Genomic DNA, 144,179 nt, shown 5'->3' with positions numbered 1-144,179 from the left:
AAATAACAGCTCTCAAAAGAAACTAGCATGGCTGCATAAAGAACTCTCTGATAAATTGAAAAACAAAAAGGGCAAGTATAAAAAGTGGAAAGAGGGGCACATAACTAAGGCAGAATATCAGCAAATAGCCAAGCCTGAAAAGATGAAGTGAAGAAAGCTAAGGTTCAAAATGAACTAAGGCTTGTGACAAAAGTAAAAAACAGCAAAAAAACCTTCCTTCAACATGTAAAAAACAAGAAAAAGTTAAGGAAATGATTGCTCCATTAGTGGAGAAAAGTGGCAAGAAGGTGACAAGCAACAGGAAGAAAGCAGAACTATTTAACTCATTTTTTTCATCTGTCTTTACACAAAAGGAAAAAAACAGACCAACCTATCAAAAACAGTACCATAAAAAACAGATTAGAAACACAAGTTAAGATAGGCAAGAAAATGGTAAGTGAGCACCTGTCCTATCCACCTAGAGTTCAAATCACCAGGACCAGATGGATTACACCCCAAGGTTCTCAAGGAACTGGCAGGTGTGATCTCAGAACCACTGAACTATCTTTTTCAAAGATCCTGGAGCACTGGGGAACTACCAGAGGACTGGAAAAGAGATGATGTAGTTCCCATCTTCAAAAAAGGGAAAAAATGGATCCAGGAAACTACACACCTATCAGCTTGACTTCAATACCTGGGAAGATGCTGAAAAAGATAATCAAGCAATGAATCAGCGAACACCTAGAGGCAAACAAATTCATTACCAAAAGCCAATATGGGTTTGTCAAAAACAGATCATACCAGACAAATCTTATTGCATTTTTTGACCAGGTGACAAAATTAGTGGACCAGAGGAATGTTGTGGATATAATTTACTTGGACTTCAGTAAGGCATTTGATAAAGTAGACCACAACCTACTACTTGATAAGATACAAAAATGTGGGTTAGACAGCATCACCACCAGATGGATTCATAGCTGGCTGATCAGCCATACTCAGCGTGTGGACCTCAATGGAACTGTATCTACATTGAGGGAAGTGTGTAATGGAGTGCCCCAGGGCTCTGTTCTGGGCCCAGTGCTCTTCAACATCTTCATCAATGATTTGGATGAGGGGATAGATGGGGAACTCATCAAACTTGCAGATGACACCAAGCTGCCTGAGCAAGGGGTTGGACTAGATGACCTCCAAGATCCCTTCCAACTTTATTATTATTATTATAACGTTTGTGACTTTCTGACAAGCAAAGTCAATGGGGAAGCCAGATTCATTTTACAACCATGTTGCTAACTTAACAGCCGCACTTAACAACTATGGCAAGAAACGTTGTATAATGGGGCAAAACTCATTTAACAACTATCTCACTTAGTAACAGAAATGTTGGGCTCAATTGTGGTCGTAAGTCAAGGACTACCTGTATTTCTGCATAAATATGGTGAGAGATTCATAGTAAACCGCTTGTTTAATGCACAGAAGAACATAAAGGAATTGTTAAGCTGAAGGAAAAAAAATATCTTTTCAGAGTTTTGTAATAATTGTCAGGCAACTTGTTCCAAACTTGAAAAGCTAGCTTTTCTGGTTAAAACTAATCCATTAGAGAACTCTCACCAAGTTCTTGAAAATTTAAGAATTTCCTTGGTGATGCTAAACAGCTGGATTAAAGAGCATTTGCTAGCTCCTTAAAATAGCTATTGCAAAACTAGAATGAAAAAAGGATCATTTCTTTTATCTATATAGCGTTCTTTGTAATCCAGTAAAATTGCATACAGGTATGTATGAATCGCACTATTTATTTTTTAAAAAATAAACATGGATCAATTTTTGGACCATAGACAGAGCATAAAAATAGGGGGCGGTGTTATGGTGTTTACATTTTTATTTAAATATAACCTGTTTTGCCTACTTTTATTGTTCTTTTCCTGTTAAATTTATTTCATCTTCTGGATCTATTTACTTGGTTATTGCTCTATTGTGCACACCTATGAAGTTGAATGTATGAAAAGCCTTACTGAAAAATAACTAAATAAAAAAATTCTCCCTTTCTATAGATCCCTTGTAGGGATTGCAAGGTAGGGTGTAGTTGTGGTTTGCCCAGACAACATGCATTACACAAACTTGTGTGCTTCTCTTGGGTTGTTTGTTATTGACAAACGCTGTATTACCCATCCATCAGTCTTAAAGCAGAGAGCCAGTTTAGTGTGGTGGTGAAGGCATCAGACTGCGAAAACAGGAGGCAGGTAATTCTAAAGGTAAAGGTAAAGGTTCCCCCGCACATGCGTGCTAGTCGTTTCCAACTCTAGGGGCCGGTGCTCATCTCCGTTTCAAAGCCGAAGAGCCAGCGCTTGTCCGAGGACGTCTCCGTGGTCATGTGGCCGGCATGACTAGACGCCAAAGGCGCACCGAACGCTGTTACCTTCCCACCGGAGTGGTCCCTATTTTTCTACTTGCATTTTTACGTGCTTTCGAACTGCTAGGTTGGCAGAAGCTGGGACGAGTAACAGGCGCTCCACTCTGTTACGCGGCACTTGGGATTTGACCCGCCAAACTGCCGACCTTCTGATCGACAAGCTCAGCGTCCTAACCCACTGAGCCACTGCGTCCCTTTTAGGTAATTCTAGTCTTGCCTTATTAGGCACGAAGCCACTTGAGTGACCTTGGGCCAGTCAGTCTCTCTCAGCCCTAGGAAAAAGGCAATGGCAAACTGCTTCTGAAAATCCTTGTCAAGACTAAACTGCAGAGACTAGGCCAGGCAGTTGCCAGAAGTTAAAAGCACATAGCCTATAGGGAAAAAATAAATAAGGAAGATAGGAGATGATAGATTCAGACTGTTATCTTACATCCACTTTCCTGGGGTAAAGCCCATACCAACTCAGAGGAATTTTTGAGCAGACTTTTGTAAAATTATACTCTTCATAATTTAACTGTTAGCCAACACGATTATCAGATGAAGCCACAAGAAGGAATATGGCGAATTCACTCTATGTAACAGGAGGGAAAAAAAATTATCAATGCAACTTCAAAGTTGTGTTTTTATGCATTTTGGGTTGATTTCTACATTATGTTGCAGCTGTTACTTCCCTTTTATAAAGTCAGCCTCAGATATATAATCTACTATAGTCTCAAATAAACTGCTATATAGATAGTCCTCGATTTACGGGCACAAGTGAGCCCAAAATCTCTGTTGTTAGCGAGACACTTGTTAAGTGAGTTTTGCACCTATTTTACGACTTTTCTTGCCACAGTTGTTAACTGAATGACTCCAGTTGTTAGTAATACATTGTCTTTGCTTGCCAGAAGATCAAAAAAGGTGATCACATGACCCCAGGACACTGCAACCGTCATAAATATGAGCTAGTTGCCAAGCATCTGAATTGTGAAGATGTGACCCTGGGGATGTTGCAACAATCATTAGTGTGAAAAATGGTCATAAGTCACTTTTTTCAGTGCCGTTGTAACTTAGAACGGTCACTAAACGACCTGTTGTGAGTTGGGGAACTGTCTGTATTATACTAATGTAGTCTTCCACGGCTAGTATTTGTTGGGCAGTGTTTGGCTTCAGGGTTTAGTGACTGGGGTCTCAAACAACAGATTTCCTAATGTTTCACCAGAAAACTGTGGCTACCATTCTCAGAGGCAAAGTGGTCCAGGCTGGGCTTAATATTGCCCAAACTGCTCTTTTTTGTTATTTTTTTTTTTTTATTTTAATTCCATTTATATCCCGCCCTTCTCCGAAGACTCAGGGCGGCTTACAAGCTTAGCAGTAGCCTTCATTCTATGTATATGCCTGCTTATTAGGGCTTTCACACACCCCCCAAGCGGCATTATTACAAAGTCAGCTTAATTGCCCCCAACAATCTGGGTCCTCATTTTACCTACCTCAGAAGGATGGAAGGCTGAGTCAACCTTGAGCCTGGTGGGATGCGAACCTGCACTAATTGCAGGCAGCTGGTGTTACTTAAGGAGGCATTAGCCCACTGCTCCACCAAGGCTCTTAATGCTCCACCAAGGCTCTTAAACATACAATTCTGAAACACAGTGATCTTCTGTCTGCTTTGATGGTGATTTTCTTCTTAAAAAAATTCTTATCTTGGAAGAGATTATTTTGACAAAGTAGAATTTTGCACGCGGTGAAACCTAGAGCTATTTATATATTAGAAATTCAGTGTACTCAGTTGCTCATAAAACAGGCCAGCTGGGTACAAATGCCATTAAAACCATTTTCCTCTGAAACGCAGACTAAAAAAGTAAAATAAGGGTTGTTTCAGATGTGCCCTTTAAACCTGAAGAGGTACTCTATTTATACTTATTTCTGTTCATCCCAATGTAATTGCAGACGGAATTACAGGTAGTCCTCGACTTGTGACAGTTCGTGTAGTGACCGTTCAAAGTTACAACGGCATTGAGAAAAGAGACTTATGACCGTTTTTCACACTTACAACCGTTGTAGCATTCCCCTGGTCATAGTCAAAATTCTGATGCTTGGCAACTGGTTCACATTTATGATGGTTGCAGTGTCCTGGGTCAGGTGAATAACAACAACAACAACAACAACAACAACAACACAGTTGGAAGGGATCTTAGAGATCTTTTAGTCCAACCCCCTGCTCAGGCAGGAAACCCTATACTATTTCAGACAAATGGCTGTCCAGTTTCTTCTTAAAAACTTACAGTGTTGGAGCATTCACAACCTCTGGAGGCAGGTTGTTCCACTGGTTAATTGTTCTAACTGTCAGGAAGTTTCTCCTTAGTTCTAGCTTGCTTCTCTCCTTGGTTAGTTTCCATCGTTTCTTATCCAGCCTTCAGGTGCTTTGGAGAATAGCTTGACTCCCTCTTCTCTGTAGCAGCCCCTGAGATATTGGAACACTTCTATCATGTCACCCTTCATCCTTCTCTTCATTAAACTAGACATACTCAATTCCAGCAACCTTTCCTTATATGTTTTTAGCCTCCAGTCCCCTAATCATCTTTGTTGCTCTTCTCTGTACTCTTTCTAGAGTCCCAACATCTTTTTTACATCGTGGTGACCAAAACTGGATGCAGTATTCCAGGTGTGGCCTTACCAAAGCATTGTAAAGTGGTATTAGTACTTCAGTTGATCTTGGTTCTATCCCTCTATTAATGCAGCCTAGCACTGTGTTGGCTTTTTTGTCAGCTGCAGCACACTGCTGGTTCATATTTTAAGTGATTGTCCACTAGGATTTCGAGATCCATCTCACAGTTACTACTGTTGAGCAAGGTACCACCTATACTATACTTGTGCATTTGGTTTTTCTTGCCTAAATGTAGAACCATACTTTTTTCACCATAGAATTTCATTTTGGTGTCATCTGCAAATTTGATGAGTTCCCCATCTATCCCCTCATCCAAATCATTGATGAAGGTATTGAAGAGCACTGGGGTTAGAACAGTGCCCTGGGGCACCCCACTACACACTTCCCTCCATGTAGATGCGGTTCCATTGAGGACCACATGCTGAGTATGGCCAGTCAGCCAGCTACGAATCCATCTGGTGGTGATGTTGTCTAACCCACTGTCTCATAACATCATCATTTGCAACCTACCCTGCCAGTTTTCCCAGAACTTTTTTGTTGTAACTTCCTGCTGGCTTCCCCATTGAGTTGATTGTGGAAAGCTGGCAGAAGTTGCCTCACCTAATGATTTGGTTAATGATAGTAATTGGGATTGCAGGGATTGCAGTTGCTAAGTGATGGTATCATGTTTTACAACTGCATTGCTTAGGGATGGAAAATCCAGTTCCAATTGCCATCATAAGTCAAGGACTTCCTGTAATACAATATACTAAGCTGCAAACTAGCCATTTGGGCCATGTTTGCATAATATATGAAGATAAAATATGGCTGTGGTCACAAGACATACTTAACGATGGCTAACTTGGAAATAGTCTGTTCAGCTAAGTGCTTTGGGCACACATGGCAAAACCAAAATTAACCATGCAGGCTGAGTTTGCACTACACACTAATGTAAACCTATATGGTTGGGTATTTTGTGGTGAACATAACAGCTGACAGAGTTCACACAGGACTGAAGCACTGTGATTCATTCAGTTTTGTGTGATCATGACTGCAAGAGTGATGGGAGAATCGGAATCTGAAGACTGATCTTAACCACCATTCATTCATCTCATTATAACTTTGGTCACTGAACGAATGGTCATAGGTCAAGAACTACCCCGCGTTTCCCCAACAGTAAGGCCTACACCAACAATAAGCCCAGCTTCATTTTGGGGGTGGGCCTAATATAAGCCCTACCTCCATAATAAGCCCTAGTTTTGGGGCAAGGCACACACCTAAAAATCAAGCTGGGGTGGGGGTGTGGAGCTGCCTCACCCACCCTGCACCCACCCTGCACCCACTTAACTTGCAGCCAGGCCTCGCCTGGTCAGCCCACTTCTTCTGAGGCCTCTTCTGCAGCCAGGCCTGCATTTCTCAGTCACAGGGCTTTCCAGAAGGCCTGGGCAGCCAAGAACCAAGCTATGGTTTCAATCCATACTTTACGTGCCATTCTCTTCCTGATTTCTCCTTGCATCAGCTTACTTGGAGAAAGGAAGAGGCAAGAGAGATTTCAGTCACCGCCATTTTCCTTGGTTCTACTGTGGCATTTGCTACGTCTGGTTTTCCAGTCTTTCCTTAGCACAAGTGCAGGTGGTCCTTGGCTTATGACCACAAGTGAGCCCAAATTTTCTGTTCTTAAGTGAAACATATGTCAAGCAAGTTTGGTTCTGTTTTATGGTCTTTCTTGCCCAGTTATTAAATGAATCGTGGCAGTTGTTAAGTTAGTAATATAGTTGTTAAGTGAATCTGGTTTTCTGATGGACTTTGCTTGTCAGAAGGTTGCAAAAGGCGATCGCATGACCCTGGGACATGTGATATGAGTCAGTTGCCAAGCGTCTGAATTTTGATCACGTGACCATGAGGATGCGGTAACTGTCGTAAGTGTGAAAAACAGTCATGTCACTTTTTCCCAGTGCTGTTGTAACTTTGAACGGTCACTAAATGAACTGTTGTAAGTTGAGGACTACCTGTATATTTGGGGGGAGACTAATGTAGGCGGCAACTTCTTCAAAGCACTTAGCAATAGCACTTAGACTTATATACCGCTTCACAGTGCTTTACAGCCCTAAGCGGTTTACAGAGTCAGCCTATTGCCCACAACAATCTGGGTCCTCATTTTACCGACCTCGGAAAGATGGAAGGCTGAGTCCACTCTGAACCTCTCAGAATCGAACACTTGGAGTGAGCAGTGAGTTAACCCACAGTACTGCACTCTAACCACTGTGCCACCAAGCAAGATATCACATGACCCAGATTGTTGGGGGCAATAAGCTGACTTTGTAATAATGCCGCTTGGGGGGGGCGAAAGCCCTAATAAGCAGGCATATACATAGAATGAAGGCTATTGCTAAGCACATTGGTTTGTGCTTAAATTGTAAGCCGCCCTGAGTCTTCGGAGAAGGGCGGGATATAAATGGGGTTAAAATAAATAAAATAAAAAAATAAAGACTACAACTTGTAATCTTCCCTGCCGGCTTTCCCATTGACTTTGCTTGTTGGAAGCTGCAAGGAACCTTGCACATGGTGATCACATGACCTCATAACTTATAATACTTGGCAATAGCACTTAGACTTATATACCGCTTCACAGTGCTTTGCAGCCCTCTGTAAGTGGTTTACAGAGTCAGCATATGCCCCCCCCCAACAATCTGGGTCCTCATTTTACCGACCTTGGAAGGATGAAACGCTGAGTCAACCTTGAGCCGGTGAAAACTGAATTGCCAAACTGCCGGCAGGCGGCAGAAGTAGCCTGCAGTACTGCATTCTAACCACTGCACCACCAAGCCCTAAGGCAGGGGTCGGCAACCTCGGCTCTTTTATGACTCGTGGACTTCAACTCCCAGAATTCCTGAGCCAGCTATGCTGGCTCAGGAATTCTGGGAGTTGAAGTCCACGAGTCATAAAAGAGCCGAGGTTGCCGACCCCTGCCCTAAGGGAACCATTTAGGCAGCAGTAGTGTCTGCAGTACAAACTCTGATAACCACTGTGGCTGCTGGGTTGGTTTTTTTGGCCACACCCTGTGGATAACTTTGGACAGCTGCAATGATATAAATGTCATCATCTTTGGGGTTTTCATTTCTTTCTTTATTTCATTTATGTTATGTTGCCTAACAGAAAAGACCCACGTGACAGCTGGCACTTTCCCAAGAATTGAAAATGCCCTGCAATCAACCCTGTTGGGATGAGAACTGAGTTGGGAAACGGCAGTGCGAAAGATGGCTAAGTTCCTGTCCTTCAGTACACATCTTGTAAGTTTGGGGTGGGGGGATGGTTGGGTGGATGTATTGGTGTCAACAGAAACACTGGAACTCTGAGTGAGTTGGGTAATTCAGAGTTGACTCAGCTATATCTTCCTGACTTGGTTTCTCAATGAATAACAGAATAACAGAGTTGGAAGGGACCTTGTAGGTCATCTAGTCCAACCCCCTGCTCAAGCAGGAGACCCTACACCATTTCTGACAACCAGCTGTTCAGTCTCTTCTTGAAAGCTTCCAGTATTGAAACACCCCCAACTTCTGAAGGCAAGCTGTTCCATTGGTTTGATTGTTCTCACTGTCAGAAAATTTCTCCTGATTTCTAGGTTGAAACTCTCCTTGGTCAGTTTCCATCCATCATTCCTTGTCTGGCCTTCAGGTGCTTTGGAAAATAGGTTGTCCCCCTCCTCTCTGTGACAGCCCTTCAAATATTGGAATACTGTTATCATGTCACCCTGATCCTTCTTTTACCTAGACTAGTATTGCAACCGTTCTTCATATGTTTTAGTCTCCAGTCCCCTGCACTCTTTCTAGAGTCTCAACTTTTTTATATAGTGTGGTGACCAAAACTGGATGCAGTATTCCAGGTGTGGCCTTACATCAACTGAAGCATCAATCCAGGCTGCAGAAGGCAGTGTGGTCTGTAGGAATACCATATTACTCTCCACATAATCATTCAAATTGAACAAATCTCTTTAATCAGGATGGGCGTCCCAAAGGTGCTTTTTCAGGAAGCAACTGGACTTTCTTGTTTTATTTTGAAGACCTTTTGCTTCTCATTCAAGCTATGACTGGATGATGGGAAATGGAAGGATTGATATTCCTTGTAGACAGCCGGTCATATGCATTCTTAAAATATTATATGACTTTAATTTATTTATTTATTTATTTATTTATTTATTTATTTATTTATTTATTTATTTATTTATTTATTTATTTATTGATGGGATTTATATCCTGCCCTATCTCCCGAAGGACTTAGGGCGGCTAACAACAAAACATATAATAAGTACATAAATCATGATAAAATGAAATTGAGAACATCAGTGCAATAAAAAATTAGAGAATTTAAAAAATGAATTAAAAATACTAAATATAAATTAATTAAAATGCCTGTCAGTCTAGGTCAGCCTGGTGGAACAGGTGTGTTTTGAGGCCGCGGCGAAAGGATTGGAGGTTTTGGGCCATCCGAAGCTCAGGGGGGAGCTGATTCCATAGGGTTGGCACTCCCACAGACAAGGCCCTTCCCCTGGGGGTCGCCAGCCGACATTGCCTAGCTGACGGTACCCTGAGGAGGCCTTCTCTGTGTGAGCGTACTGGACGATGGGAATTTGTTCCCGGCAGCAGATGGTCCTGCAAGTATCCCGGACCTAAGCCATGTAGGGCTTTAAAGGTAAGTACCAGCACCTTAAATCTCACCCGGAGGGCAACTGGTAGCCAATGCAGCTCACGCAGGAGGGGTGTAATATGGGAGTATCGGGGAGCTCCCATCACAACCCGTGCAGCTGCATTCTGCACCAGCTGAAGCCTCCGGGTGGTCTTCAAGGGCAGCCCCATGTAGAGAGCATTACAGTAATCAATACGGGAGGTAACGATTGCGTGGGTGACTGTACGTAGGGCATCTCGGTCCAAAAAGGGGCGCAATTGGTATATAAGACGAATCTGTGCAAATGCCCCCCTAGCCACGGCTCCAATGTGATCTTCAAAACTGAGTCGTGAATCTAGGAGGACGCCCAGATTGCGTGCTCTATCAATGGGAGGTAACATCTCTCCTCCTATAGTCAGAGATGGAACCTCTTGGACTAAACGAGATGATGGTATGTACAGCCACTCAGTCTTGGCCGGGTTGAGTCGAAGCCTGTTTTCTCCCATCCAAATCTGTACTGCTTCCAGACAACGGGACATCACATCAAGGGCATCACTGGGTTGGTTCGGGGTGGAGATGAATAGCTGGGTATCATCAGCATATTGATGATATTTCACCCCGAAGCTACGGATGATCTCTCCCAGCGGCTTCATATAGATGTTGAACAGGAGGGGCGAGAGCACTGAACCCTGAGGCACTCCACAATTAAGAGGCCTAGGGCTTGACCTCTGCCCTCCTGCCAACACCGTCTGCGAACGGTCCGAGAGGTAGGAGGAGAACCACCGCAGAACGGTGCCTCCCACTCCCAGCCCCTCAAGACGACGCAGTAAGATACCATGGTCGATGGTATCAAAAGCCGCTGATAGATCTAATAGGACCAGGACAGAGGAATAACCTCTATCTCGGGCCCGCCAGAGATCATTCACCAGCGCGACCAATGCCGTCTCCGTGCTGTGCCCTGGTCTGAAACCCGATTGGTACGGATCTAGATATTCAGCTTCCTCCAGGTTCAAAGGGAGCTGTCGTGCCACCACGCTCTCAACGACCTTCGCAAGGAAGCGAAGGTTGGAGACAGGACGGAAGTTGTTTAAAACAGCTGGGTCCAGTGCCGGTTTCTTGAGGAGGGGCCTTACCACCGCCTCTTTCAAGGCAGCAGGGAAGTACCCTTCACTCAGTGAGGCATTGATAACTGCTAGGAGCCAGCCTCGTGTAACCTCCCGAGATGCATAGCCAGGAGGGACACGGGTCCAACAAACATGTGGCGGCACTTAGTTTAATTGCCATACATTCCTCTCAAAACTTAAAATTTCCTTATATGTAGTCACATCATGTTTAAATCCAACATTTATATTTTCTATTGCATTGTCCTACCTCATTTTTATGACATGCAGCATTTTTATGTATTCTTTGTATCTTTCTTTATGGCCTGCCTCAGGAGAGCCAGACAGAAAGATGGCTCTGGAAAAACTGACCACATGTAGTAGTGAGCGGGTTTTTATACCTTCTTGGGCTTTTGTTTGGAGTTGTTCCTGTGGCATGAACTTTGACCTGAGTGTGATTGTGCCTTTCTGGTATTCTGATGTTGGTGAGTTAATCCTATTATGTTCCAAAGGTCATATTCTGCTTCCCTGGGGCTGTGGGTGATGAGTGTTGGGTTTTTTGGTGTGAGGGACTATAAGATTCTAGAGATCTTTCTTTCTAATCCCAGCTTCCTGTCTCCAATCTTTCGGAAAAGATTATCACATCTGCATTTCTGCAGACCTGGTTTCTGTTTGGGGCAGAGACTTGGGGGGTGGGATTGGTTTCTGCCTTTAAAATCCTTTAAAGAAATATATTCTGCCTTCTTAATATTTCCCAAAATATTTCTTTCTCGGGATTCTTCTCACAACACCATATGGTTATTTGAACAGGCCGGCCTGGACTAAGGGTTTGGGGTTTATTTTTAACTATTTATTTGTTAGGGCTGAATTAATGTTGTTTTATTTTTAACTTTTGTATGTTGTATTTTAATTGCCCCGTACACCGCCCTGAGTCCTTCGGGAGAATTCAATAAATTCAATAAATAATAAACAATAATAATAATAATGGGTAAATAGCACCAGATATTTATTTATTTTTATTTATTTTATTGATGGGATTTATATCCCGCCCTATCTCCTGAAGGACTCAGGGCGGCTCACAATAAAACATATAATAAGTGCATAAATCAAGATAAATGAAATTGAGAACATCAGTGCAATAAAAAATTAGAGAATTTAAAAATGAATTAAAAATACTAAATATAAATTAATTAAGATGCCTGTCAGTCTAGGTCAGCTTGGTGGAACAGGTGTGTTTTGAGGCCGCGGCGAAAGGATTGGAGGTTTTGGGCTATCCGAAGCTCAGGGGGGAGCTGATTCCATAGGGTTGGTGCTCCCACAGAGAAGGCCCTCCCCCTGGGGGTCGCCAGCCGACATTGCCTAGCTGACGGTACCCTGAGGAGGCCTTCTCTGTGTGAGCGTACTGGACGATGGGAATTTGTTCCCGGCAGCAGATGGTCCTGCAAGTATCCCGGACCTAAGCCATGTAGGGCTTTAAAGGTAAGTACCAGCACCTTAAATCTCACCCGGAGGGCAACTGGTAGCCAATGCAGCTCCCGCAGGAGGGGTGTAATATGGGAGTATCGGGAAGCTCCCATCACAACCCGCGCAGCTGCATTCTGCACCAGCTGAAGCCTCCGGGTGGTCTTTAAGGGCAGCCCCATGTAGAGAGCATTACAGTAATCAGATATAGCTGAAGAAGCTTCTTGGAAGAGAAGCCAAACGTCTTCCAACGGGAAAAAAACACACACAACAACGTCCAGTTGCATTTTGAAAAAAAGCATCTTTGGGAATCTGCTTAGATCAGGGGTCTTCAAACTTGGCCCTTTTATGACTTGTGGACTTCAACTCCCAGAATTCCTCAGCCAGCAAAGCTGGCTGAGGAATTCTGGGAGTTGAAGTCCACAAGTCATAAAAGGGCCAAGTTTGAAGACCCCTGGCGTAGATGGTTAGAAAGCAGAGACGGTATCTCTTTACTCTCCTACCATCTGGTAGGAGATATAGGAATATAGCCAGCCGTACAGGCTGAACAATAGCTTTTATCCGTGGGCTGTTAGGCTTTTAAATGGGACATAATCTTATGCAGAATTGACTTGGGAGGCCGGTGTGTGGTGTAGTTGGCTCACACGGTGTGGTGGGATGGAGGGTTTGTTGTCACTGTGTGTTGGGGGGAGAGAGCACGGGGGAGGGGGGGAGGCTCAGCTAATCTCAATGTACACATGTTGTACTTTGACAATAAAGGTTTATTATTATTATTTTTTTAAATAATATAGCCCTAAACTCAAGCCCGGCTCCTTCCCCCGTAAAGCGAACTAACGAGGGCTGATGGCACGGGCAGAAAGGAAAGGGCCTGCCCGCTTTTCAACATTACGGCTGAACGGAGACTTCGCTCGCTCCCAATTCCCCCCCTCCACACACACACACACACACACACACACTCGCCGAGCCACTCCTACCTGGCGAACCTCGCCCAACGGCTGGCCTGGGGAGCGGCCGGTCGCGCTCGCGAGGCAGGCAAGCGGCGCGTCCTGCTCCGGCTGCAAGCGGGAAAGTGAGAGAGAGAGAGAGAGAGAGAGAGGAGAGACGGCGGGGATTTCCTGGGAAGCCCTTGCAGAGCGCCTCTGGCTCTTTTTTTTTATTTTTTTTGAGCGGCTGCCGTTTCCCTCGCTCGCCTGCCTGGTCTCTATGTAAGCTTTCCAACCCCCCCCCACCCCCGCTTTATTCAGCTCCGAGTTAGCAGCAGGGGCGCAACAGATTGCATTAGGGAGATGTAAGCGCCTCGCCTCGCCTCTAGACCGAACTCGGCGTAAGACAGGTGAGTTCCCACTTCGTGCGGTTTAATTAGCTGCCGGGCAGGTAGAAATCGATTCTTCTTTCTTTCTTTCTTTCTTTCTTTCTTTCTTTCTTTCTTTCTTTCTTTCTTTCTTTCTTTCTTTCTTTCTTTCTTTCTTTCTTTCTTTCTTTCTTTCTTTCTTTCTTTCTTTCTTTCTTTCTTTCTTTCTTTCTTTCTTTCTTTCTTTCTTTCTTTCTTTCTTTCTTTCTTTCTTTCTTTCTTTCTTTCTTTCTTTCTTTCTTTCTTTCTTTCTTTCTTTCTTTCTTTCTTTCTTTCTTTCTTTCTTTCTTTCTTTCTTTCTTTCTTTCTTTCTTTCTTTCTTTCTTTCTTTCTTTCTTTCTTTCTTTCTTTCTTTCTTTCTTTCTTTCTTTCTTTCTTTCTTTCTTTCTTTCTTTCTTTCTTTCTTTCTTTCTTTCTTTCTTTCTTTCTTTCTTTCTTTCTTTCTTTCTTTCTTTCTTTCTTTCGCCGCCCGACTTTAACCAAGGGACTCTGGGCGGCTGGATTCAGCTCGCGGGTTGAGGAAAGAAGTTTTGATTGCCGCCGCCCCCCCCCCCCAACTTTCGGCTTGATTATATTATACTTGGCCTTTGGGAGGAGAGAGTCCGGTGGACGCTTACAGGGCAGAAACGGCGAGATCCCGAGAAATGCGACGGGCATCTTGAAGAGATTCCAAAACGCAGAAGTAACCGCAATCCGGGAAGCGGGGGAGGGGGGGAGGATTCGGTAGCAGCTTTTCCAGTTATGCTAACGTGGCTCTCTCCTACCAAACATAGGTGCAAATAATAATAATAATAATAACGACGACAACAATAACAATAATTTGGAAGGGATCTTGGAGGTCATCTAATCCAACCCCCTGCTCAGGCAGGAAACACTATATCATTTCGGACAAATGGCTGTCCAGTCTCTTCTTAAAAACTTCCAGTCTTGGAGCATTCACCGCTTAGGGAGGCAGGTTGTTCCACTGGTTGTTCTAACTCAGGATTTCTGTACTTATTATATGTTTTGTTGTTAGCCGCCCTGAGTCCTTCGGGAGATAGGGCGGGATATAAATCCCATCAATAAATAAATAAATAAATAAATAAATAAATAAATAAATAAGTTTCTCCTTAGTTCTAGGTTGCTTCTCTCCTTGACTAGTTTCCATCGGTTGCTTCTTGTCCTGCCTTCGGGTGCTTCGGAGAATAGCTTGACTCCCTCTTCTTTGTGGCAACCCCGGAGATATTGGAACACTGGTATCATGTCACCCCTAATCTTTATCTTCATTAAACTAGACATACCCAATTCCAGCAACCATTCCTTATATGTTTTAGCCTCCAGTCCCCTAATCATCTTTGTTGCTCTTCTCTGTACTCTTTCTAGAGTCTCAACATCTTTTTTACATCGTGGTGACCAAAACTGGATGCAGTATTCCAAGCGTGGCCTTGCCAAGGCATTGTAAAGTGTTAGTACTTCACGTGATCTTGATTCTATCCCTCTGTTAATGCAGCCCAGCACTGTGTTGGCTTTTTTGGCAGCTGCAGCACACTGCTGGCTCATATTTTAAGTGATTATCCACTAGGACTCCAAGATCCCTTGGAGTTGGTTGAAATAATATGACAATCTCATGCCATGGTTGTCCTTGCTTTTTTTAAAAAAGAATTTCCCAGGCCACCTTGTCTTAATCTTATCTGAGAACCCACTTGGTCCGATCGTATTTCACTTTTCAAAATTAGCCAGGATCAGCTCAGTACTGCCCCTTTGCTCTGCAGCCATGATTTAGGAAAGACGGCCGCACGGTTTATTGCTTGACTTTCTGTGAAACGCTTCTAAATACCATCTGGAAAAGAGCTATGCTGTTTGGTTTGCATGGCTTCAGATAATTTTTTTTAAAAAAAAAATACCGTTTCTGTAGAAAATCATGCTGTTGAAAGCAATGCCGGTATCTTTTCCTTTGACATCTAACATCTTAGGTGTCAAAAATTATTTTGCACAGATCATCATTATTGTAAATCATACTAGTTGTCATCTATAAATGGGTTGCACTGCTTTCAGATACAAGCTGACCACCTATTGACCATAATTCCATTGCAACTAGTGTGTTGAGTGTACAGTGTGAATAATTTTGGTTAATAATGGTGTTTATGCAACACTAGATACTTGATTATAAACCAGTCAAACGTATTATCTGTCCAAATCCAGCTTAATTCATGAGTTTAGAATTCAGTGTTGTTTAAACCCTTAAAAATGTGGCTGATTGAATAAACCATGTTTTAGATTAACACTGCTACTGCTAACTATCGCCTGGTGCACCACTTGCGGCCCTACCTGGACCGAGATGCCCTGCGCACAGTCACTCATGCGCTCGTGACCTCCCGATTGGACTACTGCAACGCTCTCTACATGGGGCTGCCCTTGAGGACCACTCGGAGGCTTCAGCTGGTGCAGAATGCAGCCGCGCGGGTTGTGATGGGGGTTTCCCGATACTCCCATGTAACACCTCAGCTCCGCGAGCTGCATTGGCTTCCGGTTGCCCTCCGGGTAAGATTCAAAGTGCTGGTGATGACCTATAAAGCCCTAAATGGCTTGGGTCCGGGATATCTGAGGGAACACCTGCTGCCAGCATCAAGCTCCCTTCGTCCTGTGCACTCCCACAGGGAGGGTCTTCTCAGGGTACTGCCGGTAAAAGATTGCCGGCGGATAATACCCAGGGGGAGGGCCTTCTCTGTGGGTGCCCTTTGGAACCAGCTGCCCGTAGAGCTTAGGACTGCCCCTGACCTTCGCTCATTCCGCCGGGACCTGAATACTTGGCTCTTTGAGCTTTCTGGCCTGGACTGAGAGTATTAATTGGGGTTTTAATTGGATTTTAATTGGGGTTTTATATTTATTCAAGGTCTAAATGTAATCATTTTAACTGTTCTTAATTTTTGTAATTGTTGTATTGTTATTTTAAAAACCTTGTGAACCACCCTGAGTCCTACGGGAGAAGGACGGTATATAAGTCTAATAAAGATAAAGATAAAGAACTGGTTGCAACCCATAATGGGTTTTAGCAAAATACATATAAAAATTACAGTGATCACATCAGTTCAATACATCCCCTCTAATATTAACAGTACTTTATTATTATATTATTATATTAATACCATTATCAGGGTGTGCTTTCATATCTTTCTTGCAGCCGTTGCAAACAATGCAACTTGTTAGCTGTTTGTCTTTAGAGAACAAAAAATATTTTTTTTCTTCTGAACTAGATTGATTCATTTGATTAGCAAGAGGGTAATAAATGTAGTGCTGAGTTCCTGATAATGTTTGCAGTGTAATAAGTAGTGATATAAATAGTAATAATAGTAATGTAACTCTAATGCCCCTAGAACAGAGCCACTGAGAATAGATACATCTCTCTTATCAAGAAGAGATTAGCATTTCATTCTTCTTTTATCCAAACTGAATTAACCTTTGTAACATATCTGCAGAATTTGTTTTTTCTCTCTCTCTTATGTGTTCTGGCCCAAAATAAAAGGATTTGTTTCACACAAATACAATTAAAATATGGGGGAAATCCTAGAAAAATTATACAAGCGTTTCCTAATAGATTTTTTTGTGGCAAGTATTTTAAAAATATTTTAATTTATAGCCAATCTGCATCCTTTTGGAAAGCACATTCATATGCTTTTAGCTGTGTATTTAGAGTTTGCTTTCAATGCAGGAATTGTAAATATAATTGTAATTTTGGCAAATGTCATCTATAAGTGTATGTCATCTTCTATATATGTAACATTAGCATCTAAACCATGATACTAATCTCTGTTTAGGGATAATGAACCCATGCTGAGCCATATGTGAATGGCACAACTTTGTTCAATTAATTTTCTCTATTTTAGTACTTCAAGAGAGCTGCTTCTCCTTAATATATTTGAACTCTCCTATTGTAAGAATTTAAATGAATAAAGTTGGAAAGGCGTTTTCTGCACTCATGTTTTTTTAGTACTATAACTTGTAGCTTTGAAGGAATTGTATTAATGTTCCACTGCATAGTATATAGAATTCTATATCTGTTTTTATAGAATTTTGATTAATGTTATTTCTCTGTTTCTGCTGTGCTTAAGTAGAAGTGCATGCCAAATAAATAAAACTCACTCCCTTTACTAAAAATGGAGGAAGAAATCACAAAATTAACCTTGCTACAAATGGCCCAGTTCATATTCTGGTGTAAGCTTGCATAATTTTCATGGTGGAGATAAGAACTCTTTCTTTACCATGCTACAATAATATTTTCCTGGCAAAAAATATAACCTGACTTTGTGCTGCTAAAGTAATACTCTTCATGGAGATAATAAAGATAAATATTAAGAAAACTGGAAAGTTGGAGTTTATTTTCAATAAATGAGATTTCTGGTCTCAAGTGAAATAAGAATAAAACCAATCTTTGCCAAAAGAGAGATCTGGATATTGGAGAACTATTTATCCTGAATTATTGTATTGTTTATATCTTACTCCATTAATTTCCTTCAGCCAAAGTTGCATTGCTTAACATGTCATGATTTAATGAACTCATCCTGTTTCTTTCTTTTCCAACCCTATTACAGGTAGTCCTTGACTTACGACCACAATTTAGCCCAAAATTTCTGTTGTTGAGATATTTGTTAAGTAACTTATCACAGTTGTTAAGTGAATCATACTGCAGGTGTTAAATTAGTAACACAGTTGTTAAGTGAATCTGGCTTCCCCATTGACTTTGCTTGTCAGACAGTTGCAAAAGGTGATCACATGTCCCTGGGCTCTGAAACTGTCATAAATACAAGCCAGTTGCCAAGTGTCTGAATTTTGATTGCATGACGGAGATTCTGCAACAGTCGTAAATGTGAAAAATGATCATAAATCACTTTTTTCAGTGCCGTTGTAACTTCAAACTTGATTATGTGACCATGTACAACAGTCATAAATGTAAAAAATGGTCATGTCATTTTTTTCAGTGCTGTTAATTGGTCATCAAAAGATCACTGTTGTAAGTTGAGGACTACCTGTACACGGAAATCTTGAAGCTGCAATCTGCACAGCCCAATTTATAGCAACACTTTTTTAAATAGTAGGTGATGATGCATTTGTTCCTTTATTAGAAAGCAGATATCCTCTGTCTTGGAAAAATAACTTGTTACCAAGATAACAAATACAAACTGCCAAAAACAGTGTTAGCAATTATGATAATTATAATTGTTTGCCACTGCAATTTACACCTTTTCTTTGTGGGAGCTGGCATTGGATACATGTGGGAATTTCTTTGCCTTACAAAATGAGGTGCTGAAAATAATACACACCACTTGTTAGCTTTCACAGTTATCTGCACATTACCTGTGCCCACATTTCCTCTATGACCCCTTTCTAAGCTGCATTTGTTAGGAATTTAAATAAAAGTTTTAAAATATTAGGAGCTTAATAAAAGTTCATTTGAGGAAACACACCTGGCTGCTGCTAATTCCCTAGTGGTAGTCTTGTTTTGTTGCTTTAAATAAAGCGTTTGCATTTGCACAGGTGCCCTGAACCTGCCTATTTACAGTAATATGTTACTCAAGATGTAGGATGTGTTCATATGAGATCAAAAATTACACATTTTCCCTGTGCTTGGCTCTCTTTACTCAGCATGTCTAAGGATGGTTATTGGATTAACCATTTCTGGGTTAGGATAATAGCTATACAGCAATATAGCAATAGCACTTAGATTTATATACCGCTTCATAGTGCTTTAGAGCACTCTGTGTGGTATACAATGTCAGTATATTGCCCCCGACAATCTGGGTGCTCATTTTACTGACCTTGCAATGCTGGAAGGCTGAGTGATTTTTGAGCCTGTCAGGATTGCATTCTAATCACTGCACTGCCAGGGCTCTGGGACAATATATTCAATCAAATGAGCTAGATTCAGACAGCAAACTTAGCCCTGAAAACCTAACCAAGATTAATACCAAATACAGTTTGTTGTATGAATGGACTTGCTGTATTCTTATGTGATCTGGTTAAGTACTTTTGTAACAGTTGTTGGTGCCATCAAGTCATCATTGAAACCTGCCGACTGCTAGTCAAGTCCATGCAGCTTTCTTGATAAGAGTTTTTGAAAGAAGTTTGCCCTTGCCTCCTCCTTAGGGCTGAGAGAGAGAGTGACTGGTCCAAAGTCATCCAGATGGCTTCATGCCTAAGGTCAGGCTAGAACTCTTCGTCCCCCGGTTTCAAGCCTGGTGCCTTAACCATGGTCACTGAATAATTTAGTTTATTCTTCCCTATTAAAATGTAAAATCAAATTGCCTTCCTGTAGTAGTAGTACTTCCTGTGATGATGATGATGATGATAATAATAATAATAAAATAATAATAATAATAATAATAATAATAATAATAATAATAATAATAATAATAATAATAATAATAATAATAATAATAATAATAATAATAATAGGTTGGAAGGGACCTTAGAGGTCTTTTAGTCCAACCCCCCTGCTCAGGTAGGAAACCCTATACCATTTCAGACAAATGGTTGTCCAGTGTCTTCTTAAAAACCTCCAGTGATGAAACACCCACAACTTCCAGTGTTGGAGCATTCACAACTTCGGGAGACAAGTTGTTCCGCTGATTAATTGTTCTAACTGTCAGGAAATTTCTACTTAGTTCTAGGTTTCTTCTTGATTAGTTTCCACCCATTACTTCTTGTCCTGCCTTCAGGTGCTTTGGAGAATAGCTTGACTCCCTCTTCTTTATGGCAACCCCTGAGATACTGGAAGACTGCTATCATGTCACCCCTAGTCCTTCTCTTCATTGAACTACTAGACACACCCAATTCCAGCAACCGTTCTTTATATGTTTTAGCCCCCAATCCCCTAATTATCTTTGTTGCTCTTCTCTGTACTCTTTCTAGAATCTCAACGTCTTTTTTACATTGTGGTTAGATGCAGTATTTCAAGTATGGCCTTACCAAGGCGTTATAAAGTGGTATTAACACTTCACGTGATCTTGATTCTAGGTAAAGGTAAAGGTTCCCCCACACATGTGTGCTAGTCGTTTTCGACTCTAGGGGCCGGTGCTCATCTTGTTTCAAAGCCGAAGAGCCAGCGCTTGTCCGAGGACATCTCCGTGGTCATGTGGCCGGCATGACTAGATGCCAAAGGTGCACGGAACACTGTTACCTTCCCACCGTAGTGGTCCCTATTTTTCTACTTGCATTTTTATGTGCTTTCGAACTGCTAGGTTGGCAGAAGCTGGGACGAGTAACGCGCTCACTCTGTTACACAGCACTCGGGATTCGACCCGCCAAACTGCTGACCTTCAGATCGACAAGCTCAGCATCCTAGCACTGTGTTGGCAGCACTCATGTATGGAAGATGCATCCGAACAGAATTAGTAGAATTGATATTGAAATAATCTAAAGTTGAGGGGGCCTTTAGGTGGGAAGTATACACACAATGCAGTGTGGTACTCAGCTTTCAGTGAGTACTGCACAGTGTGGTACTAGCTGTCCCCATGTTCCTCAAAATTGCCATTGTATCTTATGAAAACTGGGTTCTCTGCCTTCTAGAAGCTTCCAGGAAGAAAAATAGATGGGACATTGAATGCCCAAATTATCGCTCAAAGAACCACAGATGGGGATAACCTCTTCTTTCTAGTCCCTGTACGTTGCACAGACAAGTTCAGATCAAAGAAAAATACAGTCAATAGAATCATATACAGTGCTTGCCCCGGACTTTGTGTAGCATTAGGAAAAGAAAAGTGTAAGAAAGAGAGTCCATAGTATAGAAAGTTAGGATATTTCATCTTGTGGAGCTTGTTTTTAAGCGATAACGATAAGTATATAAGGAGAATAGTAGGTGGATCAGTCCAGAAATAACACCTTAGGATCAAAGGTTATATGAAGTCTCAAGTTTTATTTGTCCTTAGTTCTACATATAAAACCTATTACTCATTTATATGAGAAGCTATAGACCTGATAAGCTACAGAAAGCTTTCAGATATGGTGTTTTGGTATCTGCTCATATTTCTCTACCTTGGCCATCTGTATACTGAAGAATTGGAAAGAAAAATGATCACCAGAGTATGTAGTTGCAGGAAGCTGATTGCCTAATTATCTAAGGCTCCACCACTTTGCAAAAATATATGCATTAAGACATATACAACTTTTGGAAATATGGAAATTCTGTTTTTTCCTGTATTAAATCTACTTTGCATTTTAAATGAATCTGCCAGTTTATTGTAATCATTTAATCTGTTTTGAAGTAACGGAATACGTACAAATTTATTTTTCTAAAAAAAACCCTTGCCTTTCCAACCAAATTATTTATCTAGATTTCTGAGTGGTATAATAAATTTCCGAATACCACCTTAGCTTAGGATTTCTACGTCATCACACATTGTAGACTTAATCTTCTCTTATATATATAAAACCAACTTCCTGAAGTTTTTGCAGCTCATTTGCATAGGCCAGAGGTGAATTGATAACAGAGAATGTATACTATAAGTAAGAGTTGAAAGGCTTGCCATAATTGAAAATCTAATTTTATTTTTAAAATGTACTATGGTTAATTTTGTTTATATTTTTTCTTATGTAACCTCCTAAATATTTGAAACCTAAGAATTCAAGGGTTAATTCCAATAATACATTTAAAACTACAGCAGTTTCTACTATCAGAAAAGAAAAGAAACCAGCAATAAAATAAACCATTAGTTTATTTCCTCTTCACCAGAATGGTCAGTTCCTATAAAAAGGTCTTCCTCAATATTGTGAAGTCTTGTGTATCCACCTGGTTTTTTTATTTGGCTTTTGATAAAATGAAATTTTTAAAATGTTAATTGTGTCTCAAGCAAAGAGGTATGTACTGGCAGGGCTTTTTTTCTCATAGAACGCTCAGAACGGAGTTCCGGCACCTTTTTTGAATGGAACCTTGTAATGTAGGCAAGGCAGGTTGTATGACATGTGTGAGTTCTGGCACCTTTTTCTTTTACAAAAAAAGCACTGTGTACTGGAATATAAGAATTGAGAGCTTCAAACTGCTAAGGAATTCTTGATGAACAAACTTGCTGCTGCTAATTTTGGGCTTATTTTAATTTCTGTTTAACTCTGTGCGTGTCTCTACAATGAAGATGAAATTAATTTAGATTTTATTGGCTCATTATGACATCAGCAGGCCCAGAATGTTCTCCAGGGGATTTTAATTCACTCTGTCAGGCAAGATTTCTAAACTTCAAAATTTGAAAGAGAAGAGAGAAAGAGAATAAGCTCTTGTATTCTTTGTCTGATTTGATAGAACCGCATGCATTGTTTAAATTTCTCCTTGGTAGGAGGATCAAATTAAATAATTTTACTGTGGTCTGACCAGCCTTTAGTAGAAAAACAGCTATACAGGGAGTCCTTGACTTACAACTATTTGTTTAGTGACTGTTTGAAGTTACGACGACACTGAAAAAAGTGTCTTATGAGTGTTTTTCACCCTTATGACTGTTTCAGCATCCCCATGGTCATGTGATCAAAATTTGGACTGGCTCATATTTATGACAGTTGTGGTGTCCTGGGGCATGTGATCATGTATGTGATCTGACAAGCAAAGTCAATGGAGAAATTCACGTAACAATCATGTTGCTAACTTAAAAGTGGTAGTGATTCACTTAACAAGTGTGGCAAGAAAGGTTGTAAAATGAGGCAAAATGCACTTAAGCTTAGCAACATAAATTTGGGCTCAGCTGTGATTGTAAGTCAAGGACTTACCTGTAGTTCATTTATTCTTAAGATAGAGCTATTACCCTAGAACACTGTATAAATCTAAAAGGGAAATTTTCAAAAATTGTGTGTAGTTGTTAAGGCACCAGACTAGAAACTGGGGGATTGTGAGTTCTTGGCTTGCCTTAGGCACAAAGCTAGCTGGATTGTTGACCCGGAATTAGGGGCAGTATAGGGAATATCAATTGTGAATGTGCAGATGGCCCTACTGTCTTTGGGCTTTTGCAAAACTGAACAGTTTTGTGTGAGAAAAACAAATTAACTTTGTGGTCTGTACCATTTTAAGAAAAATCCTAATCATCAGATTGGCTCATATTTGTGCTTTACGTGTTACCTGCTTTTTGTAGTCTGTATTAAAGAGATCTTTAAACTAACACAACCTAGAACTAAGGAGAAACTTCCTGACAGTTAGAACAACTAACCAGTGGAACAACCTGCCTCCAGAAGTGGTGAATGCTCCAACACTGGAAGTTTTTAAGAAGAGACTGGACAGCCATTTGTCTGAAATGGTATAGGGTTTCCTGCCTGAGCAGGGGGTTGGACTAGATGACCTCCAAGGTCCCTTCCAACTTATTATTATTATTATATTATTATTATATGTAGTGTTTTTTTGGTCCTGGAGAATTAAAAACTTGCTTTACAAAATTGAAAGTCGCTTTGAGTAATGATATAGCTGAGTGCACAGGATTAAGCACTGATCACAAATATCTGATGTTAATTCTGTTTGATGCAGTGGCACTATTTTTGTGGCAACAAGTTAAACAAAATGGTTTTTGTGTTTGGATGTTGTAGGTAGAATTTGACTGCAGCCCAGGTTTTTTAAGCTGAGTCATAACATTTTGAAGGGTAAGAGTGTGGATCAGAATAGGAACAAAAAAAAGGGTAATAATAGATACACTGATTCCAGAATAGTAAAATGCAACTGTCTGAGCCATATATGATGGGGACTAGCTCTTTCTACAGATAAATGCTGCATTATTCCAGAATTAATGCTCATTTCTGCTGACTGCAGATTCTGTCTGACTGAATAAATAAAGCTGCATCTATCCTAATGAATGCTTTCTTTCAGTATTGGCTTGCTGGTCTATAGGAACTACATCACAATATATTTTAGTTGTACACTGTAGTTAATAGGTCCAACTGATCTTTCTTCTTATGGGAAGATTATGATTCAGTTCCAAATAATAGATTTGCAACAACACAAATCACAAAAATGCAACAATCCAACCTTGACAATGAAAGAAATTACTTCTTGGGTCAGGCTATTTAATCCAACACCCCTTCATTTGTTCCTAACTGGATGTTTGCAAATCATACTGGTTAAGAATATGGACAATCTGTGCTGGTTGATAACCCTTGACCAATCTATTCTTCAAGAATATAAATATAACATATAGACTAGAAATTGCAATAGAAATGGGATTACAGGTGGTCCTTGAGTTAGGATCACAATTGGGACCTTAATTTCCTTCTTAAGTTGTTGCCGTTATGAACTGAGTCAGACCTGATTTTACAGCAATTCGTTATGTGAATCATTCAGATTCCCCAATGGGTGTTTTTTTTTGCCAGAAATCGGCAGTGATACCTTTGAAGATTGACCAAGGCTTGGGTGGGACTCTACCCTCTTTCCCTGTCTAGAGGCCTCAGGCAGTGGTGGGATTCAAATATGTGAACAACCAGTTCTCTGTGTGGATGCCACTTCCAGAAGTCCATTCTGGGCCTGGGCAACAAAAAATTAGCTACCGGTTCTGCCGATCTGGTGCAAACTGACTGGATCCCACCACCTGCCTCAAGTCATCTTCACCCATTTTTGTTCTCCCTTTGTTTTGTCCCCTCTTGCCTTTTCCCCCTCTTCGTTAAATCCCTCTTGCCTTTTCTCCATCTTCATTTCCATGTTTTTCTGGACCTGAACAGATCCCCCAAAATAAAGGAATATATGGCAATGAGAGGTTTTGTGTATATAACCAGTACCTTGTACTACTGTAGTTTCATGTTCTGAACCCAGGTCTCAATCCCAGTTACTGGTCAGCAAGAATTCAGAGTCCCTGGCTGTTGCTACTAAATTAACAGGTCAGCCATAATAAAGCCTCCCTCACCTGTGATTTAATCCCTGATGAAAGTGCTGAGCTGGTGTGTATTACTGAATACTGAGCTGAGGGGTTCCACTCTCGGAATTGTGTCCAGCTTAGTTTCAGGTATGGCATCAACTGGGACTGCAGGAATGTGGTGTGGCAGTTGTTGTCTGAGTCAGGGCCACTAATCAACAGTTTGCCAGATATGAGACGCTGTGTATCAATGTGTCTGCCTGAGCTCCTCAACTCTGTCGCGGGGTTGACGGTGGAGTTCCTCAGACACAATCCTAGAGAATTTCAATCTGCTTTCTCTGGGAGTGTGGTCTGAGGTGGCTTAAAGGTTCAGAGCCAATATGAGAACCATGGGCCTATCCCTTGCCATCCATCCCCAAGAGGGAGAAGTGGTCACACGTCTCATTTGGTTCTGCTGTCAAACACTGGCAGTGTGATCTGGAATTGAGGGAGCTCTCTATGGTTTTTCTGTCATGGTCAGATCATGCTCTGCATTCATGAGGTTCTCTGGCACCGTTCCTGTTGCAGGGAGGCAGGATCTATTAGATTGGTCTGCCCCCAGCAACTGATGAATCCAGAAGAGTTCCAAAAATTGATAGGGTTTGTTCCTGATGGTAACTTCTCCATTTTTACTGCGTGCATTTCGGCGGCCTTGTTTAGGATGATCCGCTGGGTAAGGGGGACTCAGAGATTTGTCTGCAAGGCCATGCTGAAGAATTCTCACAGCATCTGTTGGACAAAATAGCTCCAATTTGTACCCAGTTAAATAAATGCCAACATTGCTGCAGATCCCGTGGAGATGCCTTGGCCACAGTCTTGCCCTGTTATCTGGGAATGGTTTGAACCTGTTGGCTAGAAACTGGGAGATTAGTCCTACCTTAGGTACAAAGCCAGCTGGGTGAACTTGGGCCAGTCAATTTTTCTCTGCTCTAGGAAGAAGGCAAGGGCAAACCACTTCTGAAAAATCTTGATAAAAGAACTGCAGCACTTGTCAAAAAGTCAACACTGACTCAAAGGCAACAAGCAAAAAAAAAAAAAAAGAAGCCACCCCAAAGCCTGATAGTCTATTGTGATCTTGTTTTTAATGGATTGTGAAAAATATTTAATTCTTGGTTTTATTCTATCACATTTGTAGATGGGTGGCCATATAAATTAGATAGATGATAGATATATACATAAACGAGATAGATAGAGAGACAGACACACAGACAGATATGTAGATAGATATATAGATAGATTGGTAGGGCAAAAAGGAGGATAGGTAGGTAAACTCTTTGGAAAGGTTCATTTTTTCAGAACCTAAGATTAATAATATCTTGTCTTGATGTTTTAGGTATGACCTGTTGCTGAGAACGGCTGTCAACATTGCCAACTATGGCTGCAATCATCAGTTCATCATTTTTGAATTTTAAAGATGGTCATATTGTCCTGCCTTCTGAAGCTAATGGAGCGTTGCTTCTTATCATGCTGGGGAAAGTATTTCTCAATCTCTTTCTATTGCAAATCAGAAAACCCAGTCACCATCAGAGTTTTATGAGCTACTTCTGCATTTCACTAGCTATCTTTGACTTGATACTTCTGGGGGTGATGTTCCTCATTTTCTGTAATCGGAATGCTTTGATTGGGGAGATTAGGTTTACTGAGTATCACATCTGTCTTTTGCCTCAGATCACCGCCTTTGTCTATGGAATTTTACATTACCCAGTTTCTTTGATAGCTGGTTTGGATTATTGCCTTACAATAACCCACACTTCCAAATATCAGAATAAATGTTGGAAATTGCTGTACACAGTTGCTGTGTTACTCACATGGGTTTCTGTGCTTGGTTATGTTCTGAATCTTGAGAGCAGTTCTTTATGGCCGAACCTAAATAATGACAGTTATGGACATCGATGTCCTTTCTACATTAGCAGCCAAACTTATTGGCTCTCGCTTGGTATGTTGTCCATAATATGCTTGGTTCTTGTTTTTTGTTGGTCAGAAATTATAAATATGATGCAATCCACTAAGCTTATTTACTTTGATAGAGACATTGTTCTGTTGTTTCCTTATGAACTTGAAGGCAGCACCAGAGATCGTTCAAAACATCTTTTGTCAAGACTTCTGATCAGCTTTATGGGCACTTGGACACCATTTATTATGCTCCAAATGCTCATTGTATTACTTAATGCTGAGATTCCTGCCCACATTGAGATGAATGTCCCCTGGCTTTGTTTTGTCAACAGCTTTCTTATTGGGATTGCATGCTGGGTGAGACGCCAAGACATTGAGTTCACTGAAGACTCTTGGGATGTGGATCCATTTGTCAGCTGGAAATTTTGCTTTACACCTTCCAGCTTTCAAAATACTGATAAAGCTGCAAAGCTGGACAATGAAATCATAATCTGTTAATGAGCTATCATACAATATAGACTGGATTGCAATCAATGGCGAAGGCTGCAAGTTAAGTTTATGAACTACAGGAGAGGAAGAACATCAAAAGAAAGATTGGTTGAACATTTTCTCAAGTTCTGCTGCGTGTACAAGGAACATGGCAGGATAAAAGAACACTACACTGTTTTCCAAGTTGAATTTCCAGTATGGGTTATTATTTCAAAATAAAGTAATGAAGTATTTACTATGTTGCTATTGATTGATGGATTATGTGCCATCAAATAGTTTTTGACTCCTAGCAATCACAGATAGATTTTCTTCATGGTTATAATCAACATTAACCAAGGATATAACCCAACAAGTATCGAGTTCTTATTTGAGAATGATTACCTCACAAGGTTGCTATTATACAAATAAAAATGGGGATCCCTATATAAGCTAAGAAGGAAGGAAGAAAAAAAAAGGTAGGTAGGTTTGGGGTATCCTGTATTTTCAATATAGGATGACTTAAATGAGTTGGTCATTTTGTCAGTCAGAATTGGTTCATTTATTTTGAATTTATTAGCCACCCAACTCCAATGAAATCCTTCAAAGAATAAAACTAAATGGTAACAAACTTAAAAGACAGCAGCTTTCATTAATTAAAAAAGGACAGGAATCTTCTCCTTTGCGAATGCTTATCAGACATTAATTCAAATTTGCTGCTGCTTGCGTTGCAAAAAGGCACATAGTGGCCCAGGAATTCTGGGAGTTGAAGTTCACAGATCATAAAGTTGCCACAGTTGCCCACTTCTGCACTAGACCCATGTTCTGAAATAGCCCAACTACCAGTTCACAGACATCCCATAGCCATGAATTGTTGGACAGCTGGTGGCTAAAAATGTTGTTCCAAGTACCCATATTGCAGTTACTTACTATATTTGTTCCTCCCACTGGCAGGTGACACTGGGTGGCAGAAGAAACTGAGCTAGAGGAGTATCCCAAATATTTTTAAAAACTTGTCTAGTATAAACACAAAAAAAACAGCGCCAGTCACCTGTCTGACACCTCAGAGTCACTTGAAAAGCCCATACGTCAGAAACTTGACATCACCTATCTTTGGTCTCATTATTATATGGCCCATTACTATACATTTTGGTAGTCATTTCCTATGCTTTATGGGCTGATGGATAACATTTAACACCTTTATCTGTCTAGGCCAGGGGTAGGCAACCTTGCCTCTTTCATGACTTGTGGATGCTGGCTCAGGAATTCTGGGAGTTAAAGTCCATAAGTCATAAAAGAGCCAAGGTTGCCTACCACTGGTCTAGGCCATAGCTACAAATGGATAAATATAGTCCTTGACTTACAACCATTCGTTTAGGAACCCTTTGAAGTTACACCACCACTGAAAAAGTGACTTATGACCGTTTTTCACACGACCATTGCAGTATCCTATGACGACGTGATCAAAATTCAGATGCTTGGCAACTGGCATGTATTTATGACGGTTGCAGCATCCTGGGGTGATGTGATCAGTTTTTGTGACCTGACAAGCAGTCAATGGGGAAGCCAGATTCACTTAACAGCCCTGTTACTAATTTAACAGCTGCAGTGATACACGTAACAACCGTGGCATGAACGGTCATACAATGGGGTAGGACTCAGTTCACTTAGCAACCGCAATTCTTCCCACTCAGCCATTGACTTCATGTCTTATTTCATGCTGTACATTTCCACTGCATTGATTACCTTACTTAGAGAGATGAAGGACGGACAAAAAAAAACACCCTCCAGAGGACCAGTGGGGGTGTTGGAAAATTGGTGTTGCAGGCTGTTTTGCGGCCTGAGAAGAAAATCTCTCTCTCAAGGATTGAACAAAATGAATTCTCACAAATGGAAAAATAGTCCCCCCCACACACACCCACCAAAAATGTCTTCAGCTTCTCAAGCTCCTTGTTGGGACAGGTGTGGAAATTTCCTCTGTCAGAGAACACTGTCCTGCTTTGTTTCTGATTCCCCAAAAGTATTCGGAAGCACAGAGGGCAGTGAATGGAGTACTTCTGGGCAAAGTTTTAAGGCCATTGTCCTTTGCTATGACCACATGGCAGATGTGCGAGGCGGTCCAATCCCAGGTAAAATATCCAGGTGCTTTAAAGTATTGCAGATATACTCTATCGCTATGCTTTACATTGTTCTTTGAGAAGCAAATGTGAAGTGCGTCATTACTCTGTAGGAGATGCCATTTCACTTGCTGGGCCTGCCAGAATATACTGCTTGCTTTTATTTCAGTAGCTTCGCCTTTTGTTGCTTCAACAAAGAGCCCAACAAAAAGTCAAAGCGATCTTTTATTCTTCTCTTGTTCTGTGACCACCTGGAAGACAGTACATGCACACTATCATATTATCCAAGCTAACATAATTCTAGATGATAGAGAGAGAAAATTCTTGCAAGACTTCCGTTTGGAAGTAAAGGGAAGCTTCTGAGAAACAAAAGGTTTCCTCAACAGATACTCTGCCACAGCAGATGTTTCTAAGAACCCTTCTGATTTTCCTGGACAAAGTCGGGGATCAGCTGGCTCAATTTCTACAGTGAAATGACTTGAAAGAAGTTGTACCTTTTCCTAGCAATACAATATATCCTCATCCACCACCACCCCTCCACCCCAGTGTCTTCTGACATTACAAAATGACAGAGGTGAGTTTCTCCCAGCCAAAGAATTGAAAAGGGAGTGTGGCCATTTTGTTTTTTTTACAAAAGACCATTGTCATGGCTGGCTGGGGTATTCTGGGAATTGAAGTCCACAAGTCTTTAAAGTTGCCAAGATTGGACATCCCTGCCCTAGAGTAAGCTCATTTCAGATCCAAGCTGCAATACTATTCATTAATGGGTCTTTCTGGAAGCATTTCTGCCACAAAGCAACTATCTTTTTATAAAATTGTTATTGAAAATATTTAGATGGAGGAAAGACAAACATGAAAATACATAAAGTAAAAAGATAAAAAGAAAGCAATATACAGTAAAGAAAAAAGGAATAATTAGATTTAATATTCTTTGCAGCTAATACAAATAAAGATATCCTTTATCCCTTGTGTTCTATATTCAGCTCCTTTTTCAATCAGCAAATTCACAAATCACCATTTCATTTTTTTCTATTTTGACCAAAAAATCCACAAGGGTTTCCAGTTTTTTTTATAAAAGTAATTGTTTTACCCCTAACTAAACAAGTCAATTTTGCTATTTCCTATAAAGCAACTATCTCGTTATGCTAACCAGTTTCTTTAACCTTGTTTTTAAGAAACAGTTTAGTTAAGATCCAGGTGCACTTCCAGACCAAATACATGCAAAAGCAGAAAAAGAAACACAATAGTGGAACTACCAGCTATTGTAATGGCAATAGCTCAAATGCCTGAGGCAACAGGAAGGGTATTTGATCAATAGCTTGGCTTTACCAATAATTTGCTTTGCAAATATGATTGTGATGTCCCTTGATTGTGTTATGGATGAACAGAAATCTAATTTTCATACTTGTATATTATCAAGGAAAAGTTCAATATTCAAGCAGATTGGTTAAGTGGAGGAACAGGGACCAAGACTAATTGTCTCTAAATCCTGTTATCTTCTAGGAAATAATTGGGAATTGGGGTATAGTCTCTCAAATTTGTTTGCAGTAAAAGACAGATCAAAACAGGCTTCGGCTTAATCCCAACAAGACTGAGTGGTTGTATGTACCGGCATCTTGGGAAATTCAGTTCATTCCATCTTTAATTATGGGGGGTTAGGGTTAGGCTCGCAACTTGGGTATCCTCAACTCACAGCTCAGTCTGGAAGACCACGTAGGAGCTGTGGCCAGGGGGGCTTTTGCCCAGGTTCACCTGGCGCGCCAGTTGCAGCCCTATCTGGACCGGGATGCCCTGCGTACAGTCACCCATGCGCTCGTGACCTCTCGGATAGACTACTGCAATGCTCTCTACATGGGGCTGCCCTTGAGGACCACTCGGAGGCTTCAACTGGTGCAAAATGCGGCCGCGCGAGTTGTGATGGGGGTTTCCCGATACTTCCATGTAACACCTCTTCTCCGCAAGCTGCATTAGCTTCCAGTTGCCCTCCGGGTGAGATTCAAGGTGCTGGTAATGACCTATAAAGCCCTAAATGGCATGGGTCCGGATTACTTACGGGAGCACCTGCTGCCGGCGTCAACTTCCCTTTGTCCTGTGCGCTTCCACAGAGAAGGCCTCCTCAGGGTGCCGTTGGTCAGGGACTGCCGGCTGGCGGCCCCCAGGGGGAGAGCATTCTCTGTGGGCGCGCCAGCCCTTTGGAATCAATTGCCTGTTGAGCTCCGGATGGCTCCCGACCTTCGCTCTTTCCGCCGTGATCTGAAGACCTGGTTGTTTGAACAGGCCGGCCTGGACTAAGGGTTTGGGTTTATTTTTAACTATTTATTGTTAGGGCTAAATTAATTTTACTTTTAACTTTTGTACGGTGTATTTTATTGCCCTGTACACCGCCCTGAGTCCTTTGGGAGAGGGGCAGTATAGAAATTCAATAAATAATAATAATAATAATAATAATAATAATTTAAGAAATAATAATTTAGATGCAAATACTGTTACTGTATTGATGACCTTTAACTCATTCCTGTGCTTTTCTATGCTGTCTCCTCTTTTCAGGGAACAAGAGCTGTGGTGGCGCAGTGGTTACAATGCAGCATTGCAGGCTAATTCTGCTGACTGCCAGCAGTTCGATTCTAACTAGCTCAAGGTTGACTCAGCCTTCCATCCTTCAGAGATCGGTAAAATGAGGACCCAAATTGTTGGGGGTAGTATGCTGACTTGGTAAACCTCTTAGAGAGGTCTATAAAGCATTGTGAAGCAGTAACTAAGCCTAAGTGCTATTGCTATCCAAGATCTACAGACACTGCACTGGCGGAGACAGCCCATTTTCCCAAGGTTTGATTACTAAATTGACAGATCTCTCACTTGACACACCCATACCAGACCTAGTGACCACACAAAGCCCTTATAAACAGAACACTGACACTTATCTCCCTAAACTTCATGAAAGATGTTACCTAGCCTGGTAACGAAACGTTTGGAAACCAACCTACAAGCTCGGAGAACGAACCTTCACTCTCGACTATTAAATGTATTTACATCTATCAAATCTTTGAAAAGTCTGCATTACTGTAAATTATTTGAGCTCACTGTTGAAGTTCCTAAAACTAAATGTATACTGAAGTAACATACATGGTTGCTATTTTATTTCTGAAATGTGAAAAAAGAGTCCAATAAACAAAGGAGACAAATGAAAGTCAGTTTTATTTCTGATGCTGTGTATTCACAATTTTAATGTAAAATTGAAATATAAACCAACTTGATGATACTGTCCGTAATCTCACAGAAAGCAATTTTACCACATAAAAATGTCCAATAAAAAAGAAGTGTGCTGATAACAAAGGTGCAATTACAAGCAAATTGAAGCAGCAATAGTATAAGGTGCTTTGATTTTTCATTTATATAATCAGTTTATCAACAGACAGATTAATAACAAATAAATTTTACATCACTTTTACAGACCATAACAAATATGAGACTCTAAAATCCATCTACATGCTATACATGTATGTATGTATATCTGTATTCATACATACAAGATACTTATAGCTTAAACTTTACCTCATTCATTGTGTGGCATTTTTCTTTTAAGTTAAAAATGATTCAGCTTCATTTGGAACAAGTGGTCATTAGACAACCCAACACTGGAAAAAAGCCAAGTCCCAAATTTGTGTCACGCTTATTCAGAAATCCAAATATTCCATGATACAGAGATAGGTACCTTTATAATCTCATATTAGTTTATTTGCAAATATTCTCAGTTCTCCCTCATCCTCACATAGATGAGCTCATTCCTAACAGATTCCTCTCTATTGGTTTTTACATATACTGCATTTACCTGATAGGAAAGTGGTTTTTCCCTGTAAATTGTGACTGTGAGTATAGTTGGAAGGGGGAGGGACTACTCCATAAATTATCTATGAATAGAAGACACTGTTATAAAAAGGCTACTGGATAACCCTGAGTTTACAGAGGCCTGCAGGGCTGCTTTGAAATTAAAAGTCAACTACGCTAATCAACTTGCACATTGCTTATTGCTTGCCAGGTTGAATTTAATTGGACTTTTCCACCCTAGGCAGATATAATATTGCTTCCTATCCATCCAACCTGGTTCCTGCCTTTCTCTTCCTATAATTCTCAGCATAGCTCTCTCTTTTTGCTCACCAAATAGCCTTTGTAGCAAACTGGTGTCCCGACTGAAAGTGGTCATTATATAGTTGTGTCCTGATATCTGATGCAAATATGTTAAAAGTTGCAGCATTTGGGTGATGAGATCATGCATGTTTCATCCCCGGCTCCCCTCACCCCATTTACTGCCTCAGTGGTATCACAGGACCTTACTGTTTTTCCTGGAATGACAAAAGGGTTGCCACATTGCATGTTGTGCTCACAACAATGAATGAATGGGTCGGCAGCAATGTTGCTTTCTTCATTCTGAACATCCCCCTGCGCATGCCTCTTTCCAAAGCTCCTATATTGCTGTTTTGCTGTTTCTTTTGGAAAGAGGGAAAACTCTCTGCGTCTTGATCTCTGTGTACTTACATGGATATGTGAAAATAATTGCTTTATTTAGATTGGGGATCAGTTGAATTGATCAATGTACTTTCATAGAATTTTAATCTTAATCTACAGCTATTAAATCAATATGAATTTATTTTTCCGTCCTTTGTTGGAGTATGACTTCTGACTACCATACGTACATACATATGGACGCACATGTACAAATGGTCAAACTCACAATTTGGAGGAAGGAAATATCCTGAACTGGTTTCATGTGAAGTTGCCAAGGCTGAAATTGATATGCATTACCTACTCTGTTTTTAGGAGGACAGTTAAAATCAGGCAAATCTTCCTTTCAGGTAAACACAGTACTGAAGAGGGAAGAGTGACTCCCAAAACAAACAAAAAAGATAGTGAAGAACATATTGGCAAGAATAACATGGAAGCAAATAAACTCAAATATGACATACTTAAATAGCTTTTCAAAAACCAATGGATTACGAGGGGGAATATAATACCTTTTGTTGCAACAAACTGTAACTTTGTCCATTTTGCTGGTCCCTATATTCTTGTTTTATGAACAGAGAAAAGGGAATATAAAATACTAATTTTACAAAATCAGAATCAATAAACTTTTAAAAACATTTAAGATTACAGGTCAGTTAAACGTGTCCTCTTTTGCAGGACACAGTTCTTAAACTTCATAAATTTGACAACCTTCAAAGTGGTTTAAACATTTATCAAATGAACCCTTATGAAAAAAATTATATTACAAAGGTGCTCTAAAAGCATGAAATATATCAAATGTTATGTAGATCAAATATCTCTTAATATAAATAATAGCTGATTTTTTTTCTTTGTTTAACCATCCAGATTCCAGATACTGATGCCCAGTTAAAAGGTTCACTTGAGTCTTTTATTAAGCTGGAAAATAGCTTAGACCTCAATAACGAAATAAGGATATAATGAACCTGACTCAATAAATCATTGCTTGTAAAGGATGAGAAGAAGTTCACATGCTCCTCTCTGCCACCTCAAGTTAAGTGCTTTTACTATCATTTCTGAAATAGCTATGTCTTAAATCACTAGCTGAAACCATGGAAGTAGATTGTATTAAAAGGTATGGGACAGTTTATGGAACTCTTACATCTATGTTTTTCAATGCTGGCAACTTGAAGATGTGTGGACTTCAATTCCCAAAATTCCCCACACAGCATGCTGGCTGCAGAATTCTGGGAGTTGAGGTCCACACATCTTCAAGTTGACAAGGCTGAGAAACACTGTCTTACATGAAACCTTTTTAAGGCTTGTCATTATTGCAAGTAATTAGTCGTGTATCATTTTACTTGTTATACCCTCCCGTGGTCATAACAAGAAAGTGCCTCCTCCTATTCTCTTATCTAGTTTTTTTTCCCCATGATTGCAACCATTAACGAGCTTGTCATGACTGACACAGAACAGCAACACATTCAGTAAGAAAAACAAACAATACTTAGAATTATTTTAGAATAAGATACTGTGAAATGCTGCAAAATTTTACAAAAAGAAAACTATCATACAAATATTCTAGGAAGAACATACAGTCAAGTTTCTGCTTATTGGGCTTCTATTTAATGGGCTTCATATGTAGCAGGCAAGAGCCTGAATGGATATGTGCCTCCCCAAAAATAAAGGTAGTCCTTGACTTACAACCACAACTGAGCCTAAAAATTGTCTTGTTAAGCGAGACATTTCTTAAGTGAGTTTTGCCCCATTTTATGACCTTTCTTGCCACAGTTGTTAAGTGAATCACTGCAGTTAAGTTAGTAACAAGTTTGTTACTAAACCTGGATTCCCCATTGACGCAAAAGGTGATCATATGACCCCGGGACACTGCAGTCGTCATAAATATGAGTCAGCTGTCAAGTATCTGAATTTGATCACATCACCAAGGGGACCCTTCAACGGTCTGTAACTGTGAAAAACGGTCATAAGTCACTTTTTTCAATGGTGCTGTTGTAACTTTGAACAGTCACTAAATGAAATGTTGTATGTCCGAGGACTACCTGTAATAGGCCCAGTTCCTTAAACTGAGGTCTTATAAGGTTTGCTATTTTTGTGCAGGCTTATTTGCAAAGAAGATACTAAAGGATCTGGTTTATTTTTATGTACAGAGTTTTTCATTCTACAAGGAAAGTACACTTAAAAATTTGGTTTCACAATCCTGTTCAAAAAAAAAAAAAGCGAAGCAATTGGAATCAGAACTTAATTTTATCGCAGGAGCCCCCAACCCCCTGGCCGCAGCCCACTAAAGGACCGTGACCTATTTGGAATTGGGCCGCATGAGTGGCAGGCTGGCACGCACATGCGCAACACAACTTGCACAAGCAGCACTCTGGTGGGCACTCGTGCTCCTGCGCGCTGGGCCGCTGCTTGTGCAAGCCAAGCAAGCCGTCCTACCACTCACGCAGCCCAGTTCCCTTCTTTCTCCACAGCTGGGTTGCCAAGCCACAACAGTTAGGGACCGCTGCTTTATCGGCCCCCTTTGGAAAAGCTGTATCCCATTCAAAGTGCATGATGCACAGGTAGTCCTCAAGTGTCAGCCATAATGGTGACTGCCTGTCAAAATCATAACACAGGATGGTTGTTAAATCGGGTCAACCACACGACCGACCCAATTTTTAGCAGCTTTTTTTTGGCAACAGTTATTAAGCAGCTGCTGCACAATCATTAAGCAAACCACTGGTTTGCTATAGCCTGGTTTTGCCATAAGCCGGAAACGCCGGTTTTCAGCAAAACGACTGTAAAATGCAGTGATGTGACAGAGATGCTGCAGATAGCCGTAAAATTGGCCCATCTGCCAAGCCCCCCAAATGCAGTCATGGTCATGTGATGCAGGGGGGGGGGGAGAGGAATGGCCTGAACTTCGAATCCAGGTTGCAAGTATCCCCAGGGAGATCCGTTGTAATTTTGACCACTGCTAAGTGACTGGTTGTAAGCCGAGGACTACCTGCAACGTATTCCTTTCAATGAAAAATAGCAGCCTGAAAAACAGTTGTAGATGACTCTTTTCTCCAAAGCCAGGAGGTTTTCTAGCTGTGCTCTGTTGCAAGTTTTATGAGATGCAGCTATGGCCAGCCTTACTGGGCAGGTGCTATGCCAGTCAGGGAACTCGTCAGCTCAATCTCCTCCCATCACTTGCCATACTACTACAAGTAGTAAATAATAATACTATTATTATTTTATAAATGGTCCCCCAAACTATTACAAACAACTTTTCAGGGGATCCTAGGAACTAAAGTAGATTAGAAAAACTAGCAACAAATGCAGGGTCTAGCATACATTCAAATGTTTTGTTGTAGGGTGCAACAGTTCTCATAAAATAATCCTTGTATGTCGAGAGTTATTCTGCAGACACCCACAGAAGCAGCCTCAGTTTGCCAACATAAAGAAATAACTGATTATCACTTGATGCATTTTTATGGGGGGGGGAAACTCTGCTGATGCATGATCAAATGAACTTAAGAAATAGAACACTGTTAGAAAGAGAAGGGGAGGAGGAAATCCCTCAGGCAGACAAAATCTTCTAAAATGTTCCTTCATGCAATTGTCCCCTTTTTGTTTGACAAATCACCTAAAGAAAATTAATAACCCTCCAAATAAGTGTTCTCCCTGTTCGACTGGGTTCAGACAAGTCACCGGGAGTCCAACTTGCACAATTATTTCTATGCAACGTCCAACCAACGCCCAAGGAAACTGCAGTGAAAAATGCTGAAAGCAAACACAAAAGCATCTTAATTGCATGTAGTCCCCAAAAGCTTTCTTCAAGACAGCTCCGTCCCAAGCAGAAGGCTGCCTAGTCAGAGGACCACAAATTCTGCCCTTTTGCTAAGCCAGGACTAAACTCTGCATCCAGGGGAAAGTTAGGCTGGGATTTGGTGGGGTTTTTTTTGTGTGTGTGGGGTTTTTTTTTGAGCTTTAAGACTATCCCCTCGCTCCCATGGATGGCAAGAGGGGGAGGGGAGAATGTATGCAAAAACACAAGGAGTCCTCGACTAATGACTACAACTGAGCCCCAAATTTGTGTTGCTCAGCAAGACAATAGTTAAGTGAGTTTTGTCATATTTTACGACCTTTTTTTGCCAGAGTTGTTAAGTGAATCACTGCAGCTGTTAAGTTAGCAACAAAGCTGTTCAAATCTGGCTTCCCCATTGGTTTTGCTTTTTCAGAAGGTTACAAAAAGTGATTCCACGCCCTGGGACATTGCAACGAATTGTAAATGTGTGCCAATTGTCTGAATTTTGATCACGTGACCAGGGGGATGTTGCAACAGTTATGTGTTGTGTGAAAACTGGTTAGAAGTCACTTTTTTCAGGGCCGTTTTAACTTCAGTCGCTAAATGAATGGTTTTAAATTGATGACTACCTATATAGTGTCCTCAGTATCTTACAAAAATATTACCCCAATGCAAGAGGATGTCTCAAATTATCCAGATGCCACTCATCTGAATAGTTATGCTTTTGTTCTTTCAGCAGTTGCTTGCAATCACAGACACTGCCCATTTCAAATTGGTTTCTTGGGGATTAAGCAAGAACAAAATCCGTTTTGTGCTTCTCTTCATATCCTGTCTTTTTCAGAAGAACAATACTACTGCTGACTACATAAAAGTAATACCATAATCCTCTTTAGAAAAGTACTGTAAGGCTATACACTGTGCAGCTAATGAAAGTCAAGTATGTATTTGAGAGAAAATATAGAATACTTATCATACTACTATGAATATGAAACCGTGCCCTGCTGATAACTACAGAATATGGAAAAAAAATGCTGCAGCATTTAAATACTTAAAAGATAAACATTCAAAGAAAAGTCACTTGCAAAACTAAGTCAACCTGATATTCAACTCAGTAAAATCGAAATCGTTTGCTAAAAGTGATTTACAAATTAGCCTGTGAGTACTCTTAAATAACTCCTTTAAACCCACCCTTAAATTCTTTAAAGTGAATGGGACTATAGTGGCTTGACCTATTTTTGTTTGAAAGTTCAACATATAGAGCCAGGTTTGTAATTCTGCTTTGGCATAAGTTCCCTTCACAAACCTATCTTTATTTCCAATGTGTTGCTCACAATCTTTGCTTGGCTAAAAACAATTTGTCATTTTGCTATATAGCCCCAAAGCCTTGCTATATGAATAATGCAATCACCCTTTATCTACCGTATTTTGATAGATTCCTTCAGTGGAATAACCGTAACCAGGTATCTTTGCTAGTACCAAGGAATTAACTACAGTAGCTTTCTGTAAGTTCTTCCCAAGAAACAAATCTACATTAATTATATTATACTGAAATCGACCTATGTCGGAAATGAATACAGACCTTATGGAAGATTTACATTCAATTACGTGAAGGCTTCTCCTAGCCTGGTCATCCTAGCTAGGGCTGAGGGCAAGTTCTGAATTGGAAGAAATCTGCTACAAGGAATTTCTTTTCTACCATAAAAGCTCACCTTTCTCAGTGTTATCTTACACAAGAAAAATTACTGATGTGCCTGGCCGATCAAGCCCTATCATGGCAACAAGATCTTTTGGTTTACAGTGCAAAATATGAAGCAGATGCAGAGGGCAAACATCTGACCACTTGCTAATAATACTTTGGTGCCAATTAATTTAGGATCCTCATCACTCTGATGAGCAGTTTAAGCAGATAACACTGGGCTGTGGGAAAGTTAGAGCTGAAACCAATGTCATTTCAACCTGTGCTTCTTCCAATAACATCCCTAACAGCATTCAAGGAAGGAAGGAAGGAAGGAAGGAAGGAAGGAAGGAAGGAAGGAAGGAAGGAAGGAAGGAAGGAAGGAAGACACAGAAAACAGATGTAAATAAAGAATAGTAGCCATTTTACTTCTTTAAAAACTACTCTATCAGAGTTGCACACTAGCATATGGATGAAGGTGTGCCTCTACTCTAGGGATTGGACAGATGAGCATCAACTCCTTTGGTCTACTTTAACCAGCAACAAAGGGAAAAAGACAGCAACATAATGCCCTCTTCAGTACATAGCGCCATACAAAGATAATGTATGTGCTTTTGTTAACTAGAAACTGCCCTGCAGCTATACTACTGCATGCATCATACTCACTATGAAGCTCCACCCATTCATGCCTCCCCACTGACTAATTTAAGGGGGGGACTAAACATTGATGGGGGTTCTGCTTAAACTGGCAAGGAGGGCACATGTGATCTGTAAGATCAAAATTTCTAATGGAGGAAGGTTTGCAGAATTCCCAAAATATTTCACATGTTTACAGAAAAGCTTCCACACTTAAAGGAAATGGTACAATGGTGGGTGAGCTGTAGGATTAAGAAAGAAGAGAAGGTGAACTACAGGTTCTCTTCAAACCATAGGCTCAAGATTAACTGAAATCCAATGAGCACAATTAAATGCATAGCATTTTACCATAGTCAATGCTTCCACAGACTCTGTGGACTCTTCTGTTAATCCGTATTTGTAAAAGCTTTCTATAAAGGAAAAAAGTGTATAGAAACACAATGTAAAACTGTAATCAAGGTTATATATTCAAAAGAAGCTTAATTCTTGTAATTGCCTTTTTTGGAATAAGCATCACCCATAACATATTACATACACTTCTTAGAGCTTCCCACTGACTCTACCTCACTCAGGTTTTGACTAAATCATTTTAAACCAACCCAGCTTTATGCTTGCTGAACAGCTGGAAAGTTTGGAAGTTCATATTAAAAATGATCCTCCAACAGTTTTTAATGTGGAAAAAAATGCTTAGCAAAGCAAAGCAGAGCAGTAATAGTTGCATCGAACACTGAGATGTTGGCTTATTACTTTACAAGTCAATTTAAAACTGTGGTTTAAGCCTTGGTTTTCCACTACAATTCCTTCAGAGAGTTGATCCGTGCACAGATTTTTAGTGCAGGTCCTAGCTTAATATTCATTGCACTCATGAGATGATCCTCTTTTAATAAGAGAAGAGCCTGCCCATCAATCTCTTGGGCTCGAAATTCATCAGCAATATCTTGACAACCTGCAACAAATAACAAACATTACCAGGAAAGGAAGTCATGGCTGCCTTGAAATTAGGGATTTTCCAGCTTGATTCAGTAACTTTTCGGTACATAAAAAGGATCGTATTTATCAGAATCTAATCTGAATTTAGTAATTGTGCTGAACTTAGTCTGAGTTTATGTTTGCATTTTATAGAATAAATTGCATTTAATTCTTAGGGATTTCCATCCTTTTATGAACTATATAAGAACTGTGGGTGGTGCAGTGGTTAGAATGTGGTATTGCAGGCTAATTCTGCTGATTGCAGACTGCAAGCAATTTGGCAGTTCGAGACTCACCGGCTCAAAGTTGATTCAGCCTTCAATCCTTCTGAGGTCGGTAAAATGAGGACCCAGATTTCTGGGGGTAACATGCTGACTCTGTAAACCACTTAGAAAGGGCTGTAAAACACTGTGAAGTGGTATATAAGTCTAAAGGCTATTCCTATTGCTCTACTTCTATTTCTATCAGTGTACAACTAACTTCTATTTTGATGCTCTCCAGATTTATTAGGACTGCAATTCCTGGAACGTCCAGTGAATTGCAATGTCAATACATCTGTGGAAGGCCAGAGCTGGGGAAGGCTGTCCTAGAATCATCCAAGTGTGGCTTTAGATATAGTGATGATGTATACAATATTATTAAATTTATAACTCAAAGAAAGGCTGAAATAGGCAATTACTGTAGGTGCAACAATGTACTGTTCATCACATATTTCCTGCTAATTAAACTCTGCAGATCTACCTGGTATTCACTTTAAAAAAAATGAAAAACCAGAACCTTGTGTGCTGCAAAGAAAAGCACTAACCTCAAGAACATTTTTATATATATATATATATATATATATATATATATATATATATATATATATATATATATATATATATATATATATATATATATATATATATATATATATATATATATATATATATATACCGTATATACTTGAGTATAAGCCGACTCGAGTATAAGCCGAGACCCCCAATTTCACCCCCAAAAACTGGAAAAAGTTATTGACTCGAGTATAAGCCGATCCGCCGTTCTGCAAGCCTCTGCCGCCAGCAGAGGCTCGATCCGCCATTTTGCAAGCCTGAATACACAGGAATACCCTGTGTGGCCGCGGCTCGTCGGCAGGTCTCCGTTCCTCCTGCCGACCTTTGGGGAGGTTTGGGCGCCTCCCCAAACCTCCCCAAACCTCGGCAGGTCTCCGTTCCTCCTGCCGACCTTTGGGGAGGTTTGGGCGCCTCCCCAAACCTCCCCAAACCTCGGCAGGTCTCCGTTCCTCCTGCCGACCTTTGGGGAGGTTTGGGCGCCTCCCCAAACCTCCCCAAACCTCGGCAGGTCTCCGTTCCTCCTGCCGACCTTTGGGGAGGTTTGGGTGCCTCCCCAAACCTCGGCAGGTCTCCGTTCCTCCTGCCGACCTTTGGGGAGGTTTGGGCGCCTCCCCAAACCTCCCCAAACCTCGGCAGGTCTCCGTTCCTCCTGCCGACCTTTGGGGAGGTTTGGGCGCCTCCCCAAACCTCGGCAGGTCTCCGTTCCTCCTGCCGACCTTTGGGGAGGTTTGGGCGCCTCCCCAAACCTCGGCAGGTCTCCGTTCCTCCTGCCGACCTTTGGGGAGGTTTGGGCGCCTCCCCAAACCTCGGCAGGTCTCCGTTCCTCCTGCCGACCTTTGGGGAGGTTTGGGCGCCTCCCCAAACCTCCCCAAACCTCGGCAGGTCTCCGTTCCTCCGCGCAGACCTGCCGACCTTTGGGGAGGTTTGGGCGCCTCCCCAAACCTCGGCAGGTCTCCGTTCCTCCTGCCGACCTTTGGGGAGGTTTGGGCGCCTCCCCAAACCTCCCCAAACCTCGGCAGGTCTCCGTTCCTCCTGCCGACCTTTGGGGAGGTTTGGGCGCCTCCCCAAACCTCCCCAAACCTCTGCAGGTCTCCGTTCCTCCGCGCAGACCTGCCGACCTTTGGGGAGGTTTGGGCGCCTCCCCAAACCTCCCCAAACCTCGGCAGGTCTCCGTTCCTCCTGCCGACCTTTGGGGAGGTTTGGGCGCCTCCCCAAACCTCGGCAGGTCTCCGTTCCTCCTGCCGACCTTTGGGGAGGTTTGGGCGCCTCCCCAAACCTCCCCAAACCTCGGCAGGTCTCCGTTCCTCCTGCCGACCTTTGGGGAGATTTGGGCGCCTCCCCAAACCTCGGCAGGTCTCCGTTCCTCCTGCCGACCTTTGGGGAGGTTTGGGCGCCTCCCCAAACCTCGGCAGGTCTCCGTTCCTCCGCGCAGACCTGCCGACCTTTGGGGAGGTTTGGGCGCCTCCCCAAACCTCCCCAAACCTCGGCAGGTCTCCGTTCTTCCTGCCGACCTTTGGGGAGGTTTGGGCGCCTCCCCAAACCTCGGCAGGTCTCCGTTCCTCCTGCCGACCTTTGGGGAGGTTTGGGCGCCTCCCCAAACCTCCCCAAACCTCGGCAGGTCTCCGTTCTTCCTGCCGACCTTTGGGGAGGTTTGGGAGCCTCCCCAAACCTCGGCAGGTCTCCGTTCCTCCGCGCAGACCTGCCGACCTTTGGGGAGGTTTGGGCGCCTCCCCAAACCTCCCCAAACCTCGGCAGGTCTCCGTTCCTGTTTGGGGAGGTTTGGGCGCCTCCCCAAACCTCCCCAAACCTCGGCAGGTCTCCGTTCCTCCGCGCAGACCTGCCGACGTTTGGGGAGGTTTGGGGAGGCGCCCAAACCTCCCCAAAGGTCGGCAGGAGGAACGGAGACCTGCCGAGGTTTGGGGACGTTTGGGGAGGCGCCCAAACCTCCCCAAAGGTCGGCAGGTCTGCGCGGAGGAACGGAGACCTGCCGAGGTTTGGGGAGGTTTGGGGAGGCGCCCAAACCTCCCCAAACAGGAACGGAGACCTGCCGAGGTTTGGGGAGGTTTGGGGAGGCGCCCAAACCTCCCCAAAGGTCGGCAGGTCTGCGCGGAGGAACGGAGACCTGCCGAGGTTTGGGGAGGTTTGGGGAGGCGCCCAAACCTCCCCAAACAGGAACGGAGACCTGCCGAGGTTTGGGGACGTTTGGGGAGGCGCCCAAACCTCCCCAAAGGTCGGCAGGTCTGCGCGGAGGAACGGAGACCTGCCGAGGTTTGGGGAGGTTTGGGGAGGCGCCCAAACCTCCCCAAACAGGAACGGAGACCTGCCGAGGTTTGGGGACGTTTGGGGAGGCGCCCAAACCTCCCCAAAGGTCGGCAGGTCTGCGCGGAGGAACGGAGACCTGCCAAGGTTTGGGGAGGTTTGGGGAGGCGCCCAAACCTTCCCAAACAGGAACGGAGACCTGCCGAGGTTTGGGGAGGTTTGGGGAGGCGCCCAAACCTCCCCAAATGTCGGCAGGTCTGCGCGGAGGAACGGAGACCTGCCGAGGTTTGGGGAGGTTTGGGGAGGCGCCCAAACCTCCCCAAACAGGAACGGAGACCTGCCGAGGTTTGGGGACGTTTGGGGAGGCGCCCAAACCTCCCCAAAGGTCGGCAGGTCTGCGCGGAGGAACGGAGACCTGCCGAGGTTTGGGGAGGCGCCCAAACCTCCCCAAACAGGAACGGAGACCTGCCGAGGTTTGGGGAGGTTTGGGGAGGCGCCCAAACCTCCCCAAACGTCGGCAGGTCTGCGCGGAGGAACGGAGACCTGCCGAGGTTTGGGGAGGTTTGGGGAGGCGCCCAAACCTCCCCAAACAGGAATGGAGACCTGCCGAGGTTTGGGGAGGTTTGGGGAGGCGCCCAAACCTCCCCAAACGTCGGCAGGTCTGCGCGGAGGAACGGAGACCTGCCGAGGTTTGGGGAGGTTTGGGGAGGCGCCCAAACCTCCCCAAACAGGAACGGAGACCTGCCGAGGTTTGGGGAGGTTTGGGGAGGCGCCCAAACCTCCCCAAAGGTCGGCAGGAAGAACGGAGACCTGCCGAGGTTTGGGGAGGTTTGGGGAGGCGCCCAAACCTCCCCAAACAGGAACGGAGACCTGCCGAGGTTTGGGGAGGCGCCCAAACCTCCCCAAACGTCGGCAGGTCTGCGCGGAGGAACGGAGACCTGCCGAGGTTTGGGGAGGCGCCCAAACCTCCCCAAAGGTCGGCAGGAGGAACGGAGACCTGCCGAGGTTTGGGGAGGTTTGGGGAGGCGCCCAAACCTCCCCAAAGGTCGGCAGGAGGAACGGAGACCTGCCGAGGTTTGGGGAGGTTTGGGGAGGCGCCCAAACCTCCCCAAAGGTCGGCAGGAGGAACGGAGACCTGCCGAGGTTTGGGGAGGTTTGGGGAGGCGCCCAAACCTCCCCAAACGTCGGCAGGTCTGCGCGGAGGAACGGAGACCTGCCGAGGTTTGGGGAGGCGCCCAAACCTCCCCAAACGTCGGCAAGTCTCCGTTCCTCCGCGCCCTGCCTGCCTGCTTCTTTCCGCTGCGGAAAGAAGCAGGCAGGCAAGGCGCGGAGTTTGGGGAGGTGCGCGCGCACCTCCCCAAACCTCCCCAAACTTCGGCAGGTCTCGGACGGCGGTGGCTTGGGAGAGGTGCGGGCGATCCCGGAAGCACCAAAGCCTCGGCCGCGTACAAGTCCTCGGTAAGTTTTTTTGTTGACTGGAGTATAAGCCGAAGTGGAATTTTTCAGCCCAAAAAGTGGGCTGAAAAATTCGGCTTATACTCAAGTATATACGGTATATATATATATATATATATATATATATATATATATATATATATATATATATATATATATATATATATATATATATTCCGCTATACTTTTTCTTTTCCTTCTTATATTCTTCTTAGCTTGCATTAGTTTTTCATCTTTGTGATTCTAAACTTTAATAAAAAGTTTGTTATTATAAATTATTATATAAAAACAAACAACCTATAATAACGTGCAACCCCATGGGGCTTCACATGGACCACGGACTCATTCTTTTAAAATAAAATGGTGTGGGAATACATTCCAGTGTTTTTGATAAGCCTTACTGTATGGCAGATGAGTTATGACAGAATGCAGAAGATACACACAGTCTGCCATCCTGTTAGGTCACCTGTCACACATGCAAATTATTCTTGTTGAATCTGAGAAAAGAACCAGAAAAAGAGTTTTCATACACAAGCAAGTCTTGTCAAAGTATTCTGAAAATAAATTCTAGATCTATCACATGCAATACGCTGCACATCTGACATTCTCCCAATGTTTCCGCAACAAAGTATGGACCTCATATACAGGTAGTCCTCAACTTACAACAGTTCATTTAGCGACCGTTCAAAGTTACAACGGCACTGAAAAAGGTAACTTACGACTGTTTTTCATGTTTACGACCCTTGCAGCATCCCCCTGGTCAGGGGTAGGCAACCTTGGCTCTTTTATGACTCATGGACTTCAACTCCCAGGAATTCTGGGAGTTGAAGTCCATGAGTCATAAAAGAGCCAAGGTTGCCTACCCCTGCCCTTGGTCCTATGATCAAAATTCAGACACTTGGCAACTGGCTCATATTTATGACAGTTGCAGTGTCCCGGGGGTCATGTGATCACCTGCTGTGACCTTCTGACAAGCAAAGTCAATGGGGAAGCCGGATTCATTTAACAACCGTGTTACTAACTTAACAACTGCGGTGATTCACTTAACTGTGGCGTGAAAAGTCATAAAATGGGGCAAAATTCACTTTAAACAGACGTTTCGCCTAGCCACACAAATTTTGGGCTCAATTGCGATCGTAAGCCGAGGACTACCTGTATTCCCCTCCCAGCATGCCTGCCCTCTATCGTTCTTAGCAAATTGACACGGCTTTCAGCTGCGTACCAGGTAAAGAATGAATGAAGGCCCAGACATCTTCAACGGTCCACCCTGATGGGACCGACTGCATGGCTGGCAACAAATCCATGTTGTCGGCTGTTTTCCGAATTCTCAGTTCCCTAAGCTCACGCTCCCTCTCTCTCTCACTTTGCCTCCGCAGGCGGGTGGTCATGGCAACCGGCACGTTGTCTTCCTGAGAGGCCAAGTCTTCTTCTGCAGATGGATAAGTAATTGGTAGCTGGAAAATGCAGTACAGACAAACCACAGTATAACCATTTTCCTTTGTGACTCGGGTAAAAGGACACCGTGGAGTTCAATTAGCATTCTACAGACCTGTCTAAGGAAGTGTTCCCTTGGAGCTCCATCAGAGCCACTTGGCCGCCTGCCACGCTGCCCAAGACTTGGGTTATCTGGACTACGGCTCCAACGGCTGCTCTTGTCTGAGGTGTACAATCGAAATTTCTTGCCGCAACTCACATTGTACCTAGATGCAAATGGTGAAAGGTGTGCAATCATTATCACATACGCTCACGCTTCTACAATGGACACTATCAAAATGGGGTTAGAAGTGATGGCATAGTGCTTTAGTCTCTTCACAGAAGGATGTTAAGATTCAGAGTAAAACTTGTAGTTCAAATAAATAATGTTTGTTTCCAATACTTTGGATGAAATACATACCGACCATTCATAAGCTGGAAGAAATTTACCCATTAACTATTATGGCTTTAACTGATGTAGTCACTTCATTACAAAATATATTCACATTTTTTTTAAAAAAGTAAAGATTTGATCTGAAACATTTATATTAAGTGCTGTGTGTGTGTGCGCGCGCTCTCATTTCTTTTACAGCTTGCCCAAAGAATCACTGTGGCTAATACAGTGGTTTTTTATTTTATTCCTGCAATATCCACCCATGAGATAGATTGGGATGAGAGACAGCGACTGGCTGAGGACAAGCTAGAAGATGTATTTCTCCATGCTACTACAATACTACTACAGTTTAAAAATGAGCTGGTTTTTTTTCCTTTAGTAATTGCTGAGGTTGAACAACCTGCCTCTTTTTTTGTTCTAATTGCTTTTGACTTATAAAGAATCATTTTTCCAATGTATCGAACTTGAGGTCTATTTTCAAAATATTATTTTTCTCTAACGTTTATTGTGTTACAAGTTTCTGATTAAATACAGTTGATAAGCAGCTTAAAAATCTGAAGGCACAGAAGAAATCTGAAAAAAAAATCCAATGTCTGCAAATTCACCTTAGTAAAACGTTGGAGGCAGAAACGAGAGAGAGAGAGAGAGAGAGAGAGAGAGAGAGAGATAGATATGAACTATTTTATATAAAGTACAACTTTTTCTTTGAGCTTATACTCCTTTGATACAAGCACAGGTATTAATCTATCTGTTCCAGGGTATAAATAATATTTCTGACTTCCAAGCTTGTCTTAAAATATATATACCCTATCATATTGTTGACATCACCCTGTCAACAAAAGTGCATATACTCAAGGCCATGGTCTTCCCAGTTGCAATGTATGGCAGTGAAAGCTGGACTATAAGAAAGGCTGAGCGCCAAAGAATTGAGGCCTTTGAACTGTGGTGCTGGACAAGACTCCTGCGAGTCCCTTGGACTGCAAGGCGATCAAACCAGTCAGTCCTAAAGGTAAAGGTAAAGGTAAAGGTTCCCCCGCACATGTGTGCTAGTCGTTTCAGACTCTAGGGGCCGGTGCTCATCTCCGTTTCAAAGCCGAAGAGCCAGCGCTTGTCCGAGGACGTCTCCGTGGTCATGTGGCTGGCATGACTAGACGCCAAAGGCACACGGAACGCTGTTACCTTCCCACCGTAGTGGTCCCTATTTTTCTACTTGCATTTTTTACGTGCTTTCGAACTGCTAGGTTGGCAGAAGCTGGGACGAGTAACAGGCGCTCACTCTGCTACGCGGCACTCGGGCTTCGACCCGCCAAACTGCCGACCTTCTGATCGACAAGCTCAGCGTCCTGACCCACTGAGCCACCGCGTCCCTTGTAGTCAGTCCTAGAGGAGATCAACCCTGACTGCTCTTTAGAAGGCCAGATCCTGAAGCTGAAACTCAAATACTTTGGCCACCTAATGAGAAGGAAGGACTCACTGGAGAAGAGCCTAATGCTGGGAAAGGTTGAGGGCAATAGAAGAATGGGACGAAAGAGAATGAGGTGGCTGGATGGAGTCACTGAAGAAGTAGGCGTGAGCTTCAATGGACTCCAGAAGATGGTAGAGGACAGGAAGGCCTGGAGGAACGTTGTCCATAGGGTCGCAATGGGTCGGACACGACTTTGCAACTAACAACAACATCATTTAACACCATATCCTTATGGATGGAACCAGCAGATCCTTTACTCAGGATCATCACAGTGAGCACCTATGTTTGGGACTCATTTGACTTAGTACATAAGAATTTGGTTCCAAATCCTGTGCTGTACTTGTGGTTTTTACAATATGTAAAATGATAACGAATGAAGAATACCTCTTAGCACAGGACATGGTGCAGAACCGTTTTGACCTCAGGAATTTGTTCGCGTACCCCATTTTCCCACAAAATTCACACTTGAGGAGATCTGTTTCCATCTCATCTAGTCCCTCTAAAGGAAATAGCAGAATAAATGCAGTTAGTTTGAACCATCCCATTGCAGCAAATGTGTTTGAAACTGTCATGTCTTGGGGAATTGTATGCCAAAATGATCTGGTATTTGGCAGCTGTTGGTCATGAGGGAGGCCTTTCTTCATCATTGTACCTTCAGTGATTTTTTTAAAAAAACAAGTTTTTTTTAAACAAAGAAAAAAATGAAGTAAATCAAGAACATAGCATCAGTTCTGTCAGATTAAGATCAAATAAAAAGCTATCCATTGTGGACTGCCTCACCTTAGGAACCTCAGCACAATTGTATAATATAGTCACAAATAAAAAATTAAAATAAAGATCTGATTGAAAATATTTTTGTGCAATCGAAGTATATGACCAGCCCTCCTAGTTCCATCTTCTTAAAATGTCAGTGGCTCAACATCAGAAATACAGATATTACTACGTACTTAATGCTTAATGACAGATATTATTTAATGATACACTAACAACTGTTGGAACTTGCAATACCACTGAACAAGTGGTACTGACAACTTCTCTAAATTCCAGCCGTTGCAGCAATCTTATGATCATATGATCATGATTTGTGACCTTTCCTTCCAACTTCCCAGAAGTAAAATCAATGGAGAAGAGTCAGAAGTTATGATCAAGTGACATCCTCAATTCAACATCCTGTGCAGTCCTCATTCAGCGATGGCAACCAATGACGACTGACATTGTTCAGCAAGGACTACCTGTAACTTCCTATTCGGTAACCAAATGCTTTTAATCTGAAGTTCAAAGTTTTTAATGCCAAGACCATCCATGTATAGGTTATTCAATTTTACTCTCTAGTGTCTAGTATACAAAAACAGGCACTTTGTGTTGTTCCATGCATTTTAGTTTGAAATTGTACGTCTTTTGATCCTGTAAAAACATATATAATTTAGCAAATAAAAGAGTTCCTACATACCCAGGTTTACAAATTTCAACATTTCGAACTACAGCTCTGTATACAAGGCTCATTAAAATTAAAAATAAGATTGATAACAATATGGCTTGTCCTCCAGATTAATAAATTTAGGACTAATAAGATGTGATATTTCCCAAGTAAATTCTTTTTTAAAAAAAACTCCACAAGAAGTATAATATCAATTTCCATCACTTAAACTACTCAGTCATATATCAAACCTCTGACTTTTATAGAGTGAGGAATAAAACCCTTCCAATACGTAGTAATAACATGGTGGTGCCAAATTTAACTATATTATATCCCACAAGCAACTTTAAAATTGAAAATATTCAAAACCTTTAACTCACAGAATTACAGGTAGTCCTCAACCTACAACAGTTCATTAAGTGACCGTTCGAAATTACAAGAGCACCGAAAAAAGTGACATGACTGTTTTTCATACATATGACCATTGCAGCATCCCATTGGTCACATGATCAAAATTTAGATGCTTGGCAACTGACTCATATTTATGACGGTTGCATTGTCCTGGGTTCATGTGATCCCCTTTTGTGACCTGACAAGAAAAGTCAATGGGGAAGCCGTGTTGTTAACTAAACAACAGTAGTGATTCAGTTAACAACTATCGCAAGGTAGGTCATAAAATAAGGCAAAACCCACTTAACAAATGTCTCACTTAACAACAGAAATTAGAGGCTTAATTCTAATTGTAAGTTGATGACTACCTGTATACCATGATAGAATGAATATTGCTTGCCCGTGGTGATAATAATAATGTACATTTTAACCTATAAATGTTTGGGTTTTCCACCTTATTCTGTTCAATGCAAGTTGCCAACCACCGTATTTGAACAGATTCTGTTAATATTCAATAAACTCTGGATGAGCTGAAGCATTCACCAGATTACCACTAGCAGGAATTTAACGATGGATTCAAGACACCCATTCATGCAGCCAATGCAACTTTTATTCCCATTTAGTTACAATAGTGCTTCTGATGAAGATGGGGAAATACATCTTCTTCCAGAGCCCTTAAATTCATCTAGCATGAAAACCTAAAGGCAGGTATAGAATGTCCCCTTGCAGTTTCACCACTGACACCTTAAAGATGGTTTTGATTTGTAATTTCCTTGAAACAAACTCTCTTGAGAATCTGAAGTCTCAAAAGTTGGAAGGCAACTCAGGATGATATTTAAAGCTCCTGAGAAAATAGAGGAATAAATATTCATACAGATTAAATGAAATACAAAAACCTTCAGTAATTATGTCCTCCAGCTCAGTGTCCGAGGAATTCTCTGCAAGTTTTGCATTGTTCTGAAGCTCTGGTTCGACACACATAATATTCACAACTTGCTCCTCCAACAAGAGTCTCTTTTTTGCAGGTTGGCCAACCAGAAGAGATGAGCAACTTACCTGTTAAGAGAGAAAGATGAAATCATTAACCCCCACCAAAAATATATGGTTTCTCATATCAAGTGTTTGAAGATTTCAGGGCTTTGCTAGTCTAGTTACTGCTACAAGGACGTACAGAGCCATAGATTAGATGCTTCCATCAATTTCAAAGACAGGCACTAATGTAGCCATTTGGGGTCCAGAGGCTATGGGTGAACCAGCATATGGAAGAAAATGTGAAATGAAATATGGAGACATGAAGAGGAAAAATAAAATTTCCATTTGTGGCTTTGTAATGAGATACCACAGGAAAAATAAAAATGTTATTCTGAGCTACTGTTCTATTCCTTTCATAGGAAATGGATTATATTCTGCCATCTCTTTCCAGCCCTGACATACACAGGAAAAACAGAGTGAGAAATACAACTTTTTTGTTATGAAAGAGAGTAACAAACTTTAGGATGAAAGGCCGTAAGTTGAAAACACACATATTTATATTTACAGTGTGTGTGTGTGTGTGTGTGTGTGTTTGGTATTTTCTATTTGCCTTTGGATGAGCAGCTCTGATGTGCAATTTTGTAAGCTGCGCTGAATGCTTACAGTGCATTTACATTTAATAATACATGTAATAATAAATGAGTACAAATAATTGCATTTATGAAACAGAATGGTACTGAGCCTTAGTTATATTTGAAAGCTGTCTTCAACAAAAAGGCAGAAGAGTCCATGCTTCCTGCCCAAAGGAAAATGTCACCCTACTTCTACCCTGGTGGCTTATCTTCTTTCAGAAGCAACCTACCCGTGGGAAAGAACTGGTTTTCACTCAGTGAAAAGGACAAACAAAAAATCAACATGAGGAACAACACTTCTCAAACACATGCTGATTATTCCTCAGCTATGGATCTTGTCTCTCTTGAAACCCTGCCTGCAGCATGAGTATTAAAATAAATAAATCTCAAAACAAAAAAAACCTGAAAACAAATCAGTTTTAAATATATTTTAAATGTCACTTAAAAACAGTAAGAGACATTGTTTTTTTTTAAATCTCCAATCCAAAATTATTGATGGACCAATCCCTGACATCTATGTTGAGGTTATGCATTTTTCTTCCCAGCATCAGCATGGTTTAGAGATTGACAGGGAGTAAATATAGTCATTACCAAGAATTATGGGTTCATCCGAATTTTATTTATCAAATATATTTAGCTATGCAGTTCATCAGAAGTGACTTTGATGAGAATGCTGTTGATGTTCGGGAAAGGAGATTCAGTCTTACTGTTACTCTTAATACACTCAGGAGTCTTCTCTAAAAAGTTGTATTTTATGATCTCACATATTTTCTTCATTTATGGGGAACCCAACCATCAATGTGGTTAACACATGGATGGTGGGTGCTCCGTAAATGAAGCACATTAATTTCTTATTAATTACCCTATTTTCCAATTTGGTGAGTAGGAACATTAACTTTTCCGGCAGAGATTATAGGAAGAGTCTATGTTGGCAAATATTCTCGAAGAATCTGGTAGGACCTGTTCCAATCAACAAATTTTATTAAAAGGCATACGTTTTTATGAGTTGTCTCATTTTTTTTCCTGGCAAAGCTCAGTCTGATTGTAGCCACTAAAGTTCAGAACACTGTTGGGCAGCAAACATAAACTCCACTCACTTCATGAAGACCAGACAATAATTACTAAGAAGACAATTAATCCAAATTATTCAGAATTACAAGGAATAAAGAAACAGAAGCCCCAAATAACCACAGCACATTGCCTTTTAAAAGGAAAATATCACACGTACAAGGTGCAATGATGTATATTTACACTTACAGGAAATGGTTCTAAACCCTCTTGGATCACAAAGCCCTCAATAACATGAGTCAGGATTTGTGGTTTAACGATAGCCTGTGGAAGTTTGTTTTCTATACTAGGGTTTCTATTGGACACTGATGCGCTGTTAGTCCTTGTTGCAATTGCTGGGAGCAAAAGAGGTGGCTGTGGAATAGAGGCATGTGAAGGGTCTGATGGTGATTTAATTACAGATGCGCTGACTGATGAAGCCACTGAAGAATGTCCCTCTTGTTCTGGAAAAAAAGTAATGTATGTTTTTTTAAACAACTCACATATCTTCATAGTTTACAGAAAGCATCACTTTTATTCATAACTAGGCTACTACAAAAGTCTCTTCCAATATTTATTGCATGAACTGACATGTAACTTTGGGAAATGAAGTAGGTCTGGGGACCATATGAATGCTTCAGAGAACATACAGTTTCCACACATTAATTTAGCCTGGAGCAGGCAGCCTATGGTTCTATTGGGGCTTTGCTGCCCTCATGAGGCTGATCATATCTCCCGATTCCTCTCACCTGCTCCAGCAAATTTATTTACTGATTTGCAGCCACCCCTAGATTTCTGGAAGGTTCTACTTCTGCAAGACCCAACAACTAAATTAGACTTCTTTGACTTGCAAGTCCTGATGAATGTAAAGCATTCTCTGTTACAGATTCTAGAGTATCCAAGGCTCTTGGTTTTGGGCTAAAAGAACTCCATGGTTGTTGGGCTTTGCAAAAGAGGCCTTCAACAAATCAGAAAATCATCAGTGGCTTTGAGATTGACAAGCTAGTAAGGGAGAGCCCAATGTATAAAGAGCAGGATGGCTTAATCCCCTTCCTTCTAGTAACCTCAGCTCCATCAAGGCTTCCATTATGAATGTACTCTTGACAATCTCCACCCTACCACCAAAGCCTTGTATACAGCCCATGTGGACAATAAAGTTTCCCACTACAACTGAGCTACCCTAATGTTCTATCTCTGAAAGCGTTCACCCCCGCTTGCTTTTAAGAAAATGCACAAGGAATAACACAAGTAGTAATTCCCAGCTGGGCACTCTTTATCTACTGCTCTTCTGAGGTTTGCAGAGAGCTTAAGTGAAACAGTTTTGGGACTCAAGTATGCTCTATTAACCTGCACTGCTGTTAGCTTTTCTCCCCCTGTAGCTTAAATATTCCTTGTGTTGAATTCTAAAATAACAGTTCTTGACCTTTCCTCTGACATCTCTCTCAATAAAGGAGAATATTTGGAGCTCACGACTGAAATGAGGAGTCCTTGGTGCTTTCTGAGATTGGTGGTTTTCTTGCAGACATTTCATTACCCAAACTAGGTAACATCATCAGTGCTTTTGTCTGAAGGTTACTTACTTTGGGTAATGAAATGTCTGCAGGAAAACAACCAAGCTTGGCAGCAAGGACCACTCTGACATCTCTTCAGGTCTATGAAAAGATCCACTGCATCCCCTCTTAGTCTTCTCAAAGCTGACCGTTTCCAGTCCCTTCTCTCTTCCTCGGACTTCATTTCTAGTCCTCTGGTCAGCCTGCTTTTCTCTGATGCTGTTCTAATTTGTCTGAATCCGGCTTCAATTTTAATGTGATGTAATTGCCCCGCGCAAATAAATGCAATAATGGAAGGTTACTTAGCTAACCAAATGAATTAGTGGACTAAAATGGGGGTTGAAATGCAATGTTTGTTGTGGGAATTTAGCACGCAATGAGAAACAATTAGAGACACACAATATATTTTATGTCAATTACTGACACCTAGCTTGCAGATGATCAGAGTTTTGTAGCTCTAGAAAGTTTTGAAGTTTCAGTTTCTTAATGGTTCCCTTTCATCAGGTAGGGAAAAACCCGCCTCAGGCAATATATATATATATATATATCTATAGTCTCATTATTTTCTCTAATTCCTACAGCTCAGCAAGACTCAGTCACCCTACTATCAGTTACTGAGAGCTTTATGTTGTCTTTTCTGTCAGGCTTGCCTCTTACTATTTTCTTCACCTGATTATATGGAGGTTGAGATTACTTTCCAGCTCTGTAGCCCCCATGTAGTTGTTTACATACTACAGCCAGCCCTCTCCTTTGCCTCCAGTATTTTTCAGCTGCAAATATACAAGTGCCCTATGCCTGAGGTGTCAAGATCAAGACAGATGACATTCTGACATTGGTGACATTCCCCCTCTTCTTTCTGCCTTGCACCAGGGTGACTTTTATGTTCTTAAGACAAGGCAATCTAATCTATGAGGCTCCACATTCTTGCTTTCAATTTACAACAACAAAGCAACAAGCCTGACTTTCAAAATGCCTTCAGCAATTTGCTAAAGCCAAGAAAGAGTTCAGTTATTCAGGACAATGTGTCAGAGTTGTTCCCTTGATCTTACTGCACAGCCCTTAGCTTTAAAGGTGATACGATGAAACAAGAAATCAGAACCAGAAACTAGGCATAGTAACAATACCACAAGGTGTCCTTTTTCACCTGGAAACGAGTCTTCATAAGTAAACTCTTCTCTGCTTCTTAAAGTTATAGCTGGTGGTGACAGCGTTGGTGGGGTGGGAGTCCTAACCATACGGACACCATCTGAGTCCTCAGGCATCTCCTCTTCACATATATCTTGCTCCTGATAAAGCTGCATTGAACAAATCAACCTTCTTTAGAGTCAAGCTTTGTGGGGTATTTTGTTAATTTTGTTAGCTTTCTAGGAAACAATATGAAAAATTATTTAAATGTAAATGCAACTACTGTCAATTTACTATTAAAAACAACTCTCAAGAAATGTATTTAATTTTTAAAGGCAAAACCTTAAAACAGATTAGATTTGGCAGGCTGAATCAAATTATTCAATAATCATTATTATTTACTAAAGAATATATACATGTATGTATGTATGTATGTATGTATGTATGTATGTATGTATATATGTAAGTAAATTTTTTTGGCTTGCTAACAAAGAATAAAGGGAGACCGATATGATCATTTCAAACTTATTTGTTCTCATCAAATAAGTTTGAAATGATCATATCGGTCTCCCTTTGTTAGCAAGCCAAAAAAATTTACACAAATATGAGCTGCCACTGCTGTGGCTACTGCCTGTAGATGGCCTTGGGCTAGGCTGAAACAGGAAATAAGATTTGTCCCGTCTCTCTCTCTCTCTCTCTCTCTCTATATATATATATATAGATAGATAGATAGATAGATAGATAGATAGATAGATAGATAGATAGATAGAGAAATAGATAGATAGATAGATAGATAGATAGATAGATAGATAGATAGATAGATAGATAGATAGATAGATAGATAGATAGATAGATAAGATAGATAAGATAGATAAGATAGATAAGATAGATAAGATAGAGATAAAGATAGATAGATAGATGAAGACGTATTGATTTCCAGGACAGAAAATATATTTCACATTGAGCTTTCGTTAGCCGCTGCTAACATTGTCAAAGAGTAAGCTAACATTAGAGAAACATTGTTTTTATAGCCCTTTAACTGTCAATAGTTTAGCCATCCACCTTGAACATTATTTTACCCTCATGCTTGCCAAATGCTGTTGCTCATGAATTACTTTATTTTATTTTGTGGGTTTTAAAAATTTAACTCAGACACTGTTGTGTTTTTATTATTCCTGCATTTTCTATGCGTGAACCATCCACAGAAACCTGGCAACTCGCTGGACAGAAATATAACAGTACAGAAAAACTATGAATACTGATTATAAACTCCTATTTGTATAAAAAGAAAATACCTAAAACTTATAGGTATATTAAATTTAAATTTGGGATTCATCCCTGATAAAAGTCCCTTGACATTTTAGAAAGGAAACCGTAAACAGACTAAAGAAATCATTCTATCATCAATTACCTCTCAAATAAATAAGTGCTTACTAAGTTTTACTAGGGTTTTGCAAAGCATTAGTAAGGGGGCAATGCCAAGCACACAGGGGCAGGCAAAGGCCTTCTCCTTTAAGCATTAAAATAGCTACTCTCTTTCAGAAGGCTCAGCATAGCTGAAACAATGACGATGAGCTTTCTGAAGGATACAGTTATTTAAACATTTTGAGGAAAGGATTTGCTTCTCCTATGCAAAATGCGCTACCTAAGTCTGCCTTCTATAGCTTTAAAAGGTAAAAGGTAAAGGTTCCCCCGCGCATGCGTGCTAGTCATTTCCGACTCTAGGGGCCGGTGCTCATCTCCGTTTCAAAGCTGAAGAGCCAGCGCTTGTCCGAGGACGTCTCCGTGGTCATGTGGCCGGCATGACTAGACGGCAAAGGCGCACAGAATGCTGTTACCTTCCCACCGTAGTGGTCCCTATTTTTCTACTTGCATTTTTTACGTGCTTTCAAACTGCTAGGTTGGCAGAAGCTGGGACGAGTAACAGGCTGTAACTCTGTTACGCGGCACTCGGGATTTGACCCGCCAAACTGCCGACCTTCTGATCGACAAACTCAGCGTCCTAACAACCCCTATTATAACAGTGCTTACATCGCTTCAAAGCTCTGGTTCCTCAGCAGGAACCTAATGCCAATAAATATTTCGGATTGCTTTGACTTGTCCATCTTTCCCATAGGGTAGTTTTAAAACTAGAAAGGAAGTCGTGCAGAGGCTTACCACTGGGGTGTCAATAGGTACTGCTTGTTGCACTTGGAGGTTGACTGCAACTGTTTGGGGAGGTGGAAGAGTCTGAAGCGGCAGCTGGACCAAAGCTTCAGCAGCAGGAAGCTCCTCTTCAGAAACTAAGGTATTGTGTACCAAAACCTGATCTTGGGACAAAAGTTCAGGCTGGACTTGCAAAGACGGAACAGGAGGAAGGGGCATCTGCTGAGGGTGGGCTAGAGCTGAGGACAGCTGTGAAGTTGCAAGGGGAACCGGCGCCGGCTGCAAAGTTGGGTACTGTTGGTGAGATGATGGCGATGATATCTGCTGGCTGGGAGACAGCACGGAAGGGTGATCTGCGGGTCCCACATGGACTACCGGGGAAGGGGACAACTGGGGAGGAAGAGCGGCGGGCTGGGAGGCTGATTCTGCTGAACGGTTGTCAGCTTGCATGGGGTTATGTTCAGACTGGAGTGTGGACGATGTTAGTGGATGGGACTGAATAAGAGTTTGGGGGTGGATAATTATACTTGGGGACTGGCTGGGCGAAGTGGGCGGTAGTGGGGATACTACAACGGATTGTTGTGGGGATGGGGTTGGGGTTGGGGAAAGTGGAGGAGGGTGGGCATGGACAGGAGTACAGTGCAGGGATGGGGTAATGGCGGGTTCTGGAGTCAGAGGATGGCTCTGAAGGGGGGTACAGTGCTGAGACGGAGTGGCTTCGTGGCTGGGAGGCAGCTGGAGTGTGATTGGTTGAACTTGCTGCTGCTGAAAGATGAGCTGATGGTGAGAGAGCTTGGAAGGTGGTGAGTGAAGAGGGGGCTGCTGATGTTTTAACAGGGAATGAGCTTGCATCGGAGAATATGAGGCTACACAATAAAAATGGGAAAATTTACAGTTAATATCTCTTTAAGAGCACAGAAAGCCATTAAAATATGTTTATTTTCAGAAAAAATATCAATATTTAGGTAGGTAGGTCTACCCATTATATCTGATATGATACCTGAATTTGATAAAGCCTTAAGAGAAAGACATTTGTGATCATGTACAACAAAACTTAGTTTGCATAAAGTAATCCCTAAGATGTTTTGATTTGACTGGTTTTTAAAAATAATTTTAGAAACCTTTAACATAAGAAGCTGTGTCAAAGGATTTATACAACTGAATTTCCAGGAAAAACAACACATTCAAAGCAAGAAAAAAATCTTGTACCTTAAGTGATATATAATAGATGTCTGGCTTTGAACTTTAACAGCAAGAACTAAATAAATCCCACTTTATCTTTATTTTATTAAACAATGAAATAAAGCAATGAATATCATTTTCGGGATCCAATGCAGGGCAAGGAAAATATATGTACTGGGTTATTAATGCTGATTGATTTCTACATGTAATTCAAGGGTAGTTTTCAGGTAGAGCTTTGAATCTAACATTTCATGCCCACTAATTTCTGAATTTACTGAATTGTGTACTGAAATACCACATTTCTTCTAATCAGTACAACTAGTTTTGTTAAGTGACAAAACCTTTTCAAATGTTTATACACAGGGGATTTCATTTCTTTTCTTTCTTAGCTTTCTTTAACAAGTTAAAATATTGTAAATGCTGACTTCCCATATCTAATAATTCAGGCACATCAGATTTCTTCTTTGGAAAAATCTCATCAGTGCTCCTAATATCACAGCTATCTAGTCATTAACAACATCTGAGATACGGGAGAGACAAAGAGACAGCAGAGACTTCAGCTCCCTTTGTCCAAGCGCTTCACATGAAACGAGTTCCCACCAATGAAGAGCCTCCTTTAATTTCATAGAGCTTCAGATTTTGAACCTTAGCCGACGCATTATTGGATGCAAACCAATATGACATAATAATGACTACCGATCAAGTGTTTTTGGTACTTGGTGACTGAGGTGGCAACCAATTGACAAATTCATAACAAAAGTCTGAACCGTAAAGGAACATCCTTAAAAAATGTAATTGGACTGTCCTACCTGGTGCCATTAACTGATGAATACTTGACGTACGGGTAACAGCTGGACTTCGAGGCTCGGCATTTGGGCTGTCTCCTTTCCTTCTGCTTTCTAGATCTGATTGGCTGGCTTTGGCACTGGTTACAGATTTGCTAGGACACACAGCCAACGTCTGGGGTTGATTTGAGCTCTTGGGTGTTCCATTTTGAGAAGCAGACAATACCCCCAGCTTCTGACTACGCAAAGTCAAATTCTGGACCTAAAAAAAAGAAAAAAAAAGCAAATAAATATTTTTAAAGGTATATTTTCATGTAAATACACGCATTCTCTGTGGCTGTGCCTGCTCTGAGGAACAGTAATTCCTTCCAGAGATTTAGATGGCTTTGATTCTGTCAGCTTTTCATAAGGCTTAGAGGTTGTGATGTGACTTTTTTGTTTTCAGGGTTATTGTTTTAAACAGGGCATCATGGGGGACATATTGTTAGATGGGTTTAACCTTTGTACGGTGCCCAGAGTTGCTGTTGCGAGATGGGAAGCTCTATAAATCGTTTAAATACACACGCACATGTACACACCCCTCTGGATTTTTTTTTCTTTATAATACTGGAAAAATTTGGGTAGTTTCAATAAGTGACAGGAAAAAAAAGCCAGGATCAAGTTTCACAATAACAAGCATTTAATGTCAGACATAGGCCAAATGTTGAAAATAACAAAAGCATTGTCCTAGTCGGGAAAAAGAATATAGTCTAAATTAAACTGACAAGCCTTGCATTGGCAATGGGGAGTGGATTTCACGTAGACAAAGTATACTGGACAGTTTTAAAAAAGCAAACTTTGAAGAACAGGAGAAAAAACTGCAACCAAGACAATGGGCTGGAACAAAACATTCTTCTCAGAAAAATTTAGTGCAAGTCTATTTTTGTGTTTTGTGGCGTTCTGGAAAGAGAGTGAATGCGGAAAAGACAAAAGGAGGAGAAAAAGCAGAGCAGGGCTGGCATGCAGACCTTCTTTCCAAAATGCTTACCACTATGTTAAAAATATAGAAAAACAAATCTGTAGAGAAAAATGTTTCTTGATACAAGGAACATTTTAACACGTTTCATACTTCATTTTTCTCAAGTAGAGGTAGTCCTCGACTTACGACAACAATTGAACCCAGAATTTATGTTGCTGAGTGAGAAATTTGTTAAATGAGTTTTGCTCCATTTTACAACTTTTCTCGCCACATTTGTTAAGTGAATCACTGCAATTGTTAACTTAGTAACACAGTTGTTAAGTGAATCTGGCTTCCCCATTGACTGTGCTTGTTAGAAAGTCGCAAAAGATGGTCACATGACCCTGTGACGCTGCAGCCGTCATAAATACGAACCTGCTGTCAAGCATCTGAATGTGAATCATGTGACCATAGGGATGCTGCGACAGCCATAAGGGTGAAAAATGGTCATTAGTCACTTTTTTTCAATGCCGCTGTAATTCAAACGGTCACTAAATGAACTGTTGTAAGTTGAGGACTACCTGTAGTTTGGGAACGTCTTGGCTCACTGGAAGAGCTAATAGTAGCAAGGAAGAACAAAAGTTCCCTCATGAACTGTTCCAATCAGGCAGTTTGAAGTGGTCCATAAACGATGCAATCTCAGAGAAGGCTCTGTTTTGAGACTGGATAACTTCCAAATCAAAACATTCTGTAATGGAAACTTCCTCATATTCCCCACATGGTATGTGTCATGTTTACAAGAGTTTTTTTTTAAAATCTCCTTAAGACTTTCTCAATGTTAATAGATCAAGCCGCAGAGGTGACCTAAGCCCTGTCTATTCACTCCACTGGCGCCAATCACCTCTCTCCACATTTATCAAAATCTCCTACGTTTATAGTTCACTCAAAAGATCTTCTTAGTACATATTCAGTGTTTTTGCTATAATTTGCAGGGTATCTTGTGAAATTTGTCAAAAAAAATAATTGACCAACAAACAAACAGACAGGAAATCCCACTCCCTTCTAGCACTGAAAATGTTACCTATTTGGGGAATGAAATGCCCGTAAGCAAATAACCAAGGACTCCACAAACTATTTTCTGAATTTTTAAACATGAAACTTATTTTAAGTTTCTTTCTGCCTTTCAGATATGCATTTTGAAGTGACTGTTGCCTTGATGCTGTTGGCTATATGTTATCAAATTTATTTATTTATTTATATTTAAATTTATATACCACCCTATTCCCATAGGACTCAGGGCGGTTTACAGGGAAAATTAAAAGTTAAAATACATCATATACAATTAAAAATGATTAAAACTAAGATTAAATTAACCCCTGAACTTAACTAAAACCCCATTAATTAAAAATTAAAACCCCTCAGTCTGGGCCAGACAACTCAAAAAACTAAGTTTTCAAGTCCCTATGAAATGAGCGAAGGTCGGGGGCAGTCCTAAGCTCCGTGGGAAGCTGGTTCCAAAGGGCCAGCGCGCCCACAGAGAACGCCCTTCCCCTGGGGATAACCCGCCGGCATTCCTTAACCGGCGGTACCCTAAGAAGGCCCTCCCTGTGGGAGCGCACAGGACGATGGGAAGTTGATGCTGGCAGCAGGTGTTCCCTTAGATAATCCGGACCCAAGCCATTTAGAGCTTTATAGGTCATTACCAGCAGACCTTTGTAGACATGTTCCCGAAACTAATTTGGTTTAGGTCAAAATCTCATTTATTTAATTGTAATTTATTATTTAAAAACTTCAGACAGCAATGAAACAAACATTAAAAGAAAGAAAAGAGTCTAATCCCCATTCAGAAAAAAGATAAGATTCTTCCACATTGACATTACAGCTAGTTTTTTTTTAATGATATGGAAATAAATTTGCCAGTGCCTTTTCCTGGGACATTGTCTAATCTTATGGCCTTGGGATTTCTGGGTTCTTTCCTATCCAAATATTAAACGGGTCCGACTCTTTATTTTTGAGAGTAGCTACAACTTACTATGTGCTACAACTTTCTATGGAGCACTATAATTAAAGTATGCCTGATAGATGATTAATTAGACTTACATGAATATAGTCAGTGAAGGATAACCATATTTCTTTGGAAGAGGAGCAAGTGGTTACTGATGCCAGTGTCGAACTTCTGTTTAGTTTTTTTTACTTAAATTTGCCTTCTTACAATTTAATATTATATGTGTTACACTCTTCTACTATAGAGCAGGTCTTGACTGCCATGTATTTGAAAATGTTGTCCCACACTAATATTTTCTTAAAGCTAGATATATCTAGTTCCTTTGCATTTCTTTCTATTAAATTCCTGGCTACTATTTTCAACTTACTGCTCTATTCTATACTATCACATTTTTTTTTATTTCTTCTGGAATATTAGTGATCTCATACACTTTTGGATCATCTACAAATATGATAAACTATTTTTTTTCACCTCTTTGTCCAAATCATTAATTAAAATAGTGAGGAATAGCCCAACTACATTACCTCCATTTGATACTGAACTTCAGTTTGATGAGAAATCATTGACAAAAACTGAGTACCATTTTTCAAATATTATGTCTAAGCAACGATTAGACATAATATCCAGACCATATTTAACTCCTGGTAGTTGCTAATTAAATTATAATAAAACTATTATACATTTTATGTCAAAATATATTCTACTCAACACCTTCCACAATTTGTACTGGATCTAAAAATGAAATGAGTTGAGTTTTTGACAAATTCATGCTGACTTACAAAAATCGCTGCATCATAATTGAAGAAACCCATTTCTGTTTTGAGTACTTTGGACACCTCAACTGAACAAGTTTTAGCTTTTTTATTAATACCATTTTTACAAACCTGAATTACCTGTATATACCCTTCTTTGAAGATTGGTCCCTCTTATTAACTCCTTTATTTGTCTTTTTATTTTCACTCATTCTGTGTAATAATATTAGCTGTTATTCTTATGATTTGCTGTGATACTGTCATGTTTTATTATTATACTCTTTATGTCTTTTATTCATCCATCTTAGGTTTTTTTCATTCATTTCACCTACCAATTATTTCCAGGTATATAATAATAATAATAATTTTATTTGTATACCGCCCTTCTCCCGAAGGACTCAGGGCGGTGAACAGGGCAAACATATAAAAGTACAGATACAAAAGTTAAAAAAGAATTAAAAAAAATGCCCAAGCTAAAACAATAGGTAAATATCATTATATAAAAGGAAGCAAAGATGATATGAAGAAACTGCAAATGCAAATCATACAAAAACAATAAGAGATAGGAAAAATGAAGATTATAGTACCATAATGGAAAGTGATTCAGGAATAAGTGGGCAGATTTTTAAAACAAGGAAGGCTTAATGGACAAAGTAAGGTTTCCTTTTTTGTTGTAAGGACAGATGTCAAAGACCCTACATTAGAAGAGTTTATGCTTCACTTTTCAAACACATTCAAATCTGCACTATATCAAGCTTCATGAAATGTAATAAAATATAAATTTTGGAGAAATAAAACAACTTTGGGATCAATGTTATTTGGGGTTTTTTTTGATAGCGTTTTAAACAACCATTTATTTAAACAATGTTTAAATACTTTTTCTGTAAATCCTATATCCTTCATAAGATGATTTTATTCCGTTGGTTTTACTCTAGTGCAGGTTAAGCAATGAGAACTACAAAACAATCTACTGTTAACCATGACCAAGGGATGATTGGCTGTTGGATGATGTCACTGCTTTATGATGTCACTGCTGTCATAGAAACAATCTGTGCACACAAATGAATATGCTACCAGCCAGCACAAGAGCATGGAAAGCTAAGAGAGGAGGCAACATCTTGAGTGGGGCAGGGGCAGGGTCAACAAAAACTGAAAGAAGAGCGGTCAATGACCCGGGTTTCAATTCTGGTTCCGTCTAAATAGTATGGCAGATGAGATTGACTGGTTACAAAGTCAATCTGGCCTTTGCAAAGTAGATCTATACAGCCCCGAAGGAGAAAGGGATCAAGACCGTAAAGTTATCTGTTTTGTTGATGTTGCTAACCTTAACATAAAGGATAGAGACAGACGTAAAAGAAGTGCCACTGACCCTTGCCTTGACCTACGTAATCTTGAAGAAAAAGAAGTCATTGTAATTAAGGACAACGAACGCAGTCAGAACAGCAATACCGAAGGAGCGGTCTGCCTTTTCAAACAAGGCTCCTCTGAAGAACTTAACGTTGTGAGCTGGCTCAGCAACGATCTTCAGAAATACTCAGTTGGATTTCAGCACGCGCTAAGGCCCTCAGGCCCTCATAAATCAGCTTACGAAGAATCGCCTGCAATTGACAAGATGTCCCAGGGAAGTGACACATCGTTCAGAGGCTCTTGTAGCCAGAGAGGAGATGACCTTTCATATTACGTTAACAAACTTTGTTCCTTAGTAGTTCAAATGGCACACAAAGAAATGAAGGATAAACTTGAAGGCAGTGGAAGATGCATTCGTCAATCAATTAGAGGATCTAATGGCAAGAATGGAGATGACTATGGCAAGCTGTCTCCCAAACCATCCCATGATGACCCCAGAAAGACTTCACTCTTTTATGGTGAGATGTCTAATCAGAGTAAGCAAAATGGCTACAATCAGGGAGCAGACAGACAAATGTTGGAAAGAAAACAGTCAGCACAAGATGATGGTTCTTGTAGCAAAGGACTGATGGTGTATGCAAACCAGGTAGCTTCAGATATGATGTTCTCATTCATGAAAACAATGAAAGTCCAAAAGGGAAAGCATCCTCCGCCAGCTTGTGTGGTATTAAAGAAGGTTCTCCTCAAACACACCAGAGACGTCATATCTGACTTAATCGATTCCACCATGAAAAATTTACACAATGTTACAGGAGTGCTCATGACAGATTCAGATTTCATCAATACTGTGAAAAAGAACCTTTTCAACGCTGGGACACAGAAGTCAACTGAGATTCTGGAAGCAATGGTGAAACGCTTATTTAAAGCACTTTCAGGGGACGATAAAAAATCTCAAAGCTTGGCTTTTGCAGCACTCAAAGCTGGTGCTCATTGTGACTCCAGATCTCAAGGACTGCAGTTCGCATCACTTAAGGGTGAGATGCATGGCCCTTTAGGTGGCAGAGGAAATGGCCAGATGAGACCTCTTCCATCCGGAAGCAAGGGTGCAGATAAGCACTGTTCAATGGATGTGTATGCTAAAGACCTTATTGTAACAGCATTAATGTTAATACAGCAACATCTATTAGAAAAAAACAAAGACCAGGGATGCCGGGAGTCAAATACTACATCATTTGGCTATGTCCATGACAGATCTGGTGGCTCCAAATATAATTCAAGGCCAAGTGGAGGAAGGCAGGATAGCCTCGAATCACAAAAATGTGATATCTCAAGTATCCTTTTGTCAATCATCCAGAAAGTACTAAGAGAAGCTGGCTGTTCAGATGAGAGTTTTGACAAAGGCTACAAACAACCTGCTTTCACTGAGAGCAGACCACAAAGGGCCTTACCAAAATCAAATGGATGCCCTGATATGTATGACAATATGGAACAGATCAACAGACAATTTATTGACCAGCTGGTGGAATCTGTGATGAAGTTGTGCATGTTGATGGCTAAAGGCAATGAGTCTGATGGAAGATGCAATGGGAGACCATTAGTAGGTACAGGATCTGAGGTGATTGTGAACAACCAGAACTGCAACAACAGTACACAGAACAGAGAGCTGCAAGCTGTGCTCCAGTGGTTGGTTGCCTCACAATTCAATGTGCCAAACCTGACTTTCATGAATGAGCACAATGGAGAACTAGAAAGACTTCCACAGCTGGCTGATAAAGCAGTCAAGAAAGGCTACAGTGTGGGAGATATTGTTCAGGAAGTAATGAAGTATTACGAGAAACAACAGGTGGATGCCATGTCAGGATGCAGGCCTCAGTGTGGACTGGTCGAATGGCTGCTTGCTAACCTGTAAGAACCAACTCTTCCCTCTCATGTTACTCTCATGTCCCCAGCGTAGGCGCCTAAACCATTCTTTTCTGGCGCATCAGATACCACCATTGCAACCCAACTGCAAGCAATAATGCACTGAATTGAACCAGGGTAGCTGGGCAAGCTCATCAATAAAAAAAAGAATAAAAAAAGTGAGGGGGGAGACAGGCTGTTTATTGATCACTTCAAACAAACCTTTACAGATAGCCAAGTCCCAGTTAGCTTTACCATCATATTATCCAAGGATTCCAGAAAACTGCACAATAAATAAACAACTATGCAAAAAAAAAGAGGTGAGGCATGGTTGTAGCCGTTGAGATTTCTCCCATCCCCATAAAGCGGTACTGAAAACTAGAGAAAAGCAAAGAACAAAGAATTGGGGGGAAAAAATCAGGATGATTTTTTGGGGGGAAGAGGTGCAGTTTATAAATCTACCAGTTGCTACTACTAAAGGTATTCAAATGGTATTATGTTCTATTTAAACTTTGGCAAGCTTTTTGCTTTTAAAAAAGAGTCTGAAAATCCGCAATTGTGGCTATAAGCCATATATTTTTCCAATATGCCTATTTTTCTCTGCAGCTTACATGATTACTCTGATGTATCTTTTTTGCTATAAATTCCCTTAATTTTTTTTTCTTTGCAACTTTCATAATATACTGAATGAAATGCCACTTAGATCTAGCATATAATTTGGAATGTGATCTTCCGAACAATAATCTTGTTTATACAACCCTTTCTAGCTCAAAACAATGGGCAACGGAAAACCCGTTGCTACTACATAGCTGTGGCAGAGCATAATAGCAAGATCATGGCATTTGAAGATAAATCCACAATAGGTTTTCTATCTTTTAATGGTCTTAATAAGAAAACATTTGAAACTATCCGTATCTCCACCACAGCACTTGAGTCAATATAATAATGGTGCCAATCATTTAACAGATTATGTTGAATTGTACAGAGATAGAGAAGCTGTCTTGCGTTCCAAATTGATGGGTCAGGGGAGCCCGCAGGACCCTTCATTTCCTCCCCAATAGTAAAAAAAAGTTTTTTTCCAGCAGCCTGCAATCATCTGAAGTAGAACTTGTTGTCCTTCAACTGTTATTTTTTGGTTGCCCCATACTTTCCATGATGAGGGGGAGCATAGGACAGCCAAAAATTATCCTCAGAAAAAAGTCCCTTCAAACCATCTTGGCTTCTATCTAGAGCATTTATTTCCAAGCACTTTCATTGGGGACATGGTTTAATCATTTGACTCAATCCCGGTGACATCAGGTGATCCAACGGAAACAGGCTGGAACCAAACCCTGTTGCAGTTTTCCAGTTCCCCACACTGCACCAGTTGCTTAAGAATTTAATTGATAAACCATTAGTCCAGCTATTCATTCTGACATTTAGGAGAAATTTATTCTCGTCTTTACCAGAAGCAAATAGTTTGGCTTCAATCAAACTATAATGGAAAAGATGGAAGAATCATACCGCGTCACATATACTGTAGCTTTTATTCAATCACAGAGGTTATGTTCATTTAACATATAAATTAGTAAGAAATTTTCTCAATCATGCACAACCTGAGGAGAAGAAGAAAGAAAACGGGACTTCCTCATCGTGGGAATCATGGACGTTGCTTTCATCAGTCATGGCATCCTGCTTTTAAGCATTAATTTCAAGTGTAAATACCATGAATTAAGATTTCACTGCAGGCTTACCAGGTGAAAGAAGGACTCGATGGCTAGGCTTATACAATGCCGTACACTCTGAATCTGGATTAGCAGAATATAAATGTAGTCATATGAACAGAGCTATCCAGCCCCATTTTATTTAGCGTGTAACACAAAGCTGGTGGTACCTACCAACTCAGCAATAACAATACAATGAGTTAAATTAAGATTACATGAATAGCTACCATGTGCTATGACTAGAACTATGTTAATGCTAAATCTCAACCTAGTAATCTGAATGCCGTTTTTTAGCTTAACACAAACTTTGCATCTGGGTTGCTACAATTAACGGTGGACCTACACCCTAATTATTTTTTGCAGATAGAAAACATTACCAGTTGGAAGAGTTTCACACTTAACCGGGGGCGGGGCGGGGGGGGGAGGGAGGAGTGCTTCTGTCCTGTAAAATTACCCAGTCTGGCCAACCAATCTGTCTGATGCATTTGTCACAATGCATCTCAACTTTTATATAGAAGGCCAAGATTTTATAATAACATTTGATTTAGTGATTTTGCAATTATAGAACCATTTTTGCGATACTTAAAAGTATCGGGCAGAATGCAGAACAGAACAAAACCACAAGTTTGTTCTCACCCCAGGAAGGACACAGAAAGCTAAAGAAAAGCAGATTCTATTTGAATGTAAGGAAATGGCTTCCTAACAGTGAGACAAATTTTACAGCACTTACCAATTACTTAGGTAACAACAGCTAAACATTTCTCCAAAGGCATCAAACTGTTGGCTGCAGAATTATCAGGATTTTTTTAAAAATCTGGATTACTATACATGTAGTCCTTGATCTATGAACACAATAGAGCCCAAAATTTCTGTTGTTAAGTGAGACATTTGTTAAGTAAGTTGAGGACTACCTGTATAGATTTAGGCATAATCAGGATAGCCTCAATGGCCCCTTCCCAACTCCATGATTCTATGAAAATGCAGACTTTTCAAGACAAACAGAATTTGCAAGTACCCCTCTCAACTCCTGTATACACACTTTTTATTTGGGATGGAATCCCCACCATCCAGTCAGAGCTGGAGAAGCTTCTCGGATGAGAAGCAAAATGTCTTCAGACAAAAAACAAGAAAGTCCAGTTGCCTCCTGAAAAAGCACTTTGGGCTAAACCAAAAATATTGTACATCTAGAAGGTAGCTGAAATCTATTGAAAGGTGAGTAAAATGTTTTGAGTAGAAGAGTATTTTAAATCATGACATTTTATTTTTGAAATATTTCTATCGTTCTCTGCAAAATTAATGTAAATAAAGGATTACTACCGAGTCTCAGAAATGTTAGGTAGATTAACAATCTTTAAATGACTAATAGATCAGGCATACCCTGAATTCACCTGAGTGGACAATCATTAATACTGAAAGAAAAATACACAGAGTGGATGGGATGTACACTTAAAACACAAGAGAAAGGGAAATAATTAAGAAACCTTGTGAAAAAATATGAAACCACAAGCCTATATTTAAATTTAATTAAAACTGGATGGTGATGCAACTGGAAGACTAGATAGGGAGAGTTGACTGAGCAAATAAATTATATACCAATATAACCTCAACTTTTATTAGATTAAATCTTCCCAAATTTCACATAATGAGATGTATACAGCTTATGTATTCTCTCCCAGTACGAAACTTTTTTTGTGCTAGCTTCAGAGAATATAGTAACATACATAAGGGTGTCAAGCTAAAAGTTTACTACCACCAATTTTTGCTATAGAAAAAGACGCATATGGTATTTATACTACCATGAATTTCTTCAGTGAGAATAAAAAACTTAGTGAAATCTTCTACATTAATTATTGATTTGTTAGGTTTCCTATCTTTCTTCCAAATGTTCAAAGTTGCTTCCATGGGAATTCATTTCATCCCAAAAACAACTGTGAGGCACATCTGGTTAAGACAGAAAAACTCAACCTGTCACGCTAAAGTCACCCTAATGTTTTAAGGGATAAGGATGGATGTGAACCTATCAAACATTCGGATGCAGTCTTTGATATTTTCCCATGGTGTATTTTTCTACTCATATAGTTTTAATTTGTTTTAGTTAATTGAGAAGCAAGAGAATTTGGAGAACCATAAATGTACACCCATTAAAACTTTAAATAAATTAATTGTAACATCAATATTTAGTTCTGGTTTTTTTTCTCTGCCGGTTATTGTTTCTTTTCATTTCGGCATTGTCCCTTTTAAAGTCTGCCCCCATTATATCATCCAAAAGCTGTGTTTCATGATCTCATGAAAGTTCCATGCCTCAAATTTTCCAATTTTATGGAATTTCCAGGTAGGTGATATTTTTGAAATGCTAACAGCACTTAATGTACAGTAAAAGAGAAACTTGAGACAGTATCAGATCTGAAGTTTCAAACATTATATTGGAGGAAAAAAACCCCTTTCCATGCTGATTTTTACTTATCAGGTCATCTATTTTTCTTTCCTCTGAACTTTCAGTGCTCTGTTTATTTTGGTCGGTTCTTAAAAAAAATTCATGACTCCTTAAATAAACATCAACTCATAGTATTATTTAATAAGTAGCTGCAGAACTCAGTTGTTGTCCAGTCATTTTCTATAGTAACACACACACACACACACACACACACACACAATTAAGTGTCTCTGTGTACATATTGCCCTTTGTGTTAGTTGTGTCAGATGCTTGGGAATCTTTTCTTTCCCCACCTCTGTGGCTCTAATACAGGGGTCTTCAAACTTCTCCCTTTTATGACTTGTGGACTTCAATTCCCAGAATTGGGAGTTGGTCCACAAGCCATAAAAGGGCCAAGTTTGAAGACCCCTGCTCTAATACAACTGGTTGTGATTCTCTGTTGATTGACAGGGGCTCCCTTTGGAACCTTGATTGTGGCTGCTCCTGACTGGTTGCTTTATGCTATTCTCCCAAAGAACGGCTGCTCCATGTCCTATAAAGAAAGTAACGCTAGATGGCGTACCTATCAGACTTTTCCACACTTCTGAAGGCTGCCACAGAGCTTAATAGATATTGGTAGAATAACAGCTGCAGGTTGTTCAAAAATAGAAATATAGGTACAATGTACACAGATTATTGGAGAATAAATAACAGAAACATGGGAAGCCATTCCAATACTGTCAGCATCGTTTGACAATGGTTCTTCAAGGTTGCTAACGAGAGGTCCTCCACATTCACCTTGAATGAGCCTGTGACATTCTACTTGCAGTGAAAAATCCTTTACCACTCCATTTCCAAATCTATTAAGGCAGGAGTCTTCCAACTTGGCTCTTTTATGACTCGTGGACTTCAACTCCCAGAATTCCTCAGCCAGGCACACGTGCCTGGCTGAGGAATTCTGGGAGTTGAAGTCCACAAGTCATAAAAGGGCCAGGTTGGAAGACCCCTATGTTAAGGGCTACTAGATAAGCTATCTTTAACTGCCACATAGGGAGTGTCAAAATTTTCCCAGACGTCTTCTCTGTATTTTAGTGCTTCTTGCATGTCCCTATTGTGCCAACTGTAGCTCAGCAGCTAAAGATGGCAGGCCTTCCCAACAGATTTTTTTTTATGTTATGGGAGCTGAGCATGCAGAAAACAACATAAGAATTCACTAAATGTAAGTGCTTCTTCCACTATTTTAATTTATCACCCTAATTTTGCAGTGCTGTTCTGAAGGACGTTGTAATTAAAAAGCTCCTGTGAGATTTGGTTTAGAAATAAGTTAACTAGTCTTAATTTTCCACTATTATTTCAACAAATGCAACATTAGGTTTTTTTCCTAATCAAGACAAATTTCTCATAAACCGGGTAGGTGAATGAGAAAAAGTGGCTGAAAAATATATTATCAGAGGGTGATAAGATGCTTCTTTGTGATGTCATTGCTGCCATAGAAACTATGTGTGCACACAAGTGAAAATGACATCTGGCAGCAGAAGAGCATGGAAAGTTGAGAGAGGAGGCAAGATCTTCGGTCTGGCAGGGTCATCAACGCAGTTCAACTGATAAGGAACAACCGTACAGTCTTAGGTACATTTCCACTTCCAAGCCTCAGAAGATGTCTCAGGAAGTTGATTGGTTACACAGCCAAGCAGGTGTGTGTAAGGTAGATCTCTATAATCCTGGAGGAGGAACGGACCAGGAACGCAAAGTGATTTGTTTTGTCGATGTTTCCAGTCTGAACATTAAGCAAACAGATGATACAGATAAAGATGCTGCTGGCCAGTCTAAAAGCAGTGAATCTGCCACAGGACTTGATCTGGGGAAAATGCAGGACAAAGAGGTCATAGTAATAAAAGACAGTGACACGCCAGAACAGTCTAAGACAGAAGGAGCAGTCTGTCTGTTCAAACAAGGCTCAACTGAAGAGCTTAATGTTGTGTCCTGGCTTTTTGACGACCTGCAGAAATATGCATGTGGATTTCAGCATGCACTAACCCCTTCAACTGCCCCTCCTGCACAAAAGCCATCTGCAGCTGACAGGATGTCCCAGAATAACAACAATACAGCTTTCAAAGCTTCTGAAGGACAGAAAGCAGCATCAGATGAAGTAGCAAGCACTGTCCAAAAGCTGTGTACTTTGGTTATGCAGATGGCAAGTAAGGAGATCTCTGAAAATTTGGAAGATGCTGCCAGCAAATGTATACGCCAGGCAATTTATGCTACTAAAGATGGGAAAGCTCTTAATCCCTCTGGCTCTGTAAGTAAGGTTGCATCCAAGATGGTGAATGAGATTATGGAAAATGCTCAAGATTCCAATAAAGATAAGAAAGATGAGGGTAAAGGACTCCCCAAGAAAACATCGCTTTTTTATGGTGAGCTATGTTCCAACGAAAGCGAATCAACACCAGAAGAAGAAGGAAAAACACATGCCCATCTGATACATCCAAGAAAACAGTCGTCTTGCAATGATGGCACTAGTTCTTTTAACAAAGGGCTAATGGTATATGCAAACAAAAATGCTAAGGATATGACGTTTTCATTTGTGAACGCAACCAAGATACACAAAAGGCAACCACTCCCAGCCTGTGTGATTCTGAAGAGAGTGTTTCTCAAACACACAAAGGATGTCATATCAGACTTAATTGACTCTACCATGAAAAATCTGCATAATGTCACTGGAGTCCTCATGACAGACTCAGATTTTGTGACTATGGTGAAGAAAAACCTCTTCAATGCAGGAACTCAGAAGTCAACTGAGATTTTAGAAGCAATGGTATTAAGAATGTATAATGCTTTGATGTCAGATAATAAGGACAGAGGGCATAGTCTTGTATACTCTTTATTGAAAGCAGGATGTTCATTAGACCCCAATTCTCCAAATATGCACTTTGCATCTTTGAAGGGTGGGGTCCACATGAAGGAAAGGGGAAAGCAAGAAGGACAGACATCAGCACAAAGAGTAGGTGAAACGATAATTAAGGATGGAATTAGCATGTTGAGATCAAGAGCAGGAGGCAAAGGTTCAGACAGGGGATGTCATGAGAAGAAGCCAGAAAAAAGTAGCTCTACCACCGAGTTTCTAGCAAAAGACCTCATTTTGACAGCTTTAATGTTGATACAACAACATCTCTTAACGCAGCACAAAGAGCCAGTTTGTGAGTCAAATACGTCTTCATTTGGATTTTATGAAAAGGGAGGCAAACATGGTTCTAAATCTCATAGTTCCAGGAGTGATCCACAGCAGCAAGAATACCAGAGGGGGGAAATACAAAGCGCCCTTCTATCAATCATCCAGAAGGTCCTACAAGAGGCTGGTTTCAATGTAGATGAGTGTGAAATAAGCAAGAATCCCAAGCCAAATTCATATGACGACAGATCTAGTCGAAAGCCCCCATCCAGACAGAATGGTTCAGATGTGGATTCTGAAAATATGGAGCAAATAAATAAGAAGTTCATTGATCAGCTGATGGAATCTGTGATGAAGCTCTGTATGTACATGACTAAAAGCCCTGATTTTGTTGTTGAAGATTACTCTGACGAGCAAGGCACGTACATCACAGCAAGGAACAAAGGCATGTCAACTCCAGATTCAATGTCATCCCAGAAACCTCCACGAACTAATATTGGAAAACCGCTTGTGCCGGCTGGTTCTGAGGTGATCGTAAACAACCAGAGCTCTAACACCAGCTCGCAGAACCGAGAACTCCAGGCTGTCCTCCAGTGGATGGCTGCTTCTCATTTCCAAGTGCCCAATCTCACTTTCATGAATGAGAATGATGACGAGCTGAAGAAGCTTCCACAACTGGCTGACAAAGCAGCCAAGAAAGGTGCGAGTGTGGGGGATATTTTGCAGGAGGTAATGAAGTATTTCGAGAAACAACAGGTTGATGCCGCTGTGGGAAATATGCCTCGTTGCGGACTACTTGACTGGTTGCTTGCTAATCTGTAGACAAGTACCAACACCTCCCTCTCATTGCTTCCACCCAGCAAAGTGCCATCTTAATTGTAAGATGGAACAACAATACAGCTCATTTTCCGTAGACAGCGGCTCCACAGGCTGTGATACACAAGCTGGGCAAAATCACCAATAAAAAAATACAAATGTCAATGGTTACTAATTTGTTTATTATTTTTTATGTAGGTATTATAAATAAGTTACAAGAGTAAAATCCTAAAAGTATGTTTTTAATGGATTGTTATAAAAGTAGTTGGTACACTGATGGTATCATTTTTGACTTCTCTTGTGTTTAATGGGCATAGTTAACATCCTTTTACTTTAGGTCTAATTAGAGTTCCTTTGTGCTTTCTTCTTTTTATTACTAACTATAAGCAAATCAAAGTTGGATGTTGACATTGTACTTGCTAGATCTTTTCTTTTGATATTTCCAATTTTTACTGTATTAATCAAAATCAATTAAATTTTAACATCTTCATGAAAATAATTATGCTAATATATTTATTGATATTTAGTCACTCCGTTATATCAGTGCATTGTACTAAAATTAATGAAATATGGTCATTTTTACTATTGACCTTAAAGTTTCATATATGTATTTACAGGTAGGCAAACCATCTCTCTTCCCCTCTTAACACACACACACACACAGCTGTACTGATTTGTCTTTGTTAAAGTTTCTTTTCCTTTTATTTCCTCTCTCTTTGTTGTTTCATTAATGGTCATTTTTAAAAATCCATAATAGTAGTACTAAAGCAAATATAGAGATATTTTAATCCACAATACAAATTATTATGATTTGTTTCTTCTGAAAACTTTATGTATACCTTTGCAAAATTTGCCATCTCACTCAATCATAAAATCCTTTCTATTTTTCTGATATGAGTTTATTATTTATAATTAATTCAGCCAAAGTTGTGTTGATGTTTGTATAAATAACTGGATTTTACCAATTGTCTATTGCCAATTTTTATCATTTTGATTAAAGACAGAAATATATAGAAACCATGAGAATGACTCGTGTTACAGGTGATTAGCCAACATTGCTTACTGTGTCAATCTTTAAAAAAAAACGGAGGAAGTTTTTCACATTGGTGTAAAAGACACTCAACCTACTTGTTCTATCACAACTCTTGAACTTGAAGGGGGCTACTGTGAAAGATTATATCACACTGTATACAGTCTATCTCGTTACTATCTAAATGCATGTTTTATTTGCTCAAAGAGGAATTAAAGAAGGCTTAAGAATCTGAACATAAATTATTGCCCTTACTTCTTTTTTCACCTACAGTACAACACACCACCATTGTAACTTTAAATTTTATATCAGGAAAATATGCTAAAGAAAGTTTAAATATTCAGCTGACAGTATTAAACAATGGACAATTTTAGAAAGTAATGCTGTTAGCAGAATACAGATATGTTTTTTAGAATCACAGTCTCTGCATAAATACATTTATTAACTGGGTGCTTAAAAAATGTTAAAAGTTAAAGCAAGTATTCTGCATAACAACTGGTGCATTGTTTCCCAAGTTGTTTTTCTCCCTAAATATGAACTAGCTAAGTGTGACCACATTCATCAGTTCTTTGAGGGCAATCATCCTAAAAAAGAAAAAAATATATCTCCTAGAAAATACAAATACACAATCTTTACACTATAAAATTTTGCTTATAGATCAAAAATGAACGTGCATCTAGAAACAGTCTGAAGATGTTATATGTGTGTTTGCAAGAGTCTGTTGTCCCCTTAGCATTTAGAACCTCTGGCTTTTTGTGAGGGATTGCACACACAAAAGCACTAATACAATAACATTTTGACAAAAAAACAATGCATATAAACACAAAGAGTAAAGTCGCATCCCAGCTGTTCACAATAGTTCTGGGTTACAGGTAGACATACACACGCCCACAATCCATGCAGCCTCACCTGAGTAGCTGCAGACTGACAGGGAAACGAAGATGATGACGACACAACAGGAATGTCAGACTGGACAGCCGCCACAGTGGTAGCAGGCGTAAAAATCAGCTGTGAAGGCAGGAAAAAGAAAAATGAAAGCCACACAAAGCACACATATAGCTGGTCCTCGACTTACAACAGTTCACTTAGCGACCATTCAAAGTTACAGCGGCACTGAAAAAAAGTGACTTATGATCATTCATCTCTGTGGTCATGTGATCAAAATTCAGATGCTTGGCAACTGACTCATATTTAGGATGGCTGCAGTCTCGGCATCGTGTGATCACCTTTGCCACCTTCTGACAAGCAAAGTCAAAGGGAAAGGCAGATTCATTCAACAACTGTGTTACTAACTTAACAATTGTAGCGATTCACTTAACAACTGTGACAAGAAAGGTCCTACAAGAGGGCAAAGCTCACCTAACAAATGTTTCACTTAGCAACAGAAAAATTGGGCTCAATTCTCCTCATAAGTCGAGAACTACCTGTCGTCTGAAAACAAAGCGGCGTGTGTCTTTTCTTTTGGTACAAGACCTACAAAGATTTATTCCAATATCTTAGAAAGCACCCTCAGACTTTTTTGAGTCGCTTAGTTATTTCATCTCTTTGAACAAGAACGTCTGCAGCCTGAGGCTTCCCCCAAAATAACATAATTGCATGCTGTTCTTCATTGGTATTTGAAAGTTACTAAAAAGGAAACTGTCAAATAGCCATAAACACCTGGCCAACCTTGGCTGATCTCAGGAGTAGGTACTTGGTTGAGACACCACTAGGAAATATCAGAGTTGAGAACGAGGGTGGGAAAATCAAAGAAATCTCCCAAAAGAAGACAAATCACTTCCATATTATTATCAAAACATGGAAATTGTTTGTCCCTGAGATTTTTCATTAAGTCCTAATTTACTTTCCTCATTTGAGGCCAAATCCTCCACCAAACCAAATATCAATTTGATTAAAGGTATCTAGCATTTGATCTTAGCCTAGATTTTTATCTACCTCAGCACTTAAATTCAAAACCTAGCTACGGCCAAATGTGTTAATACAACAAATATGTACATTTTAAAAGTGTGAACAGTAGCTGTAGTAAGGGATAAAGGAAGCCATACCAAAACTTAGAAAAATGAAAAATGTTTCATTGTGTTTTTTGGGGGGGGAGTCCTCAACAAGTTGCTGTTTGCATCAGAAAATCAGAGCTGCAGGGAATGTCTACTTCTGGGCACCTTAGGCCTCTAGCTAAACAGCGCAATCCAAAACCTATAAAAAGAGGCAAAGATGCTTCTTCTATACCTATCCAAGGCATTCCTAACAGGAATAGTATTATTCCTATAATAATAGGAATAACAACACCTCTCCAAACATGTCAAATATAAGAGACCATAAACTTAGAGATGCCACTGTTTGGAGTCAAAGACTATTTATTTATACAGTTTATAGGCCGCCCATCTTGCCTCAAGGTAACTCTGGGCAAATTTTAATCATAAAAAAAAATTGAACGATATAAGTTAAAAAACATAAATAAGTTAATGCAAAATCCAAACCACTACGGCCAATTAAAAGATGGGAAGGGCGAGAGTCGGATGGGGAAGGAGGTGGGATCCGTATTTAATCAACCACCTCCAGTGTGATGCTCCCCAGCTGGAACCCCAAGCTAACTGGGGAGCCAGTAGGATGTTCCAGAAGGTCAGAGGGTTGGGGCTGACCTCACACCTGGGGTCAAGACATTCCACAGATGCAGGGCATTTCCTGGATCTTGCCGGTGGGAATAGTCAGGCTGATAAGGGCCCGCAGTTTGTCTCCTCGGCTGGCACGGGTGAGGCAGGCCAATCCCAGTGGGATGAGACAATCCCTCAAGTAGCCTGGACACACAAGATGATTACGAGCACCTTGAATTGCACCTGGAAGCAAGCCTGCAGCCGGTGAAGCTCGTGCAGCAGTGATGTTACATGAGCCATTCTTGGGGCCCTAAGAACTGTCTGTGCGGCAAGCACCCTACCCTGCCCCAGGTATTAGCCTCCGAATGCTCTTCAAGGGTAGCCCCGTATAGAATGCAAGGGCACTTACAACATGCAGCCAAAAGCCATACACAGAGACAGGACAAGACAAAAATCCCCAAAATGGTGACATTAAATTGGCGAGACTTACCATCTGAGCTCGGAGATACATCTGAGCCTGACTGGCAGTGAGATTAGGAGAAGCGCCCCCTAACAGCATGGTCTGCTGCGTAAGACTGCTGCTACTAGTGTTGGAGGTCTGTGAACGGGTTATTAGCTGTGCAGGTGTAGGAGAAGCAGAAAGATTAATCTAGGGAAGAAAAATAAATGATCATTAACTATCTTTATCTCACTCGTCTAAAAACAGCTACACCCAACGATTCTACTCAATGGTCAATGCTACTGAAAACATGAGAACAGATGCCTAAGTAACGTTCACATTATGCAATGAAATAATATTTTTGTTTACCCTCTCTAGGACAGAGTTTGGATATGATAAAATGCTAAGTCTCAGCTTTCAAAACTATACTTTATCCTGAAGTCTTTCCTCATCAAAAAGATTACTGGACACAGTCTTACATGTTAACGTTTGCTAACAAAATAATAAGAGAATTTTCCAAGCTTAAACATGGGAATTAAACAGCCATATGTTTGGGTTTTTTTGCAAGTTTTGCCCATTTTTTTAGTCAGCTATTTAGAACTGTGGTTCAGTTCTAAACTTGAAAGACTCTGGTTGCAATAAAAGTCCAACAACTTTTGGTAAATTGCAAATGTTCCTTAGTCTTCAACACTGCCACCAACACTGAAATGTTGCCTAAATAAGCTAATATAAAGGCAGGTTCTCAGCAATTGAAGTCAACCCTCTTAGTGGATTCTTTTCCCCAAGTTCCTATTACCTCTTGTAAATTCTTTCTCCAAAAAAAATCTAGTAAATCCAATATATATCTTCCCCAAAGGTGTGAGCCTCTTTTATCCTTGCATTTAGAGTGAATTCAACCAGGCCATTTGTTCAAAACAAAATAATGTTTAAAGATCTGTATTACAATTTTAATTTTAATTGGGTTTTAGATTTACTTTGGGGGCTTGAATTTAATTAATTGTTTTAATTGATTTTAATTTTTGTATTTTATGGTTTTAACTGCCCTGTAAACCGCGCTGAGTCCTACGGGAATAGGGCGGTATACAAATTCAATAAATAAATAAATAAATAAATAAATAAATAAATAAATAAATAAATAAATAAATAACTATTTACATTATAAGGCACTGAGACTTTAATAGGTCAAGAATTCCATTTTTTTTGCTCCTGAAACGTTTTCATAAACAATGTGTAAAGAATAAACATGGAACCTTATAGTTTAAGAGAAATACTTTTGCTAGACACTTACCGAGGTTTCTGACATGCTGGACTGCTGAGTGACACTGCCATTAGGAGAAGCACACTGCCTCCCACCTGAAAGATTTGCCTAAACAGCAAGCACATCTATCAAATGAGTTATTTGCATTGTAAGAAAAGGTGCTTGACTAACAAGAGTATACTCACATTAAACTCAATGGCAGCCCAAATGCCACAATTCCCAGAATCACTTTTATTTGTGGCCTCCATTCTCTTTAATTCCAGTCAACTTGCTATCTCTTTTGAAAGCTTAGTTAAAGAGTCAGAGGTTACCCTGAACTAACACTCCATCCACCCAGGAAAAAATATTTCATAGTGATTTCCTTCAACCAACCAGGTGATGTTGCTGCAATGGTGAGAACAATTTTTGTCCCCTCTTTTTTTTTCCCCTTTGCTTGGACCTTAACAATAGAAATGAAACAGTAAATCTCTGGGTGGTAAACTGCTCCCATTTGCAAAATTTCCAACCAGGAAAAATGATCCGAAATCATGTTACTGAAGCTCAGCAGCAAAAACATTTTCTTTCATGCACTGTTAACTGCCCCTGAGTAATGCTGGGAAATGGAAAAATGGGGTTATATTTTCCAAAAAAATAAAAATCAATGAGCTCTAACTTTTCATTGTATTTTGATATGCCACTTTCATTTTTTTGTTTAATATTGTTGGATGCTTAGAAATCTTCGTAAATGCAATTATTATAGAAAGATATTAAACAAAAAATGATATCAGACTACATTCTCTGATGTGAAAAGAGAGAAATGGAATCCACTGTAAATAACACAAGGGATTAAAATAATCAGATATTCACAATTAAATATTTTGAATTGTTACATTGTTTCAAAATGGAATTCAAATTGGTTCAGTCTCCAGTCTCAGGCTTCTGTTCCTTGATAATAAATTATTTCATTATTATTATTATATATCAACAGAACATTAAATTGCTGGGTTGAAACATTACTTTTTTAAAAAATTACCCCTTCCACATATGAAGATTTCCTTGGCTATCTATAACAGAGGTAGGAAATTTGGGGTCTTTTAATTTTGCCAAGCTACAGCTCCCAGCATGCCACACTACTGCCTATGCTGGTTGAAGCTATTGGCTATTAAAGTTCCACTGCTGTTAGGTACCACATTCTGCTTTAACTACTGTAGACAAATATTTGGGGTCTGGGGAGGAAGGTTGGAAAACTTTCCCTTAAAACCAAATTGTAATATTATATTTTTTATTATTGGAAGAATTAAGGTGAAGTTCCTGATTTTTATTTTCCAATTTACTCCAGACTTACCTGTGGAACACTGGCCAAACTCTGGAATGGAGTACTGCTCAAATGTTGCTGTTGTAAAGCTGCAGTTTGTAACATTAGATGCTGCTGCTGAGCTGCATACATCTGCTGAAGGTACTGTGCAGCTGAGCTGGGGGGACGATGCAAGGCCTGCTGAATGACCTGTGGGGTTTTGAGTAGTGGTAACCAGGCCAAGAACAAGAGATGGGGAAAGATCAGTCCTATCGTAACAGCCATTTAAGCATTAGCACAGCCTGCACTTCTAAGGAACTACATCATTGCCTTTGTAACCAGGAACATTTTAGTTCCCTTGAGCAACCCGTATCTGAACACTGAGTTCACTGCTAGCTCTATGAACACAGGCTTCCATGTCCAGAATCAGAACATATGGAAGAGATATGTGAGAGATGGCATCCATGGAGGGGGAGTTGGGGGCGGTGAAATGGCAGTTTCTCACAAGAAGAAGGAAGCACATTTCAGAAAGGGAAGGGAGACAAGAGGCAACACAGTCTGGAAAGGAAACAGAGGAAGAGAGTTACAATAGCCACTCTCTAGAATCTCTCTGAATATATCTGTTAGGCTGGAAGCAGTAAGAGTTTAGTCTTGCAAAATTCTGTCCGCTATGCGTAAAGAATTAAAGAACTGAACTCTGTTTGAATTGTCCAAACTCACAAGACATATAAAACAAGTGGAGCCACTGTGCAGTTACCATGACATAAGGCCAAGCACATGTTGTCTTAGTCTGGACCAGGGGTAGGCAACGTGGCTGGCTCAGGAATTCTGGGAGTTGAAGTCCACGAGTCATAAAAGAGCCAATGTTGCCTACCCCTGGTCTGGACTATCCTATCAGATGCCAACGCTTAAAGTCAATCAACTATATTGATTGTATACTACACGAACCAGAAAGAGGGCTGAGAAAATATCTACAGACCCTTCACATCCTGGTCATAAACTGTTTCAGCTTCTCCCCTCAGGATGCCGCTCTAGGGCATTGCATACCAAAACAAGTAGACACAGAGACAGTTCCCCTGATGATCTATGTCCTTCCCCTGTAGCCTGATTTATCACTGACCAATTAGAAGCCCCCAAATCTGTGCGGGACCACCACAACACAATGGTGGCTTGCCTGATGTGTCTAGGACTGTGTGTTTTCAAGCTTGGAAACTTTTAAGAAGTGTGGATCTCATCTAAGAGGTGAGATCTTAGAATTCCCCAGGCAGCAAGTCTGAAAAGCAATGGTCTAGGCCACTAGGGCAGGGGTGTCAAACTCACAACGTCACGTGACGTGACGTATCACAACTTTTTCCCCATTGCTGGAGCTGGGGTGGGGGCGGTTTCGGCATGACGCATCTGGCCCGCAGGCTGGCAGTTTGAGATCCCTGGTCTAGGGGGTGGGGAATGTCAAACAGCTGGGAAGCAAGGATTGGAGGGAATTCCCGCCAATAGGATTTTAGCCCATCCCCAGGAGCTTCAGCATCTGAAAGGGCAAAAATTTGCCATGTGAGATTTTGGGCAGTTCAGACAAAATAATATTAGCTCCGCTGCTCAGTGAGGGCCAAATTCTTGGTGCTAGTGCCCTCAGATGAACTTTCATAAACGTGGCTTCTCTCAAATAATTGGAACTGCATTATCTTAAATGGCTTTTCCCCAGTTCTCATTAGTAAGGCATGGGAGTTGCCATTCCAAGAATTCTCAGCCTCAGGCTATCCTGGCTAAGAATTCTAGATCTAACCCACCTGGAAGGTATCAGGTTACAAAAGACTGTTTCTACTAACATTCCACACAACAGCACAGTATTGTAACCATCAAGCATTTACTTGCCAAATAGAAATAAGCTGTATTAAATAACTTCCAAAATTCTTGATTCTATATGAACCAAATAGGTTACCAGCTGTAAAATTAGGATGAGTTTGGAAGGAGACTGGAAAGAATTAAGAAGAGAAGGACTGAGACAGAAGTAGAACATTTAAAAAGAAAGAAAGTAAGTATGAAATAGGAAAGGATGAGAGAGAGGTATGATGGGGTTTTTAAAAGCTATGCTAGTTACTCTTTATTTTCTCTGGTAAACAGAGGCATCCACACAGAGTCAAAAAGTCAAGACAATGGCCCCAACCATCCAATAGAAACCCTACCCTATTTTGCATCTATATTCACAGCCACTATCCTGACTTTTTTAAAATCATCCCACTTTAATCATCCCATCTCCCTATAGCTGCCCCTGCTGCTAATTCTGACAAAGGATTTCATTTGGTCTATGCTTTTAATTAATTGAATTAATAGTTCCTAGATTGCTATGTGGATCTGAACACAAATATTCTTAAAACAGCACACTTCCCAAAATAGTTTGCAAGCATTTAATCTCTCCAGACCTCTACACTAGTTGCTAAGTGTGTCTGTGTGTGGGGGGGGGGAACCAAGCAGGAGAAATGGCTGATGAGGTATTATTGAAATAATAGAAGCTGCATTTAATTAGAATCTTTTTAGCAATGATTTTCAATTGTAATACATATCATCAGTGTTTCCTCAGTTAAATACCTGCACAGCATGTCGATCTGAGCCACTGTAGACAGATATCTGGGGTGGTTGTGTACGGGAGGGGGAAGATGTAGTAGCAATGGTTGTTGTGCTTGTGGAAGAAGTTGTGCTTGATTCATTCTCCATAGTTGTGGAATGATTCTGCCTCTGAACAAAATATTTTTTTAAAAAAAACATGTCATTCAAATGAATACCATTTTCTTCTACCTCCTAGACTCTAAAAGGAAACATACATGTTGGTATTATTCTGTATAGAAAACAAGATTAAATTCTACAACATTCAATAATGCAAGCCTAAATCTCATGCCTGAAGTTTCATACTAGAGAACCAGAATAATAGTCTATCTCAAAATACTGTTGCAGAAATAATTTAAAAAAAATAAAGAGACTATTTTAGGACTGAAAACAGTGATGTTTCTTTTCTGTTGTAGATGCTCTGCTGTTGCCAATCATAACTTATTTATGCTTTTGTTTTCTATGAAGTTGCCCCTGAAAATTCTGCACAGCTGATGCAAAAGTATGCCAGACATATTAGTACAATTGGGAGCAAACTATACTCAAGATTGCACATGTAGTGTTTTATTTTCAAGGGAATGAAAACAAATGGCCCACATTTAGCAAGTTAATTAAAATGTATGTTTGAGCTGTGATTTGAACTCAAGACCTCCAAGTTTAATAGCACAAACTGTGCAAATGTACTCAGAATTAAACCCTGCTGTGTTTAATGTTGCTTACTTTCAAAGAAGTGTGCCTGGGATTACAACGTAAAACTAACAATTGTATCTACATCACACTGACCTTTATATCATGGGTATAAATTTACAAGCTGATACATTTCTCCTGTATATTGTACTATGCAAAATGAACTACCTGAAACAGGAATGTTATAATATCAAATACTTTCAGATAACCCTTATGAGATCAAAAACTGTCCTTTCACAACATTTTAGAGAAAATGTAACTTTTATTCCAGATGGCACATGCTGCTTTACCTGTGAATTGCAAAAATTAGCAGCTATTGTTAAAACAATTGAGACACCTGTTTTATCATTGTCATTTGTCAGATTGCCATCTACCTAGTCATTTTTACATAATCATATTTAACATTTGGATACTTTTAAGGGTTCAGAAACACTTCACCAGCATTATGTATTTTCTATCCTTACTAAAAACTCTTGTAAATTGAGTAAAAAATATATCTCCCACATTATAGACAGGAATTGAAGTTGTGATTTTTTTCATAATCTGGATTAGGCTGCAACCCTTTCTATACAAGAGTAGGCCTCATACAGCCATCCAAACGATAATGTCGGGCTCCAAATTCCACCAGCCTAGCCATCATATCAAATGATCAGACATGGCAGGAAATTAAGTCCAATAGCAGGAGCATTGCAGGTTACCTGCTGCTAGCCGATCATATCTGTTCTGCAAAACCCTCTCTACCCTCATGCAAAATTTTGCAATCCAGAAATACCGCAATGGGACTTCTCTAACGGTATTCTCTATACTGGTAATTTCTCAACCTTGGCAGCTTGCAGATGTGTGGACTTGAACTCTAGAACTGAAGGCTGCTGACTCCTACCATTTCAATAACATGTGGCATTGGCATCTTTGCTGGCTAGGGAATTCTGGGAAACTTCCACATATCTTCAAGCTGCCAAGGTTGAGCAACATTGGTCTATACCTGGGAGGAAATATTATTAAACTCAGTGAGGAGGAGGAGTAATGTCCTGCTCACAATACACCATAATCTAGAGAGAGAGAGAGATAGCACTGTGGCATCTTAAAAGATCTTGTGTGTTATTAGGATAGTGAGAGTCAGCAGCCTACAAATTTGACAGACAGTAACAGTAACAATGAATGGTATTTAGGGTGCCACAAGATTTCTTTTTCACTCACCTTGTTACGCCAATAGTTATTTAAACCAAATGGGATCGTAGAAAAGCCAGCAAGCCAACAATTTAACTCCATGACCAGCGCAGCAAATATAAATTTAACAGCTGCTTCTTCATCCCATCAGCGAGATTTAGAGAATGAGCCCGATAGGAATTTCAATTTTTAGTCAGCACACACTTCATTTTGATTCCAGGAAAACGAATCAAATCAAATCAGCCTAGCAATTCAGATAAAGGGGTGCACATTGGTGTGTGCAGATTTACCCCCCACCACCACCACCTCTCTCTCCCAGGACATCCTACTTTGTTTGGCTAGGTCAGGGGTCGGCAACCTCGACTCTTTTATGACTCGTGGACTTCAACTCCCAGAATTCCTGAGCCAGCATAGCTGGCTCAGGAATTCTGGGAGTTGAAGTCCACGAGTCATAAAAGAGCCGAGTTTGCCGACCCCTGGGCTAGGTCATTCCACATGAGGCCGTTAAAACAAGGGCAACTTTCATTTTTGGCCCCCCAATACCAGACTTTGTACAGCAGTTGTTTTAAGAAAGGAAACTGAGTACAAGGAAGGGGGAAAAAAAACCCGCGGCTCAAGGCATAGCTCTCTACGCGTGTGATTACCCGGGCCAACCTCTGGCCTGGGGTTCACCCTTCACGCAAGGCTGAACCAATGCAACCTTCTCCAGATCGGCGCCTAGGTTAACAGCTCCCGAGTCCGCAAGAGACAGGGAATGCGCGCGCACCCCCGGAGGGCGCCAGGTTGGGGAAAGAGGGGCGAGAGAAGCCCGGGCCCAGCGGCTTCCTCTGCCCGGCCGGCCTGCCATCCCTGCGGCTGGCCGCGTCGAGGATCGCTCTGCGCCAGCCCACTCTCCTTGCCGGCCAGGAACCCCTCCCGCGTCGGGCGGCCGCTCCCCCGCACGAAAGGAAACGCACCCGCTCGGCGTACGAACCCTTCACTCCGCTTCCGCCATCTTCTCGCCTCCCTCATAGGAAGGCAGCGCGCACGCGCCTCGCGGCCGGGAGGTTGCGCTCGACACTTCTGGGGGCGGAATCATGTGTGAATTGGCGGTTCCCGTGTCCTGGTCCTGAATTCTTCCGATTTCTTGTTTTTTTTGGGGGGGTGGGGGGTGGGGAAGGCGAGAGGTTTTTTTTGTTTTTTTGCATCCCGCTTAGGCTCGTCTTCTTGCAGATGACGGCAAAAGTCACTCCGGGGTGGGGATCTTTTTTCTGGCTCTCTTGGGTTGCTCGGAAGACTGAATAAGGAAAATCCCTCGCGTGTGCTGTCCATCCTGATCTTCTGCCGCAAGATTGGGGAGGGGGAGGCTGCCAGAGGCACGGCATCAGCAGGATTCGGACGTTGCAGGAAACCATGAATAAATCGCGGGTGTCCGGGGTCTTATGCTAAGCCATAAACAATGGTTTTCAAAGAATGGGAAGAAAGCTTTCAAAAACGTTTGCAAGAGACATGGAACCGCAGACCTGCTTTTGGGTATTATACAGTTAGTGATCCCTTTGTGTGAATAGAGACAGTGGGGTTAATTCAATAAAAAAATCCTGGTGATCTTAACAAGGGATATAAACATATCATGCACAGGGCTTTTCTTGTAGCCAGAGAACAACATGTTGGATAAAAAGTGGACAACTAGGTTTTTGTTTTCTGTTCAGATGCCTGGACAAGTCCCTGCAGTTTTTCTGGCAACATTTTTCAGAAGTAATCTGCCATTTCTTTCTTTATGGGACTAAGAAAGTGACTGGCCCAAGGTCATCCAGTGGCTTTGTGCTTAAGACAGGACTAGACCTTAGGATTTCCTGATTTCTAGCCTGATGAGTTAAGCACTACCAAACTGGCTCTTAAGTGCTCTTCAAAGTACAATTTTTGTTGAGATTTACATTGTAGCTGAGGATTTAGTTCTATTTAAATTAATCCAGTCCACACATCTTGAAAGTTGTTAAGATTGGGAAACACTGGATTTGAGTGAGTGTTCCTGCTCCTAGTGCAACTATTATGTAGAATTTTAGGGTTTAAGTTTAAGAAAGCATGTTTTGCTTGGAGCCAAAGCAATTTCCTTTGATGTGCAAAAACTAGCTTTCTCAGCAATAAACAATAGGACAGTATTCGAAAGTCCTTGATCAAAGCTAAGAAAGAAACAAACCTGGCTGGGAAAGAAGGAAGTGCTGCATATTTTACAAAAGATAAAAGAGGTTCCTACAACCCACAGCTATCTCTAGACACATACATTTGTCACTGGAGGAATTTTCTCTAAAGTGGTCTTTTCTCACATTTATTAAAAACAAAGCTTTTATTGGCCATCAATGATTTCTTGCTTTTTTAATATCATACACTAAATGTATATAATCATTTGTTTCTGTACTTTATAATAAGCCTTGACTTTCCTTAACATTGTAAACACTTTTTTGTTTTACCGGAAGTTCTTGTGTTTTGTATTACCAGGGAGCTAAAGTTACTTGGCAAAGGTATTGTATTTCTTTCAAATTCTCTCTAATTCGGGGAGATATGTTCCTTTTCAGCTCCACACCCAACTTTTATGCCTGAGTTTTTATGCGCAACACAGTATCTTAATCTTCGCACTGGCTTTCATGAGCAGAATCTGATGTGACGCCTGGGACAGCCTCTTGTAATGTTATCTCAACTCTTTGGGGCCTGCAGGGAGGAAGCTCTCCAGTGTGCCCTCTACCATCTAGCTCCAATTGATGCTTTTCTTGGTTCCTTTAGGATAGTAGGGAGACTTAACAGGATCCATTCAAAAGGTGGCGATGCTTCTCAGGGGTGTTACCTCCCGCTGTGAAGGAGATACCTATTGTTGCCCAGTCTCTCACCCTATTTAGGGAAGGTTGTCAAGAATGTGGTGTGGAGTCAGCCACAGAGTGCTCTGGAAGAAACATTGGATTCTTCTTAAGACCTGGGCATGGGACAGCCAGGAATTTGCAAGTAGAAAAATATGAACCACTATGGTGGGAAGGTAACAGCGTTCCGTGCGCCTTTGGCGTCTAGTCATGCCGGCCACATGACCATGAAGATGTCCTCAGACAAGCGCTGGCTCTTTGGCTTTGAAACGGAGATGAGCACCGGCCCCTAGAGTCGGAAACGACTAGCACACATGTGCGGGGGAACCTTTACCTTTACCATTGGAAGAGTGCACCCCTCCAGTTATCCTTTGACTACTTAGAGGCATGTGAATACTACGGTATCCTCTGAGCAATTTTTAAGACTTGTTAAGAGCAACATGCTTCAGCTGCCCACTGTTTCTTAAGTGGGTTGTTACAGTATCAGTGGGAAAAGAGCAGGCAGCCTAATGGGTGATCTTGTACCTGATCCTCTCTCCAGTATTAACATCTGTAAGGGACACGGTGGCTCAGTGGGTTAGGACGCTGAGCTTGTCGATCAGAAGGTTGGCAGTTTGGCAGGTCGTATCCCGAGGGCCGCATAACAGAGTGAGCGCCTGTTACTCGTCCCAGCTTCTGCCAACCTAGCAGTTCGAAAGCACGTAAAAATGCAAGTAGAAAATTAGGGACCACTACGGTGGGAAGGTAACAGTGTTCCGTGCGCCTTTGGCGTCTAGTCATGCCGGCCACATGACCACGATGTCCTCGGACAACCGCTGGCTCTTCGGCTTTGAAACGGAGATGAGCACCGGCCCCTAGAGTTGGAAATGACTAGCACGCATGTGCAGGGGAACCTTTACCTTTTAGAAACCAATGAGAAAGGTAATCTGTCAGTGCAGGTCATGATACCACAAATATGATGATGATGATGATACACAGCTTGGTATTTGCACTCTAATCTGAGCCATGAAAATGTATTTATTTAAAACAAATTATGTGCTGCCAAGTCAATGTCAAGTCTCAGTGATCATACAGATATGACTTTCCTCTAGAATGATTTATCCTCAAGCTGGCTTTTTAATGTCTTGTAATGTGTGCACCCATTTCTGTTATAATGCAGTTCATTCATCTTGCTGCTGATCATCTTTGTTTCTTCTTTCCCCCCCCCCATCATTATGGATTTCTCAAGAGATCTGTATCTTCCCAAAATATGATTGAGCCTGATCAATTGTTCCTCAAGTAATAAGTCTGTATTCATTTGTTTTAAAAACTATTTGTTTCCCTGGCTATCAATGGTATTCTCATGAATCTTCTCCAACATCAAACTTCTAAAGCATCAATATTTTTTGTCTGGCTCTTCAAAATCCAATTTTTGCATTCACTATTCTAGTAATTTTAGACACAGATAAATCACAGTATTTTGTTCAGGACTTTCATTGCTGGGCTCAAATAACTAGTAAAACAAACAAGTTTACCAAATATGCTACTCTGCTTCAATATATATCATAATTTCCTCAAACCATGTTGTGGTTTAAAGCTCATGGACAGGTGTTTACAATATGCTGAGATAATGGCTGAGTTTCCACAATGCATGGAACTAAACAATCTAATCCCATTTTGGTCTAGTCTAGCATGTTCAGCAACCTTATTACAGGATGCTGCCAGAAGCATCACCATGATGTTAAAAGACAACGTGCTAACATTCTTTCATTTTCTTCCCAATGAAAAACAAAACATGGAACCAATAGGGAAAATAAGGTGAATTTCAACATCTGGAACTCTAAACGGGTCAAAATTCCATTAATTCCATGACTAAACGGACAATGAAAAATTCCACGTCTAAAATCTATATTCTCATGCAGAAGCAACCTTTTGTTTTTCAGTAAATCACGCTCCCATGTTTTAAAGATCGTGCTTCTGCTACAGCTCACGTGTCGCAGCTTTATTCCTCTACAAAAATATTAAGAGTTTTCGAATTGTGGAAGTACAGAAATGTGAGAAGTACTGTAAGTACAAGGCAGAAATCGATGCCCGTTTGCACAATCTCTGCAGTGCACTGATCCATACTTTGAAGCCTTCTATGCATTCTGCGATTTGTAGCGTTCCCGCTTTAGAAATGCCCAGTTTGTACCAGTAACTTACATCACAGTTTTACACCACGCTTTAGTTTCGTAAGCTGCGATGAACGAAAGCCGCCGGTTCTACCGTCTTTGGCTTTCAGCAACGCTAGGTCTGAGTAAGGCAGGGGTCTTCAAACTTGGCCCTTTTATGACTTGTGGACTTCAACTCCCAGAATTCCTCAGCCAGCTTTGCTGGCTGAGGAATTCTGGGAGTTGAAGTCCACAAGTCATAAAAGGGCCAAGTTTGAAGACCCCTGGAGTAAGGTTATGCCAAAGTCTCCTCTCTATGATCTATTCGTCAGGTGCGCAGGCAGAAAAAAGGGGGAACAGCAAAAATGCTGACAAGCCATTCACAGCCTATTTCCTCGAAGGGAAGAATTTGGCGTCCTTCGGGCTTGTGAAAATAACGCCTCGGAGAATTCATACGTGCGGCCTCTCGGCTCCCCCCCCCACACACACACATCTCTCCGCCTGGTTCTTGGCGCCCTTCGCTCCCCTCTTACGCCCGGAGAAGTGGTTCGCTCCACAGCCGGCACGAGCGCCCCTCCTCCCCTGCTCCTTCTACCCTTCCGCTCCGCGACTTCGGCTCGTTCGCCGACGTACCTGCCCGCGCGGGCTCGCTTCTAGCGCGCGACCTCGGAGCGGGTGGGAGAGGAGGGGGAAGGCGGGCGTTCGTTACAGCGGCGGCTGCTGCCTCTTTGGGGATAGGATAGGCGTGGGAGGGGACGCACGCACGCACAGTCCTCCTTCCTTCATTCCGCCCCCCCCCCTCTTTGCAGGTCCGGGGTGGGGCCGCCAGGGAGGCGGGCGGGCGAGGCACGGCGGAGAGGCGATGCCGACTCAGCGCGAGAGCGGCAGCAACAGCATGTCGCACCCGGGCCCCGGAGGCAGCGGCGGCGGCGGCGGCATCGGTGGCCTTGGTGGCCTCGGAGGGGACGGCGCCCATCAGGTCCGCGTCAAAGCTTATTATAAAGGGTGAGTCGGAGAAGTAAGTGAGCGGGGAAGCCTTCCTTCGGGGTTGGGCGAGAGCGACGGATGGACGGCGTGCAGCGCGCCGCAGCAGCAGCAGCAGCTACAGCCGAGAGACAAAAGGAAGGATCAGCTTCCTGGTGGGATCCTCTGCCAGGGCTTCCTAGGAAAGTGGGGCGGGGGAAATGGAATTGCTCTTTCAAGCCCGGCTCCCCCCTCGGCAGCGGCGGGCTCGGAACCGACTAAGCTGCCTCCCCCTTGGCCGCGGCCATCGATTACGCTAACTCGGGGCGAGCTCGGTTTGCGTGCTGTACTGAGCCAGCCACTGCGATTTCCCGACCATAATGGCTGGATTGCCCCAACGCAGTTGCCGACACCATGTGTTTATTTTTATATATGTATATATATATATATATATAGACGGAGAGAGCAGTTTGTGCACCCAGTCATTACAGGAGGCTGGTTCTTGAGGAGAGATTGGGTTAAGGGTCAAATTGCTGGGCAGCCTCCTGCTATTCCTGTGCAGGGCCTTAGAAGCTGGCTATCTAGTTGGATCCAGGTTAATATGCTAGCTTGAACTCTGATTCTGCTTCAAAGGAAGCACCCTGATATAATTGCATAAGAAGAAGGGAGAATGGCATGGGCAGAAGATACTCTGCTGGTAGTAGCCCTCCACAGAGAGGTTGGGGAATGGTTGATTACTTTTAGCCATTGAGCTCATGCTGATTCAGAATGATTCAGATTCAGATTTATTAAATTTATATGACTTAATTAACTCACCTAGGACAGCCAGTTTGGTACAGTACCAGGCTAGAAACTGGGAGACATGAGTTCTAGTCTTGCTGTGAAGGCACAAAGAAGGATGCGTATAACCTTGGGCCAGTCATTCTTAGCCCAAGGAAGAAGAATGCAGTGGCAAACCATTTCCAAAAATACCTTGTCAGGGACTCAAGTCAAGCAGTTACCAGGAGTTAAGGCTGATTTGAAGGCACAAAAACAAAACCACTCACCTACAGATACCAAATAAAAACAGGCTTTTTCAATGGATGGTGAACAAGGGTTAGTACTGATAAGGGATGTTTATGAGATTGATAGGGAGTTGCAGGCTTAGATGGTTGCATTTTCATACATTCCTTAGCATCAGTAAGAGGATGGCATCCTCACTGGGCCTTGTGGTTGTAGATGAGATGGGTACTCAGGATTTAATTGTTAAGGGAAGAATGCTGTGGACCTTTGGGAATGGGTGGGGATGAGAAATTTTAATATTCCACACATAGAAGCAAGTAATGATGTTGTGGAACGGCAGCTTTAATAAAGTAAATGAGTGTTCATGGTGTAAAGGAGGAGGGAGAAAAATGTGTGTGGGATGCAAATTCAAGGAATGCCTGTGCTGCTAGGGAAGGGGGCAGGGAGGGAATTCAGGAAGAGAAAGCATGTCAAGGTCAGAATCTCAGGAATGAAGCATAGTGAAAGTTAAGGAATATATATGCAGTGAGACTTCATGAATGATTGGTAAAGCTGAGATTTGAGCTCACTCTTGAAATAAAACAACAAGCATAGCAATATGGTCTAAAGTATGTCAAGCCTGAATTACCACTTTATGCATTTTGTGGTTCTTTGTTTATGTTTCATGCCAGTTGCAGATAACTATTTAGATTCATGGGGCGTGATATAGCATTTATTGCATGGAATTAAAACTTGTTTAATGTGTGACACACACAGGGTGGGCGAGAGGGAGAGAGCGAGGGAGAGAGCTTTGGATTTAGACAACCATCAAAATTAAGTAAAATGACTAGAAGAAACACTGGCTGATTCTTCAAATATGTATTTTATATATAAAGAGGAATTCTCAGCTTAGTGTTCCTTCAGACAACTTGGACTACAATTACCATCATAGTCAAGTAGGTTTGGTAATTGAAAGGTGATAAGAATTCATAGGCTAGCACATGAAACAGGATCAAGTTGGGGAAACTACAGTAGACCAGGGCTAATAATAGTCCATTGAAAATGAGTTGTGAGAAATTATTTGTTAGGCAAGGATGTAGTTCTGCGAGTGTAGTGTGGATCCCAGATTAATTGAAGAATGTCATTTTTTTTTTGCTGGTTTTACACCTGGAGATGTGAAAGAAAGTACTTGGACCTGCCAAAGATACTTGTTCATCATGTTGGACAGAAAGAACTTTACGTTTTGTTTTATTTTCACCCTTGAATCATAACATTTTTTTTAGCAAATGTTGGGCAACTTAGTTGGGGAATTAAGAATTCCTTACAGATTCTTGGTTTGGGGAACTGACAATATTTAAAGAAATATTTATTTGCAATTTGAAATGACTCTTAAATTTTTTATCCAACTTTGTGAAGTATTTAGCAACTAGGGACAGATTAGAGTTAAATACAATATTACCTCTTCTTTTAGATCCCATTTAAATAATATCTTGCAAAGTCAGTGGGGAAGCCAGATTCACTTAACAACCTTGTTATTAACAGCTGCAGTGATTCATTTAAGAGTGATGGCAAAAAAGGCCGTACAATAGGGCAAAATTCACTTAGCAACCCTCTCGCCTAGCAACAGAAATTTGGGGCTCAATTGTGGTTGTTAAGTTGAGGACTACCTGTATAAGTTCATGCAACTTCATGTTTATTTGTATCCCACTTTTTATTACTTTTATGAATAACTCAAGGTAGCCAGTATATCCAACATCTCTTTCTCCTCCTGTTTTCTCCACACCAATAACCCTGTGGTGAGTTGGGCTGAGAGTGAATGATTTGGCCCAAGGTCATAACTTATAGATCTTGTTGAAGGAATTCCATGTAAACATTTCTGTTTGCAAATAATTTGTATGGGAAATTACCAAAGGGAAACCAGGGCTACAACTAGACTAGAAAGTTGAAAAACATGTTGAAAATAACAGACCATTCCATATTCTTGCTAGGGAAAACTGCATGGATATGTGCATAAAATCACCAGGAGTCGAACTTGTATGAAGTGTGATTTTTTACCTAGTACGGTAATTTTCAGGGATTTATTTTAAGGCTGTGTTTTATGTTTTCCAGTTTCGAATTAAATGTACTGTTTATTATTAATTAAACAAGTAAAGCAGCATTTCTAAAAAGCGTCCTTTGATTTCATCATAGTGCTTGTATGAATTACACCAGGTATATTTCTTTTTGGAAAAGGAACATCTCTTTTTACTAAGTATAATATTTTAAGTAGTTCCCATTTTCTCATTGGGATGCTTTAGATTTAGTAATCTATAAAGACAAGTCATCGACTTATGATCGGAATTGAATCCAGAATGCCTGTTGCTAAAAAGGTGGTGGTTAAATGAGCCACACCTGATTTTACAACCTTTTTGCCGTGGTTGTTGAGCGAATCACTCTAGTTGTTCATGAATCACAAAGTCACTAAGCGAATCCAGATTCCCTTATTGACTTTGTTGGTTGGAATCCAGTTGGGAAGGTCACAAGTGGAATTCACATAACCCAGGGACATTGCAACCATGCTAGTTGCCAAGCACTTGAATTTTGATCACGGGACTCTGGGATGCTGCAACAGCGTAAATGCAAGGACCAGTTGTAAGACACGGTTTTCAGTGCTGTAACTACAAATGGCCACTGAATGAATGATTGTAAGTTGAGGATATCCTTTATGTGTTAAAACACCCTAATGTTGGACACTTAGAACTGTTTTTATTATGGAATTGGGGGAGGCAGGTACGTGTCTGATAGCATATTTAAAGCTTGAAGAAGAATGTATGTTGGGGAGGGGGGAGACAGCACTCAAAATCAGCTTTCATGGTCTATTTTGAAAAAAACAAAGTGGTTTTCTTCTGAACAGTTAATGACATTTGGTTAGGTTGTATTCAGTGACTCTCTCCTGCCAGTGTCAGGTTTTATCATACTGCTGGTAGAATTACCCAGGGTAAGAGAGAAATAACTAGGTAAATCTTACATTTCTGGTCTTACTAAATAGGCATTTTTCCAAGATTTTTCTATTTTTAATATTTACATTTCCCTTTTCCCAGTGTACTCCAGTGCAGTATCTGTTCTGTCAATCCAAACTAAAATAATAGTGTATGTCTCATTCGCTAATACAGAACTTAATATCGCAGAACCGTGGTGGCGAACCTATGGCAGGCGTGCCACAGGTGGCATGCAGAGCCCTCTCTGTGGGCATGCGCACCATCGCCCCAGTTCTAGGCCTTCAGCTGGCTGTTATAAAACCTTTTCGCTTTAGGCCTCCGCCACTGTATGCAAAAAAAAAAAAGGTTGAATAAATCAACCAATTTCAATTTCTCGCAGGAAAAAAAAGAACTCACAAAGTTGGAATTGATTGAACTTTTTAATCTCACTCAGTCTTCCATTACCACCGCAGCCACGTCCACCCAATTGGCCACACCCACCCAATGGGCTACAGCCACCCGGCACCCGACAATACATAAGTGAGTTTTAGGTTGCAGTTTGGGCACTTGATCTCTAAAAGGTTTGCCATCATTGCCTTAGAACAAAGTGTTAACACCAAATTGAGAAAACAAGAGAACAGCTAAATATTCTGTTAGTATCTAGTATTTTTGTAGAAAAAAAGGATGCATTCATTGTTCATCTTTTCTGTTTTGTCTTAATGTTTAGACGCCATTTGGAAGCATTACATTTTTAATAATGCATCTTGAGAAAGAACAGAGGCATAGGATTGTAAGGGACCTTGGAGGTCTTCTACAGTAATGCAACTCCCTGCCCAGGGCAGAAATCGTCAAACCATTCAAGAAAAATGGTTGGCTATCTTTATTTGAAAATTACTGGTAAAGGACCATCTACTGTTTGTAATAATTCTCAAAGTCAGGAGATTTCTCCTTATTTCGAGGTTTTCTTTGTACAAAGGCTACTGGTTCTTGTTCTGTCCTTGGGACACCGCAGAGAATAAACCCAGAGCCTCTGACAGCCCTTCAAGTATCAGAAGACTGTTGCATGTTTTCCCTCAGCCTTCTCTTTCACAGGCTAAGCATGCCCAGTTCTTTTAACTTTCCATCGAACATATCCTTAAAGCCCCTCAATGTCCTTGTTGCTTTTCTCTGTATGCCATCCAGGCCTTCAGTTTCCTTCTTGTATTGTGCTGACCAAAACTGGACACTGTATTCCAGATGCAGTCTGACCAGCACAATCTAAAGTAGAACTATCACTTCTTGTGATCTTGACATTATATGTCTTTTGAGACATTATATGTCTGTTGATTCAGTCCAAGATTGCATTGGTTCTTTTGGCAGCTGCTGGCTTATGCTTAATTTGTGGTCTGCCAGGAAACCGTGAGCTTTTTCAGTAGTACTGTGCCAAACCGCCTGTATAAATGAGGACCCAGATTGTTGGGGGCAATTAAGCTGACTTTGTAATAATGCCGCTTGGGGTGTGTGTGAAAGCCCTAATAAGCAGGCATATACATAGAATGAAGGCTACTGCTAAGCTTGTAAGCCGCCCTGAGTCTTCGGAGAAGGGCGGGATATAAATGGAATTTTTTAAAAAATTATACTTGTACATCGGATTTTTCCTGCATAAGTGCAGATTCATTTTTTTTCTCACTGTTGAATAGCATTTTGATGGATAGGGCCAAGGATCCTTTTGAACCTTAAGCCAGTCTTCTGAGGTCTTAGCAGTCTACCTGTTCTGTACCAGCCTGCTACCGGCCCTGCAGAAAAGGCAACCCCTTTACAAACGGCAAGAGGCTGGAATTACGCCTGCCAAATTTATTACTACAAAAACAAACAAGACACGAACCAAGAAACAGGAGCTTTGAAACACTATCCGAGCGGTTGCCTTCAGCAAACCAGCCCTCCCCACACATTCCCCTTATATAGAGTTCAGGGCGTGGCTTCTCTCTGCCTCCTTCCGAGAAGCCCCATTGCCTTCCTCTGTTTACTCCTAATTGACTGCCTCCTGCGTTGGGCGTCCTTGAACAGGGCCAGCTGTGGGTCATCTTCATCCACACTGTCAGGCTCACACAGCTGGGTCTCCGTGGTGACCAAGTGGGAGGGGCCTGGCTGAGGGCTATCATCAGCAAGATCTTCAACCCCCTCAGCAAGGTCTTCAACACCCCCCTCCTCCTCTGAGTCGTCCGACCCAACTGCCGAACCCACAGGCTGACCCTGAATCACAACACTACCCCAATTTTGTATCGTATGCAAATTTGATGAGCATCCCTTCTATTTCCTTGTCTAAGTTATTTATAAAAGTATGCAAAAGAATATTATAGGCAGTCTTCACATAACAACTTCACCTGGGGCTGGCAACTCTTGTTGCTAAGCTACAAGGTTGTTAAGTGAAACATCACATGACCACACCTAACTTATGATGTCAGTTCTGCAGTGGTTATCAGGTGATTCACTGGCAATAAGCCTGAAATGTGAACCAACTTGCAATTGCCTGTTGGCTTCCCCCCTGACTTTGCGTTGGGAACCAGCTGTGAAGATCACAGATGGTGATCACATGAGTGCAGCTGCAAAATGCTTGAATTGTGGTCATATGACAGGGTGGTGTAGGAGGAGTGGATGCTGTAATGGTTGTATGTTCAAGCACTGGTCATAAATTTGCTTTTTCAACATTGTTGTAACTTTGAGCAGTAACTGAATAAGTTGTTGTATAGTATGAGCTCTTATAATCAGTGACTGATATAATCAGATTTGATTAGGTATATCAGAAAGAGGGTATATAGATGAGCAGTCTTGCAACTGAAGGATAGAAACTGTTGTTTTCAAAATTTAAATCTCCTTCCTTTGACATTGCCTTGTTCAGTTTGGCTATAGGTTCTCAGAAGTGGTCTCCATACCACTAGCCTTTAAAGAACCTTTATTTTTACTATCCTGCTCAGCCTTCCCACTTGTTTGCTGTATATTATTCTTTTGAGTTGACAACAGCTATGGTTCTGCTTCATCTTAGAGATAAATAAAATGTTGTCTGAAACAGTCATAAACAAATGTTCTTTTAGCCATTTGCTACAGAAGTCTAAAAACCAAAACTTTAGGTACAAACTAAATAATTAGAATTTGCTATCATAAATGATATTTCTCTGGTACAGAAAATATCCTGTTTGTACATGTTCAGGCATCCATTGCTGTATTTGTACAAGAGTAAAATCTGACATGTTGAAGAACCTGCAATAGTTATTCTGTTCTCTTGATTGACTAAATGAGAAGAGTAACTGCCAGTAGAACATGATTTAATGTTCTTTAAGAACTAAGGTTCAAGATAAAAAACATTGTGTGTAAGAAATCTCAGTCAATGAATTCCTTTTATTGATAGCTAGTTTCTAGTGCTCATAAAAAGATGGTCTCCTAACTTTACTGAAGTAAGTGACATAGGTACAAAACTATTATTCCCTACGCTTTTGGACTGTCTTTCCCAGGTATGGATAGTTGCCTACTTGCCTTCTCTTAACTGATGAAAAGAGAAAAGCAAGTTGTCTCCTGTTTTTAGCTATTGACACTGAACATAGTTCAGATCAGGTGTGTCCAACCCATGGCCTGAAGGCCATGTCTGGCCCTGGATAGCTAGTAATGCAGCCCCAGAAGAGCATAAAAATATTTTTTTAAAAAAGGATATTTTTAATTTATCTACATTAACTATGTTAATATACTTTATATGCAACCAAAGACAAAGGTTGGATATCCATGGTTTCGATACTGTTTTAGTATCTAAACTACCCCCCCCCCTTTCTAATTAAAACTTAGTATAATTTGCATTTTGGCATATATCTAACATTTCATATGTATGAGGATCTGTCTAAGGCTAAGCCAGGGGTAGGCAACCTTGGCTCTTTTATGACTCGTGGACTTCAACTCCCAGAATTCCTGAGTCAGCTGACTCAGGAATTCTGGGAGTTGAAGTCCATGAGTCATAAAAGAGCCAACGTTGCCTACCCCTGGGCTAAGCCATTCCAGCTATTGTGTGTGTTTCATTTAAGAGCAGTGGTGGCACAGTGGTTAGAATGCAATATTGCAGGCTGACTCCATTCACATTGCCAGGAGTTGGATTCCTTCGATACTGACAGGGCTCAAGATTGACTCAACCTTCCATCCTTCTGAAGTCGGTAAAATGAGGACCCAGATTATTGGGGACAATATGCTGACATTGTAAATCGCTTAGAGCAGGAATGTCAAACTGCCGGCTCACGGGCCGGATGCGATACGACACGTGGCATCACGAGTTTGACATGCCTGGCTTAAGAGAGTGCTGTAAAGCACGGTGAAGCAGTATATAAGTCTACATGCTATTGCTCTTTAAATGTGTGGTGAACTTTATACATTTCAGGGTGATTCTTAAATGTATTGTTAAAAACTGATTGAAGAAATGTTATCATTTGTTCAATAACGTAGAACGGTGGTCTTGTTCTCTCTGATGCTCTGTTAACTTTTATGTTAATGTTGAAAGTTAATGTGTCTGCAGCTGATTATTACATCTGGAGTTTAAATGAGTCAGAGGGAGTTGTTTCATGATCTGGCATAAACAGGTTAGCTAACTGGAATTACTTAGTCACAATTAAGGTGTCATAGCTGTAAAGGTTGAAGAATACCGGTACCTTTTTCTTTATTCTCTCTCCTATTAATTTTTTAGAGAAAAAAACCACTGTTAAAGTAGACAAACCTTCAATTGCAGAAGAGTATTTGTAATACTTGGGCAGTGGTTGATTAAGAAAAAGGACATTAAAGTTGATTAAGATAAATGACATTGGAAAACATTTTTTTTTCTATCTAGAAAACGTTATTAGATGTTGTGCTTCTGAAAATCCTTTGGGGGATTAATTTTCTTATTTGTAATAGGTTATTCTTAATTTGAACAGTGAAACGAACATAGGCAGTTTGAAGTTTCTTTCACGAAGGAAATGTCTTTAGCATGTTCAGGTTGGACTGTAAGCCTGTAAGTTGTTTGTATAATCAAGAACATCATTTCTTCTCCTGACTCCTTTTTCCTTGCTTGTTTTTGTTAGCAAGAATAAGCTTTTCTATGTTTAGTGGCTAAATTCTAATATATGGCTACAAAAGTCCAGAAACAATGGGTTAGTTTGGGAGGAATGTCGAGCTGTTTTTTTTTTAATTGATTGAAGATTCATTGAGATACTGCTGAGGGAAAGAAGGAATTTAATTCACAATATGTCTGTACAGCTAATGGAAGGAGACTTCCAGATGCAACTAAATGTATTGCTATTGAAAAGACAAAGTAATGTGACACAAACACCTCCCCCCCCCAGCATTCCTGTTGCATTATTTGTTGGCTAGGAATCATGAAGAATGTGATAGCTATGTCATAAATCGGATGACGCTTGGTTTTAACCAACTTTTATTGTGATGATTCCATCAATAATAAAGCTTCAGGAAACTTCACCATAAATGCTGTAGAACCATATTTATCTTCTCGTAAGCATGAGCCTTTTATTACACAGGGCTTTTAAGTAATGGTGGTAATTCAAGTTTAAAAGACTCGTAGCCCGAAGAATTCATTGCAGAGTGGTATATTTCAGAAATATTTCTGAACTCTTTATTATGTCCTCGTTTAATTTTCTTTTTAAAAAAATCTAACAACATAATCTCAACGTGACTCATGCTCTTGTCATTTTTTTTATTAGATTACTGCACTGTATGGGGTTGCCTTTGTAACCCCCCTGGAGGCAGTGGTTAGTGCAGAAGGCAGTGTGGCCTTGTTAGTGGCAGATGTTAACCAACCAAGAGTGCATAATTTTCACCTCAGTCTCTATTCGTAGGGTCCCTGAGGCAAATCTGAGTGCTATTTTTGGTCATAATCCCTTACGGCATAATCCCCAACCCCCAGTCCATGGACTGGTACTGGTCCGCGGCATGCCAGAAACCGGTCCGTGCAAACAAGTGAAACCCCATCTGTAGGATGCAGGCATCATGCAAAACTATGCCCCATCCAGTCCGCGAAAAAACCCTCTGTCCATGAAACCAATTCCTGGTGCCCAAAAGTTTGGGGATCTCTGCCTTATGGCCTGGCACCTAGGTACTCGCAGAATCTGCCTTTTACCTCAATCAGCCTGTCCAATAAGTTCTTTTGGTCATGCCCACCGTCACGAGGGGAGAGGAATGAAGACCAGAAATTGTTTCCTGATTGCTTTTCTCTCATTGTGGGATGCCTGGCCTATAGAATTAAGGCTGGCTCCATTTCTTTTAACAATCCAAAAATTACTGAAGACAGAACTTCTGCAATACACACACACACACACACACACACACACACACACACACACACACACACACATACGGTTGAATAGTTTGTTATCATTACATTTGAATTATCATATTTAATTCCTGCTATTTTTAATTCAAAATTCTTTTATTTATTTTTCATTTTCAGCTGTACTGTAATTTATTCTTGTATGGGCTGTCTTCAACTTTCGATCACAGTTGGGCCGAAAATTTGTGTTGCTAAGTGCGACAGTTGTTAAGTGAATGTTGCTACAGTTGTTAGGTCAATCACTGTAGTTAATAGTATGATTGTTAAATGAATCTGGTTTCCCCATTGACTTTGTCAGAATGCTGCAACAGTGACTCTGGGACACTGCAACCATCATATATGAACCAGTTGCCAAGCATCTGAATTCCAGATTCAGCCATAGTTTCATTCCATACAGCGTTAACCGTGTGAACTCTCAGGCTTCCTCCTTCTGTTATATATTCAAGATGGACAGTATTTAATATTTTATTTGTTATGTATATGTAGGGGTGTGGGTCTATACATATGTTGTATGTAGTATGTTTTAGGTGTGTGTCACGTATGTGTTTCACTTTGAGAGCGGGCATCTAAATTTCATTTTTGTTGTGTGCTGTTATGCCCACAGTAAAAAAATGACAATAAAGGTTATCTTATCTTATCTTTGATTACGTGACCGTGAGGATGCTGCAATGGTCATAAGCATAAAAAATGGTCATTAAGCCACTGTTTCAGTGCTGTTGTAACTTTGATCGGTCACTAAATGAATGACTGCAAGTTGAGGGCTACCTGTATTGTTGAGGATTTGGTTAGTCATTAGTTGTTTTGATATATTTGTGTTTACCATGGAATATTTTAACCGTTATGCATGCTTTTAATGATTGTTTTCTAAACTACCACAAGACTGCTTTGATTTGGAGATATATAAAAGGAATAAATAAATAAATCTTGTATACCCTTTGTTTCTGGAGAAAATAGGGGCTCATGCACATTTAAATCAGCATGAAGTTGTTTTAAAGAGTTGAACATACAGGCGGTTTCATGTTAACTGATTAGAAGCAAATAAAATAAATACAATTACAGATGGATTTTCAGCTCTGAATTAACAGTCTGTTGTATTCTTTTCAGGGACATTATGATAACTTATTTTGAACCTTCTATCTCCTTTGAGGGACTATGTAATGAAGTTCGAGATATGTGCGCCTTTGATAACGAACAGTTATTCACTATGAAATGGATCGATGAAGAAGGTAAGTTAGCACAAAGTAAAACTATTTCATAAATTACTAGCATATTCCATCAAGTGCCTCTGTGACTTTTTGCAGTTGTGTAAAAAGTCACAGAGGCAATTTGTGGTTTTGTGGTTTTGGTCTTGGCTCTAGATTCAATTTTATAATAGTATAGGGGTCATCAAATGATATTTGCATTGCTTTAGCTTTCATGATCATTGTACGAATAACCTTTTTTATGTTTGAATCTTGAAATATTAGAATTTAGGCTTCTCTGTCTCATAGATTGTTAAGTTGCTTAGTCTTCTTCAGTTTACTTTCGAATTATGTGGGAAATAGATTGAAAAAGAAAACAGGAATTGTTTTAGGATATGTGGAAATTTATATTTTTCTTGTTCCTCTCAAATGCTTTTGACTGTGTCTTACTGCATTTCCAGTGGATTCATACAGAAAAGATAGTCCAACAAGCTGGCCAAAACCTCAGAAAATATTAGCTCACGCAGCTGGTACAGTTAAGTTGAAAATATAAGAAATTAACTGTGGAAATAGATGCAAATAAAAGTATTGAACTGGAAAGTGGCAAGACAAGTTCTTTATTGTATTTCATTTCACGTGACCTGCAGTGTAAACTTCCTCATATTTAATCTTAATTCAGAAAACTGGATAGGGAATTTTAAAAGTTAATAATATACAGATAGTCCTTGACTTACAACCATTCGTTTAGTGACCATTTGAAGCTACAGTGGCATTGAAAAAAGTGACTGATGACCATTTTTCACATTTATGACCATTGCAGCATCCCCATGGTCATATGATCAAAATTTAGATGTTTAGCAACTGGCTCATATTTACAATTGTTATAGTGTCCCGGGGTCATGTGATCCACTTTTGCGACCTTCTGACAAGCAGTCAATGGGGAAGCCAGATTCTTTTAACAATCATGTTACTGACTTAAGAAATACAGTGATTTGCTTAACAACTGTACCAAGAAAGGTAAAATGGGGCAAAATTCACTTAACAACTGTCTTGCTTAGCAGTGGAAATTTTGGGCTCAATTGTGGTTGCAAGTCGAGGACTGCCTGTGCTGCATTTAATTGTTAAAAAGTTACATGGTGATATAGATAGGAATCAGTAGCCTGCTGGCCACTTCCAGCAATCTAATTCTAGATCCACATTTTTTTGTGTGTTTTGTATATTGATCATGATTCCTTATATTCACACTAGAGTTAGAAATCCAGTTTTAGTTATTTCATTGTTCCAGTCTTTTTCCAGCTAATTACATGATGATAGCAGGAAGGACTTTGTAGCGATGGTTAGATAGAACAGGAAAGTTTTAAAACTTTGGCATGCATAGAAGTATTGTTAAAGAAAATAAACATTAATTCCAGAAGGATTATAGGCATTAAATTCCCTCAGGCATATCTGAGAACATGCCTCTTGGATTAGCACTGTGTTTTTTTAAAATTGCTCTGCAGTTCTGTTTGAAGAAGAACAGGTTTGTTCTCCAAACAAGTCCTAATAAAAGTTCTTTTTTTAAAAAAAATATCTGCAATTAATTATGTTATGTGCTTCAGTGCGTGCTTTAGCTGGTCTTGTTTAATTCCTTTTTAAGAGCTTTAAAGAAGGAAATCTAATCCTTGAATTTTGAATGGTAAATATCTTTCAAATGAATATCCAAGTGCTTGTTTAAAAGCAGGAGACATTTGGATATGTTGGAAGGAAGGAACTCAGGGTATAGGCCTACCCTACCTTCAAACAAAAAAAAATACCCACTAACACCCAAAGAAAACAAAAATGTTTTAACATCCACAAAATATTTCATTTCTTTACGTTATGCCCATGAAATCTGGCAGAATGGACATGCTTTAGATCCCTGGCATTTTAATCACTAAGCCTAACCTTTTCTTCACTAATGGCCCCTTTTAAATACCCTTTGTGGCCACAGACCATGGTCACTGACCCCCAACACTTAACATTTAAATCATAGCATTTCTTCAAGCCTTCTTGGACCCCCTGTGATGACATCGCGGTCCCCAGGGGTCCACGGACCACAGGTTGAGAACCACTCCATTAAGCAACGGTTGCAAACCGTAACATTGTGTAACTGCACTGCTTAGTGATGGCAGTTCTAGTACTTTTGGTTGCCGTTGCTAAGTGAGTCCTGCAGAGTTAAGTGCAATAGCCCGGGGTTGCCATTAAGGGCCTCTTGCTATCTTCCTCATAAACTTTGCTTCTCAGAAGCCAGTAGTGAAGGTTGCCAATGGCAATCATGTGACTGGCATTCTGGAATGTCGTAACTGATCTGGGTGCCTGGATCGTGTCATGTGACCGCTGGAATGCTGAGATAGGCAGAACTTTGAGGACCCTAAGTTCTACTTGTCCGCCGCTGCTGTAACTTCAATTAGTCACTGAATGAGCAGTTGTTAAAGGAAGACAACAGCTGGTAGCACCAACACTCCAGAGAAGAAGATGTAAGACCTCATTGTTACAAAATGGTGAGGAGAAAAGGACCAAGAAAGTAATTATTATGAAGAAGAAATATGTGATTCAAATACCGTTTCACTGAAATATGACAAACGATTCTTAAAAATTAAGCAATAAAGACTGTAAAAAATACTGAAAATTCAAAAAGTCAGTTTAATTTGCAAAATTAAAACGATACATTAATAAAAACATTTCAAAATGGTCTGAAAATGTTATGTTTTATGATTTCTTCCCAAGCCAAGAATGAATTAGGGGAAGAGGCTTAGGATTATGTCCCATCTTTTGGAAGGCTAAGTTTCCAAAGTCCAAAGAGGTCCGAATGAGGCATAAAAGGGAAAGCTGCCAGAGAAAGATTAAGTTCAAAAATGGACAGGGACTGTGGAAAAAAACAAAATTAAATGTTCATCACCATTATTTACCATGTGGTAAATATTCCTGAGAAGAAGGCTTGCTGGCAAGAGAGATTGCTGATTGTTGAAGAATGAATCTTGTGATCTTTTTGATGGATTTTTCATTCATAATTTCATGCCCATCTTGTGAAATAGATAAAACAGAAACATTAGTATAGCTCTGAGAATTCCTATAAACTTCCTAAATAAAAAAGTGCTGTCATGAGAAGCTGTCATAGAAAATATCCAGTGTGACACATTAATCAATTTATAAAACAAATATAATTGGAGCAACAGGTTGGTGCACATTTATTTTATTCAGAAATAAGGGTGTGTATTGCAATAACAGATTTAACATTGAAGGACAATATTTCTAAAATAAATACTTCATAAATTTCCTTAAGTTGTGCAATTACCCTATGAAATTACAAGATTGAGAACTTTAAAGAAAGTATATTGATGGAAATTATACTTGTCTGTGGCTATAATAAAGATTGATTTGATTGTTTCTGGAAAAAAAGATAATTTAAAAGCACCTTGATTTAAATTTAGTTGTATCACGAAAGCTTCTCGGAATCGGGATTGCAGGAGGATATATATGTGGTTAAATAAAAATAACTAAACTTGAATTAACTTTTTTTTTAGGGGATCCATGTACTGTTTCTTCCCAGCTGGAACTGGAAGAGGCTTTTCGTCTATATGAATTAAATAAGGATTCTGAACTTCTAATACATGGTAACATGGTATAATCCAAAGATTAGAGAGATGGCGTTGAATATTGTAGATAATTCTTTCCGGAATAGAAAGTGGTTCAAAATGTGGAGATGCTTGAAACCCTTTTCTCTTTAGCAGTAATTCTAGGATTTTATTTACCTTTGTAATAGGGTGTTAGTAGACAGAACATGTACAATTCCTTAATTCTACTATGATGACTGATTTTATTGGATTAACTATGATCCATATAAGGGCTCAAATATATTCTTAAAAAAGAATACTGGAGATTGCTACTTGACATGCAGTGTATTTTTTATGATCTAGAGCAGATCTAGGCATTTTACGCCCACATTGGGCCCTTTGGCTGTCCCTGTCCAGCCCATGTGGATTGCTTTTATTTTGAAAGCGACTTTTAAAAAATATATAGTATGTGAATGCGTGTGTGAATATGTATTACATGCATAAATGCCTACGCATTTTCATAGCCTTATTGGTTCAGCCCTTCACAACCATCCCACTTTCTCATGCGACCCCATGGGAAAATTAATTGTCCACTCCTGGTCTAGAGCAATGGTCTTCAAACTTGAGATACCTGAGGAACTCTTTTCAGTGTGAAAAATTAGTGTACAATCTACTGATAAATCATTTCATATAATACATTTTATTAAGCAAAATTTTACAGTTAGCATGGCGATAATGCGGTGGCTCAGTGGGTTAGGACGCTGAGCCTGTCGATCAGAAGGTCAGCAGTTTGGCAGGTTGAATCCCGAGTGCCGCGTAACAGAGTGAGCGCCTGTTACTCGTCCCAGCTTCTGCCAACCTAGCAGTTCGAAAGCACGTAAAAATGCAAGTAGAAAAATAGGGACCACTACCGTGGGAAGGTAACAGCGTTCCGTGCGCCTTTGGCGTCTAGTCATGCCAGCCACATGACCACGGAGACGTCCTCGGACAAGCGCTGGCTCTTCGGCTTTGAAACGGAGATGAGCACCGGCCCCTAGAGTCGGAAACGACTAGCACGCATGTGCGGGGGAACCTTTACCTTTTTTAATACATTTCACACAGTGTGAACAGCAATTGTCATGTTGAACCCTTGGATAATTCTCACAAAACCTTGGGGTTCCAGTAAACAGTTTGATACTATCTTGTCTAGAAGGATGTAACTCTAGATCAGGGGTCAGCAACCTGAAACAGTGAAAGAGCCACTCAGAACCGGTTCCCTCACAAAGGGAAAAACTGGGAGCCGCAAAAAATGTGTGCACATGCGCGTACATGCACGCATGCGCAGAACAGGGTTTGACTGAAGAGTGGAGCCAAGGCGAGATATGCACCTACCCTGCATATTTGAATTGGTTGAACTTTTTTAGTCCCACTTTTTTTATTTTTTGGACTGCACATGGCAGAGGACTGGGAGCCGCAGGAGACGGCTGAAAGAGCCGCATGTGGCTCCGGAGCCTCGGGTTGCAGACCTGTGCTCTAGATACTGCAAAGTTTTAAATTAGTTTTTCAGATGATTTCTTTCACTTTCCTGTAGGGGAAAAACTGATTTATAGTTACACAAATTATCTCACAAATCATGCAAGTTTGATCCTCTTTAATGATGCATCAAACCTGAGCTGTGGTGGCACAGTGATTAGAATGCAGTATTGCAGGCTGACTGCCCATTGCTAGGAGTTTGATTTTGACAGTCTGAAGTTTTACTCAGCCTTCCATCCTTCTGAGATTGATAAAATGAGGACCCAGATTGTTGGAGGCAATATGCTAAACTGCTTAGAGAAGGCTGTAAAACACTATGAAGCAGTATATAAGTCTAAGTGCTATTGTTATTATTGTTGCTTCCCACATCTTTAAATTAATCACTAATCTAATATTACTACTTTCTTCTCTAGTGTTTCCTTGTGTACCAGAAAGGCCGGGAATGCCCTGTCCGGGGGAAGATAGTAAGTATATTAAAGTTAATAAGTAACACAACTATATCATTTAAATTGATGCTATGATGTAGCCTTTGTAAATGGGTGCATGGCAGCATTATTCTTATAAATTGAAACTACTTATTTTAAATGGAAATAAAAGGATCCTAAAAGTATATCAAACAAAAAGAAAAATAAACGTAATCCTCGACTTATGACCGGTTATTTAATGTTTGTTTGAATTTACAGTGGCCGTTGTAAAACGTCACACCATGCACACACGTATCTGAGGTCACATGACTGCATTTTGGTGCTTGGCAACCAGCTTGCATTTATGTGATTTGCTCTACGTTTTGTAGGTTTCTGGCAAAAAAAATTGCCCATTTGTGAGGATGGATTTGCTTAACGAACGAGTGATTTGCTTAACAGCTATGGGATTCAGACTTAAAATTTCATGATTTGGATTTAATGACTGCCTGATTCATTTAATCAGCATTGTAAAAACAATCAAACACATGGGTGTCTTAATTTATAATCATAATAATTTACGACTGAAATTCCAGTCTGAATTATGGTCATAAGTTAAGAATACCAGGTTTGCCGTAGAAAACCTAAAATATAAATAATATTTACCCCCAACCCAACAGAAACACTGGATTTTTTATGGCATCTACAGTCATGGCCGAAATTGTTGGCACCCCAGAAATTTTTCCAGAAAATCAAGTATTTCTCACAGAAAAGTATTGCAGGAACACATGTTTTGCTATACACAGGTTTATTCCCTTTGTGTGTATTGGAACACAACAAAAAAGGGAGGAAAAAAAGCAAATTGGACATAATGTCAAACAAAACTCCAAAAATGGGCCGTACAAAATTATTGGCACCCTTAACTTAATATTTGGTTGCACACCCTTTGGAAAAAATAACTCAAATCAGTCGCTTCCTATAACTATCAATAAGCTTCTTACACCTCTCACCCGGAATTTTGGACCACTCTTCCTTTGCAAACTGCTCCAGGTCTCTCTTATTGGAAGGGTGCCTTTTCCCAACAGCAATTTTAAGATCTCTCCACAGGTGTTCAATGGGATTCAGATCTGGACTGATTGCTGGCCACTTCAGAATTCTCCAGCGCTTTCTTGCCATCCATTTCTGGGTGCTTTTTGACATATGTTTGGGGTCATTGTCCTGCTGGAAGACCCAAGATCTCGGACGCAAACCCAGCTTTCTGACACTGGGCTCTACAGTGCGACCCAAAATCCTTTGGTAATCCTCAGATTTCATGATGCCTTGCACACATTCAAGGCACCCAGTGCCAGAGGCAGCAAAACAACCCCAAAACATCATTGAACCTACACCATATTTCACTGTAGGTACTGTGTTGTTTTCTTTGTAGGCCTCATTTCGTTTTCGGTAAACAGTAGAATGATGTGCTTTACCAAAAAGCTCTATCTTGGTCTCATCTGTCCACAAGACGTTTTCCCAGAAGGATTTTAATTTTCTTTTAACTTCTGTATTATTGTATGTTGTTGTTAGCTGGCCTGAGTCCTTCGGGAGATAGGGCGGCATATAAGTCCCAATAATAAATAAATAAATAAATAATAAATTTTGGCTTGCTCAAGTACATTTTGGCAAACTGTAATCTTGCTTTTTTATGTCTCTGTGTCAGCAGTGGGGTCCTCCTGGGTCTCCTGCCATAGCGTTTCATTTCATTTAAATGTCGACGGATAGTTCACGCTGACACTGATGCTCCCTGAGCCTGCAGGACAGCTTACATTCCTTTGGAACTTGTTTGGGGCTGCTTATCCACCATCCAGACTATCCTGCGTTGCAACCTTTCATCAATTTTTCTCTTCTGTCCACGACCAGGGAGATTCGCTACAGTGCCATGGGTTGCAAACTTCTTGATAATGTTGCACACTGTGGACAAAGGCAAATCTAGATCTCTGGAGATGGACTTGTAACCTTGCGATTGTTGATATTTGTCCACAATTTTGGTTCTCAAGTCCTCAGACAGTTCTCTTCTCTTTCTGTTGTCCATGCTTAGTGTGGCACACACAGACACACAATGCAAAGACTAAGTGAACTTCTCTCCTTTTTATCTGCTTTCATGTGTGATTTTTATATTGCCCACACCTGTTACTTGCCCCAGGTGAGTTTAAAGGAGCATCACATGCTTGAAACAATCTTGTTTACCCACAATTTTGAAAGGGTGCCAATAATTTTGTCCAGCCCTTTTTTGGAGTTTTGTTTGACATTTATGTCCAATATGCTTTTTTCCCCTCCCTTTTTTGTTGTGCTCCAATACACACAAAGGGAATAAACCTGTGTATAGCAAACCATGTGTTCCTGCAATACTTTTCTGTGAGAAATACTTGATTTTCTGGAAAAATTTCTGGGGTGCCAACAATTTCAGCCATGACTGTATTTTCACGCTTTAGTACAGGGGTGTCAAGCTGCCGGCCCATGGGCCGGTTGTGTCACAACGAAACTGCACCTACCCCATTGCCAGCAATGGGGGAAAAGCTGCATGAGGCCTGTTATGCAACTACAGCATCTTCTGTACATGCCAGTGTTGTTATGTGGCTGGAGATTAGCTAATTTGGGGAGATGTTTCTCTTCGGGTAAATACCCCACTCTTAGTGTAAAATAGAATAATAATGGGGCAAGGATTTATCCTTATTTAACTTAGCTTCCAGTTGCAATGTTTCTGAGAGATACCATATTAAGTTACACTTTCCCATGAGATTGGTATTGTGACTTTGGGTTTCTGCAGTAAAGATTTTCCTAGATATTAGGTGGAAATCCTGCTTAAAAATGACAGAAGATAGTGTTCAAACCTGTTTTAGGTTATTGTTTTTGAATCGGAGGATTAAAGTATTAACTGATATATAGAATGTGTGGACCTGATCCAAAGCCTGCCTGTTTTTCTGTCAAGATAATCTCCTAAAATATTATCTCAGGGGTGGTTTAGAGGTGAAGACTCGTCTCCCACTTGGAAGGTTGAGAATTCAATCTTGGGCAGCAACAGACGTTTCTATAGCAGGGTGCAAAGAGAAAATATCTGCTGCAAACTCCATGTAAGCGTCAGGAAGGATATCCAGCCAGGAAAAGCTCAGCTTCATTCAGTTGTCCTAACTCCAGCCCAAATTATGAGATTTATGGGGTTATAAATAGAGGGGGAAAATTGTTCTCATTTACCTGACTTGTTCAGTCTTTGTGAAATCTATATATAAACGCTTGATTTGTGCAGTTTTTGAACAAGAGCTCAGCTTAATTACAAGATGGTGATGAAACGTACACTTTGTTATAATTACTAGTTTAATTTATTTATTTTTTCCCTTTAGAATCTATTTATCGTAGGGGTGCACGGAGATGGAGAAAGCTCTATTTTGCAAATGGTCATACGTTTCAAGCCAAGCGTTTTAACAGAGTGAGTGTTAATAAATTATTTCATTGCTGCCTTCACTTTTCACAATTGGACTTTGATCTTTTGTGGTGTCACATAACTATTTCTTTTTATTCAAGTACTGATGCTAAGAAAATAGGGTTTAAAAGCTTACGTTTACTTTATCAGCTTTTAACTCACAAATTATTTACATTCACTATAATACAACTTTATCAGTAAGACTTTCCTTTTGATAACCTTTCAATTTTCAACCAACGGCATTACTTCCAAATTATCCTTTGTCCTTAAAAGGGAAGAAATACCTTGCAAGTAGCCTACAGTTGTCCTTAGCAGCTATAAACCACAAAATGGGTGGGAAATTTTCTCAAGAGACCACATGAGAAACTGGAACTGGAGGACCGAATCAACAGACTGAACTTAATTCTGCTCAATATTATCACTTAATACAAAGCAGAAAATTATGCGGCTTTGATTAGCTGCTACTGGTAAGAATACATACCATGTCTTACATTTGATTTCTAATTTCCGGTTGATTTCAAGCAGGCTGGATAGGGACAGCCAAAGGATCAGATGTGGCCCAGAGGTGGTAAAATGCCCAGTTCTGTCATGAAGGATTGTGGCAACTGAAAACATACAATGCTTTGGAAGTATCAAACTGCTTCATGTAGAGTGATTGCATGTGGATTGCTTATTTGTTCATGCTGTTTGCTCCCGCCTTTGCAACACGAGCAATCAGATCAGGAAGCTTTTAGTAGTATTTTTTGCCAAATTTTTCGATACCATGGTTATCAATTCAATTAAAAAACAACAACACCATAATAGTCAACTGAACTTATAATTGAACATCATAAGCTGGGAAGTATAACTTCCTGCTTTGGAACATTATGACAAACTTTGGTTAATTGGAGATTTATTTATTTAAAATATTTACCTAGCTGCCCATCTTTTAACCAGTTCTGGGTGGCTCCCACTCAAAACTTAAACCAACATATAAAATCATATTAAAACTATAACACTAAACAGATTAAAACATTAAAAGTCAAACTTCTAATGTGCAATTATCCAATTCTATCCTCACTGGGGGAAAAGCCAGGTCTTCAAAGCTTTATGAAAGGCTCAGAGGATAGAGGCCTGCTGAACTTCAAGGGGCAGAGGGCTGCCGTGGAAAAGACATACTTCCTAGGTCCTGTAAAATAAAATCATATTAAAACTATAACACTAAACAGATTAAAACATTAAAAGTCAAACTTCTAATGTGCAATTATCCAATTCTATCCTCACTGGGGGAAAAGCCAGGTCTTCAAAGCTTTATGAAAGGCTCAGAGGATAGAGGCCTGCTGAACTTCAAGGGGCAGGGGCTGCCATGGAAAAGACATACTTCCTAGGTCCTGTAAAATGGCAGCATTTAAGGGAAGGGACCAGAAGCCTGCCCACTTTATCTGACTGGTAGGATAGGTAGATGCCCTTAGAAAGACGGCCGATAGCCTGGCCGTGTATCATCTAGGGTTTAAAGGTGATGACCAGGACCTTGAATTGTACCAGGAAAGAAACTGGAAGCCAGTGCATCTTGCAAAACAGAGGTAGCATATGGGCAAACCTAAGATCCCCATTACTGTGTGCCCTGCTGCATTTTGGATCAGTTGAAGTTCTAGGCAGGTTTATATAGAGAGCATTGCAGTAATCCAAAACTTTATCTTAAGAAGGACCTTTTTGGTTCAAACAAAAGAATTTTTCTAGCCTATCATCCTATTCTGAGAATATTCCATCCTCTAGTTCAGAGGTCCCCAACCTTTGGGGCACCAGGGACCAGTTCCGTGGAGAAAAGTTTTTCCACGGACTGGAGAGTGCATGGTTTTGTGTGCTGCCTGCATCCCACAGATGGGTCTGTGCTTGTTTGTGCAGACCGATTGCTGGCATGCTACGGACCAGTACTGGCCCACGGACCGGGGGTTGGGGACCCCTGCTCTAGTTGTGTATGAAAGCCCCAGAGCAGAGCATTAAACTCACACATTCAGAGAAATTGATATTGTGAGTCATAGTTTTTCCAAATGTAGAACGAGCGTCGTCATTTTAGTAAAGGTTATCAGTACTATTTTCCACCACTAGAAAGAAGAAGGATGGAAGGATACACACTCTTATCCTAAATATTTGCATTTTTAAAAATGTGATACAAACCTAGAAGTTAGAAAATTGACTCAGAGAAGAGATTGAAAGCCAGGGTTCCTTGGTAATCAGTTCAGTCTGTTAACCAGCAGAGAAAAGCCATGACTACATAAGGTGCAAAGATAAAGCAACTGTATTTCAGTCTTTTTTCTCAAGACAATATTGTGGGAAGTATTTTAAATTGCTGTCAGTTGCCAAATACACCGTTGGACATAATTGAAACTAGAGTGAAGTCTTGTGATCTCCCCAAGAAAAAGAAAGTGATATTGTTTTCCTTGTGCTAGCAATTTACAAGTCGAGAAATCTTGATTGGCCCTAGTTTTAAGTTTATGCCATCATTTGGGTTCTGCAGGATTTTTTGGAGTTGATGCAACACAGTGACACTGCTCTCAGTCTGGAAATTAAATTATGTAAACATATTTCTAAGCTATACTCTGATTCCCCCCCCCTTTTGTTTAGCATGATGTTAAAAACATAGTCATTGTGGTATGTAATTATAACAGTAATGAATGTGTAAATCTGACATTGTGGCTCAGTCAACAAACTGTCCTTTCTCATATTGTTAAAATAATCTAATATACTTTCTTATGACTAATTTTTCACCAACTATATACTGAGTATCCCAACGGTACTTTTCAAAAAGCAACTGGACTGAACTGAAGAAGGTTCTTGGATGAGAAGTGCAACATTTTCAAGGAAAAAACAAGATCCAGGTGCCTTTTGAAAAGCACCTTTGGGACAACTATGACCTGGATGATTGAGAATCTCCACAGACAATATACTGAGCACTAGTCAGGCTTGCTAATTTTTTTGCTATATTTATGCATCGGCTATTTGTTATTTGTTTTTTTCCATTTGCTCGTTCATTCACTTTATCCCCCTTTTTTTTGGAAGTGATTAATATTTTAAAACCCTACTGTTAACCCCAACTATAGGTTAGAATGCTGTATGAATATAATGTATTAAACGGTAGGCCTTACATTATAGTCAACCTTACATATAATGGGGGAACCTATTGATATTTTGACAAATGTTCAAAAATAAGAGAAAATAAGCGCTTGTAGAATTTAGGATGCTTAGCATAGCTATAGAATAAAAGGGGTGCTATAATCTGAAAAAAAACCTCAGAAAATTAAGTTGAACGAAACAATGCTTAGTGAAGAACAGATATTAGGAGTTATACGGTAGACTTTTGTCATGCTTGCTATGTAATATTTTACAAGTAAAGCAGAGAATAGGAATTAAATGCAATTCAAGATTGAGAGCTAATATCCAGATAACTATGTACTTTTTTCCCCCCTAGAGAGCTCATTGTGCCATCTGTACTGACCGAATATGGGGACTAGGACGCCAGGGATATAAATGCATCAATTGTAAACTTTTAGTTCATAAAAAATGTCATAAACTTGTCAGCATAGAATGTGGCCGTCATGCTTTACCACCAGTAAGTAAAATTCATAGTTGTACTTTTCTCAAATGTATGTGTGTTTTCATGTACAAATATAATTACAAATAACAGTACACTTCAGTAAGAATCGAGGCTTGAAATCTGATTTTTTTTGCCTGCCTACGAAAATCCCATTTGCTGATTTCTCCTACTCTATTAAAGCATTTTTATGCGCATTGAAATATTTGAATGAAGTCAGTATAGGGTTATTTTATTTTAACTAAACCATTTCTAATGAAGGCACCACACAGCTTGATTTCTTGCATGCTTTCAAGTTTGCTTGGAAAATAGTGAAATTTATCCCCAAATAAACGTAGAACCTCTTTCCAGAAATGGTAAGTGATTCAAAAATTATGATCTTACAATTTTCCTTTTATTTATATGTATTTTGTAGGAGCCTATGGATCATTCCTCAGTACATTCTGATAACATTGAACCAGGTAAGAACATTGCTCACTCTTCTCATATAAAAAAACGAAGTCAAAAATCTGCACAAGTATTTCTATGTTCACTAACATTTAATTATTTTATCTGAGAAGTTATTTTTTTTTTGCTTTATTGCTGATGTTTATGTATGTTTATATACAGGTACCTGAAAGGGAGTTTAAAATATAATTTGGAATAGAAATCTAATAAAATAATTTTAGAAAAAATAGCAAGAGGTTCTTGCCAGCCATTCTTCTACTTTCTAATTTGGTTCAACATGCTTTACAGCTCCCGGTTAATTCTAAAAGGTGTCCTCACAGTCACAGAAAACCAAATAAAATTATTGATTTATTTATACAATACACTTATAAAGGCTGCCCACTCGATATACGTGATTCTGGGGGGCTAACAATTAAAACAGAATAAAAAGAGAATAAAAACATAAATATCGTAGCACAGTATGAAATAACAGCCAAGATCTGTCACAATGTTTCTCCATCAATATAACCAAGAAGCATGTTCACTCACACTTTCTGGTTCTAGGCTTGAGAGCAAAGCCAGCCTTTTAATGTCTTGCAACAGGCTAGCAGGTTGGGGTAAGGCTGATCTCAGAGGAGAGGGATGTTGCACAGGGCAGGCACCACAACTCTTCCTCTTCGTGAGATGACAGGATCCAGAACACACTTCTCCTGAATCTAAAAGATTGGGTAGACAATACAATATTGGAGAAAGATGGTCTCATAAATAACACCAGCTCCAAGCCATGAAGGAATTAAAGGTAACCACCAATACCTTTAATTGCAACCAGAAACATACAGGTAGTCTTCAACTTCATACAAGAATTGTCCAAAATTATGACGCAATGGTTAGATTGCAGTATTGCAGACTAACTCTGCCCAAAGCCAGGAGTTCGATCTTTACTGGTCAAGGTAAACAGCCTTCCAGCCTTCTGAGGTTGGTAAAATGAGAATCCAGATTGCTGAGGGCAATATACTGACATCTGTAAACTGGTCAGAGAGCGTTGCAAAGCACCATGGAGAATATATTAAGTCTAAGTGCTGTTGCTATTGCTTATGGAAGCCGTGGGAAAGTTGCACCCATAAAACACTTCCAGCCATTGCAAAAAAATGCACCATCACTCCTGCAGTCACATGATCGTGGTCTCAGTGCTTGGCAACCTGTTTGCCCTTATGACCAGTTGGCAAACGCCCCATGATCATGGGATCTCCATTTGCCATCTTCTCTACTGGACTACCCAGAAAGTAACGAGAAAACTGACACGGAAAGTTGCAAGCTGTTGCCCATTTGCCAAGAGGACTCCCTCTTATCTCTGGGAGCTGTCTGAAAGAGCTGCCTCCTGAGGGGAGCTGAACTCCTTTGGTGGAGTGCAGAAATAGAGCCAAAGTCCTGAAGATTTTGGCAACGTTCCTGCACCCAGCCAAAGGTGTTCCCTTCCGTGCGTCAACAAGAGCTGAACTCCTTCAACAGGCAGCTCTTGCAGCCAGCCCCTAGCCATAAAAGTGAGCAATGAATCCAAGCAGAGAGCGGATATAGTCAGCGTGGCAAGGAAACAATTGTGGAATGCCCCAAGCTGGTGGGGGGAGGCCCAGTATAGGCCACCTACGAGTATCTCTTCCTTCAGGAGGCTGAAAATCCATCCTGGATGTCTCCCCCTGCCTCTATGGCACTTTGTGCTTTTATTTATTTATTTATTTTTATTTTAATTCCATTTATATCCCGCCCTTCTCCGAAGACTCAGGGCGGCTTACAAGCTTAGCATTAGCCTTCATTCTATGTATATGCCTGCTTATTAGGGCTTTCACACACACCCCCAAGTGGCATTATTACAAAGTCAGCTTAATTGCCCCCAACAATCTGGGTCCTCATTTTACCTACCTCGGAAGGATGGAAGGCTGAGTCAACCTTGAGCGTGGTGGGATGCGAACCTGCAATAATAATTTACTTAGAACTTCTCTTAATGACCTGTGTGATTGTTTAACAACCACAGTTGATAGTGCCAGAACTGCAGTCTTAGAATAAAGCAATTCTGGGCAGTCATGTGACATTTTGTTTAATGATCGCTTTGCTCAACAATAGGAATTATTGGCGCGACTGTGGTCATAAATCAAGGGCTACCAGTACCTGCAGCTATTGCAGCTTCAGGGTATAGGTGTCACAGGTGCTGAGTGACTAGTACGTATAGGTCCCTCCACCATTGCATTTTCCAGTTGTTGAATCTTCTGAATACTCTTTAAAAGGCAGCCCCATGTAGAGCTAACTGCATCAATCCAGTCCAATTATCCAGTTTGACACGAACCTTTAAAAATATTTTAAATATTTTTTAATTTTTAAAAAAATATTTACATTTATCTGGAAATATGAGGTTTTTTTTCCTTTTCCTTTTAGTGATTCCATATCATCCTTCAAGTCAGGAAAGCTTAGACCATGTTGGTGAAGAAAAGGAGGTATTCTCATTCTTTTGTACTAAAATTGTTGATGCCTTACTAAGGCCAAATGTGAAAATGCCTTTAATTGGCAGCGCTACTTCCTGAGGTTACTTTATCACAAATTGGTAGTATTGCTGTTGGCTGTAAGAATGATCTAGCTTTGCATCCTCACCGATTAAAGGACTCTCTCTACTTTACAGGCAAAGAGTAGAGAAAGTGGCAAAGTATCTTCCAGTCTAGGTCTCCAAGATTTTGATCTACTTCGTGTTATAGGGAGAGGAAGTTACGCAAAAGTACTTTTAGTTCGATTAAAGAAGACAGAGCGCATTTATGCCATGAAAGTTGTGAAAAAAGAATTGGTTAATGATGATGAGGTGAGCGATACTTACACTGTTTTAATTTTTACATGCTGCCTTATCTCTTTGGTGGTTTTATTTTCTGCCTTACCTGCTGAAATTGTTCTATGACTGAGGTCCAATCTACTCTAGTAGAGTACCCTCTCTTTCTTGAATGGACTGTTTCGTAGTGCCTTATGCCACTTCAGGGAGCTGCTGTACTCTTTGGAGTAGGAGATTGTTTATCCAATGACTGTTCGACTCACAACACTTATTTTGGATAAGCCTGCGAGATGTTTAATGAAGCTGCCAGTAGATTAGACAGTTAATAATTTCTTGAGATTTATGACCAGCTTTTGTTTCTTTTAGAGCTTTACTTCTGAACTCCTATTACGCATAACTACTTTTTCCATTAACAAAAATGCTGGAAATGTTGTAAACACAGCTGAATTTTTACAGGAAGAGCACTTAAAGCCAGAAATCTTGGAACATTTTAAGTGTTGTTTCTTTACATTTTTTTTACCTATTCAGCCTGAATTTACCCAATAATACATAAACTTATTTGCAAATCTCAAATCATTGTGGAGTTTCAAGAGATCTGATTGCATACGATGATGGAATGCAGTGGATGTAAGGACTGGGAATGTAAGATTATCATAAGAAAGGCTGAGCGCCAAAGAATTGAAGCCTTTGAACTATGGTGCTGGAGAAGACTCCTGCGAGTCCCTTGGACTGCGAGGAGATCAAACCGGTCAGTCTTAGAGGAGATCAACCCTGACTGCTCTTTAGAAGGCCAGATCCTGAAGTTGAAACTCAAATACTTTGGCCACCTAATGAGAAGGAAGGACTCACTGGAGAAGAGCTTAATGGTGGGAAAGATTGAGGGCAAGAGAAGAAGGGGGCGACAGAGAATGAGGTGGCTGGATGGAGTCACTGAAGCAGTAGGCGTGAGCCTAAATGGACTCCAGAAAATGGTAGAGGACAGGAAAGCCTGGAGGAATGTTGTCCATGGGGTCGCGATGGGTCGGACACGACTTCGCAACTAACAACAACAAGAAGATTATCATGAATTTGCACTGATTTGTAATGTTGGAAACTTAGAGTCTTCTCCAGCACCATTCTTTAGCGCTTGGCCTTTCTTATAGTCCAACTTTCACAGCCATACATTGCAACTGGGAAAAAGATATCACTGCTTTGTTCCTGCTTGATAGCTAGCAGGTTGATTGGCATTTCCCAGAAAATATTTGAAAGACAAGTATTCTGTGTAATTTTGTTAACAGGATATTGACTGGGTTCAAACAGAAAAGCATGTCTTTGAGCAAGCATCAAATCATCCTTTCCTTGTTGGTCTTCACTCGTGTTTCCAGACAGAAAGCAGGTAAATTATGCAGTAAGATTTTTTTGCATATATTTTTCTATTCTTTTTATAAGGTTATTTATATTTTTTAAAAAAATAAAATAATGCTTTCATCTTTTAAAAATAATTACATCATTACTTATTTGCAAAAATGATTTTTAGAAGAAAGATAAACAAGGAATCATCTACAGAATTAAGAATATTATCACATAAAGCAACATTCATAGAGTTTAAGCAACGTACATGGAGAGATGAGAATAAGTGTTTCACAAAAGACGATAGCCTTAAAAAGTAGGACGAAATCTAAATTATGAAAAAATATTTGACTGTAGTCTTATACAAGCCTTATACAAGGATAATTTGAGGAGAATTCTAAATAGGGTTGAGTTTGGTTTTACATAATAATATTTGGAAATTTCAGCTACAGATCTACAGTATGTAATCAGACTATATAAAATGGTTTTGAGTGTGGAAAAACAGATCAAGGAGCGATGATGTGAACAAAATAATGTAATAGTAAATAACCCTTTGAAAATATGTGGAACAGATGCAACTCTTGATAGGGTGAGAAAACCTGGTAAGAATGATGATAACTGGGTATGTAAGAGTTATCCATTACATAATCTCTCTTTGTGATTTAGGCTATTTTTTGTTATCGAATATGTGAATGGAGGGGATCTCATGTTTCACATGCAGCGACAAAGGAAATTGCCAGAAGAGCATGCCAGGTGTGTACTTCTTTGTTGTGAATTTTGCAGACCAGCTAGGAGTTAAAGAGAAAACAAAAGTATTTGCGTGCAACATATTGTTTTTTTCCCCTCTGGGTATCAGCATGTTTTCTTTGTCTGCTTTTTGTAGGAGTTGAACGGCTCTAATTCCAGCATCGACTCTTCTGTTTATTCTTTCCAGCTTGGCTGAGAAAAGGAGAACAATCTCTTTCTCTCTCTCTCCCAGTTACATATTCATTTTTCCCCCTCCAGATTAGTTTTCCTTGCCTTTCCAAGGATATGCTTTTAAATTTGTCAAGAGCCACAGATTGGTTTCTCCAGACCCAGTGGATTCAGTTCTGCCTCAAAGAGCTTCCAAAACTGTTAAAGCATTGATAGTAAACTACTTAACTTTTTTTGTCACTCAAAGCCAAAAAAAGTAACAATTACAGTTAATGTGGAATTAACAATAATTACCACTGCTACTGCTCTGTGCAATTATTGGTGCTCAACTAAAACAGGGTGGCGTCTGGCTGGTCCTAGTAATTATACCCATCTTCTTCCAGCTTCCTCAGATAACGACACATAAAAAGCAAAACCTTAAAAAAACAGCAAGATGCGCTGTAGAAGTAAGCTATAGAAGAGGCTTAGAAGTGAGACGGTTAGTAAGGATTAAATCCAACTAAGCACAAAGCTGATCTGACATGAAACAGGAAATTTATTGTGGTTTTAAACAATATTGAGATAGAAAGCAAATGTTTACCTTGCCCTGTTTCTGATTCAAAATATTCCATGGAGCTTCCCCATCTGATAGCTTGTTCAGGAGCGATGCGATGCCATGTTCTAATAAAAAAGCACAGTGAGAGAAAATAATAAGTGCTTTCATTTGTCTGGGAAAAATGACTTTGTAGGTGAGGCAGGGATCTATCCAGATTTTTCGAAGTGTATTTTTAAATACTGATTTCATTTTAGGTTTTACTCTGCAGAAATCAGTTTAGCTTTAAACTATCTTCATGAACGAGGAATAATTTATAGAGACTTGAAACTGGACAATGTATTGCTGGATTCTGAGGGACATATCAAGTTGACTGACTATGGCATGTGCAAGGTGAGAAGCAAAATCTTTACAGGTTGAAATCTGAACATTTCTTGGTAAATGCTTTTTGATCAGAAATTGCTAATTTTGAAAGCTTAAAAATCATTAAAATGCATTAAAACCTTGGTTTTCTGGATCTTCATTTAGTGGGGTAGACGACAAAATTTTCCTGAGGACTTGCCCCTTAACATTTTTACTGGTTGATGATAGTTGACATAATTTAGGTATTTTATATCACTTACGCAATGCTTTATTTATATTAATTTATGCCTTTTGTATCGATGAAGTAAAAATGTCAACACTGGACAACACATTTTTTCAAAGGTTTTGCTTCCTGAAAACTTGGTGATTATAATAGATACCCTTCAAACTGAACACAAATATATTTCAGAATAACTGTATCAGTAGGAATCTTGAGAAATATGAAATTAACTTTTAATGACTATAATGCATTTAATTGCATAGTAATTCTGACATGTTGCATGTTCAATAGGGCTAACACAGACATGTCAAACACAAGGCCCGGGGGCCGGATCCGGCCCGTGAAGTGGTTTCATGTGGCCCATGAAGCCATCCTGGAAACAGTGAGGGAATGGCCCCCCACTGCCTTGGCCCTGGCCCAGAGACCCTCCTTCTGCCAGAGACCCTCAGATCTGTCCCACTCCTGCCCAGGCCCCCATAGGCACCCTTGATGCGAACGATGTAGAGCTGGCCACTCCCACCCAGTAGGCCATATGCACTAGCCACGCCCACCCAGTAGGCCACACCCACCCTGGCCATACCCACCCGGCCCCCTGAGAGCAACCGCAATGCTGATGTGGCCCTCAATGAAATTGAGTTTGACACCCCTGGGCTAACATGTTTTGCTGCTGATTTTCTTTTGTACTTGGTGTCCAATGCAGCTGAGTGCAGTGTCCAATAATAGTCAGCTGATATTGATGGATTCCAGTTGCCCTGATACTGTTTTTCCATTGTGGCAATGATTTTTCATCATGTTTGTCATTGACTACCTAGAATTTCAAGAAAGAAGTACAATTGTGAATGTAGAAAACGAATCTTCAGTGACATATTGCACTTCATGGTCTTGTAATGCTATAAGAAGTTTGTCAACCAGCTGAATGTAGTTTGGTGCTAGAGGCAAAAATATATTTATTAGGTCAACAAGTGGTTCACATGCCACATTTTTCTGTCTTGAAACCAAATTCTTTTTGAATGGCCATTTCTTTTTAGTATATTGCAATTTTAGATCTCCGCAGATATTCCAGTTGTACAGTAGATGTTCTTCAAAAACAGCTCCATTTTTCCGTATGTTTTATGTGTGTGTAGTAAGCAACAGGTTCTGAAGAGCATTGCCATTGTGTAAAAACAAAAGATTTCTGTAAAATGGTATGTGATAGACTAAATTACAGATTATTTTCATGATCAGCAATTCAAAATCCATAAGTTTCACCCAAAAGTGTTCAGGAAGCAAAATCTTTGTTGTTCAGTGTTATGTTAGTCACATCTAATATGGCAGATAGATATATTTGGTTTGAACTGACACTTCTTTGCCCCAAAGGATTGGTTCAGGTCATGATTTATTTTATTAGCAGACTACAGGTATCTTGATTAAACTATTGCATTCTCAGGTTATTCATAAACAATATCAAATAAATACTCATATGCTGAAAGAAATATAAGTTTATTCCAGTCTGGTTATTCCAATTTAAAATGATGAAAGTGTCCATACTGGGCAAAGAGGAAATTAATTACAGATCATTAGGACATTTGTCAGCATGACTTACATTTTTGTTTACAAAAAAGCAACCAGAATGTCTATATCCTAAGTCTTGGCCTTGCTAGAAAGTAAGTGGTTTTTATATTCCTAAGATGAAATTGAAACAGAAAACGTATTTGAACTGTATAAGACACTTTTTCCTTGTTTCTATTTTAAAAGGAAGGATTAAGACCTGGAGACACCACCAGCACTTTCTGTGGCACTCCTAATTATATTGCTCCTGAAATTTTACGTGGAGAAGATTATGGTAACTTTTACTATTTTGTAAAACGTGTAGTTAATATCCTAAACAAGCAATGCTTCAACCAAGCAAGTGTTGTGCTTTCCACGATCAGTCAGTGCCATTCACTTTAGAGACTATCTCTGAATTTTAATCTTGCCATCAAAGAATACAATATACTTTTCAGAGAAATATGTTTTGATTCTGCTTTTATTTATCAGTTACATTTATATCTCACTTTTATACTAGGAGCTCAAAGCAACATACACGGCTCCTATTTTTTCTTTATAGTACTCTTGTAAGATGGTTTCAGCTGATTCTACTAAATATTGTGGAATCTTTTGTAGCTTGTACTTACTAATTTAATTTTTAAAATCAATCATGTTCTAATTTGATCTTGCTTTTTTTGGATTCCGAGATATTTGTGTTATGACATCATCTGTAATCCATATGGTCAGAGTTTTATTAAGTTGTATTTATAAATAAATTTGCTTAAACTACAAGGCATCAAACCATGTGCTGCATTCCGGGTTTATTGAACATGCTGAGCCAACATTCACTGTCTTTTTTGGGAAAAGTAATGAAATACTAGGATGAGCAGCTCCTTTGAATAGACTGTCTAATCATTACAAGGATAGGCAGTATAGTTCCTCCCCTGTAAAAGTGGAATCAACTTTTCATGATAAAGATCTACGGAAGTGAATTGTGGCTCAATCAGTTGTCAATTCTAATGAAGCCGAAAGGTATACTAAACAGCTCGGTACATAGTCAGGGGGATAGTGTTCATATGAGAAATCTACAGCATTGTGATTTGGGATTGCTTGGCTGCCTCCAGATCTAGAAGTTTCTGGTCATTTATGCAACAGTTCATTCTCAGTTGTACCACTATATTTTATAGGATAGTCGTATACATCTGTGAGCTGAAACTTAAATAAACGTGGCTCATTTCACAAAGAAGGTGAAAGCTGGTTGTGTTCAATAGTCAGGACGCAGGACTGTTTTGTATAGCATTTCTTTAACCAAAATCTCTGTATCTGTTAATGGAGCTTAAATGAAGCTGTGGTCAATTATACCACATACAGGATTCTTCTGGATAATTCTAAGGAATTCACATGCTTTCTACTATCATTGTAAGCCTTTATGCTCTAAAACTTTATTACATTATGCAAAGAGAAGCATATTTGGCCTTTTATTGAATTCAACTAAACTCAGTTTAGGAACAAAAAAAATAACCAGTGCATGAATTAGCAGAGTGCATGAATTAACACAGTGTGTGTTAGGCTAGGTTAAAATAAAGTCAGTAGTCAGATTCAGTTTTATTGGGAAATCCAGCAGTTGTTTTACTGTCACTTAATCATTCCTTGGACTGCAAGGCGATCAAACCGGTCAGTCCTAGAGGAGATCAACCCTGACTGCTCTTTAGAAGGCCAGATCCTGAAGTTGAAACTCAAATACTTTGGCCACCAAATGAGAAGGAAGGACTCACTGGAGAAGAGCCTAATGCTGGGAACGATTGAGGGCAATAGAAGAAGGGGGCGACAGAGAATGAGGTGGCTGGATGGAGTCACTGAAGCAGTAGGCGTGAGCTTAAATGGACTTCAGAAGATGGTAGAGGACAGGAAGGCCTGGAGGAACGTTGCCCATGGGGTCGTGATGGGTTGGACATGACTTCACAGCTAACAACAACAATCATTGTCTAATCAGACATTTGATTGAGTCATAATATAGTTTATTTGGGAAAGCTATGTGAGCCCAGAGCTGCATTTGTTAACCTAAATGTAACATGTTCTATAGCCCCAGTTTATGACTTTCATGAAGTAACATGTAGGCCTAGTTGTCAATATAGATATTTTTTTTTGCTATATTGTACTATTTCAGTCTATAGGCAAGAGAAAAACACCATTTAAAAAATGTTTTGTGTATATAAAATGTTAGTCTAGCTTTGTTTATAAGAACACTGGCTAAAATATCCGCTGCCCATGATTTTACATTTTATGATTTTACATTTTATGGGGATTATCTTCTGTTAAAACAGAATCGGCTTTGCTCAGAATTTGTGAGAGAATCAAAAAAACAGGTGGATGAGTTTAGAAAACTTTAGAATTTCTTAACATGTATGTTACTTCAACTTCTTTGTGATCAGGTCTAAGCTCTTAATTTAGCTATATTTATTGCATTATCATAATTTTTTAAAAATAAATATTTTGATTGGATCATGCTTCTTAACGTGTTACACTGTCTTCTTCTAAATCTTAGGTTTTAGTGTAGACTGGTGGGCTTTAGGTGTCCTGATGTTTGAAATGATGGCAGGAAGATCTCCCTTTGATATTGTTGGAAGTTCGGATAATCCTGATCAAAACACAGAAGATTACCTCTTCCAAGGTTAGTTAACTCTAAGTGTGTAGTAGTCAATGAAGAAAAAACACCTACATGGTAAAACTGAAGAGTGTAGCACAGGGGTGTCAAACTCAATTTCATTGAGGGCCGCATCAGCATTGCGGTTGCCCTCAGGGGGCCGGGTGGGTGTGGCTTGGGTGGGCGTGGCCTACTGGGTAGACGTGGCTAGAGTGTGTATGGCCTACTGGGTGGGCATGGCCAGCTCTACATCGTTCACATCAAGGGTGCCTATGGGGGCCTGGGCAGGAGTGGGACAGATCTGAGGATCTCTGGCAGAAGGAGGGTCTCTGGGCCAGGGCCAAGGCAGTGGGGGGCCGTCCCCTCACTGTTGCCAGGATGGCTTCACGGGCCGCATGAAACCACTTCGCGGGCCGGATCTGGCCCCCGGGCCTTGTGTTTGACATGTCTGGTGTAGCAGATCTTGCCTCTCGATTTTCGTTTCCATTCATGTTTGCTGAAAATATATCTTTAATTACATAATATACTTAAAGCACGATAGGAGATGTAAGTAAATTATTTGTTGCTGGGGAAAAAAACTGTATTGCATGGATAGAAATTAATAATTAACAAAAAGATGTTGTGTGGCATTAAAAACTTGTTTGGTTTAGCAGAATAAATAGATAGGAAAGATTACACTACTGTCTCTTTGAGAGAAGGCAGTGGAAACCCCCTTTCATATTCTTGCTGAAAAAAATCCCTACAAGTTGTGCCCATGACGTCACCAGAAATTATACTCAGTTTGAAGGGCACTTGGTCTGCAGTCCCCAGACACATGTTGAGATTGCTAATTTATGAATTTTCAGTGCCCCTAATTATTTCTTCTAGTTATTCTGGAGAAGCAAATCCGTATCCCACGGTCCCTCTCTGTGAAGGCAGCAAGTGTTCTAAAAAGCTTTTTAAACAAGGTGAGAGTTTGTGCCATATATAGTTTGGAATGTACATCTTGCAGTTACAATGTTGTGAAAGAAGTCTTTAGAATGATCGAAGCCATTTTGTTACGAGATCTGCTTAAAAGTATTTGCCCAGAGTTTTCATTTTATTTTAGTCTGGGTTTGCGTGCAGGCAAAACTCAGTGGTGGAATCTGCTCCCAGTTCAAGTGTACGTAAAACTTTAGCTTTAGTTCTTTTTCTGGCTGCTTAGAGCCCAGCTGAGGATGATGCTTGAGTTTGCGTGAGTGATTTTTTGTTTAATGGTGTCAAGTAGAACAGGGCTTTTCAATCTCTTCACCCATTGTACCACTTTTAGGATATGGCAATATCCGAGTACCACCAGTCGCCTAGCTCCAGCCATCTCTCGATTAGGCTTGTGCGGTGCTACCACCGGTTCAGCTCATTCCCCTCCCCCGCTACCACTTTTCTAGGATTGTCGCATACCACCTGCCAGGTGCCAATGTACCACAGGTGGTACCCGTACCACTGGTTGAAAAGCCCTGAAGTAGAAAGCTTGCTTCGTCTGCATGCTGTTGCCAAAGGAAGAAATTTCTCTTTGATCTTAGTTTTTAATTATTTCTCTAGGTAAGGAATCAATTAGAGAGGCCTCCATAACCATTTTGATAGCATCACCTATTTCTTGGTGCAGGAGAAATACAGTATTTTAGAGAAGAGATCTCAGCACTATCGCAGATCAAGTGGGAATGGCTAGTCAGTGTATACAGGTAGACTTATGGGATGGAGGTTCAAGGTCTCTGGGTACTTGTACAGTTTCCTAAATTGATACAATTCTACATAAACTAGTAATTAGTTATTGGGTTAGCACTAAAGGTGAATAATTTTAAAAAGACACAGAAGCTAAAAAAATATCAGACATCTATCATTTATATAATTAATCATTAAAGCATAACGAAAATATCTCAGCTCCAATATCTCAGGAGCTGCCACAAAGAAGAGGGAGCCAAGCTATTCTCCAAAGCACCTGAAAGCAGGACAAGAAGCAACGGATGGAAACTAGTCAAGGAGAGAAGCAACCTAGAACTAAGGAGAAACTTCCTGACAGTTAGAACAACTAACCAGTGGAACAACCTGCCTCCAGAAGTGGTGAATGCTCCAACACTGGAAGTTTTTAAGAAGAGATTGGCCAGCCATTTGTCTGAAATGGTATAGGGTTTCCTGCCTGAGCAGGGGGTTGGACTAGATGACCTCCAAGGTCCCTTTCAACATTATTATTATTATTATTATTATTATTATTATTATTATTATTATTATTATTATTATTATTATTATTATTATTATTATTTATACAAGATCTCCCCTTTGCAGAAATTGTAATTTTCCCAGACTGTTTTAAAAGGAACATTACTTAGCTAAAAATGCAAGTACAAAGATGACATGGGGTAACAGCTGTAAACTAAATGAATTTGCCTTTACATGATTGGCTTATAATTGAGACATAACTTTAATTTGCAATTAAATGATAGAGATGTACCAGCTGTGAAGCTTTAGCATAAAAAGAGTAAAAAATAAAGTTGTCATTCAGGGCATTGTCCATGTGAAAGCATGTGATGCTACAGGTTTGCTAAAAGTTAAATGGATTTGGTCATTGTAGCTATGCAGTATCCACTTCAAAAGTATTCATATAGCTTTTTTTATTCAAAAATATGCTTATTTTTTTTTATTCATAGGATCCAAAAGAACGTTTAGGATGCCATCCTCAAACAGGCTTTGCAGACATTCAGGGACATCCATTTTTCCGTAATGTTGATTGGGATATGGTAAGCATCTGTGTAAATACTGCATTTAATAACTTCAGGTACAGTGGATCTTTGTAGTATAATTAAATCAGTCAGTTTCTAATACTGATAGGACAAAGTTGTTAAATGCTTTGAGATTTCTCCATATAATTGCTCTTTGTAGAACTTTGTAAGATTCATGCAAATCTTTTATGTAAAAATCTGAGGTAAAAACAAATTCAGGGGAGAAGAATTTGGTGTGTGAGGTTGCTTAGATTTTTAAAAGAATTAAGAAATACTGTCTTTTTTAACACTGAATAAAGTAACTATGACAAAAGATTAAAAGTTTAGCTTTTCAAAATCATTTCTGAAATCTGGGCACTACATAATTCTTCTGCTATTAGAAGCATGATCCATTCTACAAGCAAGGAAGGAAAATACCATGCTTTCTTTGCTTGTGGCTTTCTGGTTTACATTTGGAAAGGCTGATAGATCTTCTGCTCTTAGAAGGCCTAATGTACAGTTGGTTGGGTAGCAGTACTTTTTAGAGTTTAAATTAGAAATAAGGAATAATTTGTCCTGTTTGCTTAAGAGTATAGAGAAGGACTAAAAGTCTTGGAAGCTGAAGGGTTTCTTGGGAATGTAAATCAATTTTTAAAATCCACAAATGAGTATTGCTGCCCAAAGAAACTGAAAAAGCTCCATATTGAAAGATAAGCATGAGTTCCTATTTTAGCTATTATATCACATGTTCATGTGTTTGAATCTTAATAATCAGATATTTTGCAATAAAATTATTTGCCAACCAAACCTGAAAATATTTTAATATACCAAGGATGTGAAAAATAAAATTATACATGATATATTTTATGTTTCTGAAATATCAGGACAAGTTCAGATTTGTAAAGTTTTTTTAAATTATTTTCATTTCTTTGAAATGTCTTGTTTTTCTGAAAATATTGGAAAATATTTTTTCCTCTGGAATTTGTACTTCCTCTAAATTAAGACCTATGGATTCTGAGTGTATTGCTTATTTGCATAATCCAAAAGCACAATCAAATTCAAAATTCAGTCCAAATCAGAGGTTTTGTCATAACTTACTACCATAAGTAAGAATCTGAGTTAAATTTGTGAAGCAGTCAAAGAAATGATAAAATTAAAGATCGGATAAAACTTCTTGGCATCTTGGAAATATTACCCATTATTTATAAAAAGATATATTTTAATGCTGAATGCTTTATTCCTAGATGGAACAAAAACAAGTTGTTCCTCCATTTAAACCAAATATTTCTGGAGAATTTGGTCTGGACAACTTTGATTCCCAGTTTACCAATGAACCTGTACAACTCACACCTGACGATGAGTAAGTAAATGATTTCAGAAAAAACTACTCTCGTAAACCTAGCAGCTGTCATGAAACCATGTTCTATGTAGTGTAAGTGATCTATGTATAACCTTCATGTTCATAAAGTTTGAATGTTGGTCAAGGCAAATACCTTCACTGGCTTACGAGCATCTTGAATGATACAAAAACATAGAAAATTCACAGCAGAAAAAGACCTAGTGGTCCATCAAGTCTGCCCTTTGAATTTATTTGGTTTGTTTGTTTATTATTTTCAATAATTATTTTTTTATTATTTATTATTTTATTTTTAATTTTTTGTCGGATGATGGGCATGTGTGTATCCCAAGCAACTTTAAACTCAGTTACTGATGATTGACCCTCTATATTCTCTGGAAGTTGGTCCCAAGCTTCCATTACTCTTTCTGTGAAGTCATACTTTCTAACATTACTTTTGAACTTACTTCCTGTCCGTTTGAGGTTATACCTTCATGTTATGATATGATTGACCACTTAGAAGCAGGTTATTTGATAGCTCCATACTACTACTACATTTACGTTTACGTTTACGTTTTATTAAATTTTTATACCGCCCTTCTCCCGAAGGACTCAGGGCGGTGAACAGGGCATATAATAAAAATACAAAAATACAAAAGTTAAAATAGAATTAAATTAATGCCCAAAATAAAACAATAAAATATACAAATATTTAAAACCCTAAATTAACTCCCCATCAGGCCAGGCCAGCTTGTTCGAATAAGTGGGTCTTTAACCCGCGCCGGAAGGAGCAGAGATCCGGTGCCATCCGGAGCTCAACCGGCAGTTGATTCCACAAAGCCGGGGCGCCCACAGAGAAGGCCCTCCCCCTGGGGGCCACCAGCCGGCATTCTCTGACCGGAGGCACCCTGAGGAGGCCCTCTCTGTGGGAACGCACAGGGCGGAGGGGAGTTGACGCCGGCAGCAGGTGATCCCCGAGGTATTCCGGACCCATGCCATGTAAGGACTTAAAAACCATCACTAAGACCTTGAACCTCACCCGGAAGGAAGCACTTCAGTGTCAGGAACACTGAAGTGCTTCCGTGATGAAAAGATTAAGCGGTGAAATCACCGTTGTCTGGAGATGCCCGGCTGGGGCTTCTTTCATGTCCCCGTTAAGTTGCCTAACAAAGTGGTACCTATCTAGCTACTCGCAGTTGCCCACTTTCAAACTGCTAGTTTGGCAGGAGCTGGAGAGAGTGACAGGAGCTCACTCCATCCCACAGCAGCAACTGGGTCTCGAACACAGGCTTGCTGATTGTCAGCCCAGTGTCCTAACCATGAAGCCAGTGAGCTCCTACGATGATAGATCCATGGTCTGATTGAACATGGACCATTCTTCATCAGAAATGACTTTCTTCATGTAATGAATAGAAAGCCTGGTGATAAATTGGAGTATAAAAGTCTAGTTACATTAATTTATGAAATTTAAGGTCAGTGAGGCCGATCTAACCTCTTCTGATAATTCAGTATGAGAAACTGACACATGTCCAAAATTATCTGGCATCACTTCGTGCACTCCTTTGGTTGAGGATCAGCAGCTACCGTGCCATTCCAAGTGAAGATGCCACAGATTGATCCTAGTGTTTCCGCATTTGCCCTATCAACTGAAGTAACTGAGTCACATGGTGCAAATCAGAAAATGCTAACCAAGAGTAAAACCACGCAGGTTCTCTTCGTGTCAGAGTTCTTCAGGTATTGCAGATTATAGCAAAAAGCTACCAAACAATTTTTAACTAGAAATTGATTAACTGGTAGCATTGAAACCTTCCTTTTCTGCCACAAAGTAAATTTGACTGGTTTTGGATATCTGAAACAAGAAATACACAGAAAACTAATATAGGAAGGAAACAGGACTTTTGCGCTAGAGTTAATAAATAGTTAATAAAGCTGGCATTTCTTGAGCATTGTTATATTTCAAGGGTTATACATTTTTAATTAAGCATTTGAAGAGAAGGAAAAATTAAAGAAAAACATACTTTGCTATATTTTACATTACTACTACTACTACTACTACTACTATTATTATTATTATATTATTATTATTATTATTATTATTATTATTATTATTATTATTATTATTATTATTATTATTATTATTATTATTATTATTATTCCATATTGAATCTTGGCACTTTACAGCACAATAAAAGCAAGAATATAGAAACATAAAAAAAACATTACAGTTAACAAGGATTGAATAAAACTAGGAACCAGTACATGCGTGGTACAAAAGATGGGATCTTCTTTTTAGTCCATTAGGCACATCCAGGTCTCATTGGGGGAACCAAGCCAATAGGCAGAATTAAGTTTTGAAGCCCTTTCTGTCGGGCAGGAAAAAAACAGGTCCACAAACAAAAGTTTCAAATTACTGATTTATTGTTAAAGCCTATGTACAAGAATCTTCTCAGACTAACAGTTAACACCTGGCTAGAACTAGATAAGGGTCATCGATAAAAGTTCACTTGTGGCTACATCAAGATTCTAAACTGTTGCCTCTTTAACGCTCCTCTTTAACTCTCCCCCCCCCCCCCCGGGTTCTGCCAGTCCTCCTACACTGAGAGAACATTGAGATCCACGCCAACAGGATGGAGGTGGATCTTAGTTAAAAACAAAACAGTCTGTAGTCTGTATTCCTGCAGGTACATGTTTAGGAGGAGTGATGCAGAACGATGGTGAAATGTTCAGCCCAACGTGTCCATTCAAGGATTTTATTATCTGAATCTTTCCCTGTCAACAATGAGCAAGCTTGATCCTTCTAGAGTTCATTATTTATGATTCGTGGAGAGAAGAGTACCCGAGGACTATGTATTTCTGACATTTAAGATCCTCATCTTAATGACCATAATTGAGCCCAGAATTACAGTTGTAAGTTATGCTGGTTATTAAGTGGGTCACCGGGTGACCACGATCGATTTTACTACCATTTTTATGGCAGTTGTTAAGCGAATGCAGCAGTTGTAAAGCGAACCCCACAGCGGATGGTCATGGTTGTTAAGCGAATCCATTGTCTGCAATGGGTGGTTTTTGCTGGAAACCGGAAGCAGATGCCAATTTCTGCCCAACCCAAAAAAGTCATAAATCTAATCACGTGGTCCAGGAAAGGGCAAAGGGCTGTAAACATGGCCTGGCTGCAGAGGTTAAAAATGCAGTCATGTTACTATAGGGGTGTGGCCTTTGGAACTTGAAATCTCAATCATAAGCAGTCCTGGGAAGGTCCATTATAACTTCCAACTGTCACTAAGCAACTAATCTTAAAATGAGGACTACCTGTCTTATTTTTGGAGTAGAAACTTAATTTTGGTATCCTTATTCGTATTTTCAGTGATATTGTAAAGAAGATTGATCAGTCCGAGTTTGAAGGATTTGAATATATCAATCCCCTTCTGATGTCAGCAGAGGAATGTGTCTGATCTCCTACGTGTAACCTGTGCCATCTTTTTTATATATATATTTCCTGCATGGGTGAAAAATGTTTCTGTTGGGAAGCAATGGATCCAATGCATTTGTCATCTGGTATGAACTTTATCGTAACATATCATTAACTTGCTGTAAGCGGAATACTTCTTCATTGATATAAAAGGAAACAAAAGAATAGTAACAATTATGCCAAAATTGGAGTCTAAGACAAGGTAATTGTTCTGGCCAGAAGTTGTCTAATATGAAATAAAAGATTTTGTCAGATGTTTCTGCTTCACATGTAATGTTAGTTTGTGTTTTATAGATTTGCTGTTGCATTAAGTGATGTTTAGCAAATTGTATATAGAGTGTGGTTTTCTGACAACTAGGTTTAGAGGTATTCCATAAAACTGCATCTTTTTTTTTCCTCCCTCCATCTTTACTTACCACATTGTCCAAATTAAACTACCAAATTAATTTTGAAAACTAATTAAAAATAAATCGCAAAGTAAGAAGTATCCGGGTACTGAATGTACTAAATGTTATGTCCAAACAAGTTAGGGGCTTACAGATAGTATTAAAACCTGTTTTCATTCTGTAAACATTCTGAATATACTGTGAATTGACTTTGTTATTGAAACCCATTGAATTTGGTGGGATGTGCTTCTGATTAAACCTCCCTAGAATTACTCTCTTGTTGCATTTGGGACTTTGAAACATCTTGTGTATACTTATTATCTGTATCCCTTAAGAATTATGAATGAAGCCTTCATTCTGCAGACTAAATAAAAGTGGAATAGCATTTCCTGTAACAGTGGTTGAACCGTGGATAATAGATGCAATGACATTAATGGTCCTGTTGTAAAAGAGAATTTTCTTATTAAGCACATGTACTTCATTGCTTTTAATTTTTAGCGAAATCTTTTGATAACTTATGCTATATAAATGAGTGCCTTCCTCAGCTTTTTGATAGTACAAAGCTAATTTAAGCAAAAAATATTCAGTTGTTGGGTCTTTTTGAGGAGAAATAGGTAGATAATGTTCCAAAAGTAGGTCTCAGTGGCTATTTTATAATCTTAATGGGGACCACTAATTACTTAAAACAATGTTTTTAAAAAGCTAGTATACTCCAGCTAATTTCAGGGTTAATGAAATCCAAAGCAAAATATATAAAACAATATTGAAGAATGCTTGCAGGAATTGGGTATGGCCAGTCTAGAGAAAAGAAGGACTAGGAAAAACATGATAGCATTATTCCAGTATTTGAGGGGCTGCCACAAAGAAGAGAGGGTCAATTTATTTTTCAAAGCACCAGAAGGCAAGAGAAAAGAAATAATGGGTGGAAACTAATCAAGGAGAGAAGCAACCTGGAATTAAGGAGAAACTTCCTAACTGGGAAGACAATTAATCAATGGAATAACTTGCCTTCAGAAGTTGTAGGTGCTTCATCACTGGAGGTTTTTAAGAAAAGACTGGACAGCCATCTGTCTGAAATGGTATAGGGTCTCCTGCTTGAGCATGGGGTTGGACTAGAAGACCTCCAAGGCTCCTTCCAACTCTATTCTGACTGATATATCATGTTTAGCATTCTATAATACAAATCAGAAGAAGCAATGGGAGAGAAAGGGGGCACCCAGTTAGTCACATCAGCCAAATCAGTCTGGCAGTCAATGGGGTGACAGATGTCCCAGTCAAATCCTCACAAGTCCAAATTACTCTTTTTGCTGCACTGAGGGAAATTTGTTTATTTGAATAGTATGAATTATTTTGTATTATTCAAATAAAAACACTAACTCATTCTTGTACTTTCATTATAATGCTAACAAGCTGTATCATACTCAGGGTACATCTAAACACCTTTTTGGTCCTTAGATCTGGTAAGTTATCTTCAGCAATCTTTTGAGGGCGGCAGCAATTATTTCCTTCCAAATGTTTTGACTCCTTCCCTCTTCCTTTTCAGATTTCTTCATTACAGCAAATAAAATTAGGCTACTTACAGTGGCCTTGGTACAAATTGGTTTTCTAACAGAAGTACTTTGTCTGACTTGCACAATTCTAGAATAAAATTTTTAACATTCAAGAATTCCAAGCACAAAATTGATGCACTTACAGACAAGAGTTGCTTCCATTCCCATCCTGTAAATGTGTCTTGTCTGTCTGTGCACATGTGTAGTGTATGTTTCATTTTGTGATGTCAACTTTGAATATTAAAATGTATTTTTGAGGGTTTTTGTTTTCATATTTGTTTCAGGTAAATGCCATGATATTAAAGTGTTAATTTTTAAACCTTTTTATTAAAATGTAGAAGCTATTTTAAAATAATTGAACTAGGAGTTCAAATATGGACAGCTAGTACACATGATGGGATGTAACTGTTTTGTATAAAAACTGTGTTGGTGGATGTTTTCCCTGAACTAGTTCTGTTCTGTTGTGAGTTTCCTTCTTTTGTTGCCTTTGATATTTGTGTAACCATCTCCTGAAATTTCTACATACTTTTTTAAACTGTCATTTTTAAGTTTCAAAATAAAAAGCAGGGCTTTTGTTTATATACTATGTTGCAATTCGTCCTTCTCTTTTTCACAAATGCCCTTTGAATGACTGACTATGTTTGCTACTTTTCATGTAAGAGTAGTATAAACATTGTCTTTTGCTTATGGGTAATTCTGCTTTCTCTGTCAAGAGGCAGACATTAGTGATGTGTATTGCCCTGGAATGCAGACAGGATAATCACCCACTTCAGAGTAATCCCATCCATGTCTGTCTATGTCTTATGCAGTAACCAAAAACCCAGCATAGGAGGAGTAAAGAGGCATCTGATGGTGTCCACTGGTATTTATATTTTTGGTTTTTTCTGATTCATCAATAGCGCAGCAACCTCCTTCAGAGACCTACTCAAACTGCAAAAAAGAGCCCTCATTTGTTGACAACGGTCCATTGCATCGTAGGATATGATGCAGTGAGAATCTCTGGGCCAACCTAATAGTTAATGCCACACCTAACTAAGATAAGCAGAGAACTCATGCTTACTCACAGCTACACTCCTTCATTTGGCAGAGGAGTAAACAATGATAGGTTGGGTAGTTGTCACACCAGTGCAGGATATAAATTCCATTGCTATATTCTCTGGTTGGTTGAAGCTGCAAGTCCCATATTCCCTTCATTAATTAACAATAGCCTTATGTGAAGGTTAACTTTGTTCCAAAGTACTGTTTTTGCACTTGGAGTTTTATGTTTTGGGGACATGGGGAGGACTTAGAAAGTGCCAATAGCAAATCTGCTCCTTGTTCCCCTAGAGGTACTATGAAGCTTGCCAACACCACACAGATCTTTCATACTGACAACTAATGTGTTAAAAGTATACTTCATTAAGAGAAAGTGCATGCTACATCACTCGTGGTGTGTGAGAAATTTATTTTGTACAGAAGTGAGAACTATGCACCAAGGAAAAGAGAAGAATACAGAACCGTGAAGTATGTAATAAAATACCTATGCATTAGCCGCTAAAAACTGAATACGACATATTTAAAGAGATTGCAGGATGGGGAACATGGGGCGTGCACAACTGACCTCCAAAAAGGAAATTATAGTAACAATGAAGAAATGTTATGGTAAAATGAATGGCTTGAAAACTGCGAAAACAGAATTTAGGCTTGGTTGTAAGTCTAAGGAAAACAGTCAAGCATTCATAACTATTCATCATCTCCACTAAAGCTTTTCAGGTATTACTGGGAGGAGAGAGCGTTTACAAAATCCAGCAAGTAAGATCCTACGTTATTTCATGGCACTGGTAATGCTTCTGTGATAAACCATTGCCTGTGACTAAAGACATAACTGTCTTATCATTTAACTCATCTTTCAAAGTTTGTTTGTGAGAGGGCTCTCCTTTGAGGCCGTTCCTTCTGACCACAATACATGCCTACTCTACGTCTGGTAAGGTATTAATAGTAACGAGATGAAAATTGCTTTGTATGGTTGCTATAATGATCCTTATTTGTAAACACATGATGCTATTTCTTGGCAACCATACTGTTAATAATAGGTAAAATTTAGAATAACTTCCCTTTCTTAATAATAAACTGGTTTTCGTTAAAATTTGGCCAGGAAACAGAGAAGGAAGATCTGATAACAGATAGATACCAAGAATTTCACTTGGCAAGAAAACTGATTTCTACATTCATAGTTCTTTTTGTTCATAGGTTTTTGAAGCACAATGTTCAGAAATTCCTTTAAAGACATTCAGTAAAAATGTTCATCTGTGGGATTATAGTAGTTACCCGTGTTTCCCCCAAAATAAGACCCGGTCTTATAATTATTATTATTTTTGCCTCCAAAAGAGACATTAGGTCTTATTTTCGGGGGATGTCTTATTTTTTTCCAGGAGCTGCCCCATGCCCTTGGCACCCGCTTACCATGCTGCAGGGCTCCTGCTGCCACCGCCACAAGGCTGGTTGCGCTGCAGCTGCCACCGCTGCAAAATATGTCCTGCTGCCATTGCTGCCATGGTGAGGTATGTCTCGTGATGTACCTCATGGCAGTGGTGGCAGCAGCGGGATGCACCTTGCAGTGGCGGCAACAGTGCAACACACCTCATGGCAGCAGGATACGCCTTGCGGCAGCACAATGCACCCCAGGGTAACAGCAACAGCAGCACAACACGCCTTGGAACAGTGGTGCGATGTACCTCACAGCAGCAATGGTGGCTGCAATGGCGGGATGCATATCTCAGCGACGGCAACAGTGTTGTAATGTGCCTTTTGGTGGCTGCAGAACCCCTGCAGCATGATAAATGGGTGTGGGGGGTGTGGGGCAGCTCCCCCTCCCCCTGCCTCACCTCATGTCTTAGCAAATAAGTAGGGGGCGGTGCTCATCTCCATTTCAAAGCCAAAGAGCCAGCGCTTGTTCAAGAACGTCTCCGTGGTCATGTGGCCGGCATGACTAGACGCCAAAGGCGCATGGAACGCTGTTACCTTCCCACCGTAGTGGTCCCTATTTTTCTACTTGCATTTTTACGTGCTTTCAAACTGCTAGGTTGGCAGAAGCTGGGACGAGTAACAGGCGCTCACTCTGTTACGCGGCACTCGGGATTCGACCCGCCAAACTGCTGACCTTCTGATCGACAGGCTCAGCGTCCTAACCCACTGAGCCACCGCATCCCTTATTTGAATATTGAATGAATAAATTAAAAAAAAAATATTGAGCAGTTACAAACTATTTAAAATCAAACCACTTTTCATGGATTATGGAATTTTTAATAGACATTTTTCTTTCTGCCCTTATGTTTTAATCATGTACTCGGTTAATGTAGGAAATCACATATTTTTTTTTGTATGACAGATGTTTACAATGGGCACGAAAAATTAATTCATAAAACAGTGTGATAAAATTCTGTATCCATTTTAGCAGTTTGAAAAAACAGGCTTGGTGTGTGTGTTAACCAGTTTGACAGGAAGGTTATTTTTAATCTTTTTGTACAACCCTAGTCAACACCTTTCTTTTCAACGTGAAGCAATTTGGGAGAGCAATTTTCACTTGTGTATTAAAAATGCAGATCAGTTGTCTCACTTTTTCCTTCATGTGTGGGTGAGAGAGACATCACCTATCAAAAACCACATTAAAAAATGTGAAAGGTGAGCTATAAAGAGACCTTAAAATTGCCCTATGGAATTTTCACACTGTGCCACACAGAAAGCTCCTTAAAAGAACTTGTTACATTTATTTTATCTTGTATGAGAACTCAGAGCTTTACAACTTTGCTAGCAATCTTCTGGACCTAATGAAAGTTGTGGATTTGGTGTTCTGATTATATAAATTACATTGCTTCCACCATCCTTTTTCCTTTGCTCATTCCCAGTCTAAATGTCTTAAATTTAAGCTCACCACCCAAGGCTATTGAGAGAAGAAGCTTGGGTGGGGGGAGTGTGTTTGGTTTTTTTAAAAAAAATTAGAACCTGATAAAGTTGGTCCTCGAAAGCCCAAAATTTCCATTGCTAAGTGAAACAGCTAAGTGAGTTTTGCCCCATTTTATGACCTTTCTTGATGCATTTGTTAAGTGAATCACTGCAGTTGTCAAGTTAGTAACACGGTTGTTAAGTGAATCTGGCTTCCCCATTGATTTTGCTTGCCAGACGGTCGTGAAAGGCGATCACATGATCCTGGGACACTGTATCCATCATAAATATGAGCCAGTTCCCAAGCATCTGAATCTTGATCATGTGACCATGGGGGATAGAAGACTTAAAGATTTTAAATATTACATGGGAAGATGCTGAAATTCTCACTCAAAACCGAAAATGTTGGAGAACCCTTGATGCCCGATATGCTACATAGCGTAGGAGGATCTAATGTTAATGCTAATGACTATGGAGATGCTGCAATGGTCATAAGTGTGAAAAACAATCGTAACTCACTTTTTTCAGTACCGTTGTAAGCACAAACAGTCACTAAATGAACAGTTGTATTCAAGGACTACCTGTAGAAACACATTTGGTACTGGATGAAGTTTTAAGAGATTATTATTAAGCTACTTCTTGCAAGATATTCTGCAAGAAATCCTCTGTATTTCTCGTTGCCATCCCATTCCTATTGGAGTTCATTTTCTATTGTTTCTTATGCACTTCTCTGTTCTCTTACCAAGTGATCTGAATTTCATCTTTTGGCTGAATCCAGCTGACAATTGCACATCTAACTAACTCAACGTCAAGATTCATATTAGTCATAATACGAATCTATTAGCCATAATATTCCACCATGTTGTCTGTCTGCTTTGAGTAAGTGTGGTGTGAGATGTGAACCTAGCCATTGTGATTTGAAAGCAATGCTTTATGGCTGAGCATAGTCCAGGGGTGTTACTCGCAATGTTATGTGACGTATCGCGATGTATCGTGACTTTTTTTTCCATTCCCGGCAATGGGGTGGGTGCGGTTTTGCCATGATGCATCCGGCCAGCGGGCCGGCACTTTGACACTCCAGAGATAGTCTGTGTGGGAAATTCAACTTTGCAAGCAATGGCTGTTTGCACTGAAGAACTTACTATCACCGGGGCCAATTGAAACTGGTAGTTAGCAGAGCATTACATCTCCTTTTTTTGAATGACTTAGTTTGCATATTACTATTTAACATGCCCCTTATTAGTAGAACTGGAATTTTTAGAGCTTTCATCACCTTCTTCCTCTTTCCATTCAGCTTGCTTTTTGGCCTGACTATTCTGCCTTGTGAAGCTTCTTTGCTTGCTCTCTTTTGGTAAATAATGAGGCCATACTTCAGAAATCCTACAGGATTTTCTTATTTTTTATCTATTTATAAATATATAATATACTATAGTAATTATAAATTAAATTACTGTTATATAATTACATTACTAATGTGTGTGTGTATGTGTATGTGTGTGTGTATATATATGTATATGTGTGTGTAGTATTAAACATACATTATAAATAAAAGTGTAAATATTACATAAATATATACTATATATTTTCTTATAAAAGTTTTATACCGAGTGTCAATGTTTCTCCGTGCTGTCTGCTATCCGAAAGCTCATTATGCTTTACTCAGCAAATCACTTTGTACAGATTGTGACTTGATCATAATTGTTTCTATTTTAGAATGATCTTAATGGGTCTTTAACACTTGCTTGTTTGCACCAAGAGTTAACACAGCAATTTCTTTTTCAATGAGCCTTGTAAACTCAGACAATATTGAATTCATTGCAATTGTATTTCTTCAAATTCAAATGTGTTGCCTCTCTCTTTCCTTTGTTTTCACCCTTATCAGAATTTAGAGGACTAGATTCTTAATTCAAACATTTGTTATTTGTGCTTAGGATACACACTGCATCTTGTTTTAATCATTCTGCCTTAGTAATTGAGACTTTGAGTTTTAGGCATGAAGCTAGCTGGGTAAACTTGGGCCAGTCACACTATCAGTTTAAAAAAAAAGTCAGGGCAAACCACTTCTAAAAATAGTTTCCCAAGAAAACTGACTAGTCCAGATAGTCACTAAGAGTCAGAACTGACTTGAAGGCAAACAAACTTATTGTGCATTACTTGAAATTCCTGGGTTACGTGCACCCATACATTTAATTGTGATTGGAGGTTACACAGATTTTGAGAAATATACAGGAAGTATCCGTAAAAGAGAGAAAACTGGTTAACAATGACCCTTCCCCATATTAAAAAGTTTTGCCAGATAAACTTTATAACAGTTTTGACGGAAAGCGATATTATGTGAAAAAGAAAACTTGTTACTAGTAAGTTCCAATTTTATAGTCAGAATATATATGAAGAGGTTAAACATGGTTTGTCAATCTCAGCTACTTTAAGATGTGTGGACTTCACTTTCCAGAATCCCTGGCTAGTTGCTGGGGTTCAGAAACTCTTGAGTGATTGCAAACTACACCAAAGAAAATAATGTGGCTTTTGACCAGACAACCTAAAAACAAGCACATCAAGACAGTTTATCATGAGATAATGTAAATTCCTCATCCAGTGACATCTAAGTCACAACACAATCCAGAGGGAAGTTTGATACCTTTAGGTAATGGAAGTGGGAGGGGAAAGGCGTTCATTTGGATTTTCTGCTTTAAGCAATTGCACGAACGTTTCATTTTCTAAATGGCAGTAGAGAGCCTGGTTTAGCTTTGCCCAATCAGGTGAACTCCAGATGTGCCAGAACTGCAACTTCCAGAATTCCTAGCCAGTAATTAGCATTTAGACTCCCATTGCTGGAATCACCAAACCCAATAAGCCAAGATGCCGAGATTTGTAGGTTCGTAAATCCTGGGATCTAAAGTCCCGGAAAATCCGGAGGGGGCTAGTTTCTCTGATCCACAAATACCACGTAAGATCAGTCTGCCCCCCCCCCCACTCCTCCGCAAAAGGCAGCCTTTTAATCGTGAACACAAAACTCATTTTGCACACCCACACCCTGCACGGAGCACCGTGCAAAAACTGCGGCACTCTCGCCCCGGGGTTTGCTCATCTGAAACGACCCCTGCGAAGGCAGAGGGGCTGCGCATTCGTAAACACGCTATGTGGCTCGGGAAGGAAGAGATTCTGGGGAGGACGAGATGGGAGCCAAGGGAGTTGAGGCAGCGGAAAGATGGGTTTTCCAGCCACCATAGATCTGGAAGACTTATGGCTGGCATACCTTGCAGTAATACGGAAGTGGCTGCCATATAATACTTTTTTTCCCCCATCTCCCTGGCAGCCTGGGATTTCCTGGTGGTCTCCTCTCCCGCGCACTGGCGCGAGCAGACCCGGCTCAGGTTTTCGAGGTCAACCAAGGTCGGCTCGGGATCCTACCAGGTTGGGGCGGGAGAGTCGCCGGGAAATCACGTGGCCCCAGGCACTGCACCTTAACGGGGTTGGGGGAATCTAATGACACCTCCACCCACCCACCCACCCACCCCAGGTCGCGGTCTGGCCCACGCGTGGAAGGAGCC

The 144,179-nt window shown here is 40.2% G+C and overlaps 5 protein-coding genes across 10 annotated transcripts; 4 read left to right on the top strand and 1 right to left on the bottom strand.

The window, feature by feature from the left end:
• The first annotated feature begins 12,808 nt into the window (after positions 1-12,808).
• GPR160 (G protein-coupled receptor 160) lies at positions 12,809-28,847 on the top strand. Its single transcript, XM_081329191.1, has 2 exons — positions 12,809-13,565; positions 26,736-28,847. Exon 2 carries the CDS (start codon positions 26,777-26,779, stop codon positions 27,791-27,793), a length of 1,017 nt encoding a protein of 338 aa, XP_081185317.1. The 5' UTR covers positions 12,809-13,565; positions 26,736-26,776; the 3' UTR covers positions 27,794-28,847.
• Positions 28,848-33,053: 4,206 nt separating this feature from the next.
• On the bottom strand, positions 33,054-87,633 carry PHC3 (polyhomeotic homolog 3). Of its 5 annotated transcripts, none has more exons than XR_014026615.1 (15): positions 86,662-86,761; positions 84,763-84,909; positions 82,231-82,389; positions 80,937-81,014; positions 79,700-79,858; positions 77,528-77,626; positions 60,572-60,809; positions 58,593-59,446; positions 56,455-56,605; positions 53,971-54,224; positions 52,006-52,165; positions 49,687-49,801; positions 47,520-47,670; positions 47,193-47,399; positions 33,054-41,400 (listed from the first exon to the last, which is right to left on the bottom strand). XR_014026615.1 is itself a non-coding variant. In XM_081329188.1 (15 exons), exons 2-15 carry the CDS (start codon positions 84,886-84,888, stop codon positions 41,246-41,248), a joined length of 2,931 nt encoding a protein of 976 aa, XP_081185314.1. In that variant the 5' UTR covers positions 84,889-84,909; positions 87,605-87,633; the 3' UTR covers positions 33,054-41,245. The 5 variants fall into 5 exon arrangements, 4 of the variants coding, with proteins under 4 accessions (XP_081185314.1, XP_081185313.1, XP_081185311.1 ...); XM_081329188.1 differs by lacking the exon at positions 86,662-86,761 and adding an exon at positions 87,605-87,633 and having other exon boundaries at positions 47,193-47,424; XM_081329187.1 differs by lacking the exon at positions 86,662-86,761 and adding an exon at positions 87,588-87,630 and having other exon boundaries at positions 47,193-47,424.
• On the top strand, positions 65,446-67,841 carry LOC308668912 (A-kinase anchor protein 4-like; the record flags this gene model as incomplete). The annotated part of the gene is made up of 1 exon (XM_081329190.1): positions 65,446-67,841. One exon carries the CDS (start codon positions 65,446-65,448, stop codon positions 67,495-67,497), a length of 2,052 nt encoding a protein of 683 aa, XP_081185316.1. The 3' UTR covers positions 67,498-67,841.
• LOC308668911 (A-kinase anchor protein 4-like) lies at positions 73,261-75,594 on the top strand (the record flags this gene model as incomplete). The annotated part of the gene is made up of 1 exon (XM_081329189.1): positions 73,261-75,594. The coding sequence occupies one exon, from the start codon at positions 73,261-73,263 to the stop codon at positions 75,592-75,594; it is 2,334 nt and encodes a 777-aa protein (XP_081185315.1).
• Positions 87,634-92,226: 4,593 nt separating the features above from the next.
• On the top strand, positions 92,227-137,605 carry PRKCI (protein kinase C iota). Of its 2 annotated transcripts, XM_081328781.1 has the most exons (19): positions 92,227-92,263; positions 92,398-92,593; positions 103,925-104,046; positions 107,544-107,633; positions 109,499-109,549; positions 112,864-112,949; positions 116,392-116,532; positions 116,930-116,975; positions 119,368-119,426; positions 119,609-119,782; positions 121,024-121,121; positions 121,742-121,828; positions 122,780-122,915; positions 124,840-124,927; positions 127,157-127,282; positions 128,123-128,202; positions 129,916-130,005; positions 131,211-131,326; positions 134,667-137,605. In XM_081328781.1, the coding sequence occupies exons 2-19, from the start codon at positions 92,451-92,453 to the stop codon at positions 134,752-134,754; spliced, it is 1,821 nt and encodes a 606-aa protein (XP_081184907.1). In that variant the 5' UTR covers positions 92,227-92,263; positions 92,398-92,450; the 3' UTR covers positions 134,755-137,605. The 2 variants fall into 2 exon arrangements, with proteins under 2 accessions (XP_081184907.1, XP_081184908.1); XM_081328782.1 differs by having other exon boundaries at positions 92,247-92,593.
• Positions 137,606-144,179: the final 6,574 nt, after the last annotated feature.

Source organism: Vipera berus, assembly GCF_964194415.1.
Source record: "Vipera berus genome assembly, chromosome: 5".
NCBI lineage: Eukaryota > Metazoa > Chordata > Lepidosauria > Squamata > Viperidae > Vipera > Vipera berus.
This window is presented reverse-complemented; position numbering and strand designations above follow the sequence as displayed.

Bases quoted from the DNA above. Each gene is read 5' to 3' on its own strand.
- PRKCI (XM_081328781.1), top strand. From the start codon at position 92,451: ATGCCGACTCAGCGCGAGAGCGGCAGCAACAGCATGTCGCACCCGGGC. The intron at 104,047-107,543 runs GTAAGTTAGCAC...CTTTTTTTTTAG, and splicing joins GAAATGGATCGATGAAGAAG to GGGATCCATGTACTGTTTCT. The intron at 112,950-116,391 runs GTGAGTGTTAAT...TTTCCCCCCTAG, and splicing joins AAGCCAAGCGTTTTAACAGA to AGAGCTCATTGTGCCATCTG.
- PHC3 (XM_081329185.1), bottom strand. From the start codon at position 86,733: ATGGAGTTAAATTGTTGGCTTGCTGGCTTTTCTACGATCCCATTTGGT. The intron at 82,390-84,762 runs GTATTTAACTGA...AAAACCCCACAG, and splicing joins CAGATCGACATGCTGTGCAG to GTCATTCAGCAGGCCTTGCA. The intron at 47,671-49,686 runs GTATTCTTCATT...ATTTGCATCTAG, and splicing joins ACCATGTCCTGTGCTAAGAG to GTACAATGTGAGTTGCGGCA.
- GPR160 (XM_081329191.1), top strand. From the start codon at position 26,777: ATGGCTGCAATCATCAGTTCATCATTTTTGAATTTTAAAGATGGTCAT.